The sequence below is a fragment of the Acipenser ruthenus genome, chromosome 44 (genome assembly GCF_902713425.1).
Source record: "Acipenser ruthenus chromosome 44, fAciRut3.2 maternal haplotype, whole genome shotgun sequence".
NCBI classification, from domain to species: domain Eukaryota; kingdom Metazoa; phylum Chordata; class Actinopteri; order Acipenseriformes; family Acipenseridae; genus Acipenser; species Acipenser ruthenus.
Genome location: NC_081232.1, coordinates 651,216 through 770,000, shown reverse-complemented (window position 1 = coordinate 770,000; position 118,785 = coordinate 651,216). Strand labels below are relative to the sequence as shown.

At 40.7% G+C, this 118,785-nt stretch overlaps 4 protein-coding genes and 1 pseudogene across 8 annotated transcripts; 2 read left to right on the top strand and 3 right to left on the bottom strand.

Annotated features, from left to right (window-relative positions):
• Positions 1 to 10,766: 10,766 nt before the first annotated feature.
• Positions 10,767 to 25,395, bottom strand: LOC131696827 (uncharacterized; annotated as a pseudogene).
• A 6,817-nt stretch (positions 25,396 to 32,212) lies between these two features.
• Positions 32,213 to 75,755, top strand: LOC117398831 (rho guanine nucleotide exchange factor 40-like). Of its 5 annotated transcripts, none has more exons than XM_033997910.3 (27): positions 32,213 to 32,438; positions 38,986 to 39,183; positions 41,684 to 41,806; positions 42,561 to 42,873; positions 43,278 to 44,481; positions 45,023 to 45,270; positions 46,162 to 46,398; positions 47,153 to 47,267; positions 47,764 to 47,845; positions 48,615 to 48,701; positions 49,826 to 49,942; positions 52,430 to 52,528; positions 53,110 to 53,258; positions 55,863 to 56,001; positions 57,010 to 57,132; positions 58,672 to 58,863; positions 59,003 to 59,904; positions 61,340 to 61,589; positions 62,458 to 62,547; positions 66,021 to 66,251; positions 67,129 to 67,299; positions 68,230 to 68,407; positions 69,053 to 69,160; positions 70,129 to 70,290; positions 70,581 to 70,702; positions 72,853 to 72,903; positions 73,123 to 75,755. In XM_033997910.3, exons 1-26 carry the CDS (start codon positions 32,364 to 32,366, stop codon positions 72,889 to 72,891), a joined length of 5,754 nt encoding a protein of 1,917 aa, XP_033853801.3. In that variant the 5' UTR covers positions 32,213 to 32,363; the 3' UTR covers positions 72,892 to 72,903; positions 73,123 to 75,755. The 5 variants fall into 5 exon arrangements, with proteins under 5 accessions (XP_033853801.3, XP_033853799.3, XP_033853798.3 ...); XM_033997908.3 differs by having other exon boundaries at positions 45,023 to 45,342; positions 47,767 to 47,845; XM_033997907.3 differs by having other exon boundaries at positions 45,023 to 45,342; positions 61,343 to 61,589.
• Positions 75,756 to 76,780: 1,025 nt separating this feature from the next.
• Positions 76,781 to 78,928, bottom strand: LOC117398925 (tubulin polymerization-promoting protein family member 3-like). Its single transcript, XM_059012430.1, has 3 exons — positions 78,727 to 78,928; positions 78,131 to 78,284; positions 76,781 to 77,189 (listed from the first exon to the last, which is right to left on the bottom strand). Exons 1-3 carry the CDS (start codon positions 78,915 to 78,917, stop codon positions 76,995 to 76,997), a joined length of 540 nt encoding a protein of 179 aa, XP_058868413.1. The 5' UTR covers positions 78,918 to 78,928; the 3' UTR covers positions 76,781 to 76,994.
• A 4,237-nt stretch (positions 78,929 to 83,165) lies between these two features.
• Positions 83,166 to 94,777, top strand: LOC117398884 (apolipoprotein L6-like). The gene is made up of 6 exons (XM_059012420.1): positions 83,166 to 83,489; positions 87,182 to 87,250; positions 88,140 to 88,211; positions 88,708 to 88,747; positions 91,830 to 91,881; positions 92,137 to 94,777. The coding sequence occupies exons 1-6, from the start codon at positions 83,466 to 83,468 to the stop codon at positions 92,963 to 92,965; spliced, it is 1,086 nt and encodes a 361-aa protein (XP_058868403.1). The 5' UTR covers positions 83,166 to 83,465; the 3' UTR covers positions 92,966 to 94,777.
• A 50-nt stretch (positions 94,778 to 94,827) lies between these two features.
• LOC117398851 (E3 ubiquitin/ISG15 ligase TRIM25-like) lies at positions 94,828 to 110,176 on the bottom strand. Its single transcript, XM_059012404.1, has 15 exons — positions 109,496 to 110,176; positions 107,980 to 108,023; positions 107,568 to 107,865; positions 103,889 to 104,471; positions 103,454 to 103,549; positions 102,669 to 102,902; positions 102,019 to 102,175; positions 100,764 to 100,790; positions 99,496 to 99,612; positions 99,115 to 99,156; positions 98,629 to 98,670; positions 98,107 to 98,133; positions 97,475 to 97,501; positions 96,485 to 96,511; positions 94,828 to 96,022 (listed from the first exon to the last, which is right to left on the bottom strand). The coding sequence occupies exons 2-15, from the start codon at positions 108,017 to 108,019 to the stop codon at positions 95,586 to 95,588; spliced, it is 2,154 nt and encodes a 717-aa protein (XP_058868387.1). The 5' UTR covers positions 108,020 to 108,023; positions 109,496 to 110,176; the 3' UTR covers positions 94,828 to 95,585.
• Positions 110,177 to 118,785: the final 8,609 nt, after the last annotated feature.

The window sequence follows — 118,785 nt, the reverse complement described above, 5'->3', positions numbered from 1 at the left end:
CTCTCCTTTTCTCTTTCATTCATTTTCTAATTCTCTTCACTGTATTGCTCTATCCCCCTCTCTTTCCCTCCCTCACTTTCATTCTCTATCTCACTCCCTAATTCCCTCTCTTTTCATTCGCTTTCTAGTTTTCCTGTCCCTCACATCTCCTTATAAAAAGTTCACCACAGTACTCATTTTGTAGCTTTTCCTCTCTGTGCTTTACCACACCTCTCTGTGCTTTACAATGCTTCCATATGCTTTACCACACCTCTCTGTGGTTAACAATGCTTCCCTATGCTTTACCACACCTCTCTGTGCTTTACAATGCTTCCCTATGCTTTACCACACCTCTCTGTGCTTTACAATGCTTCCCTATGCTTTACCAGACCTCTCTGTGCTTTACAATGCTTCCCTATGCTTTACCACACCTCTCTGTGCTTTACAATGCTTCACTATGCTTTACCAGACCTCTCTGTGCTTTACAATGCTTCCCTATGCTTTACCAGACCTCTCTGTGCTTTACAATGCTTCCCTATGCTTTACCACACCTCTCTGTGCTTTACAATGCTTCCCTATGCTTTACCACACCTCTCTGTGCTTTACAATGCTTCCCTATGCTTTACCAGACCTCTCTGTGCTTTACATTGCTTCCCTATGATTTACCAGACCTCTCTGTGCTTTACAATGCTTCCCTATGCTTTACCAGACCTCTCTGTGCTTTACAATGCTTCCCTATGCTTTACCACACCTCTCTGTGCTTTACAATGCTTCCCTATGCTTTACCAAACCTCTCTGTGCTTTACAATGCTTCCCTATGCTTTACCAGACCTCTCTGTGCTTTACAATGCTTCCCTATGCTTTACCAGAGCTCTCTGTGCTTTACAATGCTTCCCTATGCTTTACCAGACCTCTCTGTGCTTTATTACCCTTTGCTTTTATTTTACTATAGGAAACGTTTATGTTGGGGGCGGGGGGGGGGGGGGGGGGAGGCATTATCTAAGCCTACCCGATTTATCAACTCACTTATTAAAATTACTGTTGATGTACAATAAAACCAATCTGGAAATAAGTCCCAGAGTTTGAATGTGGCAGTATTAAGGGCTGCAGCTGTTGGATCATTTGGATAGAGGTCATCTTACACTTCCATTGTGGAAATCCAATCTATTTTTTTAAACCACAGCTCAGATTAATGTATATCTAACACTTTATCAGTCCCCTGCTCTGTTCTCTGGTCTCTTTTATCTCTCCATCCTATTTGGATGGTAATTTGTCAGTGATAATATATTTTGAACTTGAATCAACAGCCTCCGACTCAGCAACCCATTATTTTCTCTCTCTCTCTCTCTCACTTGCTCTCTCCTTCCCCCACTTAACTGAAAATCTATCAGTTGTTATTTCAGAGAACCTTTTCGTAATAGACCTCCCCTAGAACACTGTGTCCAGTTTTGGTCACTTCACTATGAAAAGGAATTCACTTGTAGAGTAAGACCCCCCCTCCAGTCCAACAAGGGACGAGACTTGATGGGCCGAATGGCTTTTTCTCGTTCCCACTAAATGAGGTATGACACAGGCCCGGTTTTTGGGATGGAACCGCATAACAGTCTCGCGTTTTGATTGGTCCATGTCTGTCACATGAATACGTCGTCACACGAGTGAAAAGCGTGCAGGCATTTTTAACATTGTGATCAGATAGAGAGAGTGATCTGCTTTCCACAACCTTACCATTAAAATATAATGTGGTATTACACTGTACTGATATTACAAACTATGAGGAATTACTTTATATAAATTATCATGTTATGCACGAATGTAAGAATTGGCTTTCTGTGGTGGTGTACTTTTTTCTTTCAAGTAGCATATATCTATAATCGTTTTTGCGATATATTTTAATATAAAACATATACGCTATTGCAGTTTTGTTACAGGATACATTAGTTTATCTCTAATGTAATCACAATTTTACATATAGACTGCCCCTGTTTTCTTACGTCCCAAATTCTGGGCCGCTTTGCTTTTCAGATAATGTCCAAATTCTGGGCCGCTTTGGTTTTTAGATAACGTCCCAAATTCTGGGCGCTTTGGTTTTTAGATAACGTCCCAAATTCTGGGCTGCTTTGGTTTTTAGATAACGTCCCAAATTCTGGGCGCTTTGCTTTTCAGATAATGTCCAAATTCTGGGCCGCTTTGGTTTTTAGATAACGTCCCAAATTCTGGGCGCTTTGGTTTTTAGATAACGTCCCAAATTCTGGGCAGCCTTGGTTTTTAGATAACATCCCAAATTATGGGCCGCTTTGCATTTCCGAATTCAGCCCAGTTTTGGGGAATCAGCTGACAGCCGAGTGAATTCATTTGAGAGTAACCCTTAGTACATTAATCAAAGTTCATGTATTTTTTACTCTCCCCAGAAATCTTTTTTTTTTTTTTTTTTAATGACAAAAACAAAAATGTAAATGTTAAAAAACGTATTTCTTATTACATGAAGAAACTACATTGCACTGAAATAGATACATGAAAATTAATTAAAAATTAATTTTCCTTTATTAAAGGCTAATATTAAAACACATTTTTGGGAAGGAACATGGTATTCCGAAAAAAGGACATCTCGTTTTCTTATGTAACGTCCATCAATATATTGTAGTGTTTCAAGTTCTTTTTGGACAGAAATGAGACTGCAACTGTGAGTAGATGAAGGCCGTTTATTTTGACAATAATTAAATAATCACAAAATAAAATCCTAAAGTGAGGGAAAGGAGACTGGGAGTCAAAAGTGAAAATAAATGATTGTAGTAATTTTTCTTTTACCCTACCCTTCCCAGTCTTTTCCCCGCCCCTCTTGTGCGCAAAACCTGAACTCCAATTCCCCTCCACACACGTGTACCACCATGCAACCCTGGCACGCACACACCACCATGCAACCCCTGCACGCATACACCCACCATGCAACCCCTGCACGCATACACCCACCATGCAACCCCTGCACGCACACACCACCATGCAACCCCTGCACGCAGACACCACCATGCAACCCCTGCACGCACACACCCACCGTAGCAATTCTTTGCAAAATATATTTTCGGGTATTCAGCCCCATTCATGTCTATGGCAGTGTTATAAAACACATTTTCAAGCATATCTCTCGAACCCGAGCACGCAGAACCACCATTCAAAGTGATATAGACTCAGGGGAGCACCCCAAACCACCCCCTAAAAAGGTGTGGTGGTTCACCCAAAAACTCATGTCATGACGAAAAAATTCACTTTGCCAAGCCGTCCTGGCATTTAAACCATGAAAATGGTGACTCCTTGTGCGGGGCCCCATGGGGCCCCACCGCAAAAAAAAAAATCAAGTTCCTAACCCCCACAGAACCCGAGATACGCCCTGTCAAAAATGTCCAAAAACTACCCTTTTCGGGGTCATATCTCCATGACCCCGGGGCCTAGAAACCGGGTTGAACTTCCTATGGTCATGTCTGGGGGCCCTCTTTCACAGGGAGCCACCCGTTTTCAAATGCTACATTTTCAACAAATTTTCACATTTTCAGCATGATGGCATGTCAAGGTTGCATTTCCAATAGCTTTTGAGCTCCAGGTTGGCAAAAAAAAGTCTAAACTGGTGTCCTTTCTAGCTGGGGACACGTCACTTGGAGGGATCGACAGGGTCCCCGAGGCGGACCTCCATACCGATTTTCAAGTCTTGGGGACCCCCGGAACCTGAGATACAGCACCCTGAAAAATGTCTATGGGAAATCCCATTATAAAACCCCTTTGGGGCAACGCCCACCATCTGGCGGTGCGGTGGCGTTTGAACCCGTGGCTGATGTCTTGCTTTAGCTAAGACTCTTGTGCACGCAAAGAATGTCCTGAGTTTGTTGGCCCAGGGGTCGTGGAGATACGGGTACGATAAGAGACCACCCCCTTCCCTATGGCAAATCCCATTATAAAAACACCATTGGGGTAAGGCTCAGCTAATGGCGGTCTTACGAACTCGAAGGAACCCATTTTCTTTAGCTAAGATTGTTGTGCATCTAAAAAGAGTACAGAAGCACCAATTTAAGTCCATTCCAAGTGTTTTGTGATCACAGTATCAGCCTGAGTGTATCGGAGCATAATTTTGCACCAAAAGCGAGGGGAGGCGAAAAAAAGCACTATATACCCTATTCTTTAAGATATCACTTTGCAGTGCAAATTTAAGGAACGCAACCACTTAGCAACTTGCAAATTGGTACTGCAATTTAAAGGCCAGTAGTGTCAGACTGGTAGTGCCTAACTGATTAAAGAATTAAGCTTACTGTTTGTTGTTCTGTCTTAAACCAGCAGTTTGTCACCCAGATTTATTAATTAAACGAGGGGGTGGTCATCAGATTATTCTCCATTTTATTGTAACTGAGGTACCGTTCAGTTGAGCGAAAATTGTAAAGGGGTACTTGAGCTGAAACCTCCAGATAGAAGGGGTACAGTTTCAAAAAAAGGTTGAAAACCCCTGACCTACAGTATAAATGATCAGAAATAGATAAGGGAAATGCTGACTAATACAATACAATAGGATTTATTTGAAGTTGTTGAAGGGCACTGGTCTCTTAAACCCAGAAGGTCTGATAAACCCCTATGCCTCACTATATATTGATGGACATTACATAAGCCTTAGATGACCTTTTTTTTTTTTTTTTGGTATACCATGTTCCTAAATGTTTTCTGAGGAGAGTAAAAAATACATTAACTTTGATTCATGTACTAAGGGTTACTCTTAAATGAATTAACGGTCCAGTTTACGGTAAACTGTGCATGCATGACTTAAAAACTCGGCTGTCAGCTAAGCCGAATATCTCAAAAACTGGCCTGAATTCGAAAATGCAGAATTCGGAACGTTATCTGAAAACCAGAGCAGCCCAGAAATTGGGATGTTATCAAAGCGGCCCAGAATTTGGGACGTTATCTAAAATCCAAAGCGGCCCAGAATTTGGGACGTTATCTAAAAACCAAAGCGGCCCAGAATTTGGGACGTTATCTAAAAACCAAAGCGGCCCAGAATTTGGGACATTATCTGAAAAGTAAAGCGGCCCAGAATTTGCGATGTAAATGAAAACAGGGGCAGTCTATATGTAAAACTGTGATTACATTAGAGGTAAACTAATGTATCCTGTAACAAAACTGCAATAGCGTATATGTTTTATATTAAAATATATCGCAAAAACGATTATAGATATATGCTACTTGAAAGAAAAAAGTACACCACCACAGAAAGCCAATTCTTACATTCGTGCATAACATGATAATTTATATAAAGTAATTCCTCATAGTTTGTAATATCAGTACAGTGTAATACCACATTATATTTTAATGGTAAGGTTGTGGAAAGCAGATCACTCTCTCTATCTGATCACAATGTTAAAAATGCCTGCACGCTTTTCCACTCGTGTGACGACGTATTCATGTGACAGACATGGACCAATCAAAACGCGAGACTGTTATGCGGTTCCATCCCAAAAACCGGGCCTGTGTCATACCTCCACTAAATCTGTCTCGTTTCCTTACGCACAGAATACCTTCCCTTGTAAAATACCTCTATTCAAATACAAATATGTTACATTCCTGTTCAAACGTAGGAGCGTTTTCAAATGATAATATTCTTAAAACTAAAACGCAGTGGTACTTTTTTTTTTTTCTCACCTGCGTATCTGTCCTTTGTGTGCTGTGAATAAGGACTGGGTGAGATCCACAGTGCTTTGGGGCAGTGGAAAGGATTTTGACAAGATTATTTTTAGCCATGTAGCACAGCGACCCCCTCTCAGAGAATGCAGGCTGCCACTGTGTGTGTATGCTGTGATTCTGAAGCAGGTGGAGCCCTCTGGTGGCCTCAATGTGAAATACAGAGAGTGCCGCCTGGACAACGTTTTGAGATCAATCGGCTACTAAGAACCGGGCGAGCGTAGATGGGTCAAACAGCCTCCTCTCGTTCGTAAATAAATGCTCTGATTTGGTTCTTATAAATAGGTAATTACAGGGCAGCTGCGTGGGGCTTTTATTTGAGGGTGTAAATACTTCTGGGCTTGCACTGTAGATGCACTGGCTGAGCCGTAGAATCTAGTTGTCAGGCATAATATATTTTCCCATTCAGTTTAGTAAATACGAACCGCAGGGTTGGCCAAGTGAAAACGATTCTGGAGTTTCATCATCCAAATAATTTGGCTGTAATTACACAGTTGACAGTAAAAGCTATAATTACCTAGTTGAGTACATGTATCGTCTGATATTTAAAAGGGCTGGATGTGTGCAGTGTTTTTGTATGATAAATCCATAATTCCACCTTTATCTTTTATGATGCAGTCATTCAGAGGGCTTTGCAATTATAAATGTTGCCATTTACCATAGTTTACAAAGCTTTATGTGTGTAATACGCGTTACCATACCTCTCTGTGCTTTACAACGCTTCCCTAGTGTAGCGTGCACCTTAACAGGCCAATGTAAAAGTATCCCTCAGTCTATTTGTTTTGTTCACAAAAGGCTAGACGTTTTTGTTAAGAAATGTGTCATTTTAAAGGAACACCACAGAAACAGGTTTTTAGATACAGTACGTTCAATGTTTTGTTTGTATTGGCTGTGCTTTCTACATAGGCAGGTTTAGGTACAGTCTTAACCTGAGGGAACACGAAGCCACTCTTTGTGGCTTGGAACTTGGTTTCAGGAGACTTGGTTTCAGGCCACTGCATGGCACACCAGGGGAGACCTGGGGTTTGATACAGCAAAGCTGGCACAAACTAGGCTTCGTGTTCCCTCGGCTTTACGTTGTGTTTTAAATATATGCATGTTGTAAATTAATGTAAAACAAACGAAGAACCAAATGATTATGACAAATATTTGTTTTCTATCCCAGCCTGTGTTTAGAAGCTCCTGTTGCATTCCTTTGTAATCTGCTCTCCTGAAATTGTAAACCATTGTCTTTGATTTATGTTCAGCCCTTGATTTATTTGCCACTTATTCCTAGCGGTTCTCTTACCTGTAAGTTGTGTATCCTTGCTTCATTGTTTGTTAATACCAAATCTAGACATGAATTTTATCTATTCAGGACATACACCATTTGTGATAACAAGCAATCTTACACTAACTCATTCCCATGTCTGAGCTGTTGTCCAAGGTCATGTGGGCCCAGTTTATGTTTCAGAAGTTAGTCTCCCACAGTTCGAGTGTCCCCTTCCTTACCTATTTTTTGATGCTTGCATTTAAGTTTTCCTTTGGTGATTCATCAGAACTTGGGGGCCTATAACAGACCTCCACTATTAAGCCTTTAGATTTGATTTTGTTTAATTTAATCCATATTGATTCATTGTTACTCCCATTGCTTTCCAGTATTTCCTATTCTAAGTCGTTTTTAATGTATATTGAGACCCGTCCCCCTCTTTTATCGTGTCTATCTTTCCTAACTAACCTATATCCATGTTAAACTCGTCTCCATCATTTGGAGTTAACTAGGATTCTGTTATCCCTATAATATCATATCTATCCACATTGACTACAGCTTCTAATTCTAGAAATGTATTTCTAATGTTTCTTGCAGTTAAATATAGACAAATCAGTTTATGAACAATTTGGTTGCACTTCGTTGTTTGCTGTATAGTTTGTAGTGTAGCTCCCCTTGACTCTATCCTTCCTGCCTCACCTATGTAATATACTAACTCCATGAATGTAACAGATTGGGCAAGGTTTTAGTCATTGCAAACTCATTATTATTATTATTATTATTATTATTATTATTATTATGTTTCACTTTTTAAAAAAATACTGGAAATTCATTTGCATTCCACTTTAACTCATTACAAACCTCTAGCACATTACTTGTGTTCAAACGTTTTTATGAGTCTTGCATCCTGTCATGTTTTCACTGTACTGATATAAATGTGCTTTTATCTGATACAAACTACCCATCTTCCATGGTTATTGTTTCCTTTCCAGAAACGCGTAATATTCGCTCAGCCTCTCGGTTTAGCACAGCATTTACAAAACCACAAAAGCCATTATGTGCTCCATGTTTTTCATGTACAATAATGTGCTCATGTATTAGAACACCTCAAGATTAGTCATTTATATCCTTGATATACCTACCTGCATGACAATCTGTGGCTCAGTAATCACTAATCTAGAAAGAATAGGCACTTGTTTGAATGCATACTGCACAGTGAATATTTAGCTGTGTAGAAATGCTAGATCTGCTTGCTCAAGTCTTTATAACATTTTAAGGGACAGTTATCTCGTAATCATATTTTATGATAACTCAAGCTGAGGAACAGTGGCTGGAATCCTTGTTTCACGAGATCTAGTTTGAGGTTTGCTGTATCGAACCCCAGGTCTCCCCTGGTGTGCCGTGCAGTGGCCTGAAACAGTCTCCTGAAACCAAGTTCCAAGCCCTCTGCTTTAATATGGTCTTTGTCAATGTTACTATCGCACTTGACACAGAATTAAGATTTGCAGTTGAAACGTTTGTCTAAGTTTGTTACTGAGCTTGGCATTGGCTACATTGAAAAAAAAAAAGTATTAAAACAGGATAACAAAAAGAAGTTTGGGCCTGTTTTTTTGTGTGTGTGTGTGTGTGGTTTTCAAGCTAAGCTTGAGGCACGGAGACTGAACTGCTCCCTCCCTCACCCCCCTAAGAGAAAGGGTGCTCCCTCCAGTCCAGGGCAGGCTTGAGGCATGGAGACTGAACTGCTCCCTCCCTCACCCCCTAAGAGAAAGGGTGTTCCCTCCAGTCATAGTTTCTGACCTTTGAGGTTAGACATGATCTTTGAATATTAGTTAAAGAAACAGTCAATTTCAAGTTGCATAGATTTTATAATTAATTACTAGTTAATAAAAAAATAAGTTAATACATTAGTGGAAGACATCTAGAATAGGGTGGATACAATCAAAAATTACATTAGAACATAAGAAAAGTTTGGGAACTAGAAAAGGCCATTCGGCCCATCAAGGCTCGTCCCTTGCTAGCAGAACTCATCTAAAAGCACAGAATCTAGTCTTTAGAATCAGAATCTAGAATCTAGAAACTCTCTGTGTAAAACAGTGCTTCCTACCTTCTGTTCTAAACTTACTTTTACTCGGCTTCCATTTGAGCTCTCTTGTTCTTCTCCCAGTGCTAAATTTGATCCACATTCCTCATGTTTAACTGCATAGCAAATTCAGGTGGTGTATTTTTTTTAATTGAACCGTGGCATTTGTATAGATCATGTTTTAGTTTTTTTTAATGCCGTTTTTTCCATCGCTCCAATATGGAAAACAATTAACCTAACAGGGCAGCAGAAACAAGGCTTTATATTGTCAACAGGTTTGGCACTTCTGTTGATGATTGTGTGAAAAACCTTGAAAGCAAGAACACAATGTAGTGCAAGGTTAGTTGTGCAAGGTTAGTTGTGCAAGGTTAGTTGTGCAAAGTTAGTTGTGCAAGGTTAGTTGAAGGACATGGATCTTAGAAATAATTTCCAATAATTATAACACCGTGTAACAATTCTTTTTTTTTTTTTTGGTTCCTGGGTAGTAAGTGTTATTTCTTAATTGCTTATGCCTCAAAAGTATAGAAAATGGCTATTATTCCCCACAAACTTTGCTTTTGTGACCAGGACAGTGATATTTTGAAATGTACCTATTTTCCAGAACATTCCAGATAGATTCAGTGCTGAGTAAACTTGGAGTAACTTCTAGAACTTTCTAGAACTTTCCAGTAATATAAATAGTAGTATAAATACAGGGGCCTTAAGCCCACCAGTTCAGTTTAGTTCCAGCTGCCTAAGTGGATACATATCTGCATTTTTCTGAGATGGCATCAAGGTCATAGGAGACTTCAAAATGGTGGCATTCCTGATGGGTCTCCAAGGCGGTTTTACCAAGTTTCCCTGCTATCTTTGCCTTTGGGACAGCAGGGACACCAAGGCGCACTACCACAGGCGGGACTGGCCACAGCAGACCGAGTTCTCTGTGGGGAGGAACAACGTCAAGTGGGAGCCACTGGTGGACCCCTGGAAGGTGCTGATGCCACCACTGCACATCAAATTGGGCCTTATGAAACAATTTGTCAGAGCTCTAGATAAGGAGTCGGCAGCCTTCAAGTACCTTCAAGACTTCTTCCCCAAGCTGGCTGAGGCAAATGTCAAAGCCGGTGTCTTCATCGGACCACAGATAAAGAAGATCCTGGAGTGCAATGAATTCCCCAAGAAGCTCACTAGTAAGGAGAAAGCGGCTTGGAACAGCTTTGTCGCAGTGGTTCGGGGCTTCCTGGGCAATCACAAGGCCGAAAACTATGTGGAGCTGGTTGAGACTCTGGTGAAGAACTACAGAACAATGGACTGTAGGATGTCCCTCAAAGTCCATATCCTTGATGCTCATCTTGATAAATTCAAGGAGAACATGGGAGCGTACTCGGAGGAGCAAGGCGAGCGCTTCCACCAGGATATACTGGACTTTGAACGCCGCCACCAAGGACAGTATAACGAGAACATGATGGGAGACTACATTTGGGGGCTGATTCGTGAAAGTGATTTACAGTATAATCGTAAATCTCGAAAAACTACTCACTTCTAAATCTTTTGTAGTCATTTTTGTATTACTTTAGTATAAATACATGTTAATTTGGATTCATATGTTGTTTTTTTTCGGACTTTATGTGAACGAAAAGACACAAATTCGCCCGTTTTCTCATTGGAAATAGGTACATTTCAAAATATCACTGTCCTGGTCACAAAAGCAAAGTTTGTGGGGAATAATAGCCATTTTCTATACTTTTGAGGCATAAGCAATTAGGAAATAACACTTAATACCCAGGAACAAAAATTGTGTTACATAGTGTAATTTGTTTTTCGTGTTTGCAGAGCATATGCAGCTAGATTATTGGCACATTGTCTTCACAAAGTGAAAACCCACCCAATAATGTTACCAAACCACATAGTTAAGTGCTTGTAAGTAATCTGAAGTGTTTTCGTACAGTTAGAGAGTAATATTAATTACAAATAATAGTGCAAACTGTGCAGTGGACGAAAGCAGCTCCATGCGCAGCCCAGTGTGCGTGTGAAAGTCCTGTCAAAGCTCTCTGATGGTTTTCTGAAGCTCGTCTTTGATTTTATTCAGATCTAACAAAGATGACTGCAGCTCATTCGCCACGTCACGTATTTTAGCCGCAAATTCTGTCTTGGCTCCCTTCCGCAGCTCCATGGAGTCCTTGGCGATGAAGAAAACATCCAAACCCAGGGCCAATCCAGACAGAACTATGGACGCCATGCTGACCACGCGGACTGCGCTGGCACTCGCCACTTGTGCCAACTGAACCATCCGTACAATCTCAGAGATATTACTCCCTGCACTAGCCCCCGTGTGAAACACATCCCCCATCTCTGGGAACATATCATTATACACTTTCTCACTCATCTTTGAGAAATCAAACCTTTTCATGTGCTCCATGCCAGTTTTGATGAAGTCCAAACACTCCGAGATGTCCTTCATCTCCGTTTGGTATCCGTTTATAATCTTCTCCACCTTTTTCCGGTCTATGGTGTTGCTGACGTTGTCAGTGATGGTTGCCGACGCGCTGGTCACTCCCCCGGCCGTGGCGACCCCCAGCCCCACTGCGGTCACTATGATGGACGCCCCGAAGGTGAAAGGAGCCAGGATGAGGCCGCTGATGGTGGCTACTCCCCCGGCCGCGCTCACTGCTCCTCCGGTGATGTTGGCGATAACGGCTTTCTTGTGATGCTTGTCGACTCCGTCCGCGATCACGCAGAGCTCGCTGACGTACTTCTGCAGCGTATCAAAGCGTTCAAGGAACAGTTTCAGGAAGCACCTGATGCCTGTGTACACTTGGCAAGCTGTGTCGGCCATGATCCTAACAAGAAGAAGAAGAAAAAAAAAGTTTATTGCGACCTACAACATCTCACAAGATTTCCCTGGTTCAAATCCTAGCTCAGCCACTGACTCATTGTGTGACCCTGAGCAAATCACTTCACCTCCTTGTGCTCCGTCTTTCGGGTTAGACATTGTTGTGAGTGACTCTGCAGCTGATGCATAGTTCACACACCCTAGTCCTCTATGAAAGGCGCTATATAAAAATAAAGATGATTATTATTATTTCTTTTTGAGAAATAGCAGGTGCAGTATTGTATGAATTCTATTCTTACCTGCTGTCGGTGTATTCTTCATCAGTATTCATATCTCCCCATTCTAAATTCAAACAGATGCTTTAACATACAGCCAGTGGTTATGTTCTTGCATTTAGGTCAACAAGTGCTTCAAAATAACAATGCATGCGAGACGTTGTAGCTGAAGCTGTACTGATGGGCAAATCTGTCATTCGGATTCAGTTGATAATTTGTTGCTGGTGTCAATTTCCTGTTTTTTTTTTATTTAAACTCCTTATTAAAATCAATTTCCAATTCCAATTCCTTCGCAAGAATTGGAATTTGTATTTGAGACACAATAATTGTGATCATATTTGTTCAACTGCTTTCATTTGAAGCCAACTTAATTGACTAATAAACAGTGACTTCAAATGAAGTCATTTGTTGCCACTGTGAGAAGCTCATTTTAACAGAACGCTGCTAATTGCAATTTTGATCAGTGATGCGTGTGAAATTGATTAAAAGGGAACAGGAACTGGGAACTGATATTAAAAAGGAATGTATCTCAACCCTGTGATCAGACAATGTGATCAGATTCACTAAAATGCAAAGAGATTAGTTTGACGTTATCACAAAGGCCTCCACTATATTACAACATCTAGGCGTTCCTAGACCGATAAGACCAGATGGTTACAATGCAGTTAGCATTATTATTGGGTATTTCCTGTAAGACTTTATGAACAAACCAGACTGCAAAATTCCTCACCCTTCTTAGTGTTCCACCAGTCCAGAAGGCTGTCAGTGTCCTATTGAAATAAAAGTAGATTTTTAGTATTACAGAACACTCCATTGCTTGTTCATATTGAACTTAAATTTGCAGAGACGTGTCACAGTTGAAGTGGTGTCCCAAACATTATCCAACATCGTCTATCACAGCATGGGATGGGAGACGTGCTGCTCAGTAATGGGCTGATCAACATTATCTATCAGGTATAGCAAGATATTTAAGTGTTAGAGTGTTTGTAGCTAACCAAATACAATGTATTTTCATTTTAAAACAGACACCTGGTACTACACATAGTTCTCAGTTTGCTTACCTTGCCTTCAGGAAGTCTATTTCTGCTTTACTTCCTTGGTCATTTCACTCCAGCAGTGGGTCATGTTACTGGATGAAAGCATGTCAGGCATAAGGGAAGCAGCTGATTGGTTATTTACAGGAAAGGCGGCAGGAAAGGGGTGGCAACAATTTCCACCTCCAGGTGACCCAGGAAGTGCAAGACAGTGTGAAAGCGTGGCTTGCAAACAGAAAATTTATTTAACCTAGTATCATGTTTTAAAATGAGAATTCATGTTTTGCTTAAACTATTGAAAACTGCACATCTGAGATTACATAATGAATGGTTGTGCGTTGCAGGGAAAATATATGGAACAATTTTGTTAGCTTCAATCACTATAATGACCAACGTGGAGGTCCAAAACTCAGATAATGACCAGTGGAGGTGGTTGGGTAAGAAAGCCTAAGGGTTGATGGCTCTTAATACACAGGTCGTTATCTGAGTGATAAGGACCGAAGCAGAGGTTATTCACGCTGTTATAAGCCATAGTTATATTGTTGAGCCCCCCCCCCCAGTAAACCTCCTGATTCTCTTTGGGGCTCTCATCACCGCACATGTCTTTATTCTCTCTTGGCTCCATATTGCAATCATCCTTTAAAGAAAAAATAACACAGAATTCTACTACAGTCCATTCTCATTTAAACAAACCTGGTCTCAGCTTATATATTGTATAGTCATTTAAAGTTTAAAGTTTAGTCACAGTCCAGCAAGTCTGTATGACTAAAGGGTAAATGTGTTAGTTTCTTTAATATTTTTTTTTATGGAATTGGATTTAGCAGACTGCTCCCTAAAAACATAAATAAATGTAAAAATAACAACAGAACTTCCTTAATTTAAACAGCAAGGAATACCTCCTTCGCCATGCACGCTGCAGAGACAGCAGACTGCGAAAGTATTTAGGCAGCTCACTGTGATTTGAATATGCTTAAACATAACAAAACACTTGTAATTGTAGAATTGTTTGGTGTGTTTTATACATGAAATGACATCTGTGAACAGATTTGCTATGTGGTATTATATTACATCAACAGCAAATATCACTACTAGAAACAGGTGCTTGAAGATAATATCAACAACAACTGTGAAAAAACGACAAACACCATTTTTCCAGTGTGCTAAAACCTGTACTTGAGCGATGATTAGCCCCTCATGTCAGTTATTTTGGTTATATTTATTTATAAACAGTGGATGTCTATGAAAACATTGTAATAGCAAGCATGTATGTTTTAAAATGTTCCTCTGAAAGACAGACCTCTTTATTCATGACAAGTTTCTCCACACTGTCTGTCTCTTCTTTCTTCAACTTACCCAGCTGCGCTCTCATCTTGTCCTGAAAATAAAACCAACTCAATTAGAGCTGTTGAGAATAATTGCCATGACCTACATCCACATAGGATTTCCCTGCAATTTATACACACAGTTCACTTTCAAACAGCAACTTGAGGAGGTTTGTGGTCGCTTTGCAACAAGTTGAAATGAAACTAATCCTGGTGCAGGATTGGTTTTCAAATAATTTTGTGATTTAATTGCAGTTCCTGCATCAGAATATATTAAACACTTTACATACTAAACTTTGTTTAATTTTTTTTTTAAGTTATTGAAGCAAATAAAATGAAGCATAGTTCACTTTAGTTCACTGGAAATTGTGTTTGAAATTGGTGTAGGTCCTGTAGGACTGCAGAACAGGTTAACGGATTTAAAGGTTTTAAAAAAGAGTGCAGCTTCCGGTTTACAGCTTCTATTTGTGTCAGTCAGACCGACTTTTTTCAAACTCAACACAATGAATTAAACTTAGTATGTGTGTGTATCTTACTGTACAACATTGGGTTCAATAAATGCAGGGGGAAAGTGTGGAACAGCCTCTCCAAACGAACCACCCTAAAAACCAGAAGCTGCAAAAAGCTTAAACTGTCTTTACAAATCCTATATTCACCCAATAGGAAACAAGGATACTTCTATAGTATTGACAACCAATTCATAGTGTGTGTCTATTGCAGTGATATTGTATCCTGATGTATCTAACTTGCGCTGTATAGTCCTGGCATTTAGTGTCCCAGGATTGGATTTCTGGTACAGCAGTGTGGAGTAGTGGTTAGGGCTCTGGACTCTTGACCGGAGGGTTGTGGGTTCAATCCCAGGTGGGGGACACTGCTGCTGTACCCTTGAGCAAGGTATTTTAACTAGATTGCTCCAGTAAAAACCCAACTCTATAAATGGGTAATTGTATGTAAAAATAATGTGATATCTTGTAACAATTGTAAGTTGCCCTGGATAAGGGCATCTGCTAAGAAATAAATAATAATAATAAAAATATTTCTAGTAAAACCCACAGACCTGCGACAGTGATTGTACAACCCGCTAAATAAAACTTCTAGGTAACATCAGTGTGTTTGGGTTGTGTAAAAAACTGCAGTGCGTCATTATCATCATATGATTGCACGTCCACTCCATTCATCAATGGGCTCTTAATTCAAATTATATCATTTTAAATGAACCAATGTTGTTGTTTTCTGTTTCTTGTATTGATTTGAAATGTAATGTTCATGAGAAAGTACGATTAATGTCAATAACAATACAAATGTTTTTTTTTTTTTTTTTTACGTTTTTATTTGAAAACAAATATTTTTCAAGTTTTAAAATGATTGCCGTTAGTGCACCCCAAGAATAATTGCTATTAAGCATTTTTTTTTCTTTTTTCTAACACCAATAAAATATCTATTAATTTGTTTAGTTAGCAGACGCCTTTATCCAAGGCGACTTACAGAGACTAGGGTGTGTGAACTATGCATCAGCTGCAGAGTCACTTACAACTACGTCTCACCCGAAAGACGGAGCACAAGGAGGTGAAGTGACTTGCTCAGGGTCACACAATGAGTCAGTGGCTGAGGTGGGATTTGAACCGGGGACCTCCTGGTTACAAGCCCTACTCTTTAACCACTGGACCACACAGCCTAATTCTGACATAATACTAAAGCGACACGTTTCAGAGATTTAATTGAATTTATCAAATTTTCCAGTTACATATTTATCAATTGAATTTATCAAATGTTTCCACCATAAAGAAAATAAAATGCAAATAATTATCAGGTGCAATATATCGGGTCTTGTACATTTCTTTTACTTCTGTAACTTTGCAGAGGATTTCTCATTTTGTTTTGTTCATAGCGATTTTTTTTTTAAAGAGAAATTCATTGTCTGCTTCCTGTTTTTGAGTTTGCAATAAAATAATTAATGGTAAATGTACCTCTTTTTAACAATAGGAAAGCACCCATCAAATGGCAATTGATTGCACCTGTAGAAAATTCTGACAGCTTACCACTTTCTGACATTCCACTAGTACCGTGCTAATTTTGGAGAAAAATCTCGTCTCATTAAATAATACGTTGTCACTAGAACCAGTACAAATTCTACTGCCAGTAAGACCAGAAGGACCGCTTCCAGTAGTTTATCTTCAGACCTGAAGAAAGATGAACTCGTATTGCAATTGTAAGTTTGGAGAAAGGGAAGTGGGTATTTATATAATGATTGCGTTTTGTACAGTTACTGGCAGCAGCTGAATCGGCTGCCCTAGTGCCAGTAACAGTGGAAGTACTCTAACATCTTTCGAAATAATGTTAATAATAGCTGATACCATTTTTTAAACAGAGAACGTCTTTGATTCAGGTTAAGGACAGAGAGGTCGACGTACAAAGGTTTTGTCGTAAACACAGGTACGTCCTTTACGCGCAGGCAAGGTAAGAGCGATAGGTCTATTTCTGGACAAGAATGGTCGATATGTAAAACCACAATAACACCAGATAATGCGGAATCCAGCAGCAGTACAGATACATGGATACACGTTTCAAGGTCATTACAATCAAAACTTACCTTTACTTTTGAGCAGGTTTGCATTGTTGTAGATTTTAAAGGTGTCTGTGTGATTTGCCTCCGTGTGGTTACAAAAACGACGCCACTGTGATTGCCGTCGAGTTTCTGTGGGAAGTTTTTTTTTTTTTTTAGACGAGGCAGGTAATGCAAAGGCGTGGTTTTTGAGTGGAATTTTTTTTTGGTTCCTTGTAATTATATTCAGTGATATATTTCAATTGTATGTTAATATTTTTTTTTTAAAATTGTATAACTCTATTAATGGTTCTGTTTCTACAAAGTACCACCCTTTTTATTTATTTCTTTTTACAATTTAAACCACATTTTTAAATCTCTTTTTGAATTTCTGTTCTGATGGTAGGCGCTCGGTTGGCAGGTGATTCCACATTCAAGGTAAATTGGTTCTCAAAAATGATAACTCTATTGTCTTTATGGTAACGAACTTTGCAAATGTTCCTTAAAGCAGTCTCAGTAACGTACAGGCGTGTAGGATCATATTGTCAAAGTGTTTCCTCCGTTCTTGAATTTTGTGAACAGAGAACAATGTTACAAAACACGCTGAGAGTGCTTAAGAGAACTTGACATATATAAATCGGTTGTTTCATTTATAGTTTAGTAAAATGAACAGGCGTTTCAGTTAGTTTAGCAAACTCTTTGGTAATATGGCTCATAGTGACTAGACCATATTGTGTCGTCTGTGTAAGGTAATAGCTATTGATAGCAGGATAGAGAAGTCCAGTTATGCTAGACATTATAAGCATTGCCATATGACTCCGTGTACACTAGGAGAGTTTAGTACAGTTCAGGCTTTTCAACTCACCTTGCAATACATTGTACCTGTCACAGCAGGACTACACTTACCAGAATGCACTGGATGTGAGTCAAAAAGCCTGGACTGTCTCAAACAGTCCTAGTGTACATGGAGTCACATGGTAACACTAGTACAGTAGATTCTCCTTTGCCAGTTGTAGCACGTGGTTGCATTTTAGAGATAATTAATGAATTCCAGAAAGGGAAATATATTCCATAGTGATCTCAATGCATGGAGAAATACAGATTGAGGTTTTAGGAGGAAGAGATCTTGTGAATTAGAAACCTGTGTATTGGGTGTAGTGTAGAAGACTTGCTCGCTTCGGGGTGAAGAGAGGGATTGCCAGCAAACTAGGGGTCTTTCTTTACTAGAAACTATACCGCAACCAGACCCTGCTCTCCCATTGGTATCTATAGTGGCCAAAAATTCTGTTATTACTCAATAATGGAACTGCTGAGAAGATGACACTAATTTCGCAAAAGTCTACTGGAAGCTATAATAGTAGTAGAGATTTTGAAATGCCATGTTATTCCAGTTTTGTCAGTTTTTTCGTGAAGTATATGGAAAACTACAAAAGCGGTATGTAATGCAATACGCTAAGGTAACATTATTCAGCTGGTTTAATTCAATTTAGTTCATGTTGTATCGAGGGTGATGCAAATCTTTTGGCTGTAGAGGACCAGGGAAGGTTGTCAGATTACAAACTCTTTTACCTGACACCTCCTGCCCCACCACCCACCTCCCCCCTCCCTCCCTCCCTCCCCCCCTCCACTTCAACCCTTCACCTCCCCCTCCCGGCTCTCCCCTCCCCCCCTCCACTGCAACCCTTCACCTCCCCCTCCCCCCTCCCCCCCTCCCCCCCTCCACTGCAACCCTTCACCTCCCCCTCCCCCTCCCAGCTCTCCCCTCCCTCCCTCCCTCCCCCCCTCCACTGCAACCCTTCACCTCCCCCTCCCCCCCCAATCCCCCCTCCCTCCCTCCCTCCCCCCCTCCACTGCAACCCTTCACCTCCCCCTCCCCCCCCCAATCCCCCCTCCCTCCCTCCCTCCCTCCCCCCCTCCACTGCAACCCTTCACCTCCCCCTCCCCCTCCCCGCTCCACCTCCCCCTCCCGGCTCTCCCCTCCCTCCCTCCCTCCCCCCCTCCACTGCAACCCTCCACCTCCCCCTCCCGGCTCTCCCCTCCCTCCCTCCCCCCCTCCACTGCAACCCTTCACCTCCCCCTCCCCCCCCCCCAATCCCCCCTCCCTCCCTCCCTCCCCCCCCTCCACTGCAACCCTTCACCTCCCCCTCCCCCTCCCCGCTCCACCTCCCCCTCCCGGCTCTCCCCTCCCTCCCTCCCTCCCCCCCTCCACTGCAACCCTTCACCTCCCCCTCCCCCTCCCGGCTCTCCCCTCCCTCCGTACCCCATCCCCCACCCCCCTCCCCCCTCTACTGCCATCCCTCCTCCCACACCCTCCCCCCCTTTTCCACTGCAACCCTTCCCCTCCCCTTCCCCTCCCCCTCCCCCATCCCCACTGCCACCACTCCTCCCACCCACCCCCTCGCTCCCTCCTCAAGTTAATATTGACATACAAATCTGTATCTTAAAAGTTTTATTAGTCAATATTTTCCCATATATAAAAAATAACATTCACAAAGTTGTCTTTTTTCTAATCAAATACAGGTAGTACTAATAAAGAGCTTGCATATAATAAGGCAAGAGTTTAGATAGCATTGCCTGAGGAGAGTTTGTACACTGTGAAGACAAGGTCAACTACCAAGCTATTGCAATTGGAAACAAGGCCTGCATTGCTATTGTAAACATGAACAGCTTTTACAGATTTATGCACCATGTATTCTATTTTATTTTGGTTTTTGGATTCAAATTCAGAAAAAAAAACTTATGGCAATTTTCTGACCATTATGGCTTAATAAACATTTAATTCTTTTTTTCAGAATAGTCCAAGCTGTGTGCACAGAAGGGGAGGACTAATTCTGCTTGGTTGTTTCCTGGAGGTCGTCTCGTATTTTATTCAGCTCGTATAACCCTGCCTGCAATTCGTCTGCAACTTCACGGATTTTAGCCGCAAATTCGGTCTTGGCGCCCTTCCGTAGTTCGATTGAATCCTTGGCGATGAAGAAGACATCCAGACCCAGAAACAATGCTGACAGTATCCCCGTGGCCACTCCCGCAATGCGGACCGCCCTCACCGCTCCTCCTGCCACTTTAGCTAGCTGCACCACTCTTACGATCTCGGCGATGTTGGCGAACCCTTTACCAGCTCGGGCCCCGGCTTGAAAAATACCCTGCATTTTGGGGGAAGCCTCGCTTGACAGATTCTCATTGACTCTAGAGAAATCAAACCTTTTCATGTTCTCCATTCCAGTCTGGATGTAATTTAAGCACTCCGAGATGGGGGTCATGTCTTTTTGGTATTCTTCAATGATTGCCTCCACCCGTTTGCGGTCATACGAGTTGTTTTTCACCGTGTCTGAGATGGTGGCCGATGCGCTGGTAAGACCCCCGGCCGTGGCGACCCCCAGCCCCACCGCGGTCACTATAACCGAGGCCCCGAATGTGAAGGGAGCCAGGATGAGGCCGGTGATGGTGGCTATTCCCCCAGCCGCGCTCACTGCCCCCCCGGTGATGCTGGCAATTGTCGCCCCCTTGTGGAAACGGTCGACTCCGTCCGCAATGCTCCGCAGCTCATCCACGTATTCCTGCAGCCTTTCGGCACGGTCGACAAACAGCTTCACGAAGAGGTTAATGCCTTTGTAGACTTTGCAAGCTGTGTTGGTGATGAGCCTAGAGAGACACGCGTTTGTTTAACGTGGCACTAGTACTGATCAGATTGTGAATCTCTCAACAAGTACCTTTTACTGATAAGCAACATAGGGCAGCAGTGTGGAGTAGTGGTTAGGGCTCTGGACTCTTGACCGGAGGGTCATGAGTTCAATCCCAGGTGGGGGACACTGCTGCTGTACCCTTGAGCAAGGTACTTTACCTAGATTGCTCCAGTAAAAACCCAGCTGTATAAATTAGTAACTGTATGTAAAAACAATGTGATATCTTGTAACAATTGTAAGTCGCCCTGGATAAGGGCGTCTGCTAAGAAATAAATAATAATAATCTCTATTTGTTTTTATGCATGTTTTTGTTTTTTTGAGAAACTTAAATAGTTTCAAAATTCCAAAATAAAAAGCAGCCAAGGCAAACTTACTTAATTTCTTCTTCCTCTGTGAATCCTTCATCAGAACTCCAGTCATCCCATCCTAAAATGACAAAGACATGCCGCCACATACAATAAGCCCTCCTCACGAGTGATTTAAATGCACTTTTTATATGCAAAAAAAAAAAACGTTGTTGTGAAGGCAAATGAAGAAACAGCGACATCTAGTGGAAATAATAAACTATGCAATGGATACCTTTTCTGCTCACCCAATGCAAAATAAAAACCCTTTACTCCTCCTATAAACGACAATATTTTACAGTCGTGCTATACACAGTGGTGTCGTGAGACCCGTTTATAATAAGGTTTTATTGTCTTATGTAACAAACCTTCGTCAGTGTACCACCAATCCAAAACACTGTCATTATCCTGTTGAAGAAAGAATAGTTTTAGTTTTGTCAGGGAGCAAAAATGAGAGTCACACTTAACCTCTGCCTGGCTGGTGTGCATTTAATCCCTAACCAGCAATTATGTATGTTATCAAAAAGCCAGACTGAATACTTGGGTATATAGCCTTAAGTGTAGAAAGAGGAATCATGGGGGACTCCAATGAAATCTTTACAATCTTAAGCGTTGATCTAGTTAATGAGAGCCTATACTTTGAGCACAGCGCAGAAACCAGGAAATTAAAGTAGACGTACAGCAGAGGGTAAGAGACACTTCTTCACACATAAAACTAATAAGTAGGGCTGTATTGTATGATATTTATTGAAGCAGAAAACAAAATAGCTTCCTCACATTCAAAATAGATCATTTTCTCTAGCGTTCTTATTCAGCAAATGTTCTGAAATATTGAAGTGATCTTTAGGAGAAATATGTCTGATCTTTGATGTCTTTTTCGCTGAGGATATTTTAAAGAAACCGTGCAGCTCTCTGTACACTTACACAACAATGGGTAGATTTCACGGAAATCTGCGATTACCGTGAAAAAAATACAGCCTTACTTACAAGAGGCAAGAAAGTAGATTTGAAAAGATTGTTTCGCATCCCTTTAAATGCTGTTTAAATGAAGACAAACCTCTTTTTTGACGAGGAGGTTTGTATCACTGTACAGGTCTTCCTCATCCACATTCTCCATTGCTTCCTATTAAAAAAAGAAATAACGATAGTGTCAGTTTTTGGTGTCTTTCACCTGCAGGTGTCCGCTCTGAGCTCGCTGGGCGCCTGGCCAGCAGGGTGCGCTGCAGCGCGATGAGGAGAAACAGTCCCTGCCGGTTATGCCTCCCTAACCAACGGGAGCGCCAGAGCCAATGAGACGGTCTCTTCGGAATCCCCAGCGAAGACCGGCAACTTCACACACAACCAGGATGCGAACCTGTGCATAGATCAGTCTCTGAGCTCGACAGCCACTTTACTTGTGACTAGTCGGAGTTACCCTGAATTAATACTGGGGTGATTTATTTCAAACTATTGGAGTTACCAATATTCTAAATATATAAAAAAAAATGTTGAAGAAATGTAATATTTTACATTGTTTTACTCTTCGTCAAAAAGTTTTGCACTGCTTGAAACTAAAACCAGGATGAAACTCAAACACACCTCTCTAGTCTTGCTGAGTCCCTCTGCACCAAACAGTTCCTCGTTCTGCTCCTTTCCAGGCTCCATTTTCATCTATCTCTTGAGAAGTGTCGAAAGCGCTTTCTATGGGTGGAATACACAGTATTTATAAACATCATTTTAAAGGGACTGGAACCATGTAAAAGCAGTTATCCTACAGCACTCAAGCATCCTCTAATAAGAAATGTTCCAATTCAAAACTCTTCTACTCGCCTATCGCTTGTCTTGACCTTTCTGCTTCCTCCTATCTCCAGACTATCATTTCTCTCTACACCCCCTCTCGCCCCCTTCACCATCGGCAGACCAGCTGTACCCCCCCCCCCACTCCACTCCCCCACCTCCAGAGCCCGCTCCTTCTCCGCCCTTGCCCCTCAATAGTGGAACGACCTACCCATGGATAACAGGACTGCTCAGTCCCTGACCATCTTCCAGCACCTCCTCAAAACACACCTGTTCAGACAGCACCTGTAAACCTCACAACTCTCCACTATACTGGACTCTATGGCACCCGATTGTACCAGTACTTGCATCAGCTTGTACTTGCAATGAACTGCTTCATACCTCATCGTATTCTACTATTGCTCTTAAGTATAACTACTTCCTGTATCTTGTATTTGGTTTTACTCTTGTAGGTATCCATATTCATGTTTTTTGTAATTGCTCTTATTTGAAATAGTTCTTATCTACTTATCATACTTACTACGTGCTCTTAATGGACTCATATAAGAAAATATTTATGTTAACTGCTCTTCGTCAAACTCGCTCTTAAATGTAATTATTTACTGAATTTGATCTTGTTTGCTGCTGATTTTACTGTGTTTTATAACTGCTCTTATCTGTAATGTGATATTATGTAACAATTGTAATTCACCCTGGATAAGGGCTTCTGCTAAGAATTTTTTAATAATAATAATAATAATAATAATAATAATAATAATAATAATAATAATAATAATAGGGTCAATAAAATGGGATTTCTGCCTACAAGTGACGGCCAAAAATGTAACGTTTACTATGAAACTACCACAGGGTTGTTGCATAAATGAACTTGTCTATTTTTTCCATGTGTATCCAGTCATGTCGGCCCACGTAGGATTAGAAACACATTTCCTATAACAGAAGTACTGCAGATGATTTTGGAAGAAGAGGAAGAGGGAGAAATACAGAATGTGTCTTTTGGTTGCACAAGTAGCTGATCTCGAACAAACTTTTAGTTTCAGACTGTGCAGTGCTGCCGTGTGTTTAAGAACAAATGCTAAATGTTACCTCCCTACGCGCACTGGTCTCCTGATTACCAGCTCTGTGTTTGATAAAGAGGCGGCTACAAGGATATACTTTGGAATACTCTGTATGCACGATACATTGTTCTTTGTTTCGGATTTAGATCAGGACTGTTATGAAAGCAGTAAAGTCCGGTGAGATTAGACAGGGCTGGGTCAAACGTGAGATTTTCATTTTTGAATATTCTTTCAAAATGAGTATCCCTGAATATCCAATCGATGAAACATTATTTAGCATGTTATTGAGAGTTACCAGATTCTGGGGGTAAATGTGGGTGTCTGTCTGTAAATCTGTCTGTTTGTATGTATGTCACAGTAGTGGTTAGGGCTCTGGACTCTTGACCGGAGGGTCGTGGGTTCAATCCCTGCTGCTGTACCCTTGAGCAAGGTACTTTACCTAGATTGCTCCAGTAAAAACCCAACTGTATAAATGGGGAATTGTATGTAAAAATAATGTGATATCTTGTAACAATTGTAAGTCGCCCTGGACAAGGGCGTCTGCTAACAAATAAATAATAATAATAATAATAATAATAATAATAATAATAATAATAATAATAATAATAATATCTTGAGAACTCAAAAATGAGTCCTTTAATATACTTTACAATGATTCCAACACCACACAGTGGTTACAGTACCTAATCAGCCCATAAAGAATAACTGAACTATCTGTGGTTCCACACCTCAAGATGTTTCCTCTCATCTACTGCATCCTCCAATCACCAAGAGCTCCTCGCCCTGTTGGATAAGATCTTAGTACCCCCAGATAACTCCTTGAGTTCATCCATTACACAGAGGCTCGCCTGTTGCACAGCGACCCCATCACCATTAGCTCTTACAGATCAATGATGTGTTGGAATTGATTTCAAATGGAAAGTACTTCTCTGGTCTTTACACATTGTTTAGTCTTGTTTTCGCTGTGCTTTATTGCACGTTAATGCTTTTCCTAAACTCGACTACTAGGGATAAAATACTGAACGAGAACATAAATATGCGGTCTAACAACAACTATATCATGACGCTCACGTTTTTTGGTCTGTTTTGCGGTATGTTTTATTAAGCAGATTCGGTAGAAAAGTCAACATTTCTGAACAGGACAAAGTTACAAAGAGAAAGTGAAAGTTAAGCATACGTTGTTTTCAAAAAGTAATTTTCTTTTTAGATTTCGGCTGCATAATTGCAGCCGCCCTTCTGTCATTTAAATCGACACGGTATTTAAATGCCCTACCTTACAAGCAGGTACCCGATTGATCTGTCTTCTTTATTTATTTATTTTTGTTTTGTTTAATAGGTTGTCAAAGTTGAAGCAAGCAGCTGGCTGCACTTAACCTTAGCACAGATCCTGCTGTGGTTCTGTTTTGATTGACAACTGGCTTCTTTGCAGCGATTGGGTGTTCTGTCGTAATTTGCATAAATAAATATATTTTAGGGCTGTAACTAAGGTTACCATATGACTTCATGTTCACGAGCACAGATTAGCAGTTCGAGTTTTTTCAACTCATGTCGCAATGCACTCTGGTACATCTTACCTGTCTCTTGTACCTTTTCAAATACCTTTCACGGCAGGACTACACTTACCAGAATGCATTAGGATGTTTAAACGTGTGGTTGGTTCCCAACAATACATTAAAATCACAAATATAACGTGAAAATATTAATTTACTAAATGGCGGGTGTGTTTTTTGATCGTTTTTTTTTTTCTCCAAAAAGTAAGACGTTATATTACCTTGTAACAATACTAATGTATTTATTTGGCTGACGCTTTTATCCAAAGCGACTTACAGGGTTATAATAAGTGCCAGGCACGTCGCTAGGCCTATTTTAGGGGGGCTTTAGCTCCCTAAAATATTCATTAGCCGCCCCCCCCCCAAAATAAATCAATATATCAGTCAATATATTTTCTCTGTGATTTCTTAAAAGTCTTACCGGGCGGGCTCTAGGACCTGGGGGAGGCTGCTGCCCGCGCTAGTGACTGTTAGGCTTACTTGTAGCTCACATGTTGGTTAACGTTAGCTACTTCTGTGGCTTGAGACTGCTAGCTAACAGTAAACGGACAGGAAAAGGCGATGATATCTAATTAACGTTGTATTTAATGTAGTTTTGCTCTCTGTGCCAGGCTATAAATGAGACAGATGACGTCACATCATGCACATATCATTTCATACTCAATTGCTTTCATTCAGTAGGCCATTGCAAAACAATTATCAGTAGGTCATGTGTGGAAAAGGTGACATAGTGTTGATCACAATGTCATTGTATTATCCTCAATTTCTCAACTGTAGGCTAGCTAACGACTAACGGAAATTCTTCAAGAGAGGCAGTGCCAGCAGCTCTGCTGTAGGCCAATCCAGTGAGAAATGAAGATTTTACCAGTTCAAACAAACAAATTAAAACTTAAGCTGATTAATCACCTATTAAGCCTTGACTTATTGTACATATGAGTTTAATAACAATACATGTTACGAAATCTGCTTTTCTCTGTATTGTCAATGTTGTAACATGTAATATGCCCATTTTATTTATGTTTTTCAAATAATTAATACATCGGCATTGCGTTCTAAATAAAACATGTAATCATCATTACATTTATAAAGGCAGTATTAATTAATGCGCTTACTTTTCCATATAATATATACAAAAGCAGTAATCGTTAACTATTTGCGGTATGTAATGTATTTTTTAAAAAGACAATCTGCAAGCATTGTTGGGAACGGTCTTGATGTCAGCGTATTTTTAAAATATTGCTTGATACTCTCTGATTAATATCCTGCCCTCCGCTTCTGTGGAAACTTTCAATTATCCGTGTGTTTCCATTGCAACAATACTGTTAGAACGGAACCCTATAAAAATGGGTTTTGGAACAAGGTACGATGGTATCTGTGACAGTACAATTGTATTGTATAATATATGTATCCTACACCATCAATGTACAATTCCCTGTGTTACAATAATGCAGTACAACCGTAATAATAATAGTATAGCTACACTATAGAACCGTGGTACATTTTTCTAGGGGTATAGCTTCACACAATCTACATTTACTTAATCATATTAAAGTAAGAATGATGTGTGTCATTCTCATCTTATTTACAATGTAAAATTGACATGCTTACATGTCTGTATAGGTTAGCCTCGGTATACACAATAAAATATAGGAAGCTGAAGTTCAGGTCGTCACTCATATTATTTGCATCCCAGTTTTTGTTCTGTCCTTTAAGCTCATATGCCAATTGATTTATCAAAGTTGAATGATGATCCCTTTGTTTAAGTCCCTTTGGTCATATCATGTTGATCTGCTTTTTGTCTGTGAGTATCCCACAAGGATCATCCCTTCTACAAGTGCATGTAACCTGGCCCAACATGGATTTGTGTGGCACATATGCCAATGGAGTTTGTATGTCATAGCTAAATATCCCTGTGCCATGTATTTACATATCCTAAATGAAATACAAACTGAAATTAGAATTTCAATGTAGATGTCAAATAAAAATACAGGCCTACATAAACCATTGTGCAATATATATATATATATATATATATATATATATATATATATATATATATATATATATATATATATATATATATATATATTCTATAACTGTTTGTTTGCAGTCTGTGTGGAGTTTGTATGTTCTCCCCGTGTTCGTGTGGGTTTTCTCCAGGTACTCCGGTTTCCTCCCACAGTCCAAAGACATGCTGTCCAGGTTGATTGGTCTCTCTAAATTGCCCTCTGTGTGAGTGTGTGTGTGTGGTGCCCTGCGATGGACTGGCGTCCAGTCCAGGGTGTAGTCTCACCTTGTGCCCTGTGTATGCCGGGTTAGGCTCCGGCTCACCGCGACCCTGTAAAGGAGTAAGCGGTTAATGATAATGGATGGATATATTAATATACAATTAATATACATCAGTGTATCTACATTGAGAATGGATGAAAATAATTTGCAAAAAAATAATAATAATTGTACGTAAAAATAATGTGATATCTTGTAACAATTGTAAGTCGCCCTGGATAAGGGCATCTGCTAAGAAATAAATAATAATAATGATCTGTAGCTAATGTGAAATTTAGAAAACACTGATGTATATTGGCACAGTGAGGTATACTGAAGAACTAGTGACTATGGCATCTATTATCAAAGCATTTTTTGCAAATTTTGTATCAGCATCATTTTTATTTTAGAGCTGCAAATGTTGACATAATGCAAGTTATGAAGTACGATCTCCTAATACACAACATCTATACATATTAAGCATATGTGTTGTGACTTACATTTCATTCCTTTTAGAAAGTGTCAATAATAGCAAATTTGTGTAAAATGCTTTGGTAGAGAGACAAGTTTCTGTAATTGATGCACTGTTAGGGTGTTTTACTGTAACCTGAGCTGTTGCAGTCAGATCAAGGCAGTACACACTAGTATATGCAGGGAATGCTGAGTGCTTGGCTGGATGAAAAACTGGTCCTGCAGCGTTTGGATTCTCCATTTCAGGCTGCAGAGTTATACTTTTCAAACACACTTCTTAAAGTCCGAGCCTTGTTTACTTCTGATCATTTATAGTAGGGTAGTCAAGAGAAAATATAGATTTTTAGATATAGAAGTTTTATTTCCAGATATGTTTAAATTCGATGAAAACTCTTTGTAAGAGTCATTTTTTTGTGTTTAATTTCAATCTATATTTTCTCTTGACTTCTCTGCTTCTCTACTGTCAACATAGATATACACATAAAATTATAATATAATGTTACCTCAATGATAAAAGGCCAATGTCCACTGTTAGTCCAGAATAATTTATAGGGGGGATTATATATATATATATATATATATATATATATATATATATATATATATATATATATATATATATATATATATATATACTGTATATAAATTAACCACAGATGACAAATTAATACACATTTAATATCTGAAAAGTGTATACATTTTTATGCTAAATTGTACAACTTAAACAATGTAACCAAATAAATAATAATTATAAAAATGAAAGTTAAATCATTGGTGTAACTTCGGATGTACCACATGCTAACCTGAATCTTTATTATTATTATTATTATTATTATTATTATTATTATTATTATTATTATTATTATTATTTATTTCTTAGCAGACGCCCTTATCCAGGGCGACTTACAATCGCAAGCAAATACAAATACATTCAAGTGTTACAATACAAGTCATACAATAAGAACAAGAAATACAATAATTTCTTTCAAGTTTGACAAACCACAATTCAATAATACAGCAGATAATAGTGAAAGTTACATCAGGATATGATTAAATAGTGATAGTTACATCAGGATATGATTAAGTACAAAATACTACAGGTATGTTACTTTTAAGTGGAATACAATATATCAATTTTTCCATTGTTTTCGGTAAATTAGCATTTTTGATTGCCCAATGTACCTAAGTCTATGGCGATAATTAGGATTACAAAGATAAAAGTTAGCAAACAAAGATAGCTGAAAAAGTGTGTAGGCCTAATTGGCATTTTTACCGTTATGTGACACAGATCTTTGTTATAACAGGCTGTAGTCGTAAGTAACCACTGTTTACACCCTGCAGCAATAAACATAAATTATAACTTTTATAAGTATTTTTATAAGTATTATGTGGACTAAACGACGTCCGTGTCAGTTTGCGCAGTGCCGCGAGCACAACAGAATTCTAAATCGAACCCGAACTTTTTTTAAAAGCCCAACGGTTGTGTGAGCAGAGAGCGGGAGAGATATTAATGATGTTTCTAAATATGAAATCGGAGGGTAGTGGTGGGATGTACCTGTTGCGTCGAGTTTAAATATTGCATACTCGCTAGTCAGTTTTATAAGTCGATATTTAGTTTAATAAGTAGATATACCGTATATGTTAATGCTGAGTGAGATTGCGTGGTGATTTCTCAGATGGCTTTTGAATAGTGTTTCTGCTACTGCTTGCCTCAGAGTTTTCTTTCTTCTCCTCTCTGACTAAATAAATACCACAGTATATTTGCCAGTTTTTTTCTGTAATTCTTAGTGACAGAGATGAAAAAAGATTGTTGAGTGGTTTAAATGCTGTTTCAGTTGTATGTTGACATTTTTACCTACAGAAACACTGCTTTTGAAATAGACCAGGTAAGTAATTGGGCTATGATGTCATAGCCGTGCGGTAAGCCAATTAAAAAAAAAAGGTAATTTACTCTTTGGAGCAAAATAGGTTGAAAATTTGCCTCATAAGTATATTGCTGTCTGGGTTATTTTTAATTTTCTCATTATTTTTAGTTCGTTTGGTTGTCCATTAGGGGGAGCTGTGTTCTCATGTCAGAGTACTGAAAGGGTTATGTACTGTAGCATAGATGAGGGAAACGCTTGCTTGAAACAGGAAACGATATGCTGTGTGGGTGTGAGAGGGAGAGAATAATTCCTTTGTGTCACTGCTTGGGAGGCAGTCAGGAAGCCATCTTAGACCCCCCTCAAACCTCCCTTCCATCTCCCTGTGAGAGAGTTTGTGTGTGTGTGCATGAGTCTGTGCGTGTGTCTCTCTGTGTGTGAGAGAGTGGGTGTGTGCATGAGTCTGCATGAGTGTGTGTGTGTGAGAGAGAGTGGATGTGTGTGTGTGTCTTTTTGTCTGTGTGTGTGTGTGTGTGTCTGTTTGTCTGTGTGTGTGTCTGTGTGTGTTTGTCTCTCTGTGTCTCTGTGTGTTTGTCTCTCTGTCTCTGTGTGTGTGTGTGTGTGTGTGTGTGTGTGTGTATCTGTGTGTGTGTCTCTCTGTCTGTGCCTCTGTGTGTGTGTCTCTGTCTGTGCCTCTGTGTGTGTGTCTGAGAGAGCTTATTATCCCCAGCAATGTGAATATAAAGTCAAGGTCTCTCAAGATCAAGGATCATTTTCCACAGTAAATCTTGATCTGAAGCAGGTTCTGGTCTAAAACGGGATGCACAATTAATAATGTAATCCTAGGAGACTGAACAGCAATAAAAGACATACAGAGATTGGTATGTAGCGTGACCGATATTATTCCATAAGCTATGCACACTACCTTTTTATACTAGAGCAGGAAACTACCAAGCCTCAAAAAACCAAACTGAACTTACATATGAAATATGAGCTCAGATAGCGGTGTAATGATAGACACACACACACATGCATGGCATCACCACTGGCTGTGCATTAACATGCAACTCAACTTCAGCAAATGGTTAATTGCATATTAATGAAATACTTATTTATACCACTCAGAATCATGCGTTAGCCAGTATTTTTCTGGCAGCTTACCTGCTTGTGATGGAACTTGGTAAGGACATTCCTTTAGTGCATTTGTTCTAGTTTTTGAAATCCCTATTGTTGGGTGAAATTAAGCACATTAAAACCTGCAGATCCGTGACAGTCATTGTACAACCCGCTAAATAAAACTTCTATGTAAGATCACTGTTTGGGTTGTGTAAAAAAACTGCAGTGTGTCATTATCAGCATATGATTGCACGTCCACTCCATTCATCAATGGGTCCTTAATTCAAGTTGCACATGCATCTGCAGCAAATCGTCTGGACCAGCATTGCAGTGGATGAAACTTGGGACCTATGCAATGATGCTGAAGTAAACTTATCTTTGTTTGACCTTCTCAAGTAATCAATTGAACATAGTGTATTAACTGATACAATAAATTCTATGCACCTTCAGTCATAAGGCCCTTGACTGATAGAGAGGCTTCCCTGTACACTAAAGACAGATTAATGTGGTACCATGGGCTGTATGAGAGTTTGGAAACTTACATTTGCATGGGATTCAATGTAAAACAAGGACAATAATGTATAAGGCATTCCTGTGTGTGAGTGAATGTGCGTGTCTGAGAATAGAAGTTTCTTTGTTTGTTGAAGCTGTTTGACCCCCTCCTCTGATCCCCCCCTTCTGTGTGACTCAGAGGTGAAATACATCCAGTGTTCATACATGAGAGTGAGAGGGGGGGGGGGACGACCATTAAGAGATCTTATTTTTGCTGTTTATCAACTGTGTGTCCACATTATTTAACGAAAATTATTGAAGACAATGAGAAAGAATTTTAGTCGTTTGTTATTGAATTTATTAAAACCCAACTGACTATTTCAAAATCTGAGTGGTTAATAGTTCTGGAATTTAAAAGTGAGTGGTTAATAGTTATGGATGATTCTTTTATAAAGCTGCTTGATTCCTGGTCATATCAAGACAGCATTTTTTTTTAATGTAATTGGTTTGAGTAAACGGAGTGCGAAAGAGCTGCAGATAGGGGGAGATAGAGAGAGAGAGAGCTAACGCTGACTTCTAATTAAATCCAGACTTCCCCACACACAAACACAAACACAGACAGTCGGAGAGAGAGAGAAGGAGAGAGACAGAGAGAGAAGGAGAGAGAGGAGAGAGGCGAGACTTACTTCTTTCTGCAGCAGCGTTGAAACCAAAACCAGCTATGGGACTGAGAGGAGGGAGTGAATGAGAGCAAGAGAGAGACGGAGTAGGGCAGCAGCTGAGAATGTAGCCGAGAGAAGGAAGAAGGATCAAGTCATGGTAAGAGAAACTCGCTCAGAAGATGGATCTGTGTGGGCAGTTTGCAATCTTTTATCTTTGTGCATTCTCAATTTACATTTAGTTCAGTCAGTTTTGATCTGTATGGGTGTTTGTCTCCCGATAAAATGTTTACTATCTATCTGTTTATAAATCCATCTATCTGTTTGTCTGTCTGTCTCCTAAATGTTTTAAAGCTTATATCCCTTACATTGTGAGAAAGATCTGAAGAACTTCATTGTTATATGTTATTGCATCCATGTGTGTGGTTCTCTGTGCATTAACTGGATAAAAGCAACTAAACTATTCCAACTGGGAAATGTTTTGTGCTGTTTTATTAATATTTCCATTAATGTACAGTACTGTATCGGAGGGGGACTTAATTAGGGAAACCGTATGGGTGTAACTGTTGGCAGCAGCTGTGAAATGGTAGCCAATCTTGGGCAAACGGTCTAAATGATGTTAATTTTCCGTTTAGAATTGCAGGAATGTTTCAGCGCTCGAATGAATAGGAAATTGTGATTGGGGTTTTGCCTCTTGTTTTGAAGTCTGATGGAGATTTAGGAACTGCGTTTTGGAATGTAACATTTTCCAACAGGGCAGAGGCAGAATCAGTCTTTTGTTCCAACCGTGCTCTGAATTATAAAAATGAAGAAATGCAACCCCTGTTCAGGTCAGATAGCACTTGTTATTTATCAAACCCATTTAATTGTGGTCACCACAGCACCTAAAGGACATTGTGGCCTTGGAGACAGTACATGAAAAGCAACGAAACTAATCACAGGGCCTAAAGAAATGAGCTAGGAAGGTCGAGGGAATTTATTTAGCCTGGAGCAAAAAGAAGAAATGGGGGGGGGGGGGGTGAAAGAAGTCTTTAACGTCTTAATGAGAATTGACAACCATAGACAATACCAGGACATAGCTGGATATTTAGTGGTGAGGGGATGGGATAGGATAGCCATGTTGTTGATGCTGAAACATGAAGAACATTCAGTACCAAGACAAGCAAGAGTTGGCTCACACGAACCGAGACTTGCGATTGTCTTATGATGCTTGTGTGTGGAGTTCAGGCCAAACAAGGATAGAGAGGCTTTTATAGTCAAATATTTTCAACCATTCCAGCAAAATTTTCCCTTTGGTTTGTTTAAAAAATGACCACTGGAGATAAGATGTAATTGGTCTCGTAAAGGAATTGGTATTGCTTACATCTAGGGCAGTGTTGCAGGGGGACCAGTTAATGGTTACACTCTGGTGTACTTGATGTGCTTCGATTTCTGAGAGGACCATGCAAACTGTTATTCTTATAGGAACTGTTTTGATACGTTTTGAGCGGGACTTTATTTTCCAATCCAGTGGCGTGTTGCTGAAATTCAGGACGGAGGTGCTGCACATTGAATTATGGTTTTCCTCAACACAGGGTTTTAAAATTAGACTGTAATTGAAAAATTGAGTTGGGGGGAAAAAAATGCAGTACGCTTGATTCCTGCTTGTGCCTGACAGATATTTTCCAAACACTTTTACATAAATGTCTGGCCAGAAGTATTGCAGTGGGACAGAAAAAAATGCTTTATTTTGTATTCATGATTAATTGAAAATGTTCCAGTTTGATTACCACACCCTCAGTACACAGATGTATATGTTTTAGACTTTTAGTCACAATTCAAATGTATTTGTTTAATAAAATAAATAAAACCCTTGAGACATACATCTTATTTACACGGTCCTGGCAGGAGAAATAACATTATAAAATCAATGGGAAAAAACCATTGGATTAAAGACCAATCATTCAAAACAGGACAAAAACACTAAAACCAATCATGAAAACAGTGATACAAAGCACACGCATACGAAATAGAAGAATTCCAAGGTACTGTACACGATCCTGGTCAGAGTCAGACTTGACAGGATTTGCAACTCTGGTCAGATTTCAAATAAATATTTCTGTTCAAAGGCAGTGAGTTCCAGAGATGAGATGCTTGATATGCAAAGGCACGCTGGCCCATATTAGATCTCAATTTGAGGATTTTAAAAGCAGGCTCATCATTTGATCTTAGTGCGCAGGCAGAGGTATATGTCTCTTAACAGAGATGTAAGGGAACTTGGAGCATTTCCAGTGTACACCTTATAAACTAAATACAAAAAAATGACAGAGCCTTCTGTTCTCCAGACTGAGCCACCATAGAGAGTACAGTGGAGCTGCTTGTAGTCTGCATACTGCATAAATCTTGCAGTTAGATGCTTCTTCACACAGAGAGTGGTGAGGGTGGGGAATGGGTTACCTTGTCATATTGCTGAAGGAGACTCTTCTTCACACAGAGAGTGGTGAGGGAATGGAATGGGTTATGTAGTCATGTTGCTGAAGGAGACTCTTCTTCACACAGAGAGTGATGAGGGGATGGAATGGGTTACCTAGTCATGTTGTTGATTCTGAACCACTTGGATCCTTTAAGACCCGACTTGACAAAGTTCTGATATCAGTTAGCTACTAGGAACCGGACGAGCACTGATGGGCCAAATGGCCTCCTCTCATTTCTAAAGTCCTTTTGTTCTAAGTATCCCTTTTGGAGAGAAAAGGCTTAAAACAGACACCCTGAGTTATCCATTACTGAGTCAACCCTCTTGTTTTTCTGCAGTATACAACAGCACATGTCTGGGAGAGCTTCCAGCTAGACCCTTGTCTTGGTTTCATCATGTGTGTTGTAGTTCAATTCTATCTGCAGACTCTGGGGTTGTGGTGTGTGAACCGTCAGCAGTGTAGCAGTCCCAAAGGGAAGCACTCATAATGTTTAGTGTTCTGGCATGCCGTCCAGAAGTGACCTCACCCTCCCTGCAGCCTGCTGTTTGAAACTCCCCCTGCTTCCGCTGCCCTTTCCTCGCCTGCCAAACATCTGGGAGGCTCATCAGAGGCAGGGAACACGCTGCTCAATCAACAGGGACTAGTGTGGAGTCTGTGAAGCAGGAACTAGGGAATATAGGGTAATTGAGAAATCGCTCCAATTTAGACACTATGTAAGTCAAATGCAACATTACCTTGAAGTCATCAGGAGTACTTTCAATAAATACTGTACATAATCCAATGCTAACTTCTAGGGTATGCAGTAATGACTGCCTTTATATTTGAACTGTAATGTTATTTTGAACGGCTGTACAAAAACTTGGTCTTACAATTAAAAAAAATACCCACAAAATTAAGCCATGATTATAGGAATGATAATTGTTCAAAATCAAATAATCAGCATAAAAAAGGTCACAAATACACAAATACACAACACAAATGTATTGCTCCTGCTTTATTCAAATCAATCAATCAATTATTTGCAACTCTATTACAATTACTAAACCAAACAAACTAAAGTCCAGAAAGTCTCTTGGTAAACCCCAGTTCAAACTCATGGCCCTTCTTTGTTGCATGATGATATCCTGTAGAATCCAGAACTGTTCAAATGTAGACCAGGAACAAAATCCTCTCTGTTGAATCAGAATTAGTTGTATTCCACAAGTTTATCTTTGCTTGCTGCATTGCAGTAAGCCAAACTTTGATTGGTGAAAAGAATGGTTTTTGCAACCAACAGTTCTTTATTATAAAGAGGCTCTGAGGTAGAACTGAGGAGGTGAGCTATATAGACAAAAGTGCTTGGACAAGAGGGAAACCTGATTCAATCAACCAATGAATAAACTAAATGTGACATTTTTCAGCTGGAACAATTGTATCCCATAATAGAACATTGCAATCCATTACTTACATTTTTAGATACAAATAGTGGTGAACTTAATGACAATTGTTACATACCCCTCCCCATCAACATGGAGTGACCTGCGACCTATGAAATCATAATAATGTTTCAAATTTTGTTCATGTTGAGTCGAATAACTATCAGGATCTAATTCATCTACAGCATAATTGAGTTCTCCAAATTGCCTTTTAACTCGACAGGGCCCATACCATTTTGGTGCAAGTTATATGCACATACTATATATTTCTAAAGAAACGATCATATTGTATTCCTGATTGATCGCCTTGCTATAGCAATATTATAAAGCATCCTGACTCTCCTAACACGGAATATTGTATTTATTATCGCTGACCTTCTCCTGGCTGGCGAATGGAATTTTTCTGCAAGAACAACAATTTAAACTCCATGCACACTCAACACATCTTAAGGTCAGTTTGAGTATTCAGGACTCATTACTTTGACAGCGGGACTGCTGTTGACTGACAGGCCGCATCTGTTTATTCTAAACCCCTGAGGAGCGAACGAATAAGAGAGGAAGAGGGAGAGAGAGGAGAGGAGAGAGTGTGCCGCTATATGAACTAAAATTATCTCCAGTACAGAAATAGCAAGAAGAAGCTGTAGCACTCACTCACTGTAATATATGAGTCTTCAGCGCTTTTTCTCTAGGTAATGTGAATTTCCTATTGGCCCGGAGTTGATGGCTGTAGTGTAATGCTGGCTCCAGGGATCAGCAGCCTCCATGGCTCATCAGCACACACAATGGCGGCGATGCTGGCTCCAGTGATCATCCAAAGTGCAGCCTCCCTAGCGCCTCAGCATGGCAACCGTCTGGAATGGGCTGGGTGGGGCCCTTCACAAGGGTCATGAAGTGGGCACCTCCCGTCTTTGGCGTTTCATCGACTAGCCCACGACACCTCAGGAAAACTCGACAGCGATGCTGGCGTCTCAGCACCATCCCTCCACCCCCCAACCAACCCAGCCCAGTTTACTGACCTTAACTATTCCTTTGCATTGATGTTAATTTCCTCCAAATCTTCGACTCAATCCGTTTTTTTGTTGATATACTAAGCAGATAATTTACAAACAAGAGGAAACCATTCAGCCCATCCAAGCTCATCTGGTTCCTAGTAGCTGATTGATCTCAAAACTTTGTCAAGTCAGGTCTTAAAGGATCCCAGTGATTCAGCCTCAACAACGTGACTAGCTAGCCCGCGCCATACCCTCACCACTCCCTGTGTGAAGGAGTGTCTCCTTCCCTCTGACCTAAGTCTATCTCCACTCCCAACTGTCATCTGGTCCTGGATTTTGTATTCATCTTAAAGTAAGGGTGTTGGCTAACTATGTCAACTCCTGTTATGATTTCAAAGACTTCAATGATGTTCTCCTCTACTTCTTCTAGGATTGTGATCTGTAGTGTCTGGTCAGTGCTGTGTCTTGGAAATGTATCAACAAGATAAACAAGCGGCAGGGAAAATACAAATAAAATATGTAGAAAGAAATAGATCAAGTACTATTTCCCACAACCCTCCCAGACTCTGTCCTTTTTTTCCAGATTTGCTGGCACTGAAACCCATGTCAGCTGCCCAGAGAATAAAAGTTTTGTGTTTTAATGAAAATTCATTTCCTGAAATCTGTTGCAGATGATTCAGTGTATGTCTGTAAACGTCGTAGAGTTGCCATGGAAATGCAGTGTGAGAAAAACACTACAGCTGGTGTCCCCACAAAGAACACATTCTGACTGCTCTTGGAGACTTCCTGTTTATTCTTTTATTTTGAATTTCAATCATTTTGGAGGATTAGAAAGTTGTGGTCTAGTCTCCATGCCTCAAAACTGCCCTGGTCTGGATGGAGCACCCTTTCTCTTAGAGGGTGAGGTTGCAGTTCAGTCTCCACGTCTCAAGCCTGCCCTAGACTAGAGGGAGCACCCTTTCTCTTAGAGGGTGAGGGAGCAGTTCAGTCTCCACGTCTCAAGCCTGCCCTAGACTAGAGGGAGCACCCTTTCTCTTAGAGGGTGAGGGAGTAGTTCAGTCTCCACGCCTCAAGCCTGCCCTAGACTAGAGGGAGCACCCTTTCTCTTAGAGGGTGGAGCAGTTCAGTCTCCATGTTTCAAGCCTGCCCTAGACTAGAGGGAGCACCCTTTCTCTTAGAGGATGAGGGAGTAGTTCAGTCTCCACGCCTCAAGCCTGCCCTAGACTAGAGGGAGCACCCTTTATCTTAGAGGGTGAGGGAGCAGTTCAGTCTCCACGTCTCAAGCCTGCCCTAGACTAGAGGGAGCACCCTTTCTCTTAGAGGGTGAGGGAGCAGTTCAGTCTCCATGTTTGAAGCCTGCCCTAGACTAGAGGGAGCACCCTTTCTCTTAGAGGGTGAGGGAGCAGTTCAGTCTCCATGTTTGAAGCCTACCCTATACTAGATGCAGCTGGTGTCTTATTCGTTGAAGACATTTTAAAGGGACTGTGCATCTCTATGCAGTGTGTGTTCAATCATATACTGGAAGCAAACTAAACCGGGTTCCTAAATGCAGTGTAACAGGTAGTGTGTCAATAAGGCAAACATTTGCTGTATTTATTATTAAGCGATACAAAATATGTATATTTATAAGTCTTACTGCTGACACCTCCTGGCATGTCAAAGTTTCTAGATGGCTTTGTGCATCTGGCTGTTTTTTTTTTTAAATTTAAGCTTGGATATTATTGGACAAAGTATATGTCCATGTGTGTGGATGGGGGTTGTGTCAAGTACCACAAACAAGAGGAAGGGGGACCACTGATCTAAAGTCTTTAATCTAACCAGAGCTCTCTCTCCGCTCTCCCACCCAGGGTTCTGAGGCAGTGGAGGACTGTGTCCAGGGGGCGCTGTCCTCCCTCTACCCCCCCTTCGAGGTGACGGCCCCCCCTCTTCTCTCGCAGGTCTTCACGGTGCTGGAAGGCACGTATCGACACGACTCGCTCAGATACCTCGTTGACTTCTTCATCCCTGCCAAGCATCTCCTGCAGAGAGTCCAGCAGCAAGCCTGTGTGAGTATGACCTCTTCGTGGGGTCTATAGAACAAGAACATGAGAACGAAGAAAAGTCTGGGGAGAACTTATTAAAAGTTTTTTTTAAAATGTTCCCAGTGTATTAGATCCTCCTACATCACCTGTAGATTATTCCATCCTCTCTGTGTAAAAATAACCTTCTGTTCTAAACTCTACTCGGCTTCCATTTATGCTCTTCTCTCTGTTCTAAATTTGAAGTCATGTCTTGGGTTAACTTTACCCAGACCATTTATGATTTTAAAGACTTCCATCAAGTCCCCTCTTCCGTTTCTTTTTTCTAGGCTGAAGAGATTGAATTATTTTAACCTGTCCTCCTAGCTCATGTCATTAAGTCCTGGGATCAGCCTAGTTGCCCTTCTCTGTACCTTCTCGAGTGCAGTGATGTCTTTTGTGTAGTGAGGCGACCAAAACCTTACACAGCATTCTAGGTGGGGCCTAACTAGGGCATTGTATAATCTTAGCATAACATCTCTAGACTTGTAGGGCAGGCTGGGCAAAGCTGTCCCATCCAGTCCAGCTCTTTGCTCTAATTTTAAATTCTGGTCACCACGTTACCAAAAGGACACCAACCAGACTAATCCCAGTCTTCATATTCCATTATACAACCTCATCATGACCTCCTTGGATTTGTACTCTACACTTTTGGCTACATACCCGAGCGTTCTGTTTGTCTTTTTCGATTGCTTCCCCACACTGCCTGGTTGCTGACAGCGATGAATTTATTACAACACCGAGGTCTTTCACTTTTGGCGGGTCTGTTCCTAGTTCTATACCACCCATTTGATATTTGGATCCTGTTGATCACAGATACTGATTATGAGTTTTTAGATTGCTTATGACAATGTTTTTCAATCCTTTCCAAGTTTTTTTTTTTTGGAACACTGCCAGCTTCAGACCAAAAGCATCTGTGTGTACAGTAAGACAGTCCTGAAAATGTGTACTGAGATCCTTATGCTTTGATTTCTTGCTCCAACATATTTATTAGGTGTAGCAGATCAAATAAAAAGGGACTATATATATATTTTAAAATAGATTAGAACTGGCACTAAATCACAAAAGGCAACAATATCAACGAAAGGACAACTCGCATATGAATTATTAACATTAAAAAAAACTGACGTGTTTTGGCTTAGCATTGGCTACCACGATGAGGCAATGCTAAGACGAAACGCCTGTTTTTTTAATGTTTTTTTTTTTTTTTTTAACCAATAAAGTATATGTTTGATATGTGAAATAAATGTTTCTTTGAAAAAAATCAGAAGACAAGCTGTATTTATTTGGGTAATTTGATACGTTATATTTAGACTTTGTGCGGTCAACAAAACCAGAGTGAGTTATCATAACGATATTGCTACAGAGACAAATGAAATAACAGGCAGACAATGCCAGTTAAAAAAAAAAGGCCAAAAAATTACAAAGGTGTTTGTCCTCAAATGAGGGCGATAGCACTTAAAGGGCTAATTGTTTTTTGTTTTTTTTAATGCCGATTTGAAGATAGCTTTGTGTAAATTACCAAATATATATTTTCAATAGGACCCTCCCCCTCCCCCTTTAAAAATGTTCTCAATTACTGTCTCTTGTGGCTTGTGTTTCCAATGTTAGGATAAGTATACATGTTGCACAACCTCTTGGAAAACTCTACTGCAGTGCAATATGCTTGATGTGAAAATGATTCATGTTTGCCTCTGCTTGTAACGTCTTCCATATGTGTGTGTTTTTTCTGTTGCTTCTTCTTATTGAGTTAGTTCCATAACTGCAGCAGTTCACTTCACTTTTGGTGTGTTTTTGATTTTAAACCGAGGGAACATGAAGCCACTTTGTGGCTTGGAGACTAGGTTTCAGGCCACTGCACCGCACACCAGGGGAGACTTGGGGTTTGATACAGCCAAGTTGCCTCAAACTAGTCTCCCGGTCTCCTGAAAACAGGTTTCAAGCCACTGCTCCTGAAAAAGTGGCTTTGTGTTCCTTAAGGTCTAATTTAATTTGTGCACAAATTAATTGAAAGTAACAACTCCTTACATTTGCCATACCTTGCACATCTGTTCACTATATAGGTCTCAAATGTCCTGTTTGGAAAGAAATAGCTTCAGCAGACTGTAGTCACATATGTTCTGAACCTACTAGAGTATAAATAGCTGGTATAGAGACGCACACAGACAGAGAAGCTCCCGATACCTTCAGAATCAGTGTGGACTATAGATGTAGTGTCTGTCTCTCCAAGGTTTGAGGTAATCTGATCAATTGCATATCTCTGTTAATACCAGCGGCACGTGTTGTATCTCAACAATAACGTTCCATGTAGAATGTAATGTGGGTATTTGGAACTGATATTGTTAAAATCTGGTCTCATCCTCATAGCATAACAAAGTAATTGATTCCACGTTTACTTTAATTTACAACAGAAGATGCACTGCAGTGAATTCAGTTAGTATGTATGATATGCATGACTGTATTCAAAGACCTGTTTGTTTTCTTGCAGTCTCAGTATGTAGGGTTCCTCTTCCTCCACGAGGGCTGGCCTCTGTGTCTTCATGACAAGGTGGTGGTGCATCTCTCAACGCTGGACTGGAAGAACCTGCAGCCTGGAGACTTCTATCTGCAGGTAATCTCAGTCCCACGCCCCCACGACAGTGCAGTCCTGAAGCCTGGCTCATATTAGGACAGTTACGGCCAGTGCTTGAAATGGGAAAATAAGTGCTGGCACCCGTAGAAGTGGCGAGGGAAGGGAAGGGGATACATCTTCACGGATACATCGTCATCAGCAGATCATCTGTGTATACAGCCAGGCTCTCGTTAGATAAGTGGTGTGATTTACGTAACGTTGAATGCATTCTGGGTATCGTAGTCTGACAGTCTATACAGTAAAAATCTAAAAGGATTAGAATCACACACTGGGGAACTACAACTCCCAAGGAGCCCTGTGCTTTCAAGCAGGCAGTGGCAACTTTCAAAATCTGTACATGCACGTTAGATCATATTTCTGCCTATAAGAAGTGCCGGTACGCAAGTCTTTAGAATATATAAGTGGCTGCGTACAGGAAGTACTGGCCCATTTCAAGCACTGGTTACGCCACATTTTCATCTGCCACCTGGGAAAGCAGTTTGAAATCAGTCCCGTTCATTTCCATCAGTAGCAGACTATGATCAAACCGGTTTGAATTAGGACTTGGTCAGGTTAGGATCGCTGGCAGAAATTGAGCATCCAAACGGAAGTACATATTTCACTGCAATGGGTACATTGCAGTGAAATCCGTGATAACCTTGAGCATCGGTCACCACCTTGCCCTCTCATGGAGTGGATTCTGTTTGCACACTACAGCACTCCTTTGCGATATTATGTCTGTATTGCATTGCAGGTGGTCCCCTTCTCAGCCAGGGCCCCGAGGCTGGCTGTCAAGTGCCTATCCACCGGGGGTCGCACTGTCCAGGAGATCTTGGTCCCTGAGTCGGACCATGGTCACATCTTTACCCCAGAGTGGCTGAACGGACTCAACAAAGAGCGGACCGGCGCCCGGCTCCAGCGTTGCCTCCTGATCAGCGATACAGGGCTGGTTCGGGCGGCCTGGGAGGAGGTGGTGTACCCGCAGTTCATCCACAAGCCCGGCAGTATGGTGGGGAGCCTGGGCACAGCTGTGGACCCGAGCCTTCTGATGCCAACCGCAGTAAAGGGTGAGATGCTTGGTGCTTGGTGTTTTGGTTATTATTCTTCACGACTAGTTTTGAAAATAAAATACCATTAAATAAAATGCAATTGGCAGTAAAGTACAGTATGGAGGATATGTATGAATAATTCATAAATAAATAAGTTAGTTTACAGCCTTGGTACGTAAGTAAGGCAGTAAAAACGTCAGCGCTCCGGATGAGAGAAAAAATATTCTCCCACTAAAATTAGTTGCCATTGATTGGTTCTCGATTGGAAACAGCTTTTCTTGTTTTTAAATCAATACATTAATGAATGGATTTATTTAACACTATATATATAAATAGTGTACAGTGTTTTTCCAATACTGTATCTAAAGACTTAGATACAGGGGGTGATCCTCAAACAACATCCCACTGTTTATTATTCACAGTTCCACCCGAGGAACCAAAACTGAGCGAGGAAAACAAACTGAAGAGCGAGCTTGAAGGAGAGTATGTGGAGCTTCTGGAAGTTGGCATCGAGGAGGGCAGGGTCCATCCTGGAGAGCTGGATTCCAAACGCAGGTACCTGGAGGTCCACGGGATCTCCAAAACCAAGACCATGCCCCTTTGCAAAGGACAGAGTAAAGGGAAGAGCAGGAGGCACAAGGCCTGGCTTCACCACAGAACCACAGGAAAACACAACCCTTGTAGTGTGGCTCCAAAGCAATCAGGAGGCAGCTCTGAGGATTTCAAGAGCTCTGAGAGCACCAGAGCAGAAACCACTCCTAAGCTGACCAACTTTGAGAAGTTCCAGGGTGAGATGGTCTACGTCGAGTGTTCCTCAGAATCGGAAGGAGGGATTTGTATCCCTGCGATGCTCGTTCCCTCAAGAGAAGAGAAAGCTGACCAAAATCTGCAAGAGGGCAACCTTAAGAGGGTCTCTTTAAAAAGTGTTGAAGGCTATGACTGTATGTCAGGGGAGGACACCCAAAGGCTTTTCACGCAATCGTTGACTCGGCTCGATGAAGGCGTGGCCTCTCAGAGCCAACCACTGAGCAGCGGTGCTGGAGCCAATCAAATACAGACAGGCCGTGGAGCCAACCAATTAGAGACTGAGGATAGACAACCATCTGGTAAAGAACCATGTGATGTTGGATCACCTATTCCTAATAGGACAGAATGTTTGAAAACAGAAAGGACTAATTCACCTGTGCTCCCATTGGCCAGCGATGGAGAATCAAACCAGCAGCCATTGGTCAGGACGGTAAATCCCCAACCGGCATTGGTTGAAAGTTATGAGGAACCATGGACTGGATGTCCAGAATCGGAATGTTTATTGGCTGAGGAAGATACCAGTTATGCTCTTATTAAACACAAGGGGTCAGGTGACCAAAATCTCACAGACGCTAGTTTATCAGACAAATTAGTTCAAACATCTTCCCAGGAATCAACTGGCTGTAAGTCCAATTCTAACCCTAACTCTGAACAGAACCCAGTTACTAGCAGAGTGGGAAGCATGGACGTCCAAAAGGAAGTACTAGATCAGGCCACAGGACCAGGCCAGGAGGCAGCAAAGCAGTCTGGGATTGTAGAGGACAAAGCGACTGCAACCAAAGAGACCCATAACAGAGCTCATGGAACCAAAGGCCACAGGTAGGCAAACTGCTTTGTTTTGACCCTGTTTTGTCTTGGATATGACTACGGTGGTAGCTAGTGTAAAATGCAACATATGTCACACCAACATATTTCAGGGTTGGGTTAAAGTCCATTTGCATCTGAATGCAATCAAGAAATCTAGTTACATTTGAATCTGTTTGCAAAGCATTTAGCAAGTGTTCCTAGTTAACCAACTCCAAGTGCAATTAACGCTACAGCTATTAGTGATACATTGTTAAAGTAATTGCAGGTTTAATTGAGAACGTGTTTGAAGTAATTGCAGAACACATAACTGATTACATGAGGAGCCTGATTAAAGGAGTGTGTTATAACAGGGAGTAGTTTGAATTGATATAGGAAAGCTTCCATATTAAGTGTTTCTAATTGGTGAGCAGTTTCAGTGTATATTTTGACAAATGCAGTTGAATAATGTTAATGTTAGTTTTGCATTTCCAGTGAGTGGCGGGGGGTGGGGTTGTCTGTTACTGACATGCGTTTTAACACTGTATTGAGGAACTACGCTTTTATATCAACGCAGGAGGAAGAGAAAAGGAAAATCAGGGAAGGCTAAATCCAGATCCTCGGATCAGACTGGGAAGGGGGGAAAGGGTGCAGTGAAGGAGCGCTCCAAACCGGCTGGCAAAGAGAAGCAGGAAGCCCCAGGAGAATGCTCAGAGGTCAAGGCCGCACAAACACCCCGTGCGACAGAGTCCTCCTCCCTGACCCCCGGCCCATCTGTCACTCAGGACAGCCAAACTGAGGACGTACAGCCGCTCGGGGTCAGAGGTGAGCCTGCACAGCTGCCCACCCTCCAAGACACACAACAGCTGCTGGGCATTCCGGAATGTGACTCCACTGGTGAGAGAGTGGGAATTAGGATGGCTTTTTACTCTGTGTATTTATAAGTTTATAGGTTGGCTGTATTGCAGTTCTATGTGGTGTTATACAGAAGAGCTAGACATGGTCCGGGAAGTTAAACAGAATATGAATTAATAAACACAGAATGTTTTAAACAAAGAATCCATAAGATTGCTTATTTTATTTCTGAATGGCCATTTAAGGAATTTCTCTGCTGAGCAAACTGCTACAGTTTAGTACTTTTAACAAAATGTGAATGCTATAGCAAAAGTGCAACAATTTTACTGTTTTCGACCGGGACACAAAATTAAAGCTGAAAATTGGGACAATCTCAGTTTTCTCGGGATGTCTGCTAAACCTATTGGCGTTCCACTTTGTTTTCAAGTTTTCTCCTCACCTTGAAATGTGCTGTGTCAAAGTAGGGGGGTATAAGAGGCAATTTGATATGTATAATTACCCAACGGTTAGAACATAAGAAAAGTCTGGGACCAGGAAAAGGCCATTTGGCCCATCAAGGCTCGTTCCTTGTTAGCACACCACTCTACTGGGGTGGGGGGAGCTCATTTCAAAGCACAGAATCTAGTGGGTTTTTTTTGCACTGTTCCCAGTGTTTTAGATCCTACTACTTCACCTGGTAGGCTATTCCATGCATTTATAACACTGTAAAAAAGAGCTTCCTGTAATTACCTCATTATGCTCCACAACAAAGCCATTATCCCTTTAATCCAGACCTTTAAATAGCACTCATTCTTTCACATCCCTAACAACATGAATGTTTGTGTTTTTTAAATTTGTTTATAATTTTCTTAATTTTTTCAGGGAACGATTTAAAATCCCATGACATTACGCAAACAGACAAAAAGGAAATGCCTCACAGCACTGACAACCAATCAGAACAAACCTCAGTTGACCACCCAATTAACAACACCTCAGAGGAAGAGGAGAAAGAGGAGCAAGCTCCAGAAGACCAATCAGGAGATGTCGCTCTCCAAGCTCCTCCTCTTCTGAAAGACCTGAACCCAGAGCTCCTCCAATCAGGGGTGCTGACTCTGCCTGGTAAGTGAGTCTGGTGATAAAGGAAGCAATTCTGTTGTTTGCTCTAAATGAATGTCTAATGAAAGTATCTATCTCTTTAAATGCTCAATTGTAAGTTAAATAGAAGTATAAAGAAACTCGCGGCAAATCTTGGCACCGTCAAGAATTTGCGCCGGGGATTCCAGAGTGAGTAATGAATTGGCTCAGGGAAAAATCGGCATTGACTGTTTTTCCTCATCGGGCTACCATGGACCCTACAGCTTAGAGTGGACACCTGCAGGGCTGGCCTTTGTCCTCCAGAGGCCAGTAGCTCACTGACATCCGCTCTGGAGTTCCTGGGTGTAGAAGAGGAAGCTGGCTCGGTCGTGGGATCGGAGGACGCCCGCTGAACCTTCAGTTCTCCTGAGCTGTGTGTGGAGTTGCTGCGCTGAGGGAACATAAGAACATAATTTGGCATTTTAAATTGGGGAGCACTAAATTATAGACAAATGTTTAACGAGAAGTCTTTATCAATGACTTTACCTGAAGGCATTATCATGCAGTTTCTTTTTTATGCTGCTATAATTCGTAGAGTTAACACCTACACAATACTGAAGCTAGGCTGCCCTCTATTCAGAGTTTTCCAGAGACCTTATTAATACTCATCGTTTTCTATAAAACTATCAAATTAAACTTTTTTGGGGGCAGTGAGCTGATGGTATTTATGGCAGTGAGTCCACCAGCTGTGGTCAGTGCTGGACGGTCTTTTGGCCTAAATCTCCTCTCTTTCCATCAGGTACCCGAGACAAAGCCGGGCGAGCCTTGGTTGTCATGGAGACCCACAGCCCCAGCTGGCAGTATCCAGTGGAGGAGATTGTTCGCACCCTGGCCTGTTTCTACTCTCTCACCAGGTATCCATGGGAACACCCGCTCCTTGCAATGAGGCCTGTGGTCCTGGTCTGGCAGTAATATTCGACACCAGCACCCCATCCCTAACCCCATCCCTAACCCTAACCCTAAACTAATACTATTGAGTACTTATGTATATCGTGCAAAAAGATTTACACATTGAGTGCACTGTAACTATGCATAATAACATTACAATTATGCGTAAGTACACAAGTATTTTACTAAGTAACTACTATGTAAACACAGAGTAATCAGAGACACTTAATGTAAAGCCTAAAGTTTTTAGTTTATGCTTCGTATAATACAGGATCAATAAGATTTGTGTTGAATCCATCAGTCGTTCAGGTGATCTGATTTATCTGATCTGATCAGGTTGTGTACCTGGTTTTGATCATGAAACAGAGCCGTGTGTTTTCTGGCTTGGCTGTATTGTTCTCACTTCACCCTAACCCTGAGCCTTACCAGAGTAGCTCACTTTGCCATCCCTTGTGTTCCCAGCAGTGATGGTCTGACTGTGCTGCTGGACTCTCTCCATGCTCCCTTCTCTCTGGACACCTTTACTCCACTCCTTGCCTTCCAGGTACATTCAGCCCTTTCACTCTTTCATACTCTTAAAGGACTGCTAACCAGGGCTAAATCCATTTCTCACCTCCTATAATCTCCTACAGTGGGTTAAATCCCTGGTGACATTGATGTATTGAAGGTATTTACCTTCAGTACCGGCATAATGATGGCAGCAAGACCTAGGGGTGGGGATTGTATCGCCCATGTTTCCTCTCTCTGACCCCTCACTTACCAAATACCCCGGTATCTCTGCATAGATAATCGTCTCCTATCTCTGATAGGATAGATAATCGGGTATTCTGTCCTGTCCCGTCAGTGAGATGAGGTTAAACGTTCTTAAACTGCAGATGGCTCTTTTGCATTGTGATTGAGACATAAGAACATAAGAAGAACATAAGAAAGTTTACAAACGAGAGGAGGCCATTCGGCCCATCTTGCTCGTTTGGTTGTTAGTAGCTTATTGATCCCAGAATCTCATCGAGCAGCTTCTTGAAGGATCCCAGGGTGTCAGCTTCAACAACATTACTGGGGAGTTGGTTCCAGACCCTCACAATTCTCTGTGTAAAAAAGTGCCTCCTATTTTCTGTTCTGAATGCCCCTTTATCTAATCTCCATTTGTGACCCCTGCTCCTTGTTTCTTTTTTCAGACGCTCTGGTGATGGGTAGAACTGTTCTTTACTAAATGTCATTGGGCTATATGAAAGTGCTCTGTCCGTACATCATGCCTAAGCTGCAAGGTCAACAGTTATGAGGTTTCTACTAATTCTCGTTATTCTCTCCTGTAGGAGACGGTTCCCAATGGCATTGGCAAGGTCCTGGTATTAGTGGAAGAAAACTCAGCTAACTGTGTGGAGACTCCTTCAGTGCTACAGGTATTCTGCGGAACTAGCTGACTCCCTGTCGTTTTATCCAAATTCAAGACTAGCCACATACAACTCAGTAGGCCTTTCACCTCTGGAGGCCTGGTCAATGACTTGGTCTCAACCTATCCCCCCGGACAGTTTGCCACCCACATCACAAAACAAACACCCCACATACTTCAACTGCTTGAGAGAGGCCTGGAAGTGAATGGCAGGCAGAGGGTGTTCAGGTCATGATTGAGATGTGCTCTCTGCAGAGCTGTGGGGAGGAATCCCTGCATGCCATTGCTGTAAATTCAAGCACAAAAATGTTGTGGAAAGACATGCAATGATTCTTCAGCGATTTTAGGGAAGGCCTTTTTTCTGCCTTCCGTCAAAGTCAGTTAGATTGGCTGCCTTTTCCTTTTTACACAACATTCGGCCCATTAGTGCTCGGTTCCCAGCAGCTGATTGATCTCAAAACTATGTCAAGTTATTATTATTATTATTATTATTTATTTCTTAGCAGACGCCCTTATCCAGGGCGACTTACAATCGCAAGCAAATACAAATACATTCAAGTGTTACAATATAAGTCATACAATAAGAACAAGAAATACAATAATTCTCAAGTGTGACAAACCACAATTCAATAATACAGCAGATAATAGTGAAAGTTACATCAGGATATGATTAAATAGTGATAGTTACATCAGGATATGATTAAGTACAAAATACTACAGATTAAACACTTGGCAGATTACAATATTCTGAGGTACAGGATTAAATGCAGTAAAATAGTGGGCAGATAAGAGCAAAATAAAGCATATTTAAATGAAGGGTGATAGTGTCCCAGGATACAACAGAGGAGTTCTACAGGTGCTGTTTGAAGAGGTGAGTCTTAAGGAGGCGCCGGAATGTGGTCAGGGACTGGGCAGTCCTGACATCTGTAGGAAAGTTGGGCCTCAAGTTGGATCTCAGTGATTCAGCATCAGCAACTCAGTAGCCCATCCCATCCCCTCAGCACTCCCTGTGTGAAGAAGTGTCTCCTACCTTCTGTCCTAAGTCAGTCTCCATTTAATTTCCAATTGCCCTACATATCTCCTCAGCATGAGCATATTGGTACTTATTAATGATATTGTCCTCCTGGATCCTAGGTGGAGCTGGTGCAAGGAGTGCCGTCTCTGCAGCTGCACATTGAGGCCTCTCAGCTGCCTGTCAGTCTGGGAGGGACCTCCACTCACTGTCACAGAGAGTGGCTCTCGTTTCAGCTGGTAAGGATGCGTACTTACACACTACATTGATCCTCCTGCTGATATGGTGTATTGAAGTGTTCCAGAACCCCCTGCATCTCTTCCGCAAATCCATTTCAGACAGTATTCCATTCTTAAAGTGTTCCAGAACCCCCGGCATCTATTCCGCAAATCCATTTCAGACAGTATTCCATTCTTAAAGTGTTCCAGAACCCCCGGCATCTATTCCGCAAATCAATTTGAGACAGTATTCCATTCTTAAAGTGTTACAGACCACTTTTCAAAGTTTACAAGAAACACTTTCCTTTATCTTCGCTCTATCCTGTATCGCAGTCATTATTCCGGATAGCTTTGATTTTATTTATTCACACATTTTTCAATTTTTACCTGGGAACGTTTGTCGGGGAAAAAAGAGGCTTCTAAACATCCCAGTGTAGGCAGTTCACGCTCCCTCCTGCAACAGTGCTGGCGCTGTGATTGAAATGTCTTACTGTGGGAAGAGACAGCCTGCGTTGTTGCAGGAGGGGGCCTGATACACTGCGATCCTTGGAAGAGGTTCATTTTTTTTCCTGGCGAAAGCTTCTAAGTAAATGTTCCGAAATGTATTGCCACGGGACACAGCAAAGAAAACATAATGCGTTTCTTGAAAACTTTGCAGGGCGTTCTGTAACAGTTTAAGAATGGAATTCTGTCTCAAGTTGATTTGGGGAAGCAATGTCAGGAGTCACCAGAGAACTAATGAGTCCAAAACTGCTTGGCCACTTTATTAGGACATGTAATTAGAGATGCAGGTTAGTTTGCTCATATAATGCATGTGATCCCGCAGTTTACTTAAACATTGCTGCGGATTAAATACACCCAACAATATTATTATTATTATTTATTTCTTAGCAGACGCCCTTATCCAGGGCGACTTACAATCGTAAGCAAATAAATTTCAAGTGTTACAATACAAGTAATACAATAAGAGCAAGAAATACAATAACTTTTGTTCAAGCAAAGTACAAGTGTAACAAACCAAAATTCAATAATACAGCAGATAATAGTGATAGTTACATCAGGATATGATTAAATAGTGATAGTTACATCAGGATGTGATTAAATACAAAGTACTACAGGTTAAACACTTGGCAGATTACAGTATTCTGAAGTACAGGATTAAATGCAGTAAAATAGGGGGCAGATAAGAGCAAAATAAAGCACATTTACATGAAGGGTGATAGTGTCCCAGGATACAAACAGAGGAGTTCTACAGGTGCTGTTTGAAGAGGTGAGTCTTAAGGAGGCGCCGGAATGTGGTCAGGGACTGGGCAGTCCTGACATCTGTAGGAAGGTCATTCCACCACTGCGGAGCAAGGGTGGAGAAGGAGCGGGCTCTGGAGGCAGGGGAGCATAGCGGAGGTAGAGCTAGTCTTCTAGTGCAGGCGGAGCGGAGAGGTCGAGTGGGGGTGTAGGGAGAGATGAGGGTCTGGAGGTAGCTGGGTGCAGTCTGGTCAGGGCATCTGTAGGCTAGTACAAGAGTCTTGAACTGGATGCGAACGGTGATCGGGAGCCAGTGGAGCGTGCAGAGTAGTGGAGTAGCGTGGGCAAAGCGAGGCAGAGAGAACACCAGGCGGGCAGCAGAGTTCTGGATGAGCTGGAGCGGACGGGTGGCGGACGCAGATGACGATGGCTATTATCAAGACAATAGCACACCCATCCATGACAACCAGACTCACCCCTGGTCTTGTCTCGGGTACCTGGTGGAAGGAGAGGCGATTTAGCCTAAATTAAGTTGAGCACTGCTGTTATTTTTACTGCTACAAATACCATCAGCTCATCCCTCCAACCACATTTGATTGGCTGGTTTTATAATGCTACAGTTGTAGAACATGATGAGTATCAATAAGGTCTATTATTGGCCCATTGTCTGGGAAAACTGAATAGAAGGCAGCCTAGCTTCAGTATTGTGTAGGTGTTAACTTTACGAATTATAGCAGCATAAAAAAGAAACTGCATGATAATGCCTTCAGGTAAAGTCATTGATAAAGACTTCTTGTTGAATATTTGTCTATGGTTTAGTTTTTTTTTGTCCCACCATTTTTCTCCCCAGTTTAAAATGCCATGTCAAGACAAACAGTGGCCCTATCTGATATCAGATAAAGGTCTTCCTAAAGTGACCAGGCCAGACATCTCATTGTGTTTTAATATATTCTAACCAAAAAGGTTATTTAAATATTTTGTTTTCTAAAATGGAAAAAAAGGCAATTTTATTGGTTAACAAATTAAAACGGGTTATAGTCAAGTTTTTAAAATACATTTCTGATTAATTGGCTTCACCAGAAGTCTGGAAAACTAAACAGCAGAATAGAAAGGGAGAATACTGTTGTTTTTATAAAATATGTATATATTTTCATAGACCGAGGTATTATACCTTAATCGTTTTTTGCTGTATTGTACTCTGAATCCAGTCTGAATACAAGGATGAAAGTCCTGTTGAATTCATTTTGACAACTTCTTCTCTCTCAGCGTTTGGAGTCCTTCTCCCAGTCCTGTCGAGATGCGCTTTCTCTACTGGGAGAAGCACTGGGAACTCTGGACAAAAACCAGCTCCCAGACTCCACTCAGGTATGCTTAATTATTTATCTATTTATTTATTTATTTATCTATTAGCAAAATAATTCCATTAGTGTTTTGCACTTCAAGTAGCTACACATGTCTCTAATGTGAACAGACATCATTTTTAAATTTTTAAATCTGATGGGCTGTATTTTCAAAGCATTTCCTCCTGTCTTTAATTATAACTCCTGTTTTTTTTTTAAAGCTGCTGATTTTTAAATAAAAACCAAACAACTTACTTTGAAGCCCTCTAAACCTGCCTGCTTCTCCAAGTTGTATCATTTACAGGACATTCTCTCCTTTTAAAACACACGTTACTTAAACATTGGAGTAGCTTTGAAACTATCCACTAGGTTAAAGAAATCTCAAGTTGTGCTGTTAGCTTTTCTTGCACTTCCTGGGTCATCTGGAGGGTGAAACTGTCCCCACCCCTTCACCAACCAATCAGCTGCTTCACCCATTGACTAGCATGCTTTCAGACAGAAAAGGCTGCTGCACATTTGAGACCTATTTGGCTATACAAAACAGTTTAAATGCATGGAATTCTTTGTTAGTTAGTCCTCTGTAACTCTTACTTCTTGTCTCTGAAGGCTGTCCAGGCTTGCGTTGATGATCACCAACAGCTCATGAAAACAGTGCTGGCAGACGAGAGGTTGACCCAGCTCCAGAGAGAGGGCGGGGCTGTCCTGGCACACCTCTGCAGAGAGGCGGAGCATTCTTCTGTCTCCCAGGACGACAGGTAACCATGGAAAACGGAACCCCTGCTCATCTCTGTAGAACAAACTGCAAGCAACAATATGGTATTAGATAGAATTGAGTGGACTGGCAGCTTTGGCATTTATTTGAAAAGAAGAACATATACGAGCGAGAGGAAGCCGATTGGTCGAGCAATGCTCATCCGGTTCCTAGTATCGGAATGATCTCAAAATGTTGTCAGGTCTTAAAGTATCCCAGTGATGCAGTATTAACAGCATGGCTAGGTAACTCAAACTCCCAGAAGCAACTCACCTGTGTCAGTTCCTTCAGCAGGAAGTGCACCATGGAAAAGAGCGCAAGAGACATTCTGCAGTTTTATTGCTTATAAACGCTATGAAAAAATGCCATTACAAATCTAATACACTCAACGCGTGCCACTTTCATATAGGAACATGTGAGATTTATGGGGTGGTGATATTATTATTATTATTATTATTATTTGTTTATTTAGCAGACGCCTTTATCCAAGGCGACTTACAGAAACTAGCGAGTGTGAACTATGCATCAGCTGCAGAGTCACTTACAACTACGTCTCACCCGAAAGACGGAGCACAAGGAGGTTAAGTGACTTGCTCAGGGTCGCACAATGAGTCAGTGGCTGAGGTGGGATTTGAAGCCTGTTTCTTTAACCACTGGACCACACAGCCTCAGCAGTGTGGAGTAGTGGTCAGGGCTCTGGACTCTTGACCGGAGGGTCGTGGGTTCAATCCCAGGTGGGCGACACTGCTGCTGTACCCTTGAGCAAGGTACTTTACCTAGATTGCTCCAGTAAAAACCCAACTGTATAAATGGGTAATTGTATGTAAAAAATATGTGATATCTTGTAACAATTGTAAATCGCCCTGGATAAGGGCGTCTGCTAAGAAATAAATAATAATAATAATAATATTAGATAAGATTTACTGGAATTCCTTTATTTGAAGTCCCTTTAAGAATTGTAGATTCAATCGGTCCAGTTGTGCAGAGTTCATTGTGATCACAGTTTGCGTGTGGGATCGTTGTCTTCTCCAGCTAAAGCAGAGAGTGGGATGGCTATTTCAATGGGGGAAACTGTCGATATGCACATTCTGGCATTCCTGGAATATTTACAGCAGTCTGGTTTTGTTAACTCGCCCACTGGCAGACTTAGCTAAGGGCGTTTTCAAAGAAGTCAGTGGGGGTACAGCCATCAAAGTGCTTTGAATCGATTTGGAAATAATGGGTACTGAACTCAAAACCTAAGTCGTTACAAGTCGGCTGTGCAAATTACAGAAGTGGAGAGACCATTTGGCCCATCAGTGCTCGTCTGGTTCCTAGTTGCTGATTGATCTCAAAACGCCTTCAAGTTGGGTCTTAAAGGATCCAAGTGGTTCTGTCTCAACAACATGACTAGGCAGCCCATTCCATCCCCTCACCACTGTCTGTGTAGGCTAAATAGAATGAGTCCTTTCAGCCTATCTTCATAGCTCATTCATTTAAGCCTTGGGTTTAGTCTGGAACCCAATGACTTAATATCTTACAGTTTACAGTTTGCATTTGTTTTTGAAGTTATGAGTGAACTGAACCCAGATGACACAGATGGAAGGTGGTGATATAAATCTGCCTATGGTACCATTAGAATTTTAGATTGTCATGAAACGTGATTTATTTGGAATATAAACACAACGAAAGGGAAAAAGGAAGTATGTTTTGCCACTGAAAATATCACCTCTGCAGGATCCTGTGGGAAAGTTCCTGAGCCCTGGATGGAAAGGAAATGTTTTCCAGCATCGACCTGTGTGAATCAGCGGGCTGCCTGTTTAATATTGACACAGAAGCACATCTGCTTTCCTTAGGGGTTGTGTAATAGTCATCATTATTGAAACGATCAATATTGACCCATCAGTGATTCCATTGTTCAGTGTGCTGTTTTTATTTTTGTATTTCTTAGTGAATTCATCACACAACACTGCCCGCTATAAATACTTGAACATCCAACATACCCTTATGAAGCCCTTGCTTAGTACCTGGGCACCAGTTTTTATGAAGTTATTTTGTGCAACAAAGTCCAACAATGGAATAGACTGGAAGAGTCACAACAATACAAGCCTAAAACAAGGGTCTAACATAACCACAATGAAACACAAACTGGAGTGAAATACTGAGCAGAATCCGGATTCAGGAATCAAGTTTAATACAAAATGTTGACGCCAGCCAGTCAGTTCAAAACATTAGTGTACAGAACACACTGCAAAGTTTACAAGAAACACATTAGCTTTGCGTTGTCCCACATTGTCCGTACCGCAGAGTTATATTTTAAAACCTAGTCATTATCATGGGTCATAAATCAGCTAGGAAATACATTTCTCAACATTTACTCAGGAGCATTCGCCAGGAGAAAAAAAAAGACATTTACATTTGGAACATCCAGATAACTGCAATGTTTAGAAGAAAAAAAAATCTGAGTAAAAGTTGAACAAAAGTAGTTGATTTATATGACGTGTGAATAAAATATAGCAAAGCAATGGGTTTGCGTTGAAATATAGCTGCGCTTTACAGCAAAGGTAATGTCGTGTTTTCTGGTGGTTCTGGAACAGTTTGAGTTTGCGTTTTTTTCTGCGCTGGACAGGGATTCCCTTGCCGTGACCTTTGACCTCTATAACGGAGTGGACGATGCTCTTCACCGATTGGTCAGGCTCTCCAACGAGCGAATCCGCGACCTCGAGGCGCTGGCCAGACTGGGAACACTGGAGAACAAACTGGAAAAGGTCTGTTTGTCTGTGTTTGTTCATTATTGATCTGTTTTTTTTGTTTTTTTTAGAACAAGGTACAGCTATGGCTGAAGGTTTTACATCACCCTGTAGAATTAACTTATTTTGCTTCAGAAAATCGAATGAAGCCTGCTGAATAATGTTACGTTAACATATTAAATTACACACCACTTTGTATAGTTTCCCATATACTTAACAAAAAAATGTAGTATTTCGAAATCTAACATGAAATACCATACTACTATTATGTAGTTTCTTTCAGTACATGATGTAAAATAAAATATCTAAATTATATATATATATGTCGCAATCCTAAAATTCTAGGTGATGCAACACTTTTGGCCACAGCTGTACAAAAAGTTGATTACAAAACAATGTAACTTGAGCCTGATTCTGTTTCGTCTTATTTTTTATTTAAAAGAGGCGTGACAAATGATGTCAATTGCTCATCGCTGATCCTAATTGCATTCCATTCTTTCGGTCGACCGGCTTATCGTTTGTGCTTTTGTTATTTTAACTCGTTTAACAAAGTTTCATTTTATTAGGCTGCAGCTTCTGAACAGGTCAGCGTCACAGCCCAGGTGCTACCGGCACAGAGAGAGACTCAGACACAGAATCCACTCCCCTAACGAGGAGAAGCTGGGCTTTATATAGCATGTGGCTGGGGGGGTTAATTGACCATCAATCATTCACTCAACAACCCCCCAGGCACACGTTCACGTTGAGTTTTAATCCCATCCCTGCCAAACTTAAATTAAGAAATAAACACATTTCTTTTAATCCACAACCACTACATATGTATTTACAGGGCAGGCCTCAACCTTGCCGCACAGCTTAACAACTACTAATTCACATTTAAAGGGAGGTAGAGATTCGGAAAATAAAAACCGAAAAAGCCCTAACAATAAGGTATTGTTTTTTTTTTCTGTTAGTTAACAGTGAAAATAGTTTTCTTTGAATGCTGTCTGGTTCTAGCAGGTGTCCCCCTGTTTTGTTTCTCCGCAGGTCCTGTGCTGGGTCTCGGAGGTGGGGGAAGCAGGACTGGAGGGGTACAGAGACCTTGGTGACTCCCTGGAGCTACTGAGACGCAAACAGAGGGAATTCAATGACTTCAGTCAGACTGCTGCGGTATGCTATGGTTACACTAGAAGAGAGAGGGTGCTGTACAGTCAAAGGTGTTTATTTTATTGTAACCAGGAATAAACCCATTGAGAGCGAGACCTCATTTACAGACAGCAGTCATTTCACATCACAAAAAACAACGTCACTCTAAAAGACAAATACCATACATTCAATCTGAGATGAGAAACATTTACACTTCCATAATTCTTGGAACCTACTCAGGGGTCACAAATGGAGATTAGATAAAGGGGCATTCAGAACAGAAAATAGGAGGCACTTTTTTACAGAGAGAATTGTGAGGGTCTGGAACCAACTCCCCAGTAATGTTGTTGAAGCTGACACCCTGGGATCCTTCAAGAAGCTGCTTGATGAGATTCTGGGATCAATAAGCTACTAACAACCAAACGAGCAAGATGGGCCGAATGGCCTCCTCTCGCTTGTAAACTTTCTTATGTTCTTATTAAAATACATGTACTCTTAATCATTGTCCTACGTTTAGATGATGCCATAGGGACTAAATGCAACTAATGCTGATCGGCCAACACAAGACCTTCTACAAGTGTAAGACTCGATCAGAAACTGTGCCTAGGTATATTAACCTGTAACATCAAGCCTAGGTGACCTGGCAACAGACCTATTACAGTTTTACACACAAGGAGTACCCAGTGCAGTTTCCTTCTGCAGTTCAGCAATATCCCATTTAAAGAAGCCAGCAACTGGCAGCGATGAATGTTTGTATTGCACAACAAGCATGCAGCTTATATTCAGACAGTGTATATGAAAGAGATAATGGCATTGCTGTGGCGTATTACAAGGTAATAATGGAACTCCTGTCTCAATAAAGCACAAGCCTGGAAAGGGAGTTCCATTATTTATTTATTCATTTATTTATTTATTTAAGTCTGTTTGTTTGCCTGAAATAATCATTGCAGTCCCCTAGAAGAGATTGAGAGCAGGGCTTGAGTGTCCGTATGAGGTGTTTCATCAGTAAGCAGCGGGTTTAGAACAGGTGTCCTTCGTGTCATCCTTTCCAAACGGAGTGGCTAACCTCCATAGAAAACAATAGACGAGCAGCGTCTGGTTGTTGTATGATAAAAGGATAGCATTGCTGTGGCCTGTTGCAACAACTTGAAGTTATTTATGTTTTTGCTTGTCATTAATTAGCGTCAAAGGGACTGTGTTCAAACTCATTAATTGAATTCTCAAGGGTTATGAATTCATTTAGTAACATTTTACACAATTGGTTGAGCATCCCAAACATGTTCACTTTGCTTGAGATCCAGGGATTGTGGTGGTCCTGGAAGATGCTGTGTGTCTCTGTCATGCTTCTCAAAGAATTAGTACACAATTCTGGCACAGTGAAGGCTGCATTGTTGTCTTTCAAGTACCCATCGCCCTGAGGGTAGAAGTGAAGCATTGTTGAGAGGAGTCACTCATTAGTGATGGTTATATTTCTAGTACTGAAAGGATAACAGATAATAGGATCAAATATTTTGAAAATGTAGTTGCGGTACTTTTTAATACCTCTCTCCTCTTTTGACTCAGGAGTTCTGCAGGGACGGCTACGAGGTCCTGCAGCAGATTGAATGCTGGGATTCCTTCCCCTCTCCCAGGCTGCGGTTGATTCAGGGGAAGGTTCCGGAATCCCGGGAGAGGCTCCAGGACTTCACGGCTCACGTGGGGCAGTGCCGGAGCACCATCGACAAGACCCTTCATCTGTATGAGTTCTTCAGTGAGGTAGTGCTGTCAACAAGGCATAGCCTTCAAAAGAGCATGAGAGAAATATATATATATATTAAACTAATAAAATACAGACGGTTTAAAAAAGTGGAAGATGCACCTGAGAATCCTGATGTGTCACTTCCTTCCTCTGCAGGCGTACGATTGGTCCCTGGAGGTTCTACGCCACCTCTCTCAGATCTCCCCTGAGGATTGCTCCTCCCCGTCTCGCTGCGGAGAGGCCCTGTCCTGCCTCCAGCGATGCTGCCGCCATTTCCCGGAAATTCCAGACTCTCGCTTCTCTGAGGCGCAGTCGGTGGCCAGGGAGCTAGACTCTGCTTCCTCAAACACTCTTCAGAATCACTGGACATTTGCCAGAACCAAATACACAGAGACCCGCTCTGTGCTGCACCAAAGACTAGAGAGCGCCCAGAAGGCACAGCGGGCCAAACTGGGTGGCACTCCTTCCAGGAGCATGAGTAACCTCTACCTGCAGAGCCAGCGTTCTGCCCTTCAGTCGTGGGGCTCCTTAGCCTCTCTCCAGCAGCCCTTCTTCCCAGAGCACACATCCACTTTACGGGCTGACGAGCTTCCCAGCCAGGATAACCCTTGCGGAAGTGACTCGGCACCCCCATCTCCTTTCCCCTGGCTTGGGAACCCTTTGTCCAAATCCTCCTCCAGGTGGTATCTCCAAGGCTTCCTGAAGGAGTCTTCTAAAGGCCCAGATAACCCAATTCCTGTTGTCCCGGCCAAACCCAACAGGAAAAGGAACCCCAGTTTTGATTTTCAGGCACTGCTTGGCTCCAGGCGGGCCTCTAAGGACACTGGGAAGGTGGAGGACCCTGGAAGATCTCCTCTGCTTTGGTTAGGGAGGACCGTAGTGGAGTCAAAGCCACGACAGACTGGAGTTCACATCAAGGGACTGGAGGTCAGCAGCACTGAGGTTGTGGACCAGACCTGCTCGCCCAAACAGCATGTCCTCCTGGGCAGAACTGGGGCACTTACACCCAGCACCCCCTGGGGGTGTACTCCACTGCTGGACCGCAAAAAACAAACCAGGTGAGCCTTCAAAGGGAGCTAAGCTTAGTCATTATTGGAACAACATTATTCCCTTTGTTGTTGTGAATGGGGCATTTTTTTTAATAGGTAATGGATTTTTTGTTAAGAAAAGTCTTAGTTCAGTGGTGTCAAGTCTGACCACAGTATACCCTTAAGATTGCAACAGTGTTTTTGTTCAAATTGTATTTAAATTGTTTAAAATCTATCTCCACCTCATTTCCAACAGTGGTCCTGGTTTCTGTGCGGCGCTAAAAGTATTGGTTAGGGTTAATGATGTCAACTCCTTTTAAGATTTTAAATACTTCAATAATAACCCCCATAATTCTTCTTTGTTCCAGGCTAAATAGATTCAGTTAGTCTGGTTGCTCTTTGATGGACTCTCTCCAGGGCCACAATGTCTCTTTGTGACCAGAATTGGACACGGTATTCTAAGTGCGGTCTAACAAATGCATTATACAACCTCATCATAACCTCCTTGGAAATAGTAATACTAAAATAAACTTGTAAAAATAAATGATGCTATAAGTCATTCCCAGTGTCTTCAATTTAATTTATCATCCATATGACCTTATAAAAGTTTGTCATTGAATTTTGTACATGTTTTTTTTTACTACAAAGGGATACCTGTTAATCAGTTATCATAGTTGTCAACTTCATTACACTACTGTGTGGAGGGTGAGTCATACAAGTGTGGTTTGAGTCTCAGTGAAGCCAACTGGTGGATTGTCTAAAGCTGAGGGAACATTAAGCCACTTTTTCAGGAACAGTGGCTTGAAACCTGCTTCCAGGAGGCCAGGAGACCTAGTTTGAGGTTTGCTGTATCCAACCCCAAGTCTCCCCTGGTGTGCCGTGCAGTGGTCTGAAACCTAGTCTCCTGAATTCAAGTTCTAAGCCATAGTGGCTTCATGTTCCCTCAGCTTTAGACCTAAAAGGTAAGTAGCATCAATATGATTTTATTCTTTCCTTTACGTCTTTCCTCAGCTTCCACATTCCATGGGTCAGACCTGTACATTGACATTAAAACCTTCAGACCTGTGACAGTCGTGCCAAATAAAACTGATACAAAAGATCACTCTTTGGGTGATGTAAAAAACTGAAGTTGGTCAATATCAACATACGATCGCGTGTCCACTCCATTCATTGATGGGCTCTTAATTCAAGTGGCTAATTATATAATTTTAAATTAACCAATGTTGTCGTTTTCTTTTTCTTTTATTGATTCAAAATGTAATTGTAATAATTTAGGACAGATTGATCATCAGATTGATCAAATAGTTTGGACCGGCATTCCAGTTGACGAAACTTGGGGGTCTGTGTGGTTGATCAGCAACACAAACGAAGATTCAAAATGTTTGTCTTCTTGACTTGTCTTAGCAGTTCTGCAGTGTGTTCGTTTCTGACCTCTGCTACTGTACATTCTCGTCTTCTCTTCTAGCAGAGTGCACCAGCTGGCGTCTGCACTGGCAAGCTCGGAGCTGGAGTACGTGAGTGCTCTGCACCACGTGGAGCAGCAGTACCTGCCCGAGGCAGAGCTGAGGGAACTGCCCCAGGACCTGCGGGGGAAGAGGGGCGTGCTCTTCGCAAACTGGGAGAAACTCACCGCCTTCCACACGCACTACCTCCTCTCTGCCATAGAGGGTGCTGTGAACCAGCCACACATGCTGGGGGACTGCTTCCTCAGACATGTGAGTGTGTCTCTAGATGTCTTTCTTTCCAATAATAACCTTCCTACAGTACGTGTCTTTCTAATTAAGCGATAGTGCCCGCAGATGAAGGCTATACCATGGGGTAGTTGACCGTGATTGGAGTTAAGGCGAGGGTGCCACAGCAGAGCCTTTATCGAGAGGGCGCGGTCGCTATTAGAAAATCATTTTTGTCATTATTTTCTTTACAAAAAGAACATTAAAACCTAGATTTACCTTGAACTTGTAATGATTTGTTAGGCACCCTTCCGCTGAGAAACGTTTTAGGAAAATAGTCCCAAAAATGTTCATGAAGGATCACATATATAAAGAAAAAAACTTTATTAAACACATAACTTTTGACTTGACATAGCTGCTTGAAGTTTATCTAGACAGTGCCTGATATCTGAATGGAGCAATATTACTGAACTGTCCGTGTCTCGGTTCGTTGTTGCTGAAAGATGCTGTCTGAACTCCAGTCGAGCTGACAGGCTGTGATTGGCTGATTCAGCAGTTGCGGGTACAGGACTGGTTGCTTTTGTTGGTGCAAAGTATTGATTGGCTGGTTTTAGTGGTTAATAAAATACATTTGGACCAATTGTGTCTTTGTTTAGTATATTCCTGAATTGCCCTTTTGTTCCAAACAAGTCCATTAACAAGCGTTCTGTTCATGCAAACTCCATTCTGTTACAAACCGTGCACACTGATCCACGCTGCCACCAGATATTCAAAAAAGTTACGTTTTCTTTGTTTTTGCCTGGCTTTTTTCATGCTTTTTCTTCCTTTTTCCTTTAATTTTCTTTGCCGTTTCTTTGATTATCACATAATTGGATCCTTCAGTTTCCGTTGTTGTTTTTTTTCCGACTCACAGAAACAGCAGTTCGGACTGTACTCCCTTTACATCAGGAACAAGCCCAAGTCCGATGCTTTGCTAGCGAGCCAAGGCAGTGCTTTCTTTAAGGTAAGATGGACTTCAATAACTAAATGCCCTGTTTTCCTAACATGTGCGTGCTATTGACTAAAACCAGATTCACGTGGTTGTGGTTAAAGACATACTACCCATCATGAACTATTTTTAGAGTGGACCAGATTTCCTTTTATCTCATGTAGTACCAGCTATCACAGTTCATAATGGAAATGCATATATGCTATAACCTTGTGTGTCTTCCAAAACTGCACATGTATAAAGCCATTGAAGCTCATGACGGATTAGACTGATGGAATTAAACAAGAACATAAGAAAAGTTGGGGAACGAGAAGAGAGCTGTTCAACCCTTCAAGGCTTGACCCTTTCACACTCCCCATGTGTCAGTACTCAAGGGATCTCATTTAACACAACAGAATCAAATTGTTAATGTTCCCTGTGTTTTAGGTGCTTCACCTGGTAGGCCTTCTGTTCTGACCGTCTCCTAATCTCTATGCTAACACTGAAGGAGTGGCTAGGGTTAGCTTCATCTGTACCAGAAGTTCTCAACCCCTGATCCTGGGGACCCCCTGTGTCTGCTGGTTTTCATTCCAACTGAGCTCTCAATCACTTAACCCTTAATTTAATTAATAATTAGCTTGATTAGACCTTTTCTAATTGTTCTCAGGTCCTAACAAGTTGTATATTTCAAGTTACTTATATGGTTTTACAATCTCCCAACTGTGTAAGAGCTGAAAACAATTAAGAAGGCCTAATTAAGCTAATTGGTATTTCAATTAAGGGTTTAGTTAATTGGGAGTGTTAGTAAGTACGATAAGTGGATGAGAATGATTTCAAATAAGAGTAATTACAAAAAATGTGGATATGGATACCTAAAATCAAGTACAAGATACAGGAGGAGTTCAGTGCAAGTACTGGTACAACTGGGTGCCATGTAGTCCAGTACAGTCGAGAGTTGTGAGGTTTACAGATAACTGAATTTATTCAGCCTAGAACAAACATGATTTAAGAGGGTCTTAAAACCGTTGGCAAAATTAACCAATACTTTAAGAGCAGTACAGTAATCAAGACCAGAGGACACAGCTGGAAATTAAATAACGAGAGACTGAAGACATATGAAAAGACATTGAATTTACTAAGAACATGAGAATAAATTCATCAAGGCTGGTCCTTTGTTAGCACACCATTCTCCCCTACTAGAAAGGAAAGAATCTCGTCTTTTTTAAAATGTTCCCAGCGCTTTAGATCCTACTACTTCACCCGGTAGGCTATTCCATCCATTTATAACTCTCTATGTAAAAAAGTGCTTTGTTTTAGTATGTCTAAATGCAGCACTTGAATGTTTTAATAATTGCAGAAGTTATGGAAGAGTGGTATGGATTGGGTTACATTGCGATCACTGGTATCCTTTAAAATGTTTTTAGATCAATCAGCTACAAGGAACAAGATACGCTCCACCAATTTGCAAAATATATAATTTTCATTTTTTAAGTTATTATGCATGGTTTTGATTAGAAATGGTCAGTTATGCAGAGCTCTAGTTATTAAAACTGCTCTGAACTGAACGACTGACAGAAACAGTTTAATTGAAGGCGGTGTTAAATACATTTCAAAATAAATTCGGAAAAACCTGAAGCCGACGTCAAATCCCATAGCAGAGCTTGATAATCAGCTTTCGCAATTTAATGAATACAAATTCAAACAGTTTGAATATGGACAAGAGCACCATATGTTGATTGCTATCCAATTTTAAAAAACATAATACTTCTATATAGGAGGGGCTCAAACATTTGACCACTAACTGTAGGCCCCCTCATAGTCCACAGTAATGTACATTGTCATGTAGTCAAATCAGGGTTGACAGTCTTGTAATTTTGTTTTTTTTTTACTGACATACAGATTTACAGTGGCCTTTTTTCTACTGACACAGAATTTTTTTACGGACATCGTTTTTTAAAAAAAATTTAAACAATAAAATACATTATAAAATGGGCTAGTTTTGTGTACTTACATTTCTTTAGGTCTTATGGTCATACATGGACACGGTTGCACGTACACTGGATCATTTGCTACGTTGGTCTGAAGCTGGGGCTGTTTTTAACAACAGTCTTGATAGTTTGAATTCCATTCAGAATGTCTGCAGTCAATCGATTTCTTACGTTTTTACAAGGTTCATCTGAGAAAAACAAACTCGTTCTAATTCTGCAGAGCTGTGTGGCAAAGCCAACATATTAATGGCAAACTTGGCATGTCTAGGAAAACATGTCTCTCCGCTAGGTGTAGACAAGAGTACAGTTTTGTGCCAGTTTTCATCAGCTGCCAGATCCCTTCTAAGATCTGTCAAGTCAGTCACTTGTTACTGCATTAATTCCATCAAGGCTTTCCAGCTAATTTCTAACAAAAACAACATTGCAATCTGGACGATGTCTCCTGAGCTCGCTGTGCTTTGGCTACTTGGTTGAAGAACGCTGATACTAATTTCAGCACAGTATTGTTAATTGATATTCCTCTTCTGGTACTTTTCATTGCATCACATGTGATGGAATAAGGCATGCGAGCTGATTGGGAAAGCTGCAAAGCAACAACAAAATATATACCATATTTATTTCGTTCAAAATCACAGACATTTATTTATTTACGTTTTAGTGTTAAAATGTGACTCTTTTTTACTGACTGGCCTCAAATGTATGGACAGTTGGACAGTTAAGTCAAATGGAGGCTGTGTGGTCCAGTGGTTAAAGAAAAGGGCTTATAACCAGGAGGTCCCTGGTTCAAATCCCACCTCAGCTACTGACTCATTGTGTGACCCTGAACAAGTCACTTCACCTCCTTGTGCTCCGTCTTTCGGGTGAGACGTAATTGTAAGTGACTCTGCAGCTGATGCATAGTTCACACACCCTAGTCTCTGTAAGTCGCCTTGGATAAAGGCGTCTGCTAAATAAACAAATAATAATAATAAATGCAGTTTAACGTGGATTACTTCTTTCTCAATCGCCGATACAGCAAAGGCAGTGCGCTTTCCTTGCAATACTGTTGATCAGAGCTGTTTTTTGACATGCTTCTTTCTCCAGGGTCGGGGATAATGTTTTCGGTGGTTCGGGGCTTTCAGCACCGATTTGTAAAATATTTCTAATGTCCCCCTTTGCCGCTTGCATTCTTCTTCTTCCTGTGTCTTGTGTTTATGCTTTCCTGCCCCCCGAAAAAGAGTTTGTTGTATTCAAGCAAAATCAAACTGACTGACCTGGAATTCACTTGTGTGCCATGCGAAAGTGAGCGAGACAGTAAGTTCCAGGTCAGGCAGATTTTGTGTGAAAGCCTCAGTTGAAATGTCAGTGAGTGAAGTTCTTCCAGTTTTTGGCCTCCCAGGACTTTGGGCCATAGGTCGGTGCCCAGTTTGCCTATGTGTTAATCCGGCCCTGCACACGGTCACTTGCTCAGCTGTTGTCCTCTTTGTATTTTATAACCAGCCTGACTGATCTCCATGCTTCACCACTGTTTGTTTTCTGCAGCGAAGGCAGCAGGAGTTGAGGGACCCTCTGGAGCTGGGCCGGTACCTCCAAGCCCCGGTCCTGAGGCTGCAGCAGTACTGCGAGGTTCTCGAGGAGCTGGCCAGAGACTGTGGTCAGCAAACCTCTCAGCACCAGAGTGTCCAGAGCCTGCAGTCAGCCGTGGCCATGCTGAGATTCACTGTCCGGCACGGGGAGGATCTGAGAGCCAGCGACTGCATCACAGCGAGCGAGGTACACAGCGACTGGACTTCCCTTATACCTTCTACATGCCCTGCCTATTAATTACAGAGCGATCCCCCTCACTGAACTCACCAGACTTCCCTTATACCTTCTACATGCCCTGCCTGTTAATTACAGAGCGATCCGCCTCACTGAACTCACCAGACTTCCCTTATACCTTCTACATGCCCTGTCTGTTAATTACAGAGCGATCCCCCTCACTGAACTCACCAGACTTCCCTTATACCTTCTACATGCCCAGCCTGTTAATTACAGAGCGATCCGCCTCACTGAACTCACCAGACTTCCCTTATACCTTCTACATGCCCAGCCTGTTAATTACAGAGCGATCCGCCTCACTGAACTCACCAGACTTCCCTTATACCTTCTACATGCCCAGCCTGTTAATTACAGAGCGATCCGCCTCACTGAACTCACCAGACTTCCCTTATACCTTCTACATGCCCTGCCTGTTAATTACAGAGCGATCCCCCTCACTGAACTCACCAGACTTCCCTTATACCTTCTACATGCCCTGCCTGTTAATTACAGAGCGATCCGCCTCACTGAACTCACCAGACTTCCCTTATACCTTCTACATGCCCAGCCTGTTTATTATATTGTGTGTCTTTCCAATTATTCTGTATCGGTTCTGCTTAGATCACTGTTTTGCTAAAGATGCAGAAACCATAAAAAACATGATGCATCTTATTTAACTGGTTCGTTGTTACTACTGGTGTCTGGGAGTAACACGTTGCTGTAATCTGATTACATTTTTCAGTAACTTAACATTACAATAAGTGTGATGGATTCTTTCTTAGACACGTGTCCCCTCGTCCGTGGCAGTGCAGGATTTCTCTTGCTGACAGGGTTTCTCTGGTTGTGGCAGGTGAGTCTGTCGGAGCAGGGGCCCTTGTTGAGACAGGATGAGTTCACGGTCTGGGGAGCTCGTAAGAAGGTCACGCGGCAGATGTTCCTGTATGAAGAGATGCTGCTGTTCACCAAACACAAGAGCCATCATGGAGGGAAGAGCTGTTACATCTACAAGCACTCGGTCAAGGTCAGCTTAATATCACTGTACACACCCTTGGTGAAAGTAAACGTCCAAAAAAAAGTTTAGTTTATTTTTGACCACAGCACACCTTTTAGAGCAGGGTGTCCCAGACCCGGTCCTCTTGTGGTTTCCATTCCAACAGATCTAAACTAAACCCTTTATTGGACTAACCATTTGCTGGGTTTGATCTTTTTCATTGTTCTCGGCTCTTAAAAAGTTGCAGATTCTGCGGCTTTTCAAGAGACGAGAACGATTGAAAAGATCAAATTAAGACACCCTTTGAGTTTGGCATTAGTTTCCTTTGAGGTTATCCTTGTTTAACAAGAAAATAATTTTAGCTCACACCGCTATCAATTAACTGATGTTCGTGCAAGCTAGATACAATTCTGTGGTATAGTATTCCACCAACCCAGTAGGGCTCCCAGACTACTCATTAAATAATGTCATCTTGCCTTGCTAACTTTCTTTAACTTTGGATTTCAATCAACTTTAACTGCATGAACTGTTTTTCATTTATGAAAGGCAGCAGTGTGGAGTAGTGGTTAGGGCTTCGGATTCTTGACCGGAGGGTCGTGGGTTCAATCCCTAGTGGGGGACACTGCTGTTGTACCCTTGAGCAAGGTACTTTACCTAGATTGCTCCAGTAAAAACCTTACTGTGTAAATGGGTAATTGTATGTAAAAATAATGTGATATCTGTATAATGTGAAATAATGTATAATGTGATATCTTGTAAAAATTGTAAGTCGCCCTGGATAAGGGCGTCTGCTAAGAAATAAATAATAATAATAATAATAATTTATACAGCGCTTGGTAAACGGTTAGGTTCATAGTCTTACAAGGCTGGCGTAGTCAAATATATTATACCAAAAGGGCTTCGAATCTGTAGAGGAGCCCCGCTAAACTCTCTTTTTGTTAATGAAACCTCTCTTTGCAGACATCTGATATAGGACTCACTGAGAATATCGGCGACTCTGCCACACGGTTCGAGATATGGATTCGACACTCCAAATCCAGAGAGGCCTACGTGCTGCAGGGCAAGACTCCAGAAGTGAAGGAGACCTGGACCCGGGATATTGCCAGGCTGCTGTGGAGGCAGGCCATGAGAAACAAGGGTGAGGGCTTGCAGCATCACCACAAGCATTGCAACACTGGTCCATTTGTGTTTTCTAAGGTTACCATGTGACTCTGTGTACTAGGACAGTGGGACAGTTCAGGCTTTACGGTTTTAGTGCTCGGTTAAATATTACTTGCCTCCTGCTTTATGTAAGCTTATCCATGCAATCATGGTTTATTTCCTTTCAAACGCAAGTCTAAAGTCTAAGCTGATTCAGTTGCAGTTTGGTGAGGTTCCTGTCATATATTCTTAATTGATGTATACTTGTGAAGATCATCTATGAATTCTATTCTTTATAAAATGACAAGAAAAAAAAAGAAATCATATTATAATAATCCCCTAGAATGATGAATAGCAATTTTGCAATAGTGACTTCAAGGTTAGGTTTAAAGCTAGGGTAAAAATGAAGATTCAAGTTTAAGATTAGACTAGTCTCCCAAACCTTAAAGTAGTTAATTGTCTAATTGTATCTGTTAAACGTGGAGTGGAATGGCCCTCCAATACTGTGATTGGACAGTGTGTTAGTGTTTCTGTATGGGTAGATGTTCCTTGAGCATTTGACCCCAATCCGTGGTGTGTGTGCTCCATCGTGAAGGTATCCTGCCAGGCGAGTAAGTGAGTGAGTGTGTCTCTGTCTCCACAGAGCTGAGGCTCCAGGAGTCTGTATCCATGGGCATGGGCAGCAAACCCTTCCTGGACATTCAGAGCAGCGCTGCCAACATCTGTGACCGCAACCTGGACTACGTACTGAGTAAGAGGGGAGGGAGAGAGGGGAGGGAGGGGAGAGAGGGGGGAGGGAGAGAGGGGAGAGAGAGACAGGGGAGAGAGGGGGGGAGACGGGAGAGGGGAGAGAGAGAAGGGGAGAGAGAGAGAAGAGAGGGGAGGGAGACTGGAGAGGGAAGAGAGAGATGGGGAGAGAGGGGAGGGAGAGGGGAGAGAGAAGGGGAGAGAGTGGGAGGGAGACAGGAGAGAGGGGAAGGAGACAGGAGAGAGGGGAGGGAGAGGGAAGAGAGGGGAGAATGGAGGGAGACGGGAGAGGGGAGAGAGACGGGGAGAGAGGAGAGGGAGACGGGAGAGGGGAGAGAGAGGGAGGGGAGAGAGGGGGGAGGGAGAGAGGGGAGAGAGAGACGGGGGAGTGAGGGGGGGAGACGGGAGGGAGACAGGAGAGGGGAGAGAGAGAAGGGGAGAGAGAGAGAAGAGAGGGGAGGGAGACCGGAGAGGGAAGAGAGAGATGGGGAGAGAGGGGAGGGAGAGGGGGGAGATAGGAGAAGGAGATGGGAGAGGGGAGAGAGAGGGGGAGAGAGGGGAGGGAGAGGGGGGAGAGAGGAGAAGGAGACGGGAGAGGGGAGAGAGAGGGGGAGAGAGGGGAGGGAGACGGGAGAGAGTGGGAGGGAGACAGGAGAGAGGGGAGGGAGAGGGGAGAGAGAAGGGGAGAGTGGGACGGAGACAGGAGAGAGGGGAGGGAGAGGGAAGAGAGAGGAGAGAATGGAGGGAGACGGGAGAGGGGAGAGAGAGACGGGGAGAGAGGAGAGGGAGACGTGAAAGGGGAGAGAGAGGGGGGAGAGAGGAGAGAGAGAAGGGGAGAGAGGTGAGGGAGATGGGAGGGTGGAGGGAGAGATAGGAAGACGTGGGGACAGAGTGGGGGATGAGTAGAGGAAGTTTTGAGAGACATTCGTCTGCTTCTGGTTCAGTTTTCATCAGATTAATCTAAATTTGCAGGGTCCCGCAGTAGAGCGTCGGTGGCGGTCTCGTCCTTTGATAGCGACAGCCATTTCAGGAGGAGCCCCTCCCCCCTGCTCTCCCTGGGACTGGGACCCCTAGACCTGCACTTCACCCAGCCTCCGCCCAGCATTCAAGAGGAGGAGGAAACATACACACACCGTGAGCCTGATTTCAGTGCTGCTCTTGGGCCTCTGCCACACGTCTCCAGATAGCCCAAATCTGAGGGAGAATATGCACAAAAACATTCTGCGGAGCATCTTATGTGTTTAGTATTTGTATTAACAATGGCTTCTAAAAATGGAAATCATGTAAACATATCAAACAATGTATGGGTCAAGTACTTCCAATTTGATTGATATGTCAAGCGTTTTTGTCAGTAAAATCTTTAGAAACTGTCAATCAAAAACATCCCATCACATATCCCTCCCTCTCTCTCTCTCTCTGTTCAGTGGCTGGCAGTTCTGGCTCCTCCTCTTGTGGGAGTGGTCAGCAGGGTCTGCCAGGGGTCGAGTCGGGATCAGCCCAGGTCACAACACTCACAAATTCCTCCAGCTCTCAGTGTGGGATGCAGGTAAGGTGTATATAAAACTAATAATATCAGGAAAGATGTACACCCAAGTGCACATAATAAGGTAACATGAATTGCCTTATATGTACTTCATAGTGCAGTTTTGGTGTGTAATATTTGTATTATTTTTGTGTTTATTTTAAACAATTGAAGAAGTGCTGCCCATAACACTGGAAAACAAATTTTTCCCTGTCTTCTGTGGATAAAACTTTCAATCTGCAGGCCATTGCTGTCTGTTGGTATGGACAGTGTTTTGTTGTGTTCATGTACTGGCGGAGTTTGTTTTTCAAAACTGAGGTTAGCAGATTTCTCAGCAACCTTATTATACACAGAGCTGACAATGTTTCAGCCAATCCGAGTGCTGCATTTTTGTTCTTTCCTGAGTTTCACAACAGCTGCACTGTCACATGTGAAAACTGCAATCACATTGCTTCGCGGTTTCCCATTCTGTTCTGTCTGCCATTGAGACAGAACAGCAACGACGCTGACAGCAACCAAGTAGAATATAGAACACTATAGCACAATAAAAGTTACAAATAAACCTATTTGAAATACAGACTTAAACTACGGGGAAAAGTAGCTCACAAATCTGTTATGCTGGTTCCATTTCTATTCACCATCTCACCATCACTACACCTCGTCCCCTTAGCATGGCGTATAAACATACATATTTTTTTATGTTACACGTGACAAAGCAGGCAGTTAAAAAATATAAAATAAATAAATAATAATAATAATAATAATAATAATAATAATAATAATAATAATAATAATAATAATAATAATAATATAAGGAATAAACTGTCGTTGCAATATAAATTACAAGGTGGAGAAGCCCGAGTTACAATGACAGGCTTTTTGTTGCACACTTTGGTGTACTTTATTTGTTATAATTAGTTGTAGCCATTTACAAAAGCTTGATAAAGGAGCGCATACGGCCATTTCCCTTCCCTTGTTATGTGTGTAATGCTTTTGTTTGGCCACTAAACGTTCTTGTGTTTTTGCGCAGTCCGTTTGGGTACCGTAGTAAATTGAATTTTCATATTTGTGTTGCGTAAATTCCTGTTTTCTCAATTTCCTTCCAGTTACGCGTTTAATCAGAGTTTTAGTAACATTTTGAAACCTGGTCGTCATTTTCATTAAACTGCCAGTTTGTGTGCTGTAAAGTCAGTTAAGATGCCCCCTGTACATAATAACCCTTATAACATTTAAGTGTAAGTGATAATTTCGTAAAAAGTCCTGTGCTTAATTCTGTGTTTACAGGCTACTGCTGACGTCACTACTAGCCTGCATCGCAGGACAGATCGAGTCTGATATTTCTGATTACAGACACGGTCTGACGTCAGTGGAATGAGAATTTTCAGCTTAAAAAAAAAGCAAAAAACATATCTGCCGGTTTCAAGTAGACAATGCAGTGAAAGCTTATGTGTTACAAAAAAAAAAAAAGAAATGTCCTCTCGATGTTGTGTCAGACAGAGGCTGAAAGGCAGAATCTCAGCGCAGCAGCAAAATGCCAACACCACGGAAGACAGAAAGAAAACAAATCTGTGCTCAAGTGAGCGTGACATTTTTAGATTTTTAGTAAAGAAAAGTTTAGTTTAATTTTAATTGTGTGCGTTTCGTTTTTAGTGTTAGTATTATACAAAATAAAACACAGGCTACTGTACATTATTCAGAATCTGATTATGTACAGTAGCTTATACTTCATTCTCTATATAATCTCACAGCTGCCTTTAGACTGTAAACTCTAAAATTAATAGAGATTTTTGCTCTTTTTAAAGTCTTTGAAGGTATCTGCTTCCGTTTGCTCATTACTAGGACTGAATAAACGGTACGATTCAATAAGCTTCACATGTCTGTTTCGCTTCAATCGATCGCACAAGATACATGCGAGTCCACACTTATAAAAACGACGTTTTGCAAATCAAATGTGCGCACAGTGCGTGTGATTATTATTATTAGAAGTATTATTGTTAATGATACTCCTCAGATAAAATGTCTTTACTTTTGACATATTGGCCTCATAAATAACTTCAAATTCTACACACTTGTTTCTAATAAATTAACAATGCCGGTGGAAATGATTACTAGTCTCAGGTCTGCTCAAGTATGTTCAGCTCCTATCTAATCACATTCTCCCTCCATTCATGCAGAATAATGAAGCTATTGTAAGCCCATCAACTGCTGTCTGACAGTCATTCCAAGTGAGTTTCATCTTTTCATTTTTGAATTATTTTATCGTCATGACAATGAGAAACATCTTTTTTCTTTTATGCACCTCTTCCCGTCTGTTCTCTCGATCCATCAAGCCCTGCCCATTTCCCTGTGCCTTTCAGTAACCCCCCACACCCCCTTGCTTCCCATAAAGGAAAGGAGTGTGAATATTGTAATATGTACAGTATAACTGTAATTCTCTTTTTCAGAACTAACCGACTATCCACAAAGAGAACACAGCACAAGTACACCCACAATGCATCTGGAGTGTGCGTATGCCAGACAGTTACCTACAGTTCAACTGGAATGTCCATAACACAACATTTGGTACCCAGAATGCAACTGGAAAGCCCACAACACAACATATATACCCAGAATGCAACGGGGATGCTCACAACACAACATAAGTACCCAGAATGCAACGGGAAGGCCCACAATACAACAGAGGTACCCATAATTGACCTGTAAAGCCCACAACATATATACCCAGAATGCAACTGGAAGGCCCACAATACAATGGGAATTCCCAGAATGAAACTGGGAAGCTCATAACGCAACATAGGTACCCAGAATGCAACAGGAATGTCAACCACAATTCGGAAGTACCCAGGAGCAGTACCACACTTCCCATGTGTCTGAACTCCATAAGAGCGAGTATTTCAACAGGGACTGAACATCTCGACCCTTTCACGTGGCTGTTTATCCTTGAGTGCTGGTTTATAGAACTTCAGAAAACAAATAAGCCTTGCATTTGCACTGTGCCACGAAGGCAATGTTCAGCAGATGTCTGCTAACCCAGGCACCTGTCTGCACGATTATTAGATACCCCCAAAGCAACTGGAATGTCCAAAACACAGCAGAAGGATCCGAACTGTAAACGACCCAGGATGCAATAATATTACTGTGGTTTAAATGCTGAACTTAGAGGGTACGACATATAGGCTGGGTCATTGTGCGTATTTATAAAATATGATTTTCTATAGTTAACATAAAGTGGAATTCTGTGGACTAAGTATTTATATCTCTGAGGTATTAACCAAGACTTATAGTGTAATAATGATATACTATATGCATATATATTCCTATACTGTGTGGGTTTCCATGTTTGGCTCTCATACGTGGACTTTATCAAAACTGGACATTTTCAAATATAGCAATAATTTTAGAATTAGTAAGAGTCTCGGTTTTGTTACTTGTACAGGGTTTCATCTGAGGATTTCAGTTTGCCTTCATTCTCAGAGCTTTTTGATGACTATGGGTTCAAAGCTCCTGCAACATTGGGAATGGCTATCCACATACTTTTAAAGAACTACAGACAGACTGACAGCAACACAATGGCTGTGAGTTTTGCAGTTTGTTTTTTTTAGATAAATCAAGACATTACAGGACAGGCTGATGCACATGCAAGCTTTTCAAATATAGCTGACAAAATACTTCCAGTAACTCTTATCTAATATGTATTACAATCACATGTTCTTTAATGAAAGAAGCATACATTACGTTGAACTTGTATTTGTATGCAGGTCTCTTTCACGCTTTGCCAGGCTGGTCTCTCCCCATTGCAGGAAGGGGGTTTGAGTTCTAGTTGGAAAAACATGCTTCCTGAGCAATATATACATTAGTGTTTAAGAGTTTACAGACCACAACTGAATTACAGCAAGACTAGGGGTGAGGATTGTAGTGCCCCTGTCGCCTCACTCAGACCCCTTACTTACTAAATACCCTGGTATCTCTGAATAGATAATCGCCTCCTCTAAAAATATGCTAAATATTTTAATGAGCCACACATCTCACAAGTAGAATGGTCCTCCGAAATGTTCTCCTTTTTCTAGGAAAGCAGCACAACAGGCATGGGGAGTTTGTTGCTGGAGAACGTCCCACTACTTGCTCACTAAATATCTTGGTATCTCGGAATAGACCATTTTCTCCACTTTAAAAAATATGCTAAGGATTTTATGAGCAATCTGTCTCACAAGTACAGTGGTACCATAAATATGCTTAATTTACGAACACAAAAAATGATTTTTCTGAGTGGGTGACCACCAAGTCTGGGACAATATTCAATGTAGGGTTTTCCATGGCAGTCCTGAGCACGAAACCTGTCTTTGAGGGTGAAATGAAGACTAATAGACTAATATATGTGAGATGTCTGGTTCATTAAAATATTTTGCATATTTGTAAAGAGAAGACGATGATCTATTCAGAGATACCAGGGTATTTAGTAAGTAAGGGGTCTGAGTGAGGAGGCAGGGGCACTACAATCCCTAGTCTTGCCTTAAATCATTTGCTGTTTCCAAACTTTTGAACACTGCAGCACAGTCATAACTATAAATCACTAAATAGCTCATTAGTGCCACGTTTTGAAACAGTGCAAGAAGCAAATTGAATGACAAACAACTTCATTGAAGACATTGAGAAAGACTTCTTGTCGAAATGTCTTTCATTGAATTATTTAAGTTTATTTTAGTATTGTATACATCCAGTACAGTATAGGAGACCTATTGGTAATGTATGTTCTAAACACCAGCCACTGTTTAGAAGTGCTTAATATACAGTACTAGCGATAATGTAAACTTGCACTGATCACTGCAATATAATCTATATACTAAAGTGCACAGTAGCAATCTAAAACACACTAATGTAAACCCACTCCTTTGTAATGTATTATCTTTATATTATTATAATCATGTTGCTTGTGGCTTTTTTTTTGTGTGTTGTTTTTTTCCTAAAATGGTTTATTACTGGAATCATGTCGAAACTAGACTTTATACAGAGAATAATGCAATCTATGTAAAACTATAATAATTGTATATGCAAATATATTTAAATCTTACATACTGCAGTGCTGTGTGTTTTTGTGTTTTTATTTATCATTAAAGGCAGCTTCGGTGTCTCTTAAACAGCGATCCTCAACACGAAGGACCGTCCACTATTCAGACATCTCATTTCTCTCTTTCGTATGGCATTTTGAAAAGCAAATGGATTCCATTTGTACCTCCTGCAAAAGTGTGGATCGGGCAGTGTGGTACCCAAGGAATTGAGCAGCTTTTCAAGCGGTTTCTTCTTCAAATACATTTGAGAGTGACTCAAGCGTCAGTATAAAACAGAGCCTGCTTTTCTTCAGCTTTAGTACTGTGTTGGTGGTTTTCTGAATATAACGCATTGCAGGGTCAGCAGCAGTTGAGCTGCAGTGGCACCGAAAGGGTTAAAAGCTCCTTGGAAACATGGATAATTTGTTTTACATTATATTTGATGTTTTTTGCATTGTGTGGAGAATCCTGGGCTGGGACTGAACAGCCTTCCTAATTCAAATCAGGTTGTAACCAAATCTGTTAGCCCCACCTGGTACACTCTGTCTATATTTAATGAGCAGATGGGACTAGATAAAGGAGAACTCTCTATCTCTATCTCTATCTCTATCTCTCTATCTATCGACACACATATATATAAACTACACAGAACTGCAAAGAATGACTGCAAACACCATCAAATAAATTTAAATATAGATAGATAGATCAATAGATAGACAGATAGATAGATAGATATAAATATGATATGTGAAGGCACTGTTTACAAATCATAGTGACATTAACCCTAAAACATAATAACACGATAAATACAACATTAATAAATACACAATGCTTACATCCATAACGACATACCACGACAACTAAAAACACATTGTAAAAAAACTGACTATAATAAAAAACAAAAGCTTAAGGCATACAGTAAGAGACATGACACGGGGGAGGGGAGGGGGGGGTGCTGGGGGGGCGGCTTGGGTTAACATTGAATGAATGCATGAGACTGGAATGGCAATACATTTTCAGCTTGGAGCTGCTTGCTTAACAATCACAATGTACAGTATTAGTAGTTGCAGTGTATTTATACAGCATATCAGAAGTCACAAACGAAATCAAGATGCTGTGCAAAGTGCAAGAGAAATATTGTTGGAAGAAATGGATTTCTAACTTTAAACAACTAACTAATAAAGAAGTAAACACTAACGTTATACAGCGTCTACTATTTTGGTGTTTTCCGTAGCAGTTGCGGAGGCCGGCAGCAGGGGGCGCTGTCTTTCTCACTGGTTATCCTTGACTTTCCCCTCATAGGTCCCCGCTCCCTTGTATGCCCCCACGTAACCGCTGGTGTCCGGGAGTTCCTCTCTCCCCGCCCGGCCACGCCCCTTCCCCGTGTCGTCGAAACGTTCCTTGTGAGCGCCGGTGAACTTGGTCGTGTCGGTCAGTCTGTCCACTGCGCCTGCCTTTGCTGTTTTCTGAAAAATAATCAGGTAACAATCCGAACGCAGGACCTCAAAAACATAATAAAAACTCCTTAAATCATAACACGACTTGACATGGTTAACCTGAACCAATGCTGTCTGACATCATCAGAAAGGGCCCCTAGCCATTTATTCTCTGAAGAAAAGCTTTGAGGTGGATCTCAGCAAAACACATAGTCCCTTCACCACAGACGCAACACAGACATACACCACCAAGATAGCTGCTTCCACATTTGCCCAAGTTTTTTCAGATGTTACAGGAATAAAATAATGACTTGGATAGCATTATTGAGGGGTTTTGCGATCAATCAAGTGATCAGGAGATGATTTATCAGTACGTACGACTCAGAAGAGGTATGTGATAAATACAGTGAACACCTGGTGGGGCGGGGCTGCAGATGCGGTGCAGAGTGTCATGTTAATATGCAGTGCCTTTTAAACCTGTTATTACTTAAAAAGCATGTAAAATGAATCAAAGCTGACAGGCACTGGATTCAATGGACCACAAAGGGTTAAGTGCAGTACAGAAACCAGGACCACAGGAAACATGTGGAAATGAAGTGGAGATAGACTGCTCGCCTTCCTAACCCTATTCTGGTATGACTGTGGATTAGGGAGGCCAGGCGCCCAGTGAGCTCGGAGCGGACACCTGCAGGGCTGGCCTTTGTCCTCCAGAGGGCGGTAGCTCGCTGACATCCGCTCTCGAGTTCCTGGGTGTAGAAGAGGAAGCTGGCTTGGTCGTGGGATCAGAGGACGCCCACTGAACCTTCAGTTCTCCTGAGCAGCTGTGTGGGGGAATAGTTGTGTGGGGAATTGCTGCGGTAAGGGGAAATAAACAGTTCAACATTCTAAATTGGGGAGACAGTCGGAGGTGTGAAATAATTGGTGGGTGGGCTTGTGAAATAGGAACGGCTCAGGAGAGACGATGCACTCACGGTCACCCCGATGTTAGCTGGCTCCTTGCCCGCTACCAGACGATAGGTTTCCTGCAGTGCCTCCTCCTCACCCTTCCCTTTGAATCTCTTGAGAGCGAGCTCCTTCAGAGCCTGCTTGAACTGTTCAAAGTTCATCACTCTGGCTGACTTGGACCTGCAACAGGAATAGAACAAAGGAACATAAAAAATGGTAAAATTACTTTGTATTTAGATAGTAGTTACTACTTAGTAAATACATATGTAATTACAATGTTATTATGCATCGTTAATGTACTTATTATGTCAATCTTTTTGCATGAAATATGAAAGTACACAATTGTACCAGAAAAGGGTTAGGTTAGGTTTAAAGTCAGGTGTAGTTACCTATGTATAATAACATTGTAATTATGTGTAAGTACACACATGTATTTACTAAGTAACTACACAATAACAGGAGACACAATGTTACGAAAAAGAATTACAATCTTACTGCCTGCTATACCTCGTCTGCCACTAGGTGGATATCCATTATATAGATTTCCTGTGGGTCCCACTGGTTCAGGCAGAATCGGCTGATGCAATAATGAATAAGGTCTGAGGTTCTCGCTGTTTCTTACTTGACTTTGGTGAAGACTATGTCCACGTCGGTGCTGGTGATGTTTTTTCCGTCGATGACACGGCAGTCCTTGCACAGCTTGACAAAGTTCTTCCCGGTCATCTCCTGACCGCTGGCCTTGGTATCTCCATGGACTGCAAACTTCTTGAAGGACTTTACCAGTTCAGTCAAGTCCACTGCACCTTCTGCCATCTTCCCAGTGTCGATCTGCGGGAGGGAGGAGAGAGTCCGTGAACACAAGGCTGTATTCGCAAACTTTTACTCTTTACGTTTGCTTATAATCAATTCATCAGAGCTCATATCTCGGTTTCCACAGTGTTAGGTTTAACAGAATGTCACGGGTATGTTTTGATTGCATTTGCTAGGTATACAACATCTTTTCATTGTGAGACAGTCACAGTAGAGCAGTAAAAATGTCAGCGCCCTGGATGAGAGGAAAATGTATATCCAATCGGCTTTTAAAAACTCTCATTGAGGGAGTTAACTACCATTGATTGACACTCAATTGTAAAGGTGAAATCAACACATTTATAAATAGGTGTGTTTTGATTTACTTAATACCAGCCAACAAATACTTCTTAAAAGTAATTAACCTTCAGAAACCCCACTACGCAGCAGTGTAAGAATTATTTGAATACATCTTGAAAAGTAAATGAGCCTGTACAATGGTTTCATAAATGTTTTGTAAAAGAAAAAAAGATAATTTTACCATAATTATTTCTTATTTGTCAGATACAATTTTGAAAACTGCAAGTTATGCTTAGAATACTTGGATAAAATAATGCAATAATAATAATAATAATAATAATAATAATAATAATAATAATAATAATAATAATAAACGGATATATTCTTAACAATGTCTTGAATTCAGAGCTTACCTTGTGTGTGTGTGTGTGTGTGTGTGTGTGTGTGTGTATCAGTCTCAGACTCGCTCTCTCCAGCAGTCAGTCAGGGATGCGCTGTGTGTTCTGTTGTAGCGATGCTTTTGTCTGCTTACGCACATAAAGGAGAATGGAGGACGGTACTACCCAGCACTAAATGATGTCGGTCTCTCCCCCCTTCTTTTTCTCTCTCTCTCTCTCTCTCTCTCTCTCTCTCCTTTTCTTTGTGCTTATCCTCCTTGTCTCAATCCACTCTCTCACGTTTCAATTTAATAATGCATATGTGTGTGTGTGTGTGTGTGTGTGTGGTACTCAATTAGGGCAACATTTTGAAATGATATATTCCCCTGTTTTTTTATGATGCTGTATTATCCATTTTTTATTTAGGTATGTAAAGTAAGCAGGACGTATATGTAGAACACTGAACAGCAACAGATTAAAAAAAAACTGAATATATTACTTCACAGTCTGAGTTGAATTTTGAAATGTCAATGCAAATTAATAATGACAACACTGGTTTATTTAAAATGATAGAATTTTGCAACTTGAATTAAGAACCCATCAATGAATGGAGTGGACATGCAGCAGGGGAGTGACATTTTATTCATGAAACATACAAAAATTCCATCTATACCCCTCCGGTTCCCAGAAGCTGATAGATCTCAAAACCTTGTCAAGTTGGGTCTTAAAGGATCCCAGTGAATCTGCTTTACCACTCTCTGTGTACATTGTCTCCTTATTAGGATTAGTCGGGTTGCTCATCGTTGGACTCTCTTCAAGACCACAAGGTCCCTTTGGTGCTGTGGTGACCAGAACTGGACACAGTATTCTAAGTGTGGTCTCACCAGAGCATTACACAACCTCATCATAGCCTCATTTCATTTGTACTCTATGCTTTTGACAATATAACCAAACGTTCTGTTTGATGTTTGCTCATTATGGTTCTAAATCATTTTCAAAATGATATTCTGCGAGGGCACTTTAGGGTGCATTCCCACTTGGATCATTTGGGCTGAGTGCGGTTCAATTTGTTTTGGAGGCGTATGTGCATGCTCCAAAAGAACTCAGTCCCTTTCCGAGTTCGTTTCAATAGAACCGAACGGAGTCTCAGTCCGTTTCAGCAAAAGGACTGAGTTTGGTTCGGGTTGTTTCAATGTGAAAGCACAGAAGTCAGCTGAGAAAAATGTTGACGTGAACCAGCAAAAGTAACTATACGTGAAAGGGCTTTTCTGATTGGTTATTTTGGCTCTGTGTTTTGCTGCATTGCACTAATTAAAGAGAGTGCTAGACAGCTGTCCAGCCAGCACAATGGAACACACAAGCTCAGCAGTTCAGCTTCCAAACTGAAGACTCAATGTACTGCAGTCAAGGCATTTTATTTTCAGGTTTTTAAAATTTTTTTTTTATAACATTCCATCTTTACAGGGCTTGGTATATAACTTGGCCTGTTTTGCAGATATCGCATGTCTAACGGCTGGTGCCTTTATTTTATGTTAGCCTGTGACAGTGTGGTGTCCCGCTCTGGGTCACAGGGGGCATTATCTCACTTCCAACAGCACATGGCACGTACACACACACACACACACACACACACACACAGACAGATACATGTGGCCACGCCCCAATCAGCATCAATTACCTCATCCCTGCCAATCCTACATTTCCACACCCACACTATTTACAGCAGCAGGGTTTCTGCTCTGCCACATAGCTGTTTTTGGAGGTATAAAAGAATGACTAGTTTGCAAGCCAGTGCTGTTGTTCACCAATGCCTTAATAAAGCATGGTGTCGGGAAAACACTAATTTGCCTTTGTTGGTTCACTGTAACCACTGAAAAGCATTGAGGTTTTTAAAATACAGTTGCACAAAAAACTTTTTTTTTTTTTTCTGTCACGCAGCCAACCAGCTGCACACTGTGTTTTTGGTTTTTTTGAAGTCAGCCAAGCTACCCTTATAAAAGCTTCCCACAGTGAAAGCATAAGTATAACACAGCACAGTGACAGCATGGTAAAGCATAGGGAAGCATTGTAAAGCACAGAGAGGTGTGGTAAAGCATAGGGAAGCATTGTAAAGCACAGAGAGGTGTGGTAAAGCATAGGGAAGCATTGTAAAGCACAGAGAGGACTGGTAAAGCATAGGGAAGCATTGTAAAGCACAGAGAGGTCTGGTAAAGCATAGGGAAGCATTGTAAAGCACAGAGAGGACTGGTAAAGCATAGGGAAGCATTGTAAAGCACAGAGAGGTGTGGTAAAGCATAGGGAAGCATTGTAAAGCACAGGGAGGTGTGGTAAAGCATAGGGAAGCATTTTAAAGCACAGAGAGGTCTGGTAAAGCATAGGGAAGCATTGTAAAGTACAGAGAGGTCTGGTAAAGCATAGGGAAGCATTGTAAAGCACAGAGAGGTCTGGTAAAGCATAGGGAAGCACTGTAAAGCACAGAGAGGTCTGGTAAAGCATAGGGAAGCATTGTAAAGCACAGAGAGGTCTGGTAAAGCATAGGGAAGCATTGTAAAGCACAGAGAGGTCTAGTAAAGCATAGGGAAGCATTGTAAAGCACAGAGAGGTCTGGTAAAGCATAGGGAAGCATTGTAAAGCACAGAGAGGTCTGGTAAAGCATAGGGAAGCATTGTAAAGCACAGAGAGGTCTGGTAAAGCATAGGGAAGCACTGTAAAGCACAGAGAGGTCTGGTAAAGCATAGGGAAGCATTGTAAAGCACAGAGAGGTCTGGTAAAGCATAGGGAAGCATTGTAAAGCACAGAGAGGTCTAGTAAAGCATAGGGAAGCATTGTAAAGCACAGAGAGGTCTGGTAAAGCATAGGGAAGCACTGTAAAGCACAGAGAGGTCTGGTAAAGCATAGGGAAGCATTGTAAAGCACAGAGAGGTCTGGTAAAGCATAGGGAAGCATTGTAAAGCACAGAGAGGTCTAGTAAAGCATAGGGAAGCATTGTAAAGCACAGAGAGGTCTGGTAAAGCATAGGGAAGCATTGTAAAGCACAGAGAGGTCTGGTAAAGCATAGGGAAGCTTTGCAAATCACAGAGAGGTCTGGTAAAGCATGTTAAAAAAAAACAAAAAAACATGGTAAATTAACCTGCTGCCCCAGAAGTGGGCCCTGGAGAAGGCTAATAATAATAATAATAATAATAATAATAATAATAATAATAATAATAATAATAATAATAATTCTGGTCAATCAATACTGAACATTTCAAAATGTAAAAAAAAAAAAAAATTACATAAAGTAACTGCGCCAGACCTCAGCCCTGCACACATACCACTCCTTCCCCTGGGCCCGTGAAGGCTCTCAAAGCGGCCCTATATGCTATAGCATATAGCATTGCTATACAAAGGAAACGGGTTGACAAGCTGTGCTGTGGGTGTTTTCTGTACAATGTTATCAGCATAATGTATTTGTCCAAGTACAGTTCTAGTGTAAATAATGTCCCAGTTTTTCACACTGGTAATCAGGTAACCCGAAACTTTAACGATGCAACACGGTGTGACTGTAAGAAGCTACCACCAGACTTAAAGCATATCCAAACAAACACTTCGCTTCTGCTTTACACTGTGCTTAAACACTTGAATCTCACGTGATACAACACTCACAAAAACGATGCCCATGCAAAACATTCCACTACGTCGAAAAACACGCCCTTTCTAGCTCGCAGGAACTAAGAAAATGGTTTTTTTTTAAATTAATATTATCAGCTTCCTCTAGGAAGACAAAAAAAAAAACTTTCCCTTCCCACAAAAGTGCTAACAGTGGTAACGACGCGACACGAAGTTTCTGCGATACAGTGTTGAGTTGCTGTGAAACAAAACAAGCACCGAGCTTCTTTGAGAAAGTTTAACTACAATGCAAACTTGTGCAAAGGTCAAAGTAAGTACTTGTGTTTATTTTTTCTTTTTTGTTCTTTCTGATGTAGGCTATACGCAGAATTTCTGTTTTGTGTGTGTGTTTGATTATAGATATATGGTTTGTTTTGTGTTTATATATATATATTTAATTATACCGACATTGTAACGTAAACATCAGTGTATGCCCTGTCTTGTGTTCATTTGTATACAATTTGAGGACATGCTCTTTTTGTGTGTTTTTTTTGTGTTCTATCCGCTAAATTATTACAAAAGTCAGTATTGTTGTAAGCTTTTATGAATGCCAAACTTTATTTAACTCACTTTTTTTTAGTTCGTGTGTGATTTAAATAAAAATTAAATAAGAAAAAGACAAGAGCGTTAGAAGTATAAATATGAAGATAGTTGGGTTATTCATAAATCCAAGCGTTAGTACTTCACTTTAATACACACACACACACACATATATATATATATATATATATATATATATATATATATATATATATATATATATATATATATATATATACACAGTACTGTGCAAAAGTTTTAGGCAGGTGTGAAAAAATGCTGTAAAGTAAGAATGCTTTCAAAAATAGACATGTTAATAGATTATATTTATCAATTAACAAAATGCAAAGTGAGTGAACAGAAGAAAAATCTAAATCAAATCCATATTTGGTGTGACCACCCTTTGCCTTCAAAACAGCATCAGTTCTTCTAGGTACACTTGCACAAAGTCAGGGATTCTGTAGGCATATAGTCAGGTGTATGATTAAACAATTATACCAAACAGGTGCTAATGATCATCAATTCAATATGTAGGTTGAAACACAATCATTAACTGAAACAGAAACAGCTGTGGAGGAGGAATAAAACTGGGTGAGGAACAGCCAAACTCAGCTAACAAGGTGAGGTTGCTGAAGACAGTTTACTGTCAAAAGTCATACACCATGGCAAGACTGAGCACAGCAACAAGACACAAGGTAGTTATACTGCATCAGCAAGGTCTCTCCCAGGCAGAAATTTCAAGGCAGACAGGGGTTTCCAGATGTGCTGTCCAAGCTCTTTTGAAGAAGCACAATGAAACGGGCAACGTTGAGGACCATAGACGCACTGGTCGGCCAAGGAAACTTACTGCAGCAGATGAAAGACACATCATGCTTACTTCCCTTCGCAATCGGAAGATGTCCAGTAGTGCCATCAGCTCAGAATTGGCAGAAAACAGTGGGACCCTGGTACACCCATCTACTGTCCGGGGGACAGGCATCTGATTGGCCCCAAATTTATTCTGCAGCATGACAACGACCCCAAACATACAGTGAAAGTCATTAAGAACTATCTTCAGCGTAAAGAAGAACAAGGAGTCCTGGAAGTGATGGTATGGCCCCCACAGAGCCCTGATCTCAACATCATCGAGTCTGTCTGGGATTACATGAAGAGAGAGAAGCAACTGAGGCTGCCTAAATCCACAGAAGAACTGTGGTTAGTTCTCCAAGATGTTTGGGCCAACCTACCTGCCGAGTTCCTTCAAAAACTGTGTGCAAGTGTACCTAGAAGAATTGATGCAGTTTCGAAGGCAAAGGGTGGTCACACCAAATATGGATTTGATTTAGATTTTTCTTCTGTTCACTCACTTTGCATTTTGTTAATTGATAAATATAAACTATTAACATGTCTATTTTTGAAAGCATTCTTACTTTACAGCATTTTTTCACACCTGCCTAAAACTTTTGCACAGTACTGTATATATATATATATTATAGCCCATGCTGAAAATATAACCGCATTTGTTTATATAATTTCCTGCTAAAATGTTTCAAGCGGCGTATAACAATTACACAGTCTATTTCTTTTTCTTTTTACATTTTTTACGTATTTATTTTGCTTCTTGAACTGCAGAGCTGGGCTTGTGATGTTATACAACTTCCTGTTGCTGTAGGCAATGCCAGGTTAGCTCCTAGACTAGTGACCAAGGAGCTCTGTAAACAGACTGGACAGGCAACACCGCCTTGAAGTGGAGTGCGCAGAACTGTGGAACAGTCCAGTAAAAAGAGCTAGTATTCACTACATGATATAAACCCAGCGCTGCAGTTTCACCTCGTCCACAGACATTTTTTATACCACCAAGCAGACGGGATTAAAGGATCTTGTGACGTATCAAACAAGCGAGAACACTGCTTAGTCAGCTGACTCCTCCCTAATCGCCTCCTGCTTCAGTGCATTTACCTTCTATGTTTCTGTTTATGGAGACAATGCTGTCTTTATCTTAACACAGCTGTATTAATAACAGTAAGTGGTCTAGTAAAAGAAAAAACACTCCCATTCTTTTTTCATTTTGAACAGATAACCTTACCTGAAAGACTTTTTGTGCTGTTGTTTTGTTGTCTCATTGCCAGGCTGCTTTAGATGTCATTTCATACGCTTTTGAATTCAAAACTGAAATAAAAGCACTTGGGTCAAGGTACGCCTGGAAACCAGGACAGGCAGGTTTTCTGAGAGGATTGGTGTCATGAGAAAATAATTTACTAAAGAAAGGAGGCCATCTGGCCCATCTACGCTCATCTGGTTCCCAGTAGCTGATTGATTTCAGAACTTTGTTGAGTCTTAATGGATCCCAGTGATTCTGCCTCGACAACATGACTAGATAACCCATTGCATCCCCTCACCACTCTCTGTGTGAAGAAGAGTCTCCTTCAACAACATGACTAGGTAACCCATTGCATCCCCTCACCACTCTCTGTGTGAAGAAGAGTCTCCTTCAACAACATGACTAGGTAACCCATTGCATCCCCTCACCACTCTCTGTGTGAAGAAGAGTCTCCTTCAACAACATGACTAGATAACCCATTGCATCCCCTCACCACTCTCTTGCCCCTTTTCCACTGGCGCATTACACACTTCAAAATCCAAGATAATGGACTATATTGATAATAATCAATAACACAGTCATTAAAAGCTATTAAATAAATAACTGTTAAGAACTTATAAATAATCTTGAGTTCTTATTGCACACTGAAGATGCACATTTTACTTATTACAAGGCAGCAAAACTTCAAGTAGACCAGCATGTTTTTACATAACTGGCACGCAGATTCGGCTAGCGTTTTCACCAGTGTACAGTTATTAAGATACTAGTCAAAATGTTAATCTATATTCTTCCCTGGTTTACTGTGAAGTAAACAGGCAGGCTGCGACCTGCAGTGAATGTGATCTGCAAACTCTCCTTTACACAGGGAAGCGAAACAGACGTTGAAATAGAAGGGGATTTTTAACAGGAAACACCTGCAGAGCTGAGCATTTCAACATGGGCTGGCTTGTGATGGATCGAAAGAGCAATTGGCTTGAAATTTCACTTCCCGTTATCTTTCTGTTCTTTTTGTAGTTGTTCATAGTGCAGTGGGTTTTTAAAATTTTGTTTAACCCTTTCAATCCCGCCTTTTTTTTTTTGTCAAGCTGAAGAATAAACTCCTTTATTGAGCAGACATGAAAATAGGACTTTTTTAAATAAATTTATTTCTACACAACCTCAAGCTGGGACCTAGGAGTCCTGGGAGGTTCCAACATGATCTGCGATGACATACGGTGCTAAGATAAGGCAGGACTGCTAAAAATAGTGACTCCCCTGGTAAAGGCACGGCCGCGTGGTGTGCAGGATAAGTCATGCAGTCATGCCTTTAATTTTCGTATGTTTTTAATCCCTTTTTTTCCCAGGACAAGATCCGAATGCAGCTGGGTGGGAAAAAGAACGAGGAGCCAGTGGACAGCAACGAGAGCCTCGCTGTGAGTACAGAGCTAAAGAAACAATACCTGCTGTGCACATCCTTTATTTAAATAGGTCTCAAATGTGCAGTTTTGAAAAAAGCACGTGCTATAGGAAGCACAGATTCTTATTTTTAAATGTGATACCACATGAGGTTAAAACAAATCTTGGTTTGCAAGCCATGCTTTCAGATAGCGTTGCACTTCCTTAGTCATTTCCCCTGCATGATGAAATTGTCCCCACCCCTTCAACAGCTTCTTCCCTGACATTAACCAACCAGCTGCTTCCCCTTTTGACTGACATGCATTTCATTTAGAAAGTTGCTTTGGAACTAGGAAGTGCAAGTGTAACACATTTCTTGAGAGAAAGAAACTGAGAACTCTTCTTGAACCTGGTGTAGAACCAGATATCATGTTTTAAACGAGAATGGCATGTTTACTATGATGTGTGTTTCTTTCAAAACTGCACACTTCAGACCCAAGTAGGTAATTAAAGTGCAAAACAGGAATAATCTGTTCACTAAGTGAGGTTTAAAAACATTCTTACTTTTCTGGCACAAACAAACTTCTGATGAACCCGATTTTTGTTGCCAATCTTGCATTTCATGTTAACTGTGAGAGTTTAGTGAATTAGCATCAGTGTGGAGTAGTGGTTAGGGCTCTGGACTCTTGACCGGAGGGTCGTGGGTTCAATCCCCAGTGCTGCTGTACCCTTGAGCAAGGTACTTTACCTAGATTGTTCCAGTAAAAACCCAACTGCATACATGGGTAATTGTATGTAAAAATAATGTGATATCTTGTAAGTCGCCCTGGATAAGGGCGTCTGCTAAGAAATAAATAATAATAATAAATAATAATAGCATCGCCTGTAACTGACACCAAGATGTTCCCATTTGATTTCTTTTGTTAGGACAAGAGCCCTTTGGAGTGTGGAGAGAATGAAGACCTTTTAAATGACAAAGCTTCCCTGGTGAATGATGAGGTATGCCTTCGTTTAAGATAGAGATCTAAGGGTGTTCAATTTAAATTAAATAAACAAAATTAAGCATCATGTGTTTGAAAAGTTTGCATGAAAACCTCAGGGTGTGAGTGAGAGTTTAAATCTGTGGTCAGTAATCAGTGATACAGAAACAACAGGCACTCGTGTGAAAATGTTAGACCACTTTGTGCTTTAATTAGGCATCTTAAACAACTAATAGAAAGTTTCATGCATTTTACCATTTACGGCTCTGTGTTCCTTTTCTCTTACTATTTTAAGGTAATTGCATGTGGCCTATTAAAGTCATCAATTAAATCAAACAATCACTAATTTGCCTTTTTTGACAATTTTCTGCTTTATTTACTGTTAAGAAGAATGTGCATATTGATTTTGAGAAATGAGACATCTTTACTGGTAAATGGAGGCAGCACCCGCAGGAATGTGTTTAAACTTCAAGGCAGGGGTTTGTAACATTTAAAACCTGCGTTCTCTTCAATAGGACACCAACAGTCTTCTAGATTGGTGGCAGAATGAAAAAGGTGAGTTATAATTAATTTGATGCCCTTGCTCATTCTACAACTTTTCTCTTGTCTGTACTAAGATAGTTTGGTATTTAAAGAGTAAGTTGCAGGGTTCCGAAAAATATAGCTTACACGTTTTTTCATTATTAACATCCTGACAACTTTTTTATGCTTATAATTTTGAAGTCTGTTTCTAAGCAAAATGTCCGCTCTAGTGCCCTGATAGTTTCGGGATTATCGCCTACATTGTGAAACAGTTAACACAGCGATAACGATCCATGATGTGGTACGGAACAGAAAAGCCTTGTCGTTATGTTTTTGTTTTGTTTTTTTTAAATCGCTCTTCCTGCAGTGATTTATAGTGCACTAGAGCAGACATTTTTTAAAGAGCTTTGAAACAGACTTTAAAGTTATAAGTGTAAAAAGTTGTCAGGAAGCTAACAATGAAAATAAAAATGACAGGTGCGTTATTTAAACAGTTGTAGCAACACGTGGTATATTTTTAAGAACTGTAAATTCAGAATTAGAGCCGTCAGTTTGAGGGAAAAGTTAATGACCGTGATATCAACACTATGTAGAGAAGAGTGCAGAATAAGAACTAGCAAGTTTGACAATTTGTTAAGTGGTTCTGCAGATATATGGAAAAATGTGACAGACAGACAGACGGACGTACAGACAGATACATGCTCACCTATATCCTCAATAGATTATGCTAAATAAAATAAAAGTTTCATGACAGTAGGATAAGCGGTTTTCAAGACATCTGGACCAATCCGTGAAGTGTATGTGCAGACAGACGGACGGACAGACATCAGTGCGACCTCCCCACTATATCCCCAATGAGGGATAATATTTCCATAACTCTCACTTGTTGTGGATTTCCCTTTGTTAAATACGTCTCAAATGTGCTTTTTAAATACGTAGTCCTATTTTAAAATATGATGGGCTCTATGTATCACTGATTTTTCTTTCGAATCTTGACTTTTCGTAGGTTTTTGGGACTTCGTAGACCTACCCGCGACGTATTTAAGTCATTTTCAGTCCCGTCACTTAGATTCATCCCTGTAGTTTAATTATGACTGTTTGTTTCAAACTACTTTCGTATGCAAATGTACGAATCTCATTATAATGTCGAAGTTTCACGCTTACCCTTGATGCATTAGCATTTTTCTTTGTGGGATTTCGGTTTGTTATTTTGCTCACTGGCGTAGATTGAAGTAGCTGTTCGTATGTGAAAATTCCTGTTTAAACATGTACTTAAAATAAAGCATCTTAAAATATCAAATAAACACAAAAAAAAAACATGTATTTATTAATAGTCTATATTAAATAACAATCTCAATAAATACATGTTGGTTTGTTTTCTTTTATATATTAAAGGTGCTTTATTTTAAACTTCACATGAGTAATGGAAGGGAAACATGGAAACAAACAGACGACGACTATGTATTGTAGCGATCTCGGTTAACGCAGGCAGGTGCATCACACAGAGCGAGGCAATCCACACGCAGGCGGAGGGCGGGCACGAACCCTGGACCTCTCACACTAAAGCATAGCGCCGATACCGCTGTACAAAAGAGCCGGCTCCTTTGCAAGGAGCATATATCTGGCTTATGTCTTTGTGTGTGATTACGTCACCTACCAGCCCCGCTGCTGCCTTCCCCCGCGCACGCTACAGTATTTTGCCCGTCCACTTGTTTTGCTCTGTGTATTTGTACTATTTTTCTATGTTTTGTTATGGTTTGGTATTTAAACGGTTTAAAATGAAATAAAAATGGAAAGGCATTCAGATGACTCCAGAAGGCCGACATTGATCCAAAAAAAAAAAAACGATACAAACATTGGTTTGACCCATGGCCTGCACTGCAGTAATATCTAGCTATATCTAACATTATCAGCGCTGTGAATGCAACATAACCCGCAGTTTGTGGAGATTGCAAATAATAATAATAATAATAATAATAATAATAATAATCTATTCGGGCTATAGTATAGCTTGGTTTGTTTTTATTCTCTATTAATTAAATTCTGTTCATTGAAAAAAGGGAAGAGAGAACCAGCCCGTTATTATTGTTGTTATATATTTTTTGAATTGGGGAAGTTAGCAGGGCAATGTTCCTGTGTGGGGGTAGGGGTACAGGCAGGCATGCAGGTGTTTAAGTTCAACACAAACTCTAAATAAAATGTTGTTCCTGTTATTAAGCAGTAGTATAAATCGGAAGCAGTTGTATTTAAAAATAACAGAAGCCAGTTTTCATTCAAACTTGTTTATTGAAATGAACGTTCAGCTTTCATATTGAAGCTTGCTGTGTACAACTCATTCAATCAAACCAAGTAGTGTAAGAATCTGCTTGTATCGTTCAAGACGTTTTTCAAAGCAAGTAAGTTTATTTGTGTATAGAAAACGACAATAGAGTCACGGCCCTTCTTTCTCGGCCAGTCATCTTTATGGCATGTAGCTGAAATGGTAAAGCATTTCAATGTCTCTGGCAGTGCACTGTTTATGCAATGTGTTTTTGCTGTGCCATAGTTGTATCAAGGTCAGAGTCTGCAGAAGCCACAGCTTGATCCTATTATATTTGCCTAGTTCTTCTTTCTGTGCCCTATACCACTCATTGATCTTTGCCAGATGGATCCTGACTTTCAGCATTGCAAATCTATTTATAATGAGATGCAAATTCAGATCGCTCCTGTATAATGAGCAGTAATTTATGCTGTTTGTAAACTTGTGGTGATATTACAGACCTTGTTCACGTTACAGTACAGAGGCTGTGTGGTCCAGTGGTTAAAGAAAAGGGCTTGTAACCAGGAGGTCCCCGGTTCAAATCCCACCTCAGCCGCTGACTCATTGTGTGACCCTGAGCAAGTCACTTAACCTCCTTGTGCTCCGTCTTTCGGGTGAGACGAAGTTGTGACTCTGCAGCTGATGCATAGTTCACACACCCTAGTCTCTGTAAGTCGCCTTGAATAAATGTGTCTGCTAAATAAACAAATATTAACATGTATATGCAAGTTGGAGTGTTAGAGTTAGGGTTAGGGTTGGGGGAGGGTTCGGGGGAGTGTTTATACTCAATGGTCTTTTGTGGTCAATTTACTGCAGGGTGGGATGAGTGGGGTTCTGATGAAGAATTCACTGACGAAGAACAAGCCAGGTAAGATAAGATATTCATATTTCTTCTAAAACCTGTGCAGATGCTAAAACTGTGATTTTAAAAAAATGTTTAGTTGTGATTATGTAAAGATCTATTGCTGTCCAATGGGACACTGTAGCCTGTGGGGTGAGACACTGTTTTCACATCTTACACCCAAGGGAGCTCAATCCAGATATGGAAAGCCCACTGAAGTGTGGCAACACATGAAATAGGCAAATACACGTTCTTGTTTGTATTTCTTCTTCTTCTTCCTAGGGTCATTGCCACTACATCTTGCAAAGTGTACAAAGGCATTCGGCTCTTCATGAAGCTGTTCCTGGACCGCTTTGAAACATTCCAGAAGTACATCAGCGAGCTCTGCGCGATCGCGGACGGAGTCGACCGCTTTCACAAGAAGGCGACGATCGCCAGCATCACCGGAGGAGCTGTGAGCGCGGCCGGGGGGGTGACTGTCATCGCCGGCCTCATCCTGGCTCCCTTCACATTCGGGGCGTCCATCATAGTGAGCGCTGTGGGGCTGGGGGTCGCCACGGCCGGGGGAGTGACCAGCGCCTCCGCCAACATTTCAGACACGGTCAGCAACTCCTCTGACCGGAAAAGAGTGGAGAAGATCATCGAAGGGTACCAGAGGGAGATGAAAGACATCTCGGAGTGTTTGGTGTTCGTGGAAAAGGGCATGGAAAGCATGCAGAGGTTCGATCTGTCCAAGGTCAACGACAGCATGTACAGCCAAGCTTTCCCGAAGATCGGAGGGGCGCTGCAGAAAGGGACGAGGGTCGGGGGTCAAATTAACGAGATTGTCCAAGTGGTCCAGCTGGCCAGACTGGCCGGAGGGGCGGCCACTGCAGTCCGAGTGGTCAGTGTGGCGTCCGTGGTTCTGTCCGGGTTGTCCGTGGGTTTAGACATGTTCTTCATCGCGAAGGACTCGATGGAATTGCGGAAGGGAGCCAAGACCCAGTTTGCAGCTAAAATCCGTGAGGTGGCTTCTGAACTGCAAGCAGGCTTGCTGGAGCTCAATAAAATAAGAGAAGAGCTTCAGCAGACAACCAACGGGCTCTCAGAGACGCAGGTTCCCACTGACTGAGCTGCTTGTACTCTAGTACGATTATCTATTTTCTGATTTTATTTTTATTATTACCACCGCTGCACATTCTACACTGTATGATTTACCGGGTTACTGAATCGTATTATTTAATATGGCTGACATTGTTTGGTTTCTGGGTAATGGGAGTTTAAACAATCTGATATGGCGTCTTCACATTTGGTACACGGCTGTGTTCTATGATTCAGTTCCAGTATGGGTAGTACTGAAATTTGCGGCTGCATTTCTTTGAACCCTCTCTGAACCCACTGGAGATGCAAGGCTCTTATGTGGCATGTGAAATACCTCGGAGACCAGTGACTTTTTCATTTCCATGTGATAATGATCAAGCCAGTTTGGCTTCAAACTCCTCTCTTGGTCGAGTCTGATCATGGGTCAAACAAAATGAATCGTTTCATTGCCTACTTCGTTCGAACTCCTGCACTTTATTCACTATATATATTATATAAAATTAGTCACAGAATATAGTTTTATATTTCCACATGTATATATACGCTGCCCTCGAACAAACACCACTCTCAATAATGAAACATGTACGCTTTTATCCCTACCCCAGCTCAAATAAATGCTGCACTTAATAAAGAAACACATACAAAACAGTATGGCAAAACATTACAAATAGAAACACAATTTATTGTATAGACTTGAATAGAAATGTATTTATACGAATACAGTGACACACTGGAGCACATCGGTACTGTAAAGTTTATGGAACCAAAACAAACCTGTCTGGTTTTATGCACGGTATTTTGGGTACTAAGAGACACTGCAGAATCCTGATCCAGACAGGAAGTTCGGAGAGTGAGGGGTGGGCTGTTTGAGTGTTAAACAGACGTGTAGCTCTCGCTGTAGCATTGCTGTTTATCCACGGGATCAACTCCTCTTCCTCACCGAAGTCCTGTCTGGATCGGGAGACCGGGAGTGTTTAGTTGTCTTGCTGGTTGAAGAGAAATAAACGCACAGTATATTCAATAGCTCAGCCCTGCGACTCTTAGAAACTGCTGGAAGAAAAGAAAAGGGAAAATAAACCGACCTCCTCGGTGCTGAATCGACATTTCTCTCTCGTTATTATTCCCCTCTCCACGCTACACTGAAAAGACCGTCAAGGCTCGTCCCTTGTTAGCACACCATTCTCCCCTACTGTGGGGAACTAATTTTAATGTTCCCAGTGTTTTAGATCCTACTTCTTCACATGGTGGGCTATTCCATGCATTTCTAACTCTCTGTGTAAAACAGTGCTTCCTAACTTCTGTTCTAAACTTATTTTTACTCAGCTTTCATTTATGCCTGCTTGTTCTTCTCTCTGTGTTAAATCTGAAGTAGTGTTGGACTGACCTCAGAAAAAATGACCTCAGACACAAAAATAGGAGGAGTGACAAACACTGTTGCAGCAGCAAAGGTCATTCAAAATGATCTAGACAGCATTCAGAACTGGGCAGACACATGGCAAATGACATTTAATAGAGAAATATGTAAGGTACTGTACGCGGGCAATAAAAATGTGAATTATAAATACCATATGGGAGATACTGAAATTGAAGAAGGGAACTATGAAAAAGACCTAGGAGTTTATGTCTTCATCTAGACAATGTGGGGAAGCTATAAAAAAAAGGCCAACAAGATGCTCGGAGATGAATTGTGATACCTATGAAACTGCAAGTGGACCATATCTTTAACTTTAACTATTGTTTTGTTGTGATATTTTTTGCAAATGTAGATGTGCCATCACTAAACAGTTTATTTTCTTATGTCTTTTTATATGTTAGAAATGTATAAAGAATGTATATTGATTTATACTGGTTTCAGTTTATTTTATTTTTGTACGGCAGGAAGCGCCTTTTTTTGTAAAGCTCCTAAATTCTGGAGTGCTCTGCTTTCTTCTGCCAGGGAAGCTGGGACTCGTACTGTTTTTAAATCAAGATTGAAAATGTAGTTTTACAAAATAGCTTTTTTATCTTGTTTTTTCTAAATGTTACAATCAAAACTGCATTTTCTTTTATGTCACTTTTTTATTTCAGTTTTTATTACCTTTTGTAGTTTTAAAAGGCCTACACTGACAGAACATACTATTCATCCCTATACGAGAGGGGTGGGTTAAGCAAGGATACACAAGCTGGGGATAATATAGGGCAGCCAAACCCAACGTTGCCAGGGCAACAACTATTCTAGTCAGATATCGGAAATAACCCAGTGATACAGAGCAGGTTTAGAAAGGAAATATTATTTATTTTTCCCAGAAAATTAAAATGACTAGAACAGTTTTACAAATGATGTGATGAATCATATCTCTCAATTTACCCAGAAAGACTGAAATTGTCCCCACCCCTTCAATGGCCTCTTCCCTTATATTTACCAATCAGCTGCTTGCCTCGTTGACTGATATGCTCTAAGCCAGTAACATGGTTTCACTTCGAAGACGCTGTTGTGTATGAGAGATCATGTTTTAAATAAAAGTACATGTTTACAATAACACGCATACTTTTCAAAAGTGCACTTTTGAGATAGATAAAGGTGAAAAGATCTCTGGCATTATTTTGCTTTATACAATAGCTTTACACAGATATATGACACTGCTGTTTTCTCATCAGCTGAAAACAGTTATTCATGTTTCATCAGGGGAGACTATTTCAAGGTCTTCTACAGTACAGAATAATGGATAGAGTGTGTCAGTAAAAGTGCCTGTGATAGTGTGGATGTTTGATCTAGTCTTCACATTGTAAAATGAGACAAACCCTTCCTTAAAATCCACAAACACACCCCACCTCACGTGCTCTCTGTAGCATGACCAGAAACCACAATAGTTGTTTATATCAAACACCCACTTCTTTGGAGCAGATTTGCTGGTGACTCCCAATATCCAGTTACGACTGTGCTTCACTTTCACCTCCCAATAGTGTCTCCCTGAGGTGAACGCCTCCCTGCCCTCGACACAGGAGGAGCTATAGTGAACATCTGCATGGCCCGGGTGATGCACCACTTTTTTCTGACTCAGGATGAGTTGCGAGTGTGCTCTAGTGTGGGGGTCCAGAGTCAAATCAACTGTGGAAGAGACGAAACGATAACAGCGAGCACCGTGGAATTTCTTTGCTTTAGTCTGACTTGTATGTCCACCGCAAAACAAAATCAGAAGACAGCCTGCGCATGCACTACATCCACGAACTATAAAGTCTCCCACACCAGCAAACTGCTAGCTTGACACACACTCTCACTATACAATAGCGAGAACTACTCCAGCAGAACTAAACAGCCACACTCTGTTCTTAATAAGTTGTTGCATTGGTTTGCCTGTTTTGAGACATATAAGAGAAGCCACATTGTTGGGACCATTCTGCATTTGCCAAAGCAACTTTACACAAAGTCTTTGTTGATTGTTTCCGAAGATCATTTTTAGAACAGACCTCAAATGATCCACAGAAGCAAGGCAACAGAGACAACTGTATATGGAAAGCAATGCTAGAAAGGGTAGGAAAACAGCAAACTGATTAGTAAATAAAACAGTACCTGTTGCAGCACGAATCCACTTCCAGACTACAAGAAAGAAAAAGACTTTTGTTTTATACTGTAAAAAAAAATTACAAAAAACTAAGGCTGTAATGGTGTCTTCAGTTTGATTTCTTTATTTTTGAAAATGTGACAGTGCCCAATTGTTTTACGTCTCTTTCCAATTTAAAATGTTCAACTATATTCCCTCACTGCAGCAAACTCCTCACAACAGAAGAACACAAGATCCTCTGATCCCAATTGTCCCTTTACACCCAGGAGACACTCCTCTGGAATCCCCAGCAGAGATTATTATTATTATTATTTATTTCTTAGCAGACGCCCTTATCCAGGGCGACTTACAATTGTTACAAGATATCACATTATTTTTACGTACAATTACCCATTTATAAAGTTGGGTTTTTACTGGAGCAATCTAGGTAAAGTACCTTGCTCAAGGGTACAGCAGCAGTGTCCCCGACCAGGGATTGAGCCCACAACCCTCCAGTTAAGAGTCCAGAGCCCTAACCACTACTCCACACAGTTAGTACATGAAACAGCAATCCTCTGACTGCTTGACTCAAGTGCTGTGGGACTTCCGCTCAAGTATTTTTAATCTTTAATCATACATTAGGTTGCTCTTTCTTGGCGCTAACAGAGGTTTTTAGTGCAATTCTCTTAATTCTTCAAAACATTTCATTTATTTTAGATTTATATACCTGATAATATACCGTCTCTTTTTCTGAGGGCAATGCAGCACGGAGATGTCATCCTTGAGCCAAACAATGCAAAGCTCATTAAGGTGACTCTTCGATTGTCCCTGATGTGACATCTGACGCATTTTGACCCAAGCTATGATGTTAATGGACCCAGACTGACGCTGGCCTCTTCCCTGCCAGTCGTGTTATACTTAGACCAGGCATGTCCACATTTTAGAAGAGTACGATGACATCATAATTCATAATACGATGACATCATAATTCTAGTAAAAGAAATTCCATTCTGCGTTACCTGCACTTGGGATTTCTCCTTCTTTTCCTGGGGGGGAGATAAAGTTTTAAGTTTAACCATTTCTATATTTTTTCTATTTTCCCTTGCTGATGTATTAATCAGGAAATCAGTGATTTTTTTTTTTCTTAGGTATTAAAATGCAGCTTTGACGCCCTTATATTTGCGTGGCTTACAATACCATAAGTAAAATACAATACATTATTAGGATCTAAACTGGGTCTAATCTAATTCCACCACAGTTTGAATCATTAAAAGATGGGGGTGAAACAGACATCTGTAACGCTGTACGTGACTCGGGGCTGATTGGGGACAGAAAATCCCTTTATCGTAGCATCTCGCAGTTTGATTTGTAAGCGATTAGACCAGCATCCTAATTCTTACTGATGGACTGAAGCCCAGTTCAATTTCATTTTCGATCATCATTAAACAGTTTTAAAACATTTCAAACAGTGCGTTCACAAAATAGAGCACCAGACATTATAAAATACATCACTTATTAATTTTCTATTCGACTGTTTTTACCTGCTACTATACACACTAAAATCAAGACTAAGGGTTAGTAGAACAGGCTATTAAACAGGTAAGCAATGTAAAATGACGAAGAAAATGTGGTTAAGAAAAATCACACTTACTTGATAGTTCAGCAAGTGCAGTGTGGGCTAAAATTGAAACAAGATATTGAAGAAAGATATCATTTATCCATTCAATAAAATGCAGATTTCCTTTGAGGAATTACCACCCAAACTCTACACCTCACAACAAGTTATATTATAAACCTACAGCAGTGTGGACATGTATTTGAACACCTCAAGATTTGTCATTTATATCCTTTATATATCTACCTCACTGAGATGGATTTACCAGTGAGCAGGAGGATGATGGGAAATGTAGTTCTGAAAGGTCCATGCGGGTACATGGGAAGCCATCGAGGCAGGGAATCCAATTTAAAAGTTTAAAAAAATTGGTCAAAATGTAAAAAAAAAAAAAAAAAAAAAACAATACACACACCTTATGTAAACAGTTGTAGCAACACATGAGAATATGTAACACAATCAAATAAAAAGCATTAACTTAATCACTTCTTCCACGGTCCCCTTTCTATCTGAAACCAAACACACGAGTATTCTTGTTTTTCAATAAACATGAATATTTACCTGCCTCTAGTTGCGTTGTTGTATGATTTGAGATTCTGTAAGCTTAAAAAGAGAGAACAAAACACATGAGAAGCAATTAATGTCATTTTGCTGTGAATTTAATAGCAAGATGCTGAGGGGATTATTATTATTTATTATTATTTATTTCTTAGCAGACGCCCTTATCCAGAGCGACTTACAATTGTTACAAGATATCACATTATTTTTACGTACAATTACCCATTTTACAGTTGGGTTTTTACTGGAGCAATCTAGGTAAAGTACCTTGCTCAAGGGTACAGCAGCAGTGTCCCCACTGGGGATTGAACCCACAACCCTCCGGTCAAGAGTCCAGAGCCCTAACCACTACTCCACAGGGCCCTGTTCTTTCATTGCTGGGTTAATTAACGATGTTTTAATTTTCAAAGTCTGGTTTTAAGGGTACAGTACTGTTTGATATTTATCAATTATTTTACTGGACTCATGACAGAATCTGGTGGTTATTACCTCCCTCCAGTTGCTGCTTCTTCTCAGTGAAACTGTTGTAACCTTAAACAAAATCATAGATGTGACACAGCAACTTATTATATACATTTCAATACATTTTCATAACATGTAGCTGACTGAGAGCTGCTTTATAGTTTACAGAATTTCTATTGCTTTACAGTGTCGTAATGTCTCACTTAGAAACTGATTTTCGATTCTAAAAATGGTAGAATTTACGCTTGGGTTAATCATTTTGTTTATAAATGGAATCACTTAGGGCTCTGTAAAACTACCTTTAAAATGCATACCTCAAGTGACGTAAAATGAGTGGTGTTTATGAAGCTACTGAGAGGTAAGTGCTTGGATTAGTACCACAGATTATTACTATAATCTATTACTCACACTTAACACTTAAGCCCCTGAATGCGGGTATTGCCTGGAAGCATGTGAGGGACAGCAAGCACATCACTGCCAGGTAAAGTGAAGCCTTCTTGTAGAAACACAAGTTGAGTCTTAAATCTGAAAAGAAGACACAATCCCATTCAAAAATACTATATATAAATATCTCAAAAACAAATCAATATTATACAAAATGTACGTGAAGTAGTGTGTAATCATTGACATGGCCAGAGGCTAAAACAATGTGTTCATCTGAGGCAGTGTGGTCCAATGGTTAAAGTCCAGGGCTTGTAATCAGAAGGGTCACGGGTTCAAATCCCACTGACTGACTCACTGTGTGACCCTGAGCATGTCACTTCACCTCCTTGTGCTCCGTCCTGCGGATGAGATGTTAAATCAATGTCCTATTGTAAGTGACTCTGCATATAATGCACAGTTCACAGCATACCTCTGTAAAGCGCTTTGTGATGGTGGATCACTATGAAAGGCGCTATATAAAAATAAAGATATATATATATATATATATATATATATATATATATATATATATATATATATATATATATATATATATATATAAAACAAGATCAGCATGTGGGTTGTGTAAAAAACTGAAGTGTGTCATTATCAGCATATGATCGCATGTCCACTCCATTCATTGATGGGCTCGTAATTCAAGTTGCCAAATTCTAAATTAACCAATGTTGTTTTGTTTTTTTCTTTTATTGATTCAAAAGTTTAATTATTTAGGTCAGACTAATCATTGTCCCAAAAATTCGAGGAGTAAGGGGACCCCGAACCCCCACGATCAAACTCGACTGAAAGAATCATAGAATACAGTTTGTACCAAGCGTGAAGCCTATATCCTTATCAAAAAGTCACATGACCGCAGTATGGCAGCCATCTCAGGTGAGAGGTCAAAAGGCTGTCTATTTGTATGACATTTTATCTTTTGTGCATCCAACTGTTTTTTTTTTGGTTCATGTTTTGGTTCTTCTAAAACAAATCTTTCTCAATGAATTAGGTTGAAGAGATTTCACTTCAACTCTACAGGCGGTCGCTCAAGCCTGGTGCTCTGGGTAGCCCACAGCAATAACACAGAAGACCACTGGCACCAAATCCCACCTATGTTAATTTAATAAATGTTTGGGTACAAACTTAACTTTTTCTTTGTCATTGGTAGGTACCCATGATAGATGCTACTTAAGGCTAGAATACAATGATGTGCAGGAAACACTATCACATATGAACTGTGAAAGAAAAACACTCACGTGCATATGTTTGAATCTTTCCCCGATCTGAAAGAAATCATACAGGGATTGAATTTTAAGAAAAAATGACAATGTCGTACAAAATGGCAGCTGATGTCTGATAAATGTTTGGTGTTTTCCAGAGAAGACTAATCCCAGGGGTTAAAGGACTGAGCCACGAGGACTGGCTGAAAGAACTGATCTATTTATCCTAGAACCATTAAGAATGAGACTGAAGTCTTTAAAATCTTAAAAGGAGTTGATATAGTTATTCCAAACCAAATGACCATTTTGCTATGAATTTGTACATAACACAGATCCATATAGATATGTTATATATTAATTTTGTTGAGGGGACATGATTGAAAAATCTTAAAAGTTGACAAACCCTAAGGGCAGCACAGAAACCAGGGCCTGAGGACACAGAAATGAAGTGGAGAGAGACTGAGGACAGAGAGAAGGAGACAATTCTTCACACAGAGAGTGGTGAGGGGATGGAATGGGCCAGCTAGTCATGTTGCTGAAGGAGACACTTCTTCACACAGAGAGTGGTGAGGGGATGGAATGGGTTACCTAGTCATGTTGCTGAAGGAGACACTTCTTCACACAGAGAGTGGTGAGGGGATGGAATGGGCTAGCTAGACATGTTGCTGAAGGAGACTCTTCTTCACACAGAGAGTGGTGAGGGGATGGAATGGGTTACCTAGTCATGTTGCTGAAGGAGACACTTCTTCACACAGAGAGTGGTGAGGGGGTGGAATGGGCTAGCTAGTCATGTTGTTGAGACAGAATCACTGGGATCCTTTAAGACCTGACTTGACAAAGTTCTGAGATCATTCAGCTACTGGGAATAAGAATGGGCTTAGATAAGCCGAATGGCCTCCTCTCGTTCGCAGATTTTCTAATGTTCTTATCAAAAAAATAAAAATATGCGATAACAAGTTAATGCTACTTGCTATTTAAAATACAAAATTAGCAATGAGCACTATCAATCATTCATTGTAAACATCATAAAAACAAAGGAAAGAATAAATAAAATCATATTGATGCTACTTATCTTTTAGGTCTAAAGCTGAGGGAACACGAAGCCACTGTGGCTTGGAACTTGGTTTCAGGAGACTAGGTTTCAGACCACTGCACGGCACACCAGGGGAGACTTGGGGTTGGATACAGCAAACCTCAAACTAGGTCTCCTGGAACCAGGTTTCAAGCTGCTGTTCCTGAAAAAGTGGCTTCGTGTTCCCTCAGTTTAAGGAATAGATTTTTTTTCACTCACCTTTTTTTAATCTTCTTTCTGCATCGCTCAAGAAATCCTCAAGATTACCTTTAATCTCAGAAACGTCTTTCCTCACATCCTGAAAATGCATGTCTGCACTAACAGTGACCTCGGGTACAGTGGTAGCGTTCGGGAGGGTGCAGTAAGAGGAGAAATTCTACAATGAGAAAGCATGGCACTGAGAATAATGGGTTTGGAGACGAATGTTAATAATGAACTTAATAACTGCAATCAACTGAATCTGAGATGACTTATTTGTAATCTAATAGTTATCAGAGGTCTATAGACCTGAAGAGAGGAACGCTAGGGGTACTATATATAGTATTTAAGTATGTATAATGCATTTTTTATTTTACTACATTGCCAATGACATACCCATCCTAGAAGGATGTATTCAGACCTAGTCTATCGAAGGTTACCAGACGCCCCCAGAAAAATAGGACTCTCCCAATTTTCAGCCTTCATTTTTTGTACCAGTCAGAAATAAAACTGTCCCGCTTTTGCTATTGAGTTCCTTCACTTTTTTCTTTAAAGTACTAAACTGTAGCAGTGTACTCAGCAAGTTAACAGTAATGAGCTTTTTAAAAAGGTTAACTTTTTTAATACAGCAGACTATTAGCTAACCACTCTGCTGTACTACAAAACGCTACCTGTAGGAAATGGATGTGATCCTCAGATTGCTTCAGCTGTTCTAACACATTGTTTCTCCACTCCAGCGCAGCAATCTCCTGCTCCAGTTGTTGAATCGGCCCTTCGGCCGGTCTCCTTGCAGCATTCTGCTCTCCTCTGATTTTTCCGAGAAGCTCGGCTCGGATTCTCTCAGTGGAATTGATCAGCTCATCAAAAATCTTGTTGCTTGCCTCAATTTCTCTCTGCGCACGGTCCTGCACACGGGAGGGGAATCAACAACAAAAAGATATGTCATAAGATATGTATTGACACATACAATAGTCCCACATGCTCATGCAATTCCAATATTTCACAGAAAACCTGTAAACAATATGCAGTTTATTACGCAATGGGCAGTGCTGTACACTGCCGTTGCAGATTCTGTCCTGTCCCGTCAGATGACTCTGTCCTGTTACATTTAACTTAACAGTTTAACTGTCCTTATTTTATCCACTTGCATCCTGCATCCATTATACCCAACACTCTTCAGTTACAGCAATATTAAAATGTTAAACATTGTTCTTGGGATTGATGTAAACTTGAATTTCAGTCCCAGCTAACAACAAGTACCTCAGGACCTCAACCTGCTTACAGCAAAGCAGAACAGCTGCCAGACTGCTTTCTCACACTCATCTATCTCAACATATTACTCCAGGGCTGGGGTCCTTACACTGGTTACCAGGGCGTTACCAAATTGCTGTTTATTAAAGTGAACGTTTTCACTGAGAGTTAGTTAAAAACTGATGACACTACAGTGTATACTCACGTCAACTTTCCCCACAACCACATTCAGACTTGACAGCTTCTCCCGACTCTCCTGGAGTCGTGTTTTTATTCTTCTTTGCGTCTCCTCCATCATGTTCTGTGTGGAAACACAGCAACTATTAATGTTCTGCAAATCCATTGTTATATTGTTGTTTTAACATGTGTGGCTCTGTGTTCCTCTTCTCTGACTGTTTTAAATTCAGTGCATGTGTGGCCTATTAAAGTCACTTAAATTAGACAATCACTCACTTTGACAATTTTCCAAGCTTCAGTTCCAGTGGTTTGATTTGATATGCACAACAAATCAAAACTACGGGATGTTGCTTTGCAATAAACGTGAAGATGACTGTAAGTCACCTAATTACCTTGCACGCTAATATGAGTCAATTTACAGCCTTGAGTAAACCATTTGTAAAACCGTCCCTGTATATCTCACCTGTTTTTCTTTCCTCTCGCTCTTTGCTGTTACAAGATCATGGCCCTTGTGCTCTTCATCGATACAGAAATGACAGATAAGCTTCTGGTCAGTTCTGCAATATATATCCAAGAGTTGTTGGTGCAAATCGCAAATCTTCCCTTCAAAGTCTTCAACTGGATCCAGTAGTGTGTGTCTCTTAAAAGCAGGTTTTTCACAGTGAGGCTTGATGTGCTTCTCACAGTAAGACGCCAGGCACTGCAAACAGGATTTGACAGCTTTTAGCTTTCTCCCGAGGCAGAAGCTACACAGCACATCCCCAGGCTGGGCATCATATTCTTCAGTACTGCTGTTTCTGAACTGCTCTGCAATTTCGGCTAAGGATCTGTTAATGTTGAGATTCGGCCTGCTGTGAAACTCGTCTTTACACAGCGGGCAAGTGCAAACCCCTGAATCCCAGTGATTCTCGATGCAATTCTTACAGTAGCTGTGACCACACGGAGTGGAGACTGGGCTGGTGAATATATCCAGGCATATTGAACATGTAACTTGGTTTTCATGGATGAGACTACTTGCTTCAGCCATGATGAACGAAGAGGAACAGCTGGAAGACAAAATGACAAGAGAAACTGTGCAATCTTGATTAGGCTCAGGAAGTTGCAAGATCATGTGATTGGCCAAAAGCTGTGTAAGATCTGTCATTGGCAAAACTTTCCATTAAGTGTCTCTAATTACTGTGTATTTATATAGTAGTTACTTAGTAAATACATGCGTACTTACACACAATTGCAATGTTATTATGTATAGTTACAATGTACTTGATGTGTATATTTTTTTGCATGACATATGACAATTTTATCAGAAAAGGGTTAGAGTTAAGTTTAGAGTTAAGGCTGGTTTATACTCCATCGCTCAACCGTTGTTAAAAACAAGGCGACCGGCGATCATCGGAGTCACGTCAGTTAAAAGCGAGTTCAAATCAACTGAACTTTGACCTCGTCACTGACCTTGTTGCTAGGTGACAGAACGATAAAAACGGATGACAGGCTGTTTGTTGAGAAGCTGCTCGGTATAATTACTGCCTATCCCTGCCTGTATGCAGCAGACAGAGCAGATTATAAAGATCAGCAGAAAAGAGAATGCTTGGGAATCCATTGCTTAAAAAATGCAATATTTCACCCTCACGGCAAATGAAAGGCTTCAAGGTTGCGTGTCTTCTTGACCGGCACATAATGTCATCGCACTTCATATATTTTCGTATATTACGTCATATCTTAATATATTTTCAAATAATATTAAACAACCGCAGTGCGGAACTATACGACAATAAAATGTAATTATAAATGGAATATAAAGAATAAACAAGTTTTGAAATCAAGCGATTAATCTATCTATCTATCTATCTATCAACTGACCAATCTACTACATAGTGTTTTTTGATATATAGAACGCAATCAATAAAAACAAAATGAGAGCTACATTGCAATACAGCTTAAATAGAATCAGCTAGAGGCAAATGACATTTAATAGAGAAAAGTGTAAAGTATTGCACACAGGCAATTAAAATGTGCATTATAAATATCATATGGGAGATACTGAAATTGAAGAAGTGATCTATGAAAAAGACCTAGGAGTTTATGTTGACTCAGAAATGTCTTCATCTAGACAATGTAGTGAAGCTATAAAAAAAGGCCAACAAGATGCTCGGATATATTGTGAGGAGTGTTGAATTTAAATCAAGGGAAGTAATGTTAAAACTTTACAATGCATTAGTAAGACCTCACCTAGAATATTGTGTTCAGTTCTGGTTACTCTGTTACAGAAAGGATATTGCTGCTCTAGAAAGAGTGCAAAGAAGAGCGACCAGAATTATCCCGGGTTTAAAAGGCATGTCGTATGCAGACAGGCTAAAAGAATTGAATCTATTCAGTCTTGAACAAAGAAGACTACGCAGTGATCTGATTCAAGCATTCAAAATCCTAAAAGGTATAGACAATGTCGACCCAGGGGACTTTTTTGACCTGAAAAAAGAAACAAGGACCAGGGGTCACAAATGGAGATTAGATAAAGGGGCAGAAAATAGGAGGCACTTTTTTTACACAGAGAATTGTGAGGGTCTGAAACCAACTCCCCAGTAATGTTGAAGCTGACACCCTGGGATCCTTCAAGAAGCTGCTTGATGAGATTCTGGGATCAATAAGCTGCTAACAACCAAACGAGCAAGATGGGCTGAATGGCCTCCTCTCGTTTGTAAACTTTCTTATGTTCTTAACTTGAATTCATAACTAAACGGAACACCAGAGCTCAACAAATAACCCCCAGTCCGTCTTTTTTGTAATCTGTCTAGAACCCGCGTGGTTTCAAATACCAGATGCCAGAATACATCTGAATAGACTTGCGCAGGGATGGAAATAAGACATTGCATAGTAGTTCGACACATTTGAGGTTTTACCAGCTGCAGCCTCTTGATGAAGCAGAAAAGCAAATATATTTGTTTTTCTTCTTCATTGGTACACGAGCCTGCAGCCCATAAAACCTGAAATGCCTCAAATTGTTAAAGTCTTATTTCCATCCCTGTAGCTTGTAGCTCAGGAAAACAAATTTATCAAGACAGGGTTAATACACAAGGCTTTTTTTTCATATCTCAAGTGAATGCACCCAGTCCCTAGAATACATGTTTCCTATGCGTGGACAGACAGACTGTAAAAATAATTACAAACTGATAATGGCCTGGGTATATATGTTGAATTCAAATTCAAATTTTATTCCATGACCTACCCAGGAACAGTCAACAGTTTGAATGAATTTGAGTCAGGGGGCCAAATCCGAGACTGTGGTCGAAGAAAAGGAGGTGAATTTGAATCTTTATCATTATAATTTTTATTATTTATATATAGCTATATTGCTTTTTTGAAGTTGAAAGTATTAACGTTTGGCCAAAAATTAGGTAGCTAGGATTTAATGTTAATATTCGTGCACAAAATCAATTATTTAATGTCATACAAGGTTTTGAAAGGCGCTCTACAAATAATGATGGATCAATAAAATTAATTTTGTGAAATTGATGTGCTGAGCATGGTAATGTTAGGCACAAGCAAAGAACCCGCACAGCTGGATACACCTTCCTGTAAATTGAGGATTAATGGTTGTACAGCTGCCTGGCAGGCTGGTTAATGAGAGCCACATCAACTGCAATATAACAGTAATATATATATATATATATAAGAATATACAATATGAGCAACACTTCAAAATCACAGTGCTGCTGAAGCATGGTGACAAAACATGTAATTATACCACAAAGAGATATTTCTCTCATTTAGAATGTATTACATAAAGCCTAGGAATTAACCGGAGAGAATATTTTTTACAATTTCTTACCAAGAGCTGCACATTCACGTTTTAATAAAATATATTATTATTATTATTATTATTATTATTTTATTTCTTAACAGACACCCTTATCCAGGGCGACTTACAATTGTTACAAGATATCACATATATTTTTTTACATACAATTAACCCTTTATACAGTTGTTTTTTTTAACTAGAATAATCTAGGTAAAGTACCTTGCTCAAGGGTACAGCAGCAGTGTCCCCCACCTAGGATTGAACCCACAACCCTCCGGTCAAGAGTCCAGAGCCCTAACCACTACTCCACACTGCTGCCCTGTATTACAACACTGTCAATACACCTTACCTTTCCTTGTTGAAAGAAAGTGGGAGAAAAAGCTCGAAATCTGCAAACACGTGTGCATCTTGTGGTAATGCTGGTGCTGAGGGCAGGGTTTGGGATGTTACTGCTGGTTCAGAGATGGGGTGTGCTACAGGGCAGGGGGGTGAGGAGAAACCTGGAACTGACACAAGTTCTGTGCTGGAAGGTGGCCATGTGTGTGACAGCGGAGAAGCAGGCTGTGCTTGTGCCAAATGTGCTGCACTCATCGTGCTTCCAAGAGTTACTGAAACAGCTGGAGGTGCAGTTTCAGCAAGATTATTCACTAAAGAGAATGAGAAGACAAAACAGTCACACTTTTAAATAACACTGCTTTTTTTTGCTTTAAATACATTGTATTCAGTCATTTGAAAACATGAAATAGAAATGATTCACTTACCAGCGGACGAAGAATGATTTTTTCGTTTCCTTGGAGGCATTTCTCTGGAAAAAAAAAAAAAAAAAGTGTAAAATACAAGATAAGGCTTTCTATACATTTGAAAGCAGTGTGGAGGAATGGTTAGGGCTCTGGACTCTTGACCGGAAGGTCGTGGGTTCAATCCCAGGTGGGGGACACTGCTGCTGTACCCTTGAGCAAGGTACTTTACCTAGATTGCTCCAGTAAAAACCCAACTGTATAAATGGGGAATTGTATGTAAAAATAATGTGATATCTTGTAAGAATTCTAAGTCGCACTGGATAAGGGAGTCTGCTAAGAAATAAAATAATAATAATAATAGTTAATAATGTCATAAAATACAAGTACGTGTTCCACCGTTTTACTAATTGTAGTTAGGAGAGGACTTTGCCTCTTTGAAAACAGCTGCCTAGAGCCCACACCCTTTAAGGGGTCCCGCGCTCACCCAGACTGCGGTGAGATTTAATGTGTTTGTTACGTGTGCGCAAAACGCTCAGTCCAGGCTATTCCACTGCCGACCATGGACGAGAGTTCCCAAGAGCAGCTCATAACTGGCCGAGCGTCGCCCGGGTGGGGAGGGCTTAGTTGGCCAGGGTGTCCCCGGCTCACCGCGCACCAGCGACCCCTGTAGTCTGGCCGGGCGCCTGCGGGCTTGCCTGTAATCTTCCCAGAGCTGCGTTGTCCTCCGACGCTGTAGCTCTGAGGTGGCTGCATGGCGGGCCTGCAGAGTGGAAAAAAAGCTGACGGCACATGCTTCGGAGGACAGCGTGGGTTCGTCTTCGCCGCTCCCGGGTCAAATTGGGGTAAAAATCAATTGGCGACTACTACATTAAAATAAAAGGTAAGAATACATTGTAAAATAATGTTTTGTGTTCGCGAGCCTCTTCATTTACCATGAAAAGTTAAGCTTTGCTTGTTTATAAACATGTTTAAAAAATGCTTTGGTAAGATGCATATAATCACAGATTTATGTTAAAACCAAATCAGGTCCAGCAGCTAATGTAAATCTAATCCACTAGTACAATTCAATGTACAATCAGTTGAATTCACGAGCTATTGTTTCGTTAATATGTCAAACGTTTGGGCTACTCAGATCTGCCATCTTAGGTTTATTAATACAATGATGGTGTTAAGAGTGTGTATATATATATATATATATATATATATATATATATATATATATATATATATATATATATATATAAAGCCGCTTCCCCAATATGTACAACAGCAGTCAGGATGTTTAGCTGTTATCTCTTTAAATGAATGTCCCTGGTAATAACTTTCGAGTTCCCCTCCCTCCCCCTTGTGGTAACCGCAGGTAGTGTTTCTTGTGACAGTTTTTAACTTGCACGCCTCCCAGTGGACCGTCCAGGAACAGTGACTTATTTCAGTCCCTCCAGGTAAGCATCTATAGACACTGGTTTCTTGTTGCAAACTAAACTCGCCTTGAACACACACAGTATTAACGTGAGGTTCAGAGTGGTACTGTACTCACATTGTTTGCGTTGATAATCCAGTGGTGCTGTGCCCCTTCTGTTTCGCTTCAGCTCCTCGTACCCTGCGTGCAGATTCTTTGCTTCAGTGTGGGAACCCGACCCACGCACTTTCTTTTGGGCTTATAAAACCGCGCCCACGGTTGAAATGCTTCTATTTTTTTCTGGTACTTCTTTAAGTGCCAGCTGCTACAAAAACGTTTTTTTTTTTCCTTCTATTTCAAACAAAACAACAGACTTTTAGTTTTGTACTTTCTGTTTCCAATTCTCAATCGGCTAAAGTAAAACAACAACACTTTCTGTTCAATTCGGTTTCTCATCGGGACGTTTCACTGCAACACACGCACTCTCTCCAGCACTTCTTGGTCAGAGCATAGAAAGGTGTGACGATTTTTTTTTCCTGTCATGACTTCAGGGCGTTTTTTCCCCTCTCCACAACGTTATTTGGTATAATTTAATTAAAGCGCTATTAATAATACATGAATCATGGTTATAGCACCAGTTTTTAAGCACTGTATTCTGTAAATATTTCGTCTAATAGTTAAAAAGTGCAATGCTTATGGGGATGCCAGGGCTTGTTTTCAAAATATATCGCCAGACATGATATATAAACCAGTAGAATACCTTGTGTGTGTGTGTGGCTGCGTTAATCCCAAAAAGGCTGCGTTGCAGTCGGGAGTCTGCGCCTGACGTCACGGGTTGCGTTGTCGGAGGCAGGACAGCAAATTAAGTCTGTAGGATGTGATTGATTTTTGTCTGCCTTTCTCCTGCCGTATCGACTTTGTTTAGACATTTTTATTATTTGTTTATTTAGCAGAAATCTGTTCTAAATGCTACATTCATGTTTTATACAGTACGTTTTTAAACATACTCTGACAGTGTGTAACAGTTAAGTGTATTAGAATAAACTATGATGGGCTGCTGTTTTCTTTTCTCTGTTTGCTAGTGGAGAAAATGCGTTTAACAGCTGAATTGGGGTAAACCTGTTCAGACTGCACTTGTAGATCTCTGGATCCACCCCTCCTGCTCTGCACTGGACTCGCCTGACCTCACATTACTGCTCGGCAGATGCACTATCCGATTACTATTATGTAATTGTAGATCCTCTTGTAATCCTAACTTGTTGCATCCTTGTTCATACTGTATTTTAATATTATTATATGCACTTACTGTAAACTATACTGTATTTAAATATTAATCTTGCATTGTAACCCTGTCCTGCCCTGTAACACCTGTAAGTCGCCTTGGATAATAATAATAATAATATGAAAAGTGTTGACAGTCAGAATACAGTAATAAGATTCTATCGCTGCTGGGAGCTTCAGGAGACCCCAAGCCCTCTGCCTTTTTTTCTGTCTCCCCATTTATTTTGGCCACTGATGCAATCACTCAACCATGCGTGCCATGCAACCAGATAGGCACTCCTATAAGCAGCGTGCTGGTCATGAAGAAGGTAAAATTACTGCACCAGCAAATCTATCCAGAAAGGTGAGTCAGATTTCAAAGCAAGTACGGGCAATTTTACTTGGAACATTTTAGTTTTAAACACAGGTTTTATTTTCAAGTCAAATGAGGCTGCATGACTGAGCCAGCTGCACATCTGCATTCTGTTTAAAAGCAAGCACAACGTTAACCCATGTTTTGCTGGATGTTAAAATCTGTGTTTTTGCTACAGTTACAATTTCAATGGTAACTTAAAATTAGCCTTTTTCTATTTATAGTATGTGAGTATGTGCATTACTGTGCTGTATCCTTGTATGATTCTCCAGATTGAGATTGTGTGCACATTTATTAAAACTGCTGAAAACTCAATTTAAGGGTTACAGAAAATTCCGAACAGCCTCCTTTCTCAAGGGGTTCAGAACTCAGAGGTTCTGTCTGTACTATGCTTTACTTGGCCCCTAACCCTAGTATGCATCAACAACTGCTGCTGCAGAGTCACTTCCAATAGGACCTCGTTTGTTTTACGTCTCATCCGAAGGACAGAGCACAAAGAGGTTAAAGGGTACATAAGTACCTTTTTATTTGATTGTGTTACATGTTCCCATGTGTTGCTACATCTGTTTACGTAAGGTGTGTGTTGTTTTAATTTATTTTTTTTCCACTTTTTTAAACTTTTAAATTGCATTCCCTGCCTCAAGATGGCTTCCCATGTACCTGCATGGATCGCTCAGAACTACATTTCCCATCATCCTCCTGCTCACAACTGAGATGGATTTACCAGTGAGCAGGAGGATGATGGGAAATTCTTTCCCTGCTATTGTGGTTTGTACACAAGAAACAAAGTGGCAAAAGACACATTTTCATAAAGTAATATCATTACTGTGGTTTACTTCTGCCTTTTTCTTAGATGTGCGCGCAAGTGAAAACTCACATCTTGAGGTGTTCTAATACATTTGCAGACTACTGTATTATTGTTCAGGTTTTTATTTAATTTCACTCAGTAGCAATTCATTTGTACTTGCACTCAAAAACAGTCATTCCTTTGTAGTCTCTTGCATGAGGTAGTTGGATTGGGAACAATAAATAAAAAAGGGTTCCTTTTTTTTATCCTGAGACCACTCGTCATCACTAATTAGATAATTAAAGTATGTATAAGTGGCAGACTAAAGTATTGGCACCCAACACATAATATAAGATCATTCAAGAAAACATGTCAAATACAAGCATTTAGTGAGCCACTAATATAATAATAATAACATTATATAACGCCTTTCATAGTGGACCACTATCACAAAGCACTTTACAGAGGTATGCTGTGAACTGTGCTTTACACGCAGAGACACTTCCAATAGGACGTTGATTTAACATTTCATCCGCAGGACGGAGCACAAAGAGGTGAAGTGACTTGCTCAGGGTCACACAGTGAGTCAGTCAGTGGCAGAGTTGGGATTTGAACCCATGACCTTCTGGTTACAAGCCCTGGACTTTAACCACTGGACCACACTGCCTTCTATAATAAGACAAAGACCTGGCAGATTTCTGGTAGATTAACAAACAATCTATATAAAATAAAAAGCTCAAGCAATTTTCCTACCAGTTTTGGATGTCTGCCTTCAATGGGGGCTAATTGAAATGAGTCATGAGGGGCAGTGATCTTGGTTCAGTTCAGTTTTCCATTCTGTCTTTCTGGAAGTGTCAGATAATGGCAGTACAAGAAGGCCCAGTGAGGAAGCCCTGAATCACAATGTTTACTTCTGTTGTCTTTATTTATGTCATGTTTCCTGAAGAAACGATTTTAGATAACACAAAAATGTGTTTCCTCCTTCGACTGAGCATGGTTTCAACTTCATAGTGTTATGCATGCATTCCTTTTCAATTCTAAACCATTCTAGCATGCTGTGTTTGCCGTTCTCCTGTTTTCCCATTTCAGACAGACCTACCTCCTGTCTAAAATACAAATCAACATGTCTAAAACCGATAGGTCATTGAGGTCATGCATCCCATAACATTGCTGAACGGGATGCTAGGCAGACCGTATCCTAGCAACCTGAGCAGCTGCTACCTGACCGGAAAGAATGAAGACAAGATATTTGCAGACCCCAAACCAAGACCTGCATGCCCAGATAATGAACTGCAGTACCCCCAGGATACAGTCCCTGAATAGGACGTCCCAGGAATCAGTCAGTGGTACTGGAGTGTTAGTTACAAAGAAAACAGACAGTAACACTGTCCGTGAAGTGTCTCTAGTTACTGTGTATTTATATGGTAGTTACTTAGTAAACACGTGTGCTTACACATGTTATTATACATGGTTGCAATGTGCCTTAATGTGCATGACATATGTAAGTACATTTGTATCGGTTAGGGTTAGGATTAGTTTTAGAGTTAGGGATAGGGTTAAGGTTAGGGCTATATTGTGCAAAAAGATGTACATATTAAGTACATTGTAACTATGCATAATAACATTGTAATTATGTGTAAGCACACATGTATTTACTAAGTAACTACTATGTAAATACACAGTAATTGGAGACATTTTCTTTAAGGTGTTACCAAACAGACTCATTAACAAAGGGTGAATTACTTCCAAATGTATTGTGCTTGGTGTGTGGTAGGTATGTTTTATTCAGGCATTGTGAAGGGCAGTCTCAGGGGTCCTCACAGCCAGGACTTCGGCACCAAGCAGAACATCAAGATGGTGAAAGTGGTGATAGGAACTGGCCACAGTAATCTCCGGATCATGCGACGGATCTTGCGATAGACACGGTTGGTATCAGGCATCCATTTCAAAGAGGAGGTGAATTTCTTCTTACATGGCAAGATTTTCTTCTGGGAAAGAAGAGGAAAATTTATTGATTTGAAATGTTTTAATCATTTAGGTCAGATCAATCATTGTCCCTAAATGCTTATTGGGATACAGCAGGACTAGTTGCAGTTCTTCTACTTAGAACATAAGAAAGTTTACAAACGCTTGTTTGGTTGTTAGTAGCTTATTGATCCCAGAATCTCATCAAGCAGCTTCTTGAAGGATCCCAGGGTGTCAGCTTCAACAACATTACTGGGAAGTTGGCTCCAGACCCTCACAATTACTTCCCTTCATTGCCAGGTTATGGATATGAAGAGTAGCATCCTTCCTCCATGATGTCCAGCAGCCTATGTTGTTTGCTAGCAATTATAATATTCATAAGCTATATATTACAGACAGTGTTGTGTGAGACACTGCTGTTACAGATTCTGTCCTGTTACATTATTATTTGTTTATTTAGCAGATACCTTTATCCAAGGCGACTTACAGAGACTAGGATGTGTGAACTATGCATCAGCTGCAGAGTCACTTACAATTACATCTCACCCGAAAGACGGAGCACAAGGAGGTTAAGTGACTTGCTCAGGGTCACACAATGAGTCAGTGGCTGAGGTGGGATTTGAACCTCCTGGTTATAAGCCCTTTTCTTTAACCACTGGACTACACAGCCTCCTCATATAGTGTATCTTTAGTATTATTGCATTTAAAATTTCAGACAAAAAATGTTGATGAAAAAAGTATGAGAAAAGTAAACTTGTTATTTTTCAAGAAATACTTTTTTTTACTTCCAGCTATGTATAATAATATTTCTGGACGGACTTCTTATGATGGCAAGGGTAACTGTTTCTCCTCATTGCTCTACAGCGGACCCTACTGGCCAAATGCCAGTGAGTTCAGGCAGATACCTGCAGGGCTGGCCTTTGTCCTCCAGAGGGTGGTAGATCGCTGATATCCGCTCTCCAGTTTCTGGGTGTAATAAAGCATTTGGCGTCCGAGGACGCACACTTACCTTCCGTTCTCCTGAGCTGTTTTAGCGGAATTGCTGTAATTGTACATTTAAAATTAGGGAATCATTTAAATTGAAAAGAAAATTAAAACGAGATGGAAGAATCCCTGATATAAATTATTATTATTATTATTATTATTATTATTATTATTATTATTATTATTATTATTATTATTATTTAGCAGATGCTTTTATCCAGATCCATCCTCGAGAATTCTTTTACCCAGGAACTCACCTTGATGGATCTTCTCTTGTATTGATTTTGTTTGAAATGACAGACCCCACCCCCTTCATCCACACTCTCTGTTGTCTGCTGCTTGATGACTCGTTGACTCTTAAACCTGAAAGAAAATAATAGGGTAACACCTTCCATGAAGTGTCTCTAATGGCTGTGCATTTACATAGTAGTTACTTAGTAAACACATGCTCACTTACACACAATTACAATGTTATTATGCCTAGTTACAATATACTTAATGTGTACTTTTTTTGCATGATATAAGCCTATCCCAAAACTCCAAATCTGACCATAATCCTTCTCTGATACAATTGTGAACTTCCATATATCGTGCAAAAAGATGTACACATTAAGTTCATCGTAACTGCATAATAACATTGTAATTATGTGTAAGTACTTGTGTATTTACTAAGTAACTACTATATAAATACACAGTAATTAGAGACGCTTCATGGACAGTGTTACTATAGGCACCTGTGTCACTGACAACAAAACTATTGCTTATTTTTGTATGTATTGCAATTTGTAGTTTAAGAAGAAGAAATAGATAATGTACAATACAGAAGGTATTCAGAATACCTGAAGGTACAGATAGAAAGGAATAGTACATTGTATTCTTAACTATGCAGTAAATGACATCACAAACACAAAGCAATAAATGACATAATAGAAATATGTGAGTGTGGTTACCATGGCATCAAATGCCTAGACGTACCTCCGCTGTTTGTTTTCAAACACACTTAACCAAACTTCAGGAAGCTGGCTCTTTTGTTTAAAAACATATATGTAAGATATGTTTACTGTCAGGCGCCTGTAGTGATCTTGCAAATATAGTCTCCAAAATTCAAAACAAAGGTTGTAATGAAATGTTTATGTAGCTGTGAAAATCAGTACATTTCAATTCAAATTAAGAGAAATGTAACTGTTCACAAAATGTAATTATTATTATTTGTTTATTTAGCAGACGCCTTTATCCAAGGCGACTTACAGAGACTAGGGTGTGTGAGCTATGCATCACCTGCAGAGTCACTTACAACTACGTCTCACCCGAAAGACAGAGCACAAGGAGGTTAAGTGACTTGCTCAGGGTCACACAGTGGCTGAGGTGGAATTTGAACCAAGGACCTCCTGGTTACAAGCCCTTTTTTTAACCACTGGACCACACAGCCTCCTATAATCGCTGAAAAGTTAACCGTTGGATCATATAAGGTTATAAAGCATTAGGATACACTAACGTAGCCAAGCCTTCATTGGTTAATACATAGCTTAATAATATTTATTTATTTATTTATTTATTTATTTATTTATTCTTTAACCAGGAAAAAAATTGAAATGACAGCTCTTTTACAAGATTGTCTCATCATACATTCAATCTGGGATTAGAAACATTTACGCTTCCATAATTCTTGGAACCGACTCATTAAAATAAATGTTATCATAGTCATTGTTCCTCGTTTAGCTGATACATTTGGGGTTGTAATATCACATGTGGAAATAATAAACTGAGGATGGTCGTATATACAGTGATATAAGGATTCATTCCTCTGACATTAGTGTTATGTTAATGAATCTATACGGTAAAGTACATGTAAGTATTTGTATAGAACACATTTCTTTTAAAATGTCTTATTAAAAAAAAATAACCATAATAAAGCCTTCCAGATCTCAGCCAATCAGGTTTCAAAAGATTATAACATGCATTGTGATGTCATTCCTTTCACAGCAATGATGCCACTGCCTTGTACTGATGTCATTTCATTCCACTCATTGCAGCATGGTTCACTATGACATCATAGAAGCATATATATATCATCATAGATAATAACACAATCATCATTTTAAAATTAAACATCGGGTGTATGTATTGCAGATGATAACAACGATTAGGCTATTGAATAGGTAAGAAATGAAATATTAGCGAAGTCTCCCTTTAAATACAGCACGCCACCAGGGTAATGATTTGAAAGCAGTTACCCATTCTCTTTCTCGGCTGTCACTGGCTTCCGCATTCAATGTTCTGGCCACACTTCGGTGTTGGAAGGTTGAGAAATCGGATGCTTGAGTTTATAGTGATGGGTTATCTATCGGGGGAGACATCAGCAGTAAAAATACTGACAAGGAGTAAAACTAAAAGGGGGCTTGGTTTCACACGTGTGATGTCACGAGTGTCCATTGTGATGCGTTAACTGGCGCAAACTGTGATTGGCTGAAACCTAAGATACAGGGGGTATCTGTCTTGCATGTGGCTTTTTCAGGGGCTCACAAAATGCTGTAATAAATGCAACTTTGAGTAATGTGTTTATTTTGTAGTTCTTTATTGAAACATTATTAAATCTATAGGTGCCGACCCATGGGGTACAATATGTGTTTTTTATGTTAGTGTGGATCCTTAGAAAATAAAGTTACGTTAGTAATTCACACATAAATTCAATATGGTATCATTCTTGGCAGGACAATTAGGCAAAGCGATGGTTTTGGCAGAGAACTCACTTTAACCGTCAATCAAATCACGTAAACATCAAGCATATTTTAGCCTCTTCTAAATCGTCAGTCGAAGAGCTGGTTCCTTATTCGTCCATCGATAAACAATATGTCCAGTTGTCATTTGAAATTGTACTTTTGGGGGGAAGAATAAAACAAAACAAAAATCAACACAGCGTTTGAGAGATTTCAATAAGAACCGCTCACAATCATTGCTCACATCATAAAAAAAAACTAAAAACAGAATTAACATTATTATTATTATTATTATTATTATTATTATTATTAACATTTGTTCTTTATCATTTGGTATGGCTTCTTGTCATAGGTTTTGCCATCTTGATTCATCATCATGTACAACGTGCAGTGATGAATAACAAACCACTGAAACTCCTCCACTCATTCCCTGTGGATTCTCAGAACGCCTGAGGCTGCCAGCACAGGCTTTGATCAGGTCATTATGAGCAATTTCTCAATTCTCCAATGAACTCCAGATTGGACTGTCTGATAGTGAAGTCCCATTGGGCTATTTGCTTCTTCATACACCCTTTCCGCTGGCAGAATATAGAGATGTGGTTTAGACAGAAGATAAGGCTTAATTGACCTCGATTAGCAATGAAAATAACATTTTTAGTCGAAAATCTACCTTCATTTGTTGCTTGTCTAAGAATACAATAAAAAGTGAAAAACCTTTATGGAAACCAGGGCCAGAGGACAGTTAGAAATTAAATGGAGAAAGGACAGACGGAGGGAAGGAGACTCTTCTTCACACAGAGAGTGGGGAGGGGATGGAATGGGTTACCTAGTCATGTTGCTGAAGGAGACTCTTCTTCACAGAGAGAGTGGTGAGGGGATGGAATGGGCTGCCTAGTCATGTTGCTGAAGGAGACTCTTCTTCACAGAGAGAGTGGTGAGGGGATGGAATGGGCTGCCTAGTCATGTTGCTGAAGGAGACTCTTCTTCACACAGAGAGTGGTGAGGGGATGGAATGGGTTATCTAGTCATGTTGCTGAAGGAGACTCTTCTTCACACAGAGAGAGGTGAGGGGATGGAATGGGCTGCCTATGTTGTTGAGGCAGAATCATTGGGATCCTTTAAGACCCGACTTGACCAGCAGCTTGAACCCGGACCAGCATTTACAGGCCGAATTGCCTTCTCTTGTTCTTAAATGTTCCTATATTCTTATGAGTGAGCCACTTCTTGCCAGTTGACTTACTACATATCTGGGTATGCCGACATAAAAGTCCCCTTTACTGTATTATTATTTATTTCTTAGCAGACAACCTTATCCAGGACGACTTACAATTGTTACAAGATA

Bases quoted from the DNA above. Each gene is read 5' to 3' on its own strand.
- LOC117398831 (XM_033997906.3), top strand. From the start codon at position 32,364: ATGAGAGCAAGAGAGAGACGGAGTAGGGCAGCAGCTGAGAATGTAGCC. The intron at 44,482-45,022 runs GTAGGCAAACTG...ATATCAACGCAG, and splicing joins CATGGAACCAAAGGCCACAG to GAGGAAGAGAAAAGGAAAAT. The intron at 70,703-72,852 runs GTAAGGTGTATA...CCATTCATGCAG, and splicing joins GCTCTCAGTGTGGGATGCAG to AATAATGAAGCTATTGTAAG.
- LOC117398925 (XM_059012430.1), bottom strand. From the start codon at position 78,917: ATGGCAGAAGGTGCAGTGGACTTGACTGAACTGGTAAAGTCCTTCAAG. The intron at 78,285-78,726 runs GTAAGAAACAGC...TTCCTGTTGCAG, and splicing joins ATAGTCTTCACCAAAGTCAA to GTCCAAGTCAGCCAGAGTGA. The intron at 77,190-78,130 runs GTGAGTGCATCG...ATTATTTTTCAG, and splicing joins CAGCTAACATCGGGGTGACC to AAAACAGCAAAGGCAGGCGC.
- LOC117398884 (XM_059012420.1), top strand. From the start codon at position 83,466: ATGCAAACTTGTGCAAAGGTCAAA. The intron at 88,212-88,707 runs GTATGCCTTCGT...TCTCTTCAATAG, and splicing joins CTTCCCTGGTGAATGATGAG to GACACCAACAGTCTTCTAGA. The intron at 91,882-92,136 runs GTAAGATAAGAT...TCTTCTTCCTAG, and splicing joins ACTGACGAAGAACAAGCCAG to GGTCATTGCCACTACATCTT.
- LOC117398851 (XM_059012404.1), bottom strand. From the start codon at position 108,019: ATGCCTCCAAGGAAACGAAAAAATCATTCTTCGTCCGCTG. The intron at 103,550-103,888 runs GTGAGATATACA...GTTTCCACACAG, and splicing joins GCGAGAGGAAAGAAAAACAG to AACATGATGGAGGAGACGCA. The intron at 102,903-103,453 runs GTGAGTATACAC...TCCCGTGTGCAG, and splicing joins TGGTTGTGGGGAAAGTTGAC to GACCGTGCGCAGAGAGAAAT.